Consider the following 144,179-nt stretch of genomic DNA (forward strand, 5'->3'; position numbering starts at 1 on the left):
CGCTATTATTATTAAAAAGTGCTAATCGTGCAAACAACCCGGCTTTGTTAAATATTTTAAGCATGATGTACTTACAAAGTGATACGAAGATACCGAGAATTAGTTTGCAATTAATGAAAATAATTTTGGAACCTGACAGTGGGTTCCAACTGGAGCCACGAAAACCTGGTGGATAGCGCGCAGGACTCGTAATTCTGTGGCTCGGGTTCGATTCCCGCACGAGGCAGAAACAAATGGGCAAAGTTTCTTTCACCCTGAATGCCCCTGTTACCTAGCAGTAAATAGGTACTCGGGAGTTAGTCAGCTGTCACGGGCTGCTTCCTGGGGGTGGAGGCCTGGTCGACACTAAAAAGCCCCGAAATCATCTCAAGATAACCTCAAGAATCATGTATTTGCAATTACTATGTTATGTTTCTTATGTTCTTCAAATTGCATTAAAGTTATTTGTCCTTAATTATTTTGTAAAGTGTTCTTTGGTTATATATATTAAATAAAACTTAATATTCTTCCAGTTTATTATTTGTTCCTACAATATGGCAAATTGGATGCAGTGTAATTCATTAATAAGCTCGAAAACTTAATAGACACGAAAAAATACAAATTTAAGCTCGGGTCGGGGTTCACTTATATATGAATGCCATTGTATATTCTATGAAATCTGTCCTTGGAACTGTTTGTGTGGATTGAAATCTTTAGATGATTGAGCTGTAGGAATGAGTCAATAAAAGCGTGTGTTAACAGGGAAATAGATAAGGTGCGGCAAGTCTCCCTACAACACACACCTCTGTTCTAATCACCGTTCCTTTATCTACAGCACAACGCAACAAGCACCTTGGTAGCTCCGATCATCCTCAACATAAACGCGTCCACCAACATCAGCACTGGTGCAGTCATCGGGAGGTATTGGGGGTGCACTGAATAAAAAAATAGATTGGGCACTGATTAAAAAAATAGAGACTCACCCAATAGAGTATTGGGGGTGCTATATTAAGTTGGATTAGAGCATGGCTATTCCAAAGGAAACAGAGAGTTAGTATAAATGGGGTTAAGTCAGAGTGGGATAATGTTGTTAGTAGAGTGCCTCAGTGCTCTGTCCTGGGACCTCTTTTAATTATAATATATATAAATGATTTAGATTCAGGTTTGAGTTGCAACATCTGCAAATTTGCCGAGGATACAAAAATCGGTTGGAAATTTAACAAGGAAGACGACTCACTATCATTCAAGTTGATCTAAATAGGGTTTTGAAATGGTCAAAAGATTGGCAGATGCAGTATAATGCTGATAAATGTAAAGTTCTGAGGCTAGGTAATGATGATAGAATTACAAGATACGAGCTAGATGGTGTTGAGATTGCGAAAGAGATCTGGGAGTTATGATTAGTAAGAATTTAAAACCAAAGGATATATGCATGAATGTTCGTAATAAGAGAAATAGGACACTGGGATTTATTAATCGAAGAATGATTAACAAGAGACCTGTTGTTGTTCTTCAGCTATATTGCTCTGGTTAGACCCCATTTAGATTATACAGTTCAGTTTTGGTCGTTGTATTATAGAATAGATAAAAATTCAGTGTCTAGCGTAGGATGACTAAGTTAATTCCCCCAATTAGATGTCTTTTATATGAAGAAAGATTAACAAAGCTTAACGTGCATTCACTGGAAAGGCGAAGAGTTAGGAGTGACATAATAGAGGTTTACAAGTGGATGAATGTACACAACATAGGGGATATTGATAAGGTATTAAAAGTATCAATACAAGTCAGAACACGAAACAATGGGTAAAAATTGGATAAATTTTGATTTAAGAAAGACTTGGGTAAATACTGATTCAGTAATAGGGTTGTTGATTTGTGGAACCAATTACCGCGTAACGTGGTTGAGGTGGGGTCCCCTCGATTGTTTCAAGCGTGGGTTGGACATGTATATGAGTGGGATTCGGTGGTTCTAAATAGGAGCTGCCTCGGATGGGCCAATAGGCCTTCTGCAGTTGCCTTTGTTCTTATGATACAGGTTTGCAAGTGGATGAATAGATATAACAAAAGGGATATTAGTTGGGTATTAGAGGTATCAACATAAGACAGAACACGAAACAATGAGTATAAATTGTATATGTTTAGATTTAGGAAAGACCTGGGTAAATACTGTTATGGTAACCGGTTTGTTGAGTTGTGGAACCAATTACCGCATAACGTATTGGAGGTGGGATCCCTCGATTGGTTCAAGCGTGGGTCAGACATGTATATGAATGGGATTGGGGGATTATAAATAGGAGCTGCCTTTTATGGGCCAATATGCCTTCTGCAGTTACCTTTATAATTATGATTTTTATTATGTTATAACTAGGTGGCAATGAATAGGAACTGCTTCGTATAGGCTTTCTGCAGTTACCTTTATTCTTATGTTCTTTTCTGGGAACATCCCGTGCGTAGGTTCGAACCCTCATTACGGCCTTTGTGGTTTTGTTCATATCATAATTATGTTATGTCCGTTCATCACTTGTATACCTCTTACCTCATCGACGTTGATAACAAATGCGATATCAATAAGGTAATAAAAACACCAACACAAGACAGAACACGAAACAATTGGTATAAATTGTATAAGTTTAGGTTTGGCAAAGACCTGGGTAAATACTGGTAATACATTGTTGTTTATTTGTTGAACAAATTACCGCGTAACGTAATAGAAGTATTATCCATTGATTGCTTCAAGTGTAGGTTAGACACGTAGGTTAGAATGAGTTTGGGTGGTTATAAATAGGAGCTGCCTCGTATGGGCCAACAGGCCATCTCCAGTTACCTTTATTCATATGATCTTATAAGGTTTTTGCACCAACAATTTTGCAAGATATCTGAACATTTTCATATCCAGCTAAATGCTAAGGAAATTACTAACCAGATAAATTTAAATAGTTTTGGCAACTGCTCGCCACCTCACCTCAGTCCACATAAAAGAAAGGTAGCGTTCAATTATCATCCAGTACAACCGACGAAACCTCTAGAGCGAAGTTGTGACATCCAAAGTTCAACAATGGCAATCAGGAGCTCAACAATATTCACTGTCTTGTCAGTGTTTACAATTGTTTATTTGCTGTTTTCAACGATAGTACCTAATGAGGCCACGAAAACCGAAAAAAGAAAAGGCAGGTTTGTTAAACGGGAAATTGAATTATCTGAAGACCCAAACTCTTTTTTCAAGTTACATGCTGAATTGAAGGAAACATTCCAGCCGCAATTGCAGCTCTTGCTCCCCAACATTCCTACTGAGGTTATGAAGGGCGCTGACTCTTTCCAGATTCTCAACTACATGAGAATGAAAAATGAAGGGACCAAACTTCAACGCGAAATCGATTCTGGTGTTCTGGCCGATGAGAAGAATAGTATGCTGACTGATAAACCCATTAATATTCCAAATTTCATGACTGAAGAGCAACTAAAGAAATTAAAGACGCACGAAAGAGCTTTAATAAATATGCTCGTTAACACTCGGAATGAGTTTATGAAACACCCAGACTACAACCAGCAGTCGGTGGATACAATTACAGATATGCTGCATAAGTATGTGCCGATTAAGGATCAATTTGGTCGCTCGATGAGACTTACTGAAATACTGAACATTGTGAAACATGGTGCCAAACGTACGCTGCCAAACTAATTTTAAACGAATTTAAAATAATCCTTTCGCTATTATTATTAAAAAGTGCTAATCGTGCAAACAACCCGGCTTTGTTAAATATTTTAAGCATGATGTACTTACAAAGTGATACGAAGATACCGAGAATTAGTTTGCAATTAATGAAAATAATTTTGGAACCTGACAGTGGGTTCCAACTGGAGCCACGAAAACCTGGTGGATAGCGCGCAGGACTCGTAATTCTGTGGCTCGGGTTCGATTCCCGCACGAGGCAGAAACAAATGGGCAAAGTTTCTTTCACCCTGAATGCCCCTGTTACCTAGCAGTAAATAGGTACTCGGGAGTTAGTCAGCTGTCACGGGCTGCTTCCTGGGGGTGGAGGCCTGGTCGACACTAAAAAGCCCCGAAATCATCTCAAGATAACCTCAAGAATCATGTATTTGCAATTACTATGTTATGTTTCTTATGTTCTTCAAATTGCATTAAAGTTATTTGTCCTTAATTATTTTGTAAAGTGTTCTTTGGTTATATATATTAAATAAAACTTAATATTCTTCCAGTTTATTATTTGTTCCTACAATATGGCAAATTGGATGCAGTGTAATTCATTAATAAGCTCGAAAACTTAATAGACACGAAAAAATACAAATTTAAGCTCGGGTCGGGGTTCACTTATATATGAATGCCATTGTATATTCTATGAAATCTGTCCTTGGAACTGTTTGTGTGGATTGAAATCTTTAGATGATTGAGCTGTAGGAATGAGTCAATAAAAGCGTGTGTTAACAGGGAAATAGATAAGGTGCGGCAAGTCTCCCTACAACACACACCTCTGTTCTAATCACCGTTCCTTTATCTACAGCACAACGCAACAAGCACCTTGGTAGCTCCGATCATCCTCAACATAAACGCGTCCACCAACATCAGCACTGGTGCAGTCATCGGGAGGTATTGGGGGTGCACTGAATAAAAAAATAGATTGGGCACTGATTAAAAAAATAGAGACTCACCCAATAGAGTATTGGGGGTGCTATATTAAGTTGGATTAGAGCATGGCTATTCCAAAGGAAACAGAGAGTTAGTATAAATGGGGTTAAGTCAGAGTGGGATAATGTTGTTAGTAGAGTGCCTCAGTGCTCTGTCCTGGGACCTCTTTTAATTATAATATATATAAATGATTTAGATTCAGGTTTGAGTTGCAACATCTGCAAATTTGCCGAGGATACAAAAATCGGTTGGAAATTTAACAAGGAAGACGACTCACTATCATTCAAGTTGATCTAAATAGGGTTTTGAAATGGTCAAAAGATTGGCAGATGCAGTATAATGCTGATAAATGTAAAGTTCTGAGGCTAGGTAATGATGATAGAATTACAAGATACGAGCTAGATGGTGTTGAGATTGCGAAAGAGATCTGGGAGTTATGATTAGTAAGAATTTAAAACCAAAGGATATATGCATGAATGTTCGTAATAAGAGAAATAGGACACTGGGATTTATTAATCGAAGAATGATTAACAAGAGACCTGTTGTTGTTCTTCAGCTATATTGCTCTGGTTAGACCCCATTTAGATTATACAGTTCAGTTTTGGTCGTTGTATTATAGAATAGATAAAAATTCAGTGTCTAGCGTAGGATGACTAAGTTAATTCCCCCAATTAGATGTCTTTTATATGAAGAAAGATTAACAAAGCTTAACGTGCATTCACTGGAAAGGCGAAGAGTTAGGAGTGACATAATAGAGGTTTACAAGTGGATGAATGTACACAACATAGGGGATATTGATAAGGTATTAAAAGTATCAATACAAGTCAGAACACGAAACAATGGGTAAAAATTGGATAAATTTTGATTTAAGAAAGACTTGGGTAAATACTGATTCAGTAATAGGGTTGTTGATTTGTGGAACCAATTACCGCGTAACGTGGTTGAGGTGGGGTCCCCTCGATTGTTTCAAGCGTGGGTTGGACATGTATATGAGTGGGATTCGGTGGTTCTAAATAGGAGCTGCCTCGGATGGGCCAATAGGCCTTCTGCAGTTGCCTTTGTTCTTATGATACAGGTTTGCAAGTGGATGAATAGATATAACAAAAGGGATATTAGTTGGGTATTAGAGGTATCAACATAAGACAGAACACGAAACAATGAGTATAAATTGTATATGTTTAGATTTAGGAAAGACCTGGGTAAATACTGTTATGGTAACCGGTTTGTTGAGTTGTGGAACCAATTACCGCATAACGTATTGGAGGTGGGATCCCTCGATTGGTTCAAGCGTGGGTCAGACATGTATATGAATGGGATTGGGGGATTATAAATAGGAGCTGCCTTTTATGGGCCAATATGCCTTCTGCAGTTACCTTTATAATTATGATTTTTATTATGTTATAACTAGGTGGCAATGAATAGGAACTGCTTCGTATAGGCTTTCTGCAGTTACCTTTATTCTTATGTTCTTTTCTGGGAACATCCCGTGCGTAGGTTCGAACCCTCATTACGGCCTTTGTGGTTTTGTTCATATCATAATTATGTTATGTCCGTTCATCACTTGTATACCTCTTACCTCATCGACGTTGATAACAAATGCGATATCAATAAGGTAATAAAAACACCAACACAAGACAGAACACGAAACAATTGGTATAAATTGTATAAGTTTAGGTTTGGCAAAGACCTGGGTAAATACTGGTAATACATTGTTGTTTATTTGTTGAACAAATTACCGCGTAACGTAATAGAAGTATTATCCATTGATTGCTTCAAGTGTAGGTTAGACACGTAGGTTAGAATGAGTTTGGGTGGTTATAAATAGGAGCTGCCTCGTATGGGCCAACAGGCCATCTCCAGTTACCTTTATTCATATGATCTTATAAGGTTTTTGCACCAACAATTTTGCAAGATATCTGAACATTTTCATATCCAGCTAAATGCTAAGGAAATTACTAACCAGATAAATTTAAATAGTTTTGGCAACTGCTCGCCACCTCACCTCAGTCCACATAAAAGAAAGGTAGCGTTCAATTATCATCCAGTACAACCGACGAAACCTCTAGAGCGAAGTTGTGACATCCAAAGTTCAACAATGGCAATCAGGAGCTCAACAATATTCACTGTCTTGTCAGTGTTTACAATTGTTTATTTGCTGTTTTCAACGATAGTACCTAATGAGGCCACGAAAACCGAAAAAAGAAAAGGCAGGTTTGTTAAACGGGAAATTGAATTATCTGAAGACCCAAACTCTTTTTTCAAGTTACATGCTGAATTGAAGGAAACATTCCAGCCGCAATTGCAGCTCTTGCTCCCCAACATTCCTACTGAGGTTATGAAGGGCGCTGACTCTTTCCAGATTCTCAACTACATGAGAATGAAAAATGAAGGGACCAAACTTCAACGCGAAATCGATTCTGGTGTTCTGGCCGATGAGAAGAATAGTATGCTGACTGATAAACCCATTAATATTCCAAATTTCATGACTGAAGAGCAACTAAAGAAATTAAAGACGCACGAAAGAGCTTTAATAAATATGCTCGTTAACACTCGGAATGAGTTTATGAAACACCCAGACTACAACCAGCAGTCGGTGGATACAATTACAGATATGCTGCATAAGTATGTGCCGATTAAGGATCAATTTGGTCGCTCGATGAGACTTACTGAAATACTGAACATTGTGAAACATGGTGCCAAACGTACGCTGCCAAACTAATTTTAAACGAATTTAAAATAATCCTTTCGCTATTATTATTAAAAAGTGCTAATCGTGCAAACAACCCGGCTTTGTTAAATATTTTAAGCATGATGTACTTACAAAGTGAGTAAGAGAAGAATAGTATGCTGACTGATAAACCCATTAATATTCCAAATTTCATGACTGAAGAGCAACTAAAGAAATTAAAGACGCACGAAAGAGCTTTAATAAATATGCTCGTTAACACTCGGAATGAGTTTATGAAACACCCAGACTACAACCAGCAGTCGGTGGATACAATTACAGATATGCTGCATAAGTATGTGCCGATTAAGGATCAATTTGGTCGCTCGATGAGACTTACTGAAATACTGAACATTGTGAAACATGGTGCCAAACGTACGCTGCCAAACTAATTTTAAACGAATTTAAAATAATCCTTTCGCTATTATTATTAAAAAGTGCTAATCGTGCAAACAACCCGGCTTTGTTAAATATTTTAAGCATGATGTACTTACAAAGTGATACGAAGATACCGAGAATTAGTTTGCAATTAATGAAAATAATTTTGGAACCTGACAGTGGGTTCCAACTGGAGCCACGAAAACCTGGTGGATAGCGCGCAGGACTCGTAATTCTGTGGCTCGGGTTCGATTCCCGCACGAGGCAGAAACAAATGGGCAAAGTTTCTTTCACCCTGAATGCCCCTGTTACCTAGCAGTAAATAGGTACTCGGGAGTTAGTCAGCTGTCACGGGCTGCTTCCTGGGGGTGGAGGCCTGGTCGACACTAAAAAGCCCCGAAATCATCTCAAGATAACCTCAAGAATCATGTATTTGCAATTACTATGTTATGTTTCTTATGTTCTTCAAATTGCATTAAAGTTATTTGTCCTTAATTATTTTGTAAAGTGTTCTTTGGTTATATATATTAAATAAAACTTAATATTCTTCCAGTTTATTATTTGTTCCTACAATATGGCAAATTGGATGCAGTGTAATTCATTAATAAGCTCGAAAACTTAATAGACACGAAAAAATACAAATTTAAGCTCGGGTCGGGGTTCACTTATATATGAATGCCATTGTATATTCTATGAAATCTGTCCTTGGAACTGTTTGTGTGGATTGAAATCTTTAGATGATTGAGCTGTAGGAATGAGTCAATAAAAGCGTGTGTTAACAGGGAAATAGATAAGGTGCGGCAAGTCTCCCTACAACACACACCTCTGTTCTAATCACCGTTCCTTTATCTACAGCACAACGCAACAAGCACCTTGGTAGCTCCGATCATCCTCAACATAAACGCGTCCACCAACATCAGCACTGGTGCAGTCATCGGGAGGTATTGGGGGTGCACTGAATAAAAAAATAGATTGGGCACTGATTAAAAAAATAGAGACTCACCCAATAGAGTATTGGGGGTGCTATATTAAGTTGGATTAGAGCATGGCTATTCCAAAGGAAACAGAGAGTTAGTATAAATGGGGTTAAGTCAGAGTGGGATAATGTTGTTAGTAGAGTGCCTCAGTGCTCTGTCCTGGGACCTCTTTTAATTATAATATATATAAATGATTTAGATTCAGGTTTGAGTTGCAACATCTGCAAATTTGCCGAGGATACAAAAATCGGTTGGAAATTTAACAAGGAAGACGACTCACTATCATTCAAGTTGATCTAAATAGGGTTTTGAAATGGTCTAAAGATTGGCAGATGCAGTATAATGCTGATAAATGTAAAGTTCTGAGGCTAGGTAATGATGATAGAATTACAAGATACGAGCTAGATGGTGTTGAGATTGCGAAAGAGATCTGGGAGTTATGATTAGTAAGAATTTAAAACCAAAGGATATATGCATGAATGTTCGTAATAAGAGAAATAGGACACTGGGATTTATTAATCGAAGAATGATTAACAAGAGACCTGTTGTTGTTCTTCAGCTATATTGCTCTGGTTAGACCCCATTTAGATTATACAGTTCAGTTTTGGTCGTTGCATTATAGAATAGATAAAAATTCAGTGTCTAGCGTAGGATGACTAAGTTAATTCCCCCAATTAGATGTCTTTTATATGAAGAAAGATTAACAAAGCTTAACGTGCATTCACTGGAAAGGCGAAGAGTTAGGAGTGACATAATAGAGGTTTACAAGTGGATGAATGTACACAACATAGGGGATATTGATAAGGTATTAAAAGTATCAATACAAGTCAGAACACGAAACAATGGGTAAAAATTGGATAAATTTTTATTTAAGAAAGACTTGGGTAAATACTGATTCAGTAATAGGGTTGTTGATTTGTGGAACCAATTACCGCGTAACGTGGTTGAGGTGGGGTCCCCTCGATTGTTTCAAGCGTGGGTTGGACATGTATATGAGTGGGATTCGGTGGTTCTAAATAGGAGCTGCCTCGGATGGGCCAATAGGCCTTCTGCAGTTGCCTTTGTTCTTATGATACAGGTTTGCAAGTGGATGAATAGATATAACAAAAGGGATATTAGTTGGGTATTAGAGGTATCAACATAAGACAGAACACGAAACAATGAGTATAAATTGTATATGTTTAGATTTAGGAAAGACCTGGGTAAATACTGTTATGGTAACCGGTTTGTTGAGTTGTGGAACCAATTACCGCATAACGTATTGGAGGTGGGATCCCTCGATTGGTTCAAGCGTGGGTCAGACATGTATATGAATGGGATTGGGGGATTATAAATAGGAGCTGCCTTTTATGGGCCAATATGCCTTCTGCAGTTACCTTTATAATTATGATTTTTATTATGTTATAACTAGGTGGCAATGAATAGGAACTGCTTCGTATAGGCTTTCTGCAGTTACCTTTATTCTTATGTTCTTTTCTGGGAACATCCCGTGCGTAGGTTCGAACCCTCATTACGGCCTTTGTGGTTTTGTTCATATCATAATTATGTTATGTCCGTTCATCACTTGTATACCTCTTACCTCATCGACGTTGATAACAAATGCGATATCAATAAGGTAATAAAAACACCAACACAAGACAGAACACGAAACAATTGGTATAAATTGTATAAGTTTAGGTTTGGCAAAGACCTGGGTAAATACTGGTAATACATTGTTGTTTATTTGTTGAACAAATTACCGCGTAACGTAATAGAAGTATTATCCATTGATTGCTTCAAGTGTAGGTTAGACACGTAGGTTAGAATGAGTTTGGGTGGTTATAAATAGGAGCTGCCTCGTATGGGCCAACAGGCCATCTCCAGTTACCTTTATTCATATGATCTTATAAGGTTTTTGCACCAACAATTTTGCAAGATATCTGAACATTTTCATATCCAGCTAAATGCTAAGGAAATTACTAACCAGATAAATTTAAATAGTTTTGGCAACTGCTCGCCACCTCACCTCAGTCCACATAAAAGAAAGGTAGCGTTCAATTATCATCCAGTACAACCGACGAAACCTCTAGAGCGAAGTTGTGACATCCAAAGTTCAACAATGGCAATCAGGAGCTCAACAATATTCACTGTCTTGTCAGTGTTTACAATTGTTTATTTGCTGTTTTCAACGATAGTACCTAATGAGGCCACGAAAACCGAAAAAAGAAAAGGCAGGTTTGTTAAACGGGAAATTGAATTATCTGAAGACCCAAACTCTTTTTTCAAGTTACATGCTGAATTGAAGGAAACATTCCAGCCGCAATTGCAGCTCTTGCTCCCCAACATTCCTACTGAGGTTATGAAGGGCGCTGACTCTTTCCAGATTCTCAACTACATGAGAATGAAAAATGAAGGGACCAAACTTCAACGCGAAATCGATTCTGGTGTTCTGGCCGATGAGAAGAATAGTATGCTGACTGATAAACCCATTAATATTCCAAATTTCATGACTGAAGAGCAACTAAAGAAATTAAAGACGCACGAAAGAGCTTTAATAAATATGCTCGTTAACACTCGGAATGAGTTTATGAAACACCCAGACTACAACCAGCAGTCGGTGGATACAATTACAGATATGCTGCATAAGTATGTGCCGATTAAGGATCAATTTGGTCGCTCGATGAGACTTACTGAAATACTGAACATTGTGAAACATGGTGCCAAACGTACGCTGCCAAACTAATTTTAAACGAATTTAAAATAATCCTTTCGCTATTATTATTAAAAAGTGCTAATCGTGCAAACAACCCGGCTTTGTTAAATATTTTAAGCATGATGTACTTACAAAGTGAGTAAGAGAAGAATAGTATGCTGACTGATAAACCCATTAATATTCCAAATTTCATGACTGAAGAGCAACTAAAGAAATTAAAGACGCACGAAAGAGCTTTAATAAATATGCTCGTTAACACTCGGAATGAGTTTATGAAACACCCAGACTACAACCAGCAGTCGGTGGATACAATTACAGATATGCTGCATAAGTATGTGCCGATTAAGGATCAATTTGGTCGCTCGATGAGACTTACTGAAATACTGAACATTGTGAAACATGGTGCCAAACGTACGCTGCCAAACTAATTTTAAACGAATTTAAAATAATCCTTTCGCTATTATTATTAAAAAGTGCTAATCGTGCAAACAACCCGGCTTTGTTAAATATTTTAAGCATGATGTACTTACAAAGTGATACGAAGATACCGAGAATTAGTTTGCAATTAATGAAAATAATTTTGGAACCTGACAGTGGGTTCCAACTGGAGCCACGAAAACCTGGTGGATAGCGCGCAGGACTCGTAATTCTGTGGCTCGGGTTCGATTCCCGCACGAGGCAGAAACAAATGGGCAAAGTTTCTTTCACCCTGAATGCCCCTGTTACCTAGCAGTAAATAGGTACTCGGGAGTTAGTCAGCTGTCACGGGCTGCTTCCTGGGGGTGGAGGCCTGGTCGACACTAAAAAGCCCCGAAATCATCTCAAGATAACCTCAAGAATCATGTATTTGCAATTACTATGTTATGTTTCTTATGTTCTTCAAATTGCATTAAAGTTATTTGTCCTTAATTATTTTGTAAAGTGTTCTTTGGTTATATATATTAAATAAAACTTAATATTCTTCCAGTTTATTATTTGTTCCTACAATATGGCAAATTGGATGCAGTGTAATTCATTAATAAGCTCGAAAACTTAATAGACACGAAAAAATACAAATTTAAGCTCGGGTCGGGGTTCACTTATATATGAATGCCATTGTATATTCTATGAAATCTGTCCTTGGAACTGTTTGTGTGGATTGAAATCTTTAGATGATTGAGCTGTAGGAATGAGTCAATAAAAGCGTGTGTTAACAGGGAAATAGATAAGGTGCGGCAAGTCTCCCTACAACACACACCTCTGTTCTAATCACCGTTCCTTTATCTACAGCACAACGCAACAAGCACCTTGGTAGCTCCGATCATCCTCAACATAAACGCGTCCACCAACATCAGCACTGGTGCAGTCATCGGGAGGTATTGGGGGTGCACTGAATAAAAAAATAGATTGGGCACTGATTAAAAAAATAGAGACTCACCCAATAGAGTATTGGGGGTGCTATATTAAGTTGGATTAGAGCATGGCTATTCCAAAGGAAACAGAGAGTTAGTATAAATGGGGTTAAGTCAGAGTGGGATAATGTTGTTAGTAGAGTGCCTCAGTGCTCTGTCCTGGGACCTCTTTTAATTATAATATATATAAATGATTTAGATTCAGGTTTGAGTTGCAACATCTGCAAATTTGCCGAGGATACAAAAATCGGTTGGAAATTTAACAAGGAAGACGACTCACTATCATTCAAGTTGATCTAAATAGGGTTTTGAAATGGTCAAAAGATTGGCAGATGCAGTATAATGCTGATAAATGTAAAGTTCTGAGGCTAGGTAATGATGATAGAATTACAAGATACGAGCTAGATGGTGTTGAGATTGCGAAAGAGATCTGGGAGTTATGATTAGTAAGAATTTAAAACCAAAGGATATATGCATGAATGTTCGTAATAAGAGAAATAGGACACTGGGATTTATTAATCGAAGAATGATTAACAAGAGACCTGTTGTTGTTCTTCAGCTATATTGCTCTGGTTAGACCCCATTTAGATTATACAGTTCAGTTTTGGTCGTTGTATTATAGAATAGATAAAAATTCAGTGTCTAGCGTAGGATGACTAAGTTAATTCCCCCAATTAGATGTCTTTTATATGAAGAAAGATTAACAAAGCTTAACGTGCATTCACTGGAAAGGCGAAGAGTTAGGAGTGACATAATAGAGGTTTACAAGTGGATGAATGTACACAACATAGGGGATATTGATAAGGTATTAAAAGTATCAATACAAGTCAGAACACGAAACAATGGGTAAAAATTGGATAAATTTTGATTTAAGAAAGACTTGGGTAAATACTGATTCAGTAATAGGGTTGTTGATTTGTGGAACCAATTACCGCGTAACGTGGTTGAGGTGGGGTCCCCTCGATTGTTTCAAGCGTGGGTTGGACATGTATATGAGTGGGATTCGGTGGTTCTAAATAGGAGCTGCCTCGGATGGGCCAATAGGCCTTCTGCAGTTGCCTTTGTTCTTATGATACAGGTTTGCAAGTGGATGAATAGATATAACAAAAGGGATATTAGTTGGGTATTAGAGGTATCAACATAAGACAGAACACGAAACAATGAGTATAAATTGTATATGTTTAGATTTAGGAAAGACCTGGGTAAATACTGTTATGGTAACCGGTTTGTTGAGTTGTGGAACCAATTACCGCATAACGTATTGGAGGTGGGATCCCTCGATTGGTTAAAGCGTGGGTTAGACATGTATATGAATGGGATTGGGGGATTATAAATAGGAGCTGCCTTTTATGGGCCAATAGGCCTTCTGCAGTTACCTTTATAATTATGATTTTTATTATGTTATAACTGGGTGGCAATGAATAGGAACTGCTTCGTATAGGCTTTCTGCAGTTACCTTTATTCTTATGTTCTTTTCTGGGAACATCCCGTGCGTAGGTTCGAACCCTCATTACGGCCTTTGTGGATTTGTTCATATCATAATTATGTTATGTCCGTTCATCACTTGTATACCTCTTACCTCATCGACGTTGATAACAAATGCGATATCAATAAGGTAATAAAAACACCAACACAAAACGGAACACGAAACAATTGGTACAAATTGTATAAGTTTAGGTTTGGCAAAGACCTGGGTAAATACTGGTAATACATTGTTGTTTATTTGTTGAACAAATTACCGCGTAACGTAATAGAAGTATTATCCCTTGATTGCTTTAAGTGTAGGTTAGACACGTAGGTTAGAATGAGTTTGGGTGGTTATAAATAGGAGCTGCCTCGTATGGGCCAACAGGCCATCTCCAGTTACCTTTATTCATATGATCTTATAAGGTTTTTGCACCAACAATTTTGCAAGATATCTGAACATTTTCATATCCAGCTAAATGCTAAGGAAATTACTAACCAGATAAATTTAAATAGTTTTGGCAACTGCTCGCCACCTCACCTCAGTCCACATAAAAGAAAGGTAGCGTTCAATTATCATCCAGTACAACCAACGAAACCTCTAGAGCGAAGTTGTGACATCCAAAGTTCAACAATGGCAATCAGGAGCTCAACAATATTCACTGTCTTGTCAGTGTTTACAATTGTTTATTTGCTGTTTTCAACGATAGTACCTAATGAGGCCACGAAAACCGAAAAAAGAAAAGGCAGGTTTGTTAAACGGGAAATTGAATTATCTGAAGACCCAAACTCTTTTTTCAAGTTACATGCTGAATTGAAGGAAACATTCCAGCCGCAATTGCAGCTCTTGCTCCCCAACATTCCTACTGAGGTTATGAAGGGCGCTGACTCTTTCCAGATTCTCAACTACATGAGAATGAAAAATGAAGGGACCAAACTTCAACGCGAAATCGATTCTGGTGTTCTGGCCGATGAGAAGAATAGTATGCTGACTGATAAACCCATTAATATTCCAAATTTCATGACTGAAGAGCAACTAAAGAAATTAAAGACGCACGAAAGAGCTTTAATAAATATGCTCGTTAACACTCGGAATGAGTTTATGAAACACCCAGACTACAACCAGCAGTCGGTGGATACAATTACAGATATGCTGCATAAGTATGTGCCGATTAAGGATCAATTTGGTCGCTCGATGAGACTTACTGAAATACTGAACATTGTGAAACATGGTGCCAAACGTACGCTGCCAAACTAATTTTAAACGAATTTAAAATAATCCTTTCGCTATTATTATTAAAAAGTGCTAATCGTGCAAACAACCCGGCTTTGTTAAATATTTTAAGCATGATGTACTTACAAAGTGAGTAAGAGAAGAATAGTATGCTGACTGATAAACCCATTAATATTCCAAATTTCATGACTGAAGAGCAACTAAAGAAATTAAAGACGCACGAAAGAGCTTTAATAAATATGCTCGTTAACACTCGGAATGAGTTTATGAAACACCCAGACTACAACCAGCAGTCGGTGGATACAATTACAGATATGCTGCATAAGTATGTGCCGATTAAGGATCAATTTGGTCGCTCGATGAGACTTACTGAAATACTGAACATTGTGAAACATGGTGCCAAACGTACGCTGCCAAACTAATTTTAAACGAATTTAAAATAATCCTTTCGCTATTATTATTAAAAAGTGCTAATCGTGCAAACAACCCGGCTTTGTTAAATATTTTAAGCATGATGTACTTACAAAGTGATACGAAGATACCGAGAATTAGTTTGCAATTAATGAAAATAATTTTGGAACCTGACAGTGGGTTCCAACTGGAGCCACGAAAACCTGGTGGATAGCGCGCAGGACTCGTAATTCTGTGGCTCGGGTTCGATTCCCGCACGAGGCAGAAACAAATGGGCAAAGTTTCTTTCACCCTGAATGCCCCTGTTACCTAGCAGTAAATAGGTACTCGGGAGTTAGTCAGCTGTCACGGGCTGCTTCCTGGGGGTGGAGGCCTGGTCGACACTAAAAAGCCCCGAAATCATCTCAAGATAACCTCAAGAATCATGTATTTGCAATTACTATGTTATGTTTCTTATGTTCTTCAAATTGCATTAAAGTTATTTGTCCTTAATTATTTTGTAAAGTGTTCTTTGGTTATATATATTAAATAAAACTTAATATTCTTCCAGTTTATTATTTGTTCCTACAATATGGCAAATTGGATGCAGTGTAATTCATTAATAAGCTCGAAAACTTAATAGACACGAAAAAATACAAATTTAAGCTCGGGTCGGGGTTCACTTATATATGAATGCCATTGTATATTCTATGAAATCTGTCCTTGGAACTGTTTGTGTGGATTGAAATCTTTAGATGATTGAGCTGTAGGAATGAGTCAATAAAAGCGTGTGTTAACAGGGAAATAGATAAGGTGCGGCAAGTCTCCCTACAACACACACCTCTGTTCTAATCACCGTTCCTTTATCTACAGCACAACGCAACAAGCACCTTGGTAGCTCCGATCATCCTCAACATAAACGCGTCCACCAACATCAGCACTGGTGCAGTCATCGGGAGGTATTGGGGGTGCACTGAATAAAAAAATAGATTGGGCACTGATTAAAAAAATAGAGACTCACCCAATAGAGTATTGGGGGTGCTATATTAAGTTGGATTAGAGCATGGCTATTCCAAAGGAAACAGAGAGTTAGTATAAATGGGGTTAAGTCAGAGTGGGATAATGTTGTTAGTAGAGTGCCTCAGTGCTCTGTCCTGGGACCTCTTTTAATTATAATATATATAAATGATTTAGATTCAGGTTTGAGTTGCAACATCTGCAAATTTGCCGAGGATACAAAAATCGGTTGGAAATTTAACAAGGAAGACGACTCACTATCATTCAAGTTGATCTAAATAGGGTTTTGAAATGGTCAAAAGATTGGCAGATGCAGTATAATGCTGATAAATGTAAAGTTCTGAGGCTAGGTAATGATGATAGAATTACAAGATACGAGCTAGATGGTGTTGAGATTGCGAAAGAGATCTGGGAGTTATGATTAGTAAGAATTTAAAACCAAAGGATATATGCATGAATGTTCGTAATAAGAGAAATAGGACACTGGGATTTATTAATCGAAGAATGATTAACAAGAGACCTGTTGTTGTTCTTCAGCTATATTGCTCTGGTTAGACCCCATTTAGATTATACAGTTCAGTTTTGGTCGTTGTATTATAGAATAGATAAAAATTCAGTGTCTAGCGTAGGATGACTAAGTTAATTCCCCCAATTAGATGTCTTTTATATGAAGAAAGATTAACAAAGCTTAACGTGCATTCACTGGAAAGGCGAAGAGTTAGGAGTGACATAATAGAGGTTTACAAGTGGATGAATGTACACAACATAGGGGATATTGATAAGGTATTAAAAGTATCAATACAAGTCAGAACACGAAACAATGGGTAAAAATTGGATAAATTTTGATTTAAGAAAGACTTGGGTAAATACTGATTCAGTAATAGGGTTGTTGATTTGTGGAACCAATTACCGCGTAACGTGGTTGAGGTGGGGTCCCCTCGATTGTTTCAAGCGTGGGTTGGACATGTATATGAGTGGGATTCGGTGGTTCTAAATAGGAGCTGCCTCGGATGGGCCAATAGGCCTTCTGCAGTTGCCTTTGTTCTTATGATACAGGTTTGCAAGTGGATGAATAGATATAACAAAAGGGATATTAGTTGGGTATTAGAGGTATCAACATAAGACAGAACACGAAACAATGAGTATAAATTGTATATGTTTAGATTTAGGAAAGACCTGGGTAAATACTGTTATGGTAACCGGTTTGTTGAGTTGTGGAACCAATTACCGCATAACGTATTGGAGGTGGGATCCCTCGATTGGTTCAAGCGTGGGTCAGACATGTATATGAATGGGATTGGGGGATTATAAATAGGAGCTGCCTTTTATGGGCCAATATGCCTTCTGCAGTTACCTTTATAATTATGATTTTTATTATGTTATAACTAGGTGGCAATGAATAGGAACTGCTTCGTATAGGCTTTCTGCAGTTACCTTTATTCTTATGTTCTTTTCTGGGAACATCCCGTGCGTAGGTTCGAACCCTCATTACGGCCTTTGTGGTTTTGTTCATATCATAATTATGTTATGTCCGTTCATCACTTGTATACCTCTTACCTCATCGACGTTGATAACAAATGCGATATCAATAAGGTAATAAAAACACCAACACAAGACAGAACACGAAACAATTGGTATAAATTGTATAAGTTTAGGTTTGGCAAAGACCTGGGTAAATACTGGTAATACATTGTTGTTTATTTGTTGAACAAATTACCGCGTAACGTAATAGAAGTATTATCCATTGATTGCTTCAAGTGTAGGTTAGACACGTAGGTTAGAATGAGTTTGGGTGGTTATAAATAGGAGCTGCCTCGTATGGGCCAACAGGCCATCTCCAGTTACCTTTATTCATATGATCTTATAAGGTTTTTGCACCAACAATTTTGCAAGATATCTGAACATTTTCATATCCAGCTAAATGCTAAGGAAATTACTAACCAGATAAATTTAAATAGTTTTGGCAACTGCTCGCCACCTCACCTCAGTCCACATAAAAGAAAGGTAGCGTTCAATTATCATCCAGTACAACCGACGAAACCTCTAGAGCGAAGTTGTGACATCCAAAGTTCAACAATGGCAATCAGGAGCTCAACAATATTCACTGTCTTGTCAGTGTTTACAATTGTTTATTTGCTGTTTTCAACGATAGTACCTAATGAGGCCACGAAAACCGAAAAAAGAAAAGGCAGGTTTGTTAAACGGGAAATTGAATTATCTGAAGACCCAAACTCTTTTTTCAAGTTACATGCTGAATTGAAGGAAACATTCCAGCCGCAATTGCAGCTCTTGCTCCCCAACATTCCTACTGAGGTTATGAAGGGCGCTGACTCTTTCCAGATTCTCAACTACATGAGAATGAAAAATGAAGGGACCAAACTTCAACGCGAAATCGATTCTGGTGTTCTGGCCGATGAGAAGAATAGTATGCTGACTGATAAACCCATTAATATTCCAAATTTCATGACTGAAGAGCAACTAAAGAAATTAAAGACGCACGAAAGAGCTTTAATAAATATGCTCGTTAACACTCGGAATGAGTTTATGAAACACCCAGACTACAACCAGCAGTCGGTGGATACAATTACAGATATGCTGCATAAGTATGTGCCGATTAAGGATCAATTTGGTCGCTCGATGAGACTTACTGAAATACTGAACATTGTGAAACATGGTGCCAAACGTACGCTGCCAAACTAATTTTAAACGAATTTAAAATAATCCTTTCGCTATTATTATTAAAAAGTGCTAATCGTGCAAACAACCCGGCTTTGTTAAATATTTTAAGCATGATGTACTTACAAAGTGAGTAAGAGAAGAATAGTATGCTGACTGATAAACCCATTAATATTCCAAATTTCATGACTGAAGAGCAACTAAAGAAATTAAAGACGCACGAAAGAGCTTTAATAAATATGCTCGTTAACACTCGGAATGAGTTTATGAAACACCCAGACTACAACCAGCAGTCGGTGGATACAATTACAGATATGCTGCATAAGTATGTGCCGATTAAGGATCAATTTGGTCGCTCGATGAGACTTACTGAAATACTGAACATTGTGAAACATGGTGCCAAACGTACGCTGCCAAACTAATTTTAAACGAATTTAAAATAATCCTTTCGCTATTATTATTAAAAAGTGCTAATCGTGCAAACAACCCGGCTTTGTTAAATATTTTAAGCATGATGTACTTACAAAGTGATACGAAGATACCGAGAATTAGTTTGCAATTAATGAAAATAATTTTGGAACCTGACAGTGGGTTCCAACTGGAGCCACGAAAACCTGGTGGATAGCGCGCAGGACTCGTAATTCTGTGGCTCGGGTTCGATTCCCGCACGAGGCAGAAACAAATGGGCAAAGTTTCTTTCACCCTGAATGCCCCTGTTACCTAGCAGTAAATAGGTACTCGGGAGTTAGTCAGCTGTCACGGGCTGCTTCCTGGGGGTGGAGGCCTGGTCGACACTAAAAAGCCCCGAAATCATCTCAAGATAACCTCAAGAATCATGTATTTGCAATTACTATGTTATGTTTCTTATGTTCTTCAAATTGCATTAAAGTTATTTGTCCTTAATTATTTTGTAAAGTGTTCTTTGGTTATATATATTAAATAAAACTTAATATTCTTCCAGTTTATTATTTGTTCCTACAATATGGCAAATTGGATGCAGTGTAATTCATTAATAAGCTCGAAAACTTAATAGACACGAAAAAATACAAATTTAAGCTCGGGTCGGGGTTCACTTATATATGAATGCCATTGTATATTCTATGAAATCTGTCCTTGGAACTGTTTGTGTGGATTGAAATCTTTAGATGATTGAGCTGTAGGAATGAGTCAATAAAAGCGTGTGTTAACAGGGAAATAGATAAGGTGCGGCAAGTCTCCCTACAACACACACCTCTGTTCTAATCACCGTTCCTTTATCTACAGCACAACGCAACAAGCACCTTGGTAGCTCCGATCATCCTCAACATAAACGCGTCCACCAACATCAGCACTGGTGCAGTCATCGGGAGGTATTGGGGGTGCACTGAATAAAAAAATAGATTGGGCACTGATTAAAAAAATAGAGACTCACCCAATAGAGTATTGGGGGTGCTATATTAAGTTGGATTAGAGCATGGCTATTCCAAAGGAAACAGAGAGTTAGTATAAATGGGGTTAAGTCAGAGTGGGATAATGTTGTTAGTAGAGTGCCTCAGTGCTCTGTCCTGGGACCTCTTTTAATTATAATATATATAAATGATTTAGATTCAGGTTTGAGTTGCAACATCTGCAAATTTGCCGAGGATACAAAAATCGGTTGGAAATTTAACAAGGAAGACGACTCACTATCATTCAAGTTGATCTAAATAGGGTTTTGAAATGGTCAAAAGATTGGCAGATGCAGTATAATGCTGATAAATGTAAAGTTCTGAGGCTAGGTAATGATGATAGAATTACAAGATACGAGCTAGATGGTGTTGAGATTGCGAAAGAGATCTGGGAGTTATGATTAGTAAGAATTTAAAACCAAAGGATATATGCATGAATGTTCGTAATAAGAGAAATAGGACACTGGGATTTATTAATCGAAGAATGATTAACAAGAGACCTGTTGTTGTTCTTCAGCTATATTGCTCTGGTTAGACCCCATTTAGATTATACAGTTCAGTTTTGGTCGTTGTATTATAGAATAGATAAAAATTCAGTGTCTAGCGTAGGATGACTAAGTTAATTCCCCCAATTAGATGTCTTTTATATGAAGAAAGATTAACAAAGCTTAACGTGCATTCACTGGAAAGGCGAAGAGTTAGGAGTGACATAATAGAGGTTTACAAGTGGATGAATGTACACAACATAGGGGATATTGATAAGGTATTAAAAGTATCAATACAAGTCAGAACACGAAACAATGGGTAAAAATTGGATAAATTTTGATTTAAGAAAGACTTGGGTAAATACTGATTCAGTAATAGGGTTGTTGATTTGTGGAACCAATTACCGCGTAACGTGGTTGAGGTGGGGTCCCCTCGATTGTTTCAAGCGTGGGTTGGACATGTATATGAGTGGGATTCGGTGGTTCTAAATAGGAGCTGCCTCGGATGGGCCAATAGGCCTTCTGCAGTTGCCTTTGTTCTTATGATACAGGTTTGCAAGTGGATGAATAGATATAACAAAAGGGATATTAGTTGGGTATTAGAGGTATCAACATAAGACAGAACACGAAACAATGAGTATAAATTGTATATGTTTAGATTTAGGAAAGACCTGGGTAAATACTGTTATGGTAACCGGTTTGTTGAGTTGTGGAACCAATTACCGCATAACGTATTGGAGGTGGGATCCCTCGATTGGTTAAAGCGTGGGTTAGACATGTATATGAATGGGATTGGGGGATTATAAATAGGAGCTGCCTTTTATGGGCCAATAGGCCTTCTGCAGTTACCTTTATAATTATGATTTTTATTATGTTATAACTGGGTGGCAATGAATAGGAACTGCTTCGTATAGGCTTTCTGCAGTTACCTTTATTCTTATGTTCTTTTCTGGGAACATCCCGTGCGTAGGTTCGAACCCTCATTACGGCCTTTGTGGATTTGTTCATATCATAATTATGTTATGTCCGTTCATCACTTGTATACCTCTTACCTCATCGACGTTGATAACAAATGCGATATCAATAAGGTAATAAAAACACCAACACAAAACGGAACACGAAACAATTGGTACAAATTGTATAAGTTTAGGTTTGGCAAAGACCTGGGTAAATACTGGTAATACATTGTTGTTTATTTGTTGAACAAATTACCGCGTAACGTAATAGAAGTATTATCCCTTGATTGCTTTAAGTGTAGGTTAGACACGTAGGTTAGAATGAGTTTGGGTGGTTATAAATAGGAGCTGCCTCGTATGGGCCAACAGGCCATCTCCAGTTACCTTTATTCATATGATCTTATAAGGTTTTTGCACCAACAATTTTGCAAGATATCTGAACATTTTCATATCCAGCTAAATGCTAAGGAAATTACTAACCAGATAAATTTAAATAGTTTTGGCAACTGCTCGCCACCTCACCTCAGTCCACATAAAAGAAAGGTAGCGTTCAATTATCATCCAGTACAACCGACGAAACCTCTAGAGCGAAGTTGTGACATCCAAAGTTCAACAATGGCAATCAGGAGCTCAACAATATTCACTGTCTTGTCAGTGTTTACAATTGTTTATTTGCTGTTTTCAACGATAGTACCTAATGAGGCCACGAAAACCGAAAAAAGAAAAGGCAGGTTTGTTAAACGGGAAATTGAATTATCTGAAGACCCAAACTCTTTTTTCAAGTTACATGCTGAATTGAAGGAAACATTCCAGCCGCAATTGCAGCTCTTGCTCCCCAACATTCCTACTGAGGTTATGAAGGGCGCTGACTCTTTCCAGATTCTCAACTACATGAGAATGAAAAATGAAGGGACCAAACTTCAACGCGAAATCGATTCTGGTGTTCTGGCCGATGAGAAGAATAGTATGCTGACTGATAAACCCATTAATATTCCAAATTTCATGACTGAAGAGCAACTAAAGAAATTAAAGACGCACGAAAGAGCTTTAATAAATATGCTCGTTAACACTCGGAATGAGTTTATGAAACACCCAGACTACAACCAGCAGTCGGTGGATACAATTACAGATATGCTGCATAAGTATGTGCCGATTAAGGATCAATTTGGTCGCTCGATGAGACTTACTGAAATACTGAACATTGTGAAACATGGTGCCAAACGTACGCTGCCAAACTAATTTTAAACGAATTTAAAATAATCCTTTCGCTATTATTATTAAAAAGTGCTAATCGTGCAAACAACCCGGCTTTGTTAAATATTTTAAGCATGATGTACTTACAAAGTGAGTAAGAGAAGAATAGTATGCTGACTGATAAACCCATTAATATTCCAAATTTCATGACTGAAGAGCAACTAAAGAAATTAAAGACGCACGAAAGAGCTTTAATAAATATGCTCGTTAACACTCGGAATGAGTTTATGAAACACCCAGACTACAACCAGCAGTCGGTGGATACAATTACAGATATGCTGCATAAGTATGTGCCGATTAAGGATCAATTTGGTCGCTCGATGAGACTTACTGAAATACTGAACATTGTGAAACATGGTGCCAAACGTACGCTGCCAAACTAATTTTAAACGAATTTAAAATAATCCTTTCGCTATTATTATTAAAAAGTGCTAATCGTGCAAACAACCCGGCTTTGTTAAATATTTTAAGCATGATGTACTTACAAAGTGATACGAAGATACCGAGAATTAGTTTGCAATTAATGAAAATAATTTTGGAACCTGACAGTGGGTTCCAACTGGAGCCACGAAAACCTGGTGGATAGCGCGCAGGACTCGTAATTCTGTGGCTCGGGTTCGATTCCCGCACGAGGCAGAAACAAATGGGCAAAGTTTCTTTCACCCTGAATGCCCCTGTTACCTAGCAGTAAATAGGTACTCGGGAGTTAGTCAGCTGTCACGGGCTGCTTCCTGGGGGTGGAGGCCTGGTCGACACTAAAAAGCCCCGAAATCATCTCAAGATAACCTCAAGAATCATGTATTTGCAATTACTATGTTATGTTTCTTATGTTCTTCAAATTGCATTAAAGTTATTTGTCCTTAATTATTTTGTAAAGTGTTCTTTGGTTATATATATTAAATAAAACTTAATATTCTTCCAGTTTATTATTTGTTCCTACAATATGGCAAATTGGATGCAGTGTAATTCATTAATAAGCTCGAAAACTTAATAGACACGAAAAAATACAAATTTAAGCTCGGGTCGGGGTTCACTTATATATGAATGCCATTGTATATTCTATGAAATCTGTCCTTGGAACTGTTTGTGTGGATTGAAATCTTTAGATGATTGAGCTGTAGGAATGAGTCAATAAAAGCGTGTGTTAACAGGGAAATAGATAAGGTGCGGCAAGTCTCCCTACAACACACACCTCTGTTCTAATCACCGTTCCTTTATCTACAGCACAACGCAACAAGCACCTTGGTAGCTCCGATCATCCTCAACATAAACGCGTCCACCAACATCAGCACTGGTGCAGTCATCGGGAGGTATTGGGGGTGCACTGAATAAAAAAATAGATTGGGCACTGATTAAAAAAATAGAGACTCACCCAATAGAGTATTGGGGGTGCTATATTAAGTTGGATTAGAGCATGGCTATTCCAAAGGAAACAGAGAGTTAGTATAAATGGGGTTAAGTCAGAGTGGGATAATGTTGTTAGTAGAGTGCCTCAGTGCTCTGTCCTGGGACCTCTTTTAATTATAATATATATAAATGATTTAGATTCAGGTTTGAGTTGCAACATCTGCAAATTTGCCGAGGATACAAAAATCGGTTGGAAATTTAACAAGGAAGACGACTCACTATCATTCAAGTTGATCTAAATAGGGTTTTGAAATGGTCAAAAGATTGGCAGATGCAGTATAATGCTGATAAATGTAAAGTTCTGAGGCTAGGTAATGATGATAGAATTACAAGATACGAGCTAGATGGTGTTGAGATTGCGAAAGAGATCTGGGAGTTATGATTAGTAAGAATTTAAAACCAAAGGATATATGCATGAATGTTCGTAATAAGAGAAATAGGACACTGGGATTTATTAATCGAAGAATGATTAACAAGAGACCTGTTGTTGTTCTTCAGCTATATTGCTCTGGTTAGACCCCATTTAGATTATACAGTTCAGTTTTGGTCGTTGTATTATAGAATAGATAAAAATTCAGTGTCTAGCGTAGGATGACTAAGTTAATTCCCCCAATTAGATGTCTTTTATATGAAGAAAGATTAACAAAGCTTAACGTGCATTCACTGGAAAGGCGAAGAGTTAGGAGTGACATAATAGAGGTTTACAAGTGGATGAATGTACACAACATAGGGGATATTGATAAGGTATTAAAAGTATCAATACAAGTCAGAACACGAAACAATGGGTAAAAATTGGATAAATTTTGATTTAAGAAAGACTTGGGTAAATACTGATTCAGTAATAGGGTTGTTGATTTGTGGAACCAATTACCGCGTAACGTGGTTGAGGTGGGGTCCCCTCGATTGTTTCAAGCGTGGGTTGGACATGTATATGAGTGGGATTCGGTGGTTCTAAATAGGAGCTGCCTCGGATGGGCCAATAGGCCTTCTGCAGTTGCCTTTGTTCTTATGATACAGGTTTGCAAGTGGATGAATAGATATAACAAAAGGGATATTAGTTGGGTATTAGAGGTATCAACATAAGACAGAACACGAAACAATGAGTATAAATTGTATATGTTTAGATTTAGGAAAGACCTGGGTAAATACTGTTATGGTAACCGGTTTGTTGAGTTGTGGAACCAATTACCGCATAACGTATTGGAGGTGGGATCCCTCGATTGGTTCAAGCGTGGGTCAGACATGTATATGAATGGGATTGGGGGATTATAAATAGGAGCTGCCTTTTATGGGCCAATATGCCTTCTGCAGTTACCTTTATAATTATGATTTTTATTATGTTATAACTAGGTGGCAATGAATAGGAACTGCTTCGTATAGGCTTTCTGCAGTTACCTTTATTCTTATGTTCTTTTCTGGGAACATCCCGTGCGTAGGTTCGAACCCTCATTACGGCCTTTGTGGTTTTGTTCATATCATAATTATGTTATGTCCGTTCATCACTTGTATACCTCTTACCTCATCGACGTTGATAACAAATGCGATATCAATAAGGTAATAAAAACACCAACACAAGACAGAACACGAAACAATTGGTATAAATTGTATAAGTTTAGGTTTGGCAAAGACCTGGGTAAATACTGATAATACATTGTTGTTTATTTGTTGAACAAATTACCGCGTAACGTAATAGAAGTATTATCCATTGATTGCTTCAAGTGTAGGTTAGACACGTAGGTTAGAATGAGTTTGGGTGGTTATAAATAGGAGCTGCCTCGTATGGGCCAACAGGCCATCTCCAGTTACCTTTATTCATATGATCTTATAAGGTTTTTGCACCAACAATTTTGCAAGATATCTGAACATTTTCATATCCAGCTAAATGCTAAGGAAATTACTAACCAGATAAATTTAAATAGTTTTGGCAACTGCTCGCCACCTCACCTCAGTCCACATAAAAGAAAGGTAGCGTTCAATTATCATCCAGTACAACCGACGAAACCTCTAGAGCGAAGTTGTGACATCCAAAGTTCAACAATGGCAATCAGGAGCTCAACAATATTCACTGTCTTGTCAGTGTTTACAATTGTTTATTTGCTGTTTTCAACGATAGTACCTAATGAGGCCACGAAAACCGAAAAAAGAAAAGGCAGGTTTGTTAAACGGGAAATTGAATTATCTGAAGACCCAAACTTTTTTTTCAAGTTACATGCTGAATTGAAGGAAACATTCCAGCCGCAATTGCAGCTCTTGCTCCCCAACATTCCTACTGAGGTTATGAAGGGCGCTGACTCTTTCCAGATTCTCAACTACATGAGAATGAAAAATGAAGGGACCAAACTTCAACGCGAAATCGATTCTGGTGTTCTGGCCGATGAGAAGAATAGTATGCTGACTGATAAACCCATTAATATTCCAAATTTCATGACTGAAGAGCAACTAAAGAAATTAAAGACGCACGAAAGAGCTTTAATAAATATGCTCGTTAACACTCGGAATGAGTTTATGAAACACCCAGACTACAACCAGCAGTCGGTGGATACAATTACAGATATGCTGCATAAGTATGTGCCGATTAAGGATCAATTTGGTCGCTCGATGAGACTTACTGAAATACTGAACATTGTGAAACATGGTGCCAAACGTACGCTGCCAAACTAATTTTAAACGAATTTAAAATAATCCTTTCGCTATTATTATTAAAAAGTGCTAATCGTGCAAACAACCCGGCTTTGTTAAATATTTTAAGCATGATGTACTTACAAAGTGAGTAAGAGAAGAATAGTATGCTGACTGATAAACCCATTAATATTCCAAATTTCATGACTGAAGAGCAACTAAAGAAATTAAAGACGCACGAAAGAGCTTTAATAAATATGCTCGTTAACACTCGGAATGAGTTTATGAAACACCCAGACTACAACCAGCAGTCGGTGGATACAATTACAGATATGCTGCATAAGTATGTGCCGATTAAGGATCAATTTGGTCGCTCGATGAGACTTACTGAAATACTGAACATTGTGAAACATGGTGCCAAACGTACGCTGCCAAACTAATTTTAAACGAATTTAAAATAATCCTTTCGCTATTATTATTAAAAAGTGCTAATCGTGCAAACAACCCGGCTTTGTTAAATATTTTAAGCATGATGTACTTACAAAGTGATACGAAGATACCGAGAATTAGTTTGCAATTAATGAAAATAATTTTGGAACCTGACAGTGGGTTCCAACTGGAGCCACGAAAACCTGGTGGATAGCGCGCAGGACTCGTAATTCTGTGGCTCGGGTTCGATTCCCGCACGAGGCAGAAACAAATGGGCAAAGTTTCTTTCACCCTGAATGCCCCTGTTACCTAGCAGTAAATAGGTACTCGGGAGTTAGTCAGCTGTCACGGGCTGCTTCCTGGGGGTGGAGGCCTGGTCGACACTAAAAAGCCCCGAAATCATCTCAAGATAACCTCAAGAATCATGTATTTGCAATTACTATGTTATGTTTCTTATGTTCTTCAAATTGCATTAAAGTTATTTGTCCTTAATTATTTTGTAAAGTGTTCTTTGGTTATATATATTAAATAAAACTTAATATTCTTCCAGTTTATTATTTGTTCCTACAATATGGCAAATTGGATGCAGTGTAATTCATTAATAAGCTCGAAAACTTAATAGACACGAAAAAATACAAATTTAAGCTCGGGTCGGGGTTCACTTATATATGAATGCCATTGTATATTCTATGAAATCTGTCCTTGGAACTGTTTGTGTGGATTGAAATCTTTAGATGATTGAGCTGTAGGAATGAGTCAATAAAAGCGTGTGTTAACAGGGAAATAGATAAGGTGCGGCAAGTCTCCCTACAACACACACCTCTGTTCTAATCACCGTTCCTTTATCTACAGCACAACGCAACAAGCACCTTGGTAGCTCCGATCATCCTCAACATAAACGCGTCCACCAACATCAGCACTGGTGCAGTCATCGGGAGGTATTGGGGGTGCACTGAATAAAAAAATAGATTGGGCACTGATTAAAAAAATAGAGACTCACCCAATAGAGTATTGGGGGTGCTATATTAAGTTGGATTAGAGCATGGCTATTCCAAAGGAAACAGAGAGTTAGTATAAATGGGGTTAAGTCAGAGTGGGATAATGTTGTTAGTAGAGTGCCTCAGTGCTCTGTCCTGGGACCTCTTTTAATTATAATATATATAAATGATTTAGATTCAGGTTTGAGTTGCAACATCTGCAAATTTGCCGAGGATACAAAAATCGGTTGGAAATTTAACAAGGAAGACGACTCACTATCATTCAAGTTGATCTAAATAGGGTTTTGAAATGGTCAAAAGATTGGCAGATGCAGTATAATGCTGATAAATGTAAAGTTCTGAGGCTAGGTAATGATGATAGAATTACAAGATACGAGCTAGATGGTGTTGAGATTGCGAAAGAGATCTGGGAGTTATGATTAGTAAGAATTTAAAACCAAAGGATATATGCATGAATGTTCGTAATAAGAGAAATAGGACACTGGGATTTATTAATCGAAGAATGATTAACAAGAGACCTGTTGTTGTTCTTCAGCTATATTGCTCTGGTTAGACCCCATTTAGATTATACAGTTCAGTTTTGGTCGTTGTATTATAGAATAGATAAAAATTCAGTGTCTAGCGTAGGATGACTAAGTTAATTCCCCCAATTAGATGTCTTTTATATGAAGAAAGATTAACAAAGCTTAACGTGCATTCACTGGAAAGGCGAAGAGTTAGGAGTGACATAATAGAGGTTTACAAGTGGATGAATGTACACAACATAGGGGATATTGATAAGGTATTAAAAGTATCAATACAAGTCAGAACACGAAACAATGGGTAAAAATTGGATAAATTTTGATTTAAGAAAGACTTGGGTAAATACTGATTCAGTAATAGGGTTGTTGATTTGTGGAACCAATTACCGCGTAACGTGGTTGAGGTGGGGTCCCCTCGATTGTTTCAAGCGTGGGTTGGACATGTATATGAGTGGGATTCGGTGGTTCTAAATAGGAGCTGCCTCGGATGGGCCAATAGGCCTTCTGCAGTTGCCTTTGTTCTTATGATACAGGTTTGCAAGTGGATGAATAGATATAACAAAAGGGATATTAGTTGGGTATTAGAGGTATCAACATAAGACAGAACACGAAACAATGAGTATAAATTGTATATGTTTAGATTTAGGAAAGACCTGGGTAAATACTGTTATGGTAACCGGTTTGTTGAGTTGTGGAACCAATTACCGCATAACGTATTGGAGGTGGGATCCCTCGATTGGTTAAAGCGTGGGTTAGACATGTATATGAATGGGATTGGGGGATTATAAATAGGAGCTGCCTTTTATGGGCCAATAGGCCTTCTGCAGTTACCTTTATAATTATGATTTTTATTATGTTATAACTGGGTGGCAATGAATAGGAACTGCTTCGTATAGGCTTTCTGCAGTTACCTTTATTCTTATGTTCTTTTCTGGGAACATCCCGTGCGTAGGTTCGAACCCTCATTACGGCCTTTGTGGATTTGTTCATATCATAATTATGTTATGTCCGTTCATCACTTGTATACCTCTTACCTCATCGACGTTGATAACAAATGCGATATCAATAAGGTAATAAAAACACCAACACAAAACGGAACACGAAACAATTGGTATAAATTGTATAAGTTTAGGTTTGGCAAAGACCTGGGTAAATACTGGTAATACATTGTTGTTTATTTGTTGAACAAATTACCGCGTAACGTAATAGAAGTATTATCCCTTGATTGCTTTAAGTGTAGGTTAGACACGTAGGTTAGAATGAGTTTGGGTGGTTATAAATAGGAGCTGCCTCGTATGGGCCAACAGGCCATCTCCAGTTACCTTTATTCATATGATCTTATAAGGTTTTTGCACCAACAATTTTGCAAGATATCTGAACATTTTCATATCCAGCTAAATGCTAAGGAAATTACTAACCAGATAAATTTAAATAGTTTTGGCAACTGCTCGCCACCTCACCTCAGTCCACATAAAAGAAAGGTAGCGTTCAATTATCATCCAGTACAACCGACGAAACCTCTAGAGCGAAGTTGTGACATCCAAAGTTCAACAATGGCAATCAGGAGCTCAACAATATTCACTGTCTTGTCAGTGTTTACAATTGTTTATTTGCTGTTTTCAACGATAGTACCTAATGAGGCCACGAAAACCGAAAAAAGAAAAGGCAGGTTTGTTAAACGGGAAATTGAATTATCTGAAGACCCAAACTCTTTTTTCAAGTTACATGCTGAATTGAAGGAAACATTCCAGCCGCAATTGCAGCTCTTGCTCCCCAACATTCCTACTGAGGTTATGAAGGGCGCTGACTCTTTCCAGATTCTCAACTACATGAGAATGAAAAATGAAGGGACCAAACTTCAACGCGAAATCGATTCTGGTGTTCTGGCCGATGAGAAGAATAGTATGCTGACTGATAAACCCATTAATATTCCAAATTTCATGACTGAAGAGCAACTAAAGAAATTAAAGACGCACGAAAGAGCTTTAATAAATATGTTCGTTAACACTCGGAATGAGTTTATGAAACACCCAGACTACAACCAGCAGTCGGTGGATACAATTACAGATATGCTGCATAAGTATGTGCCGATTAAGGATCAATTTGGTCGCTCGATGAGACTTACTGAAATACTGAACATTGTGAAACATGGTGCCAAACGTACGCTGCCAAACTAATTTTAAACGAATTTAAAATAATCCTTTCGCTATTATTATTAAAAAGTGCTAATCGTGCAAACAACCCGGCTTTGTTAAATATTTTAAGCATGATGTACTTACAAAGTGATACGAAGATACCGAGAATTAGTTTACAATTAATGAAAATAATTTTGGAACCTGACAGTGGGTTCCAACTGGAGCCACGAAAACCTGGTGGATAGCGCGCAGGACTCGTAATTCTGTGGCTCGGGTTCGATTCCCGCACGAGGCAGAAACAAATGGGCAAAGTTTCTTTCACCCTGAATGCCCCTGTTACCTAGCAGTAAATAGGTACTCGGGAGTTAGTCAGCTGTCACGGGCTGCTTCCTGGGGGTGGAGGCCTGGTCGACACTAAAAAGCCCCGAAATCATCTCAAGATAACCTCAAGAATCATGTATTTGCAATTACTATGTTATGTTTCTTATGTTCTTCAAATTGCATTAAAGTTATTTGTCCTTAATTATTTTGTAAAGTGTTCTTTGGTTATATATATTAAATAAAACTTAATATTCTTCCAGTTTATTATTTGTTCCTACAATATGGCAAATTGGATGCAGTGTAATTCATTAATAAGCTCGAAAACTTAATAGACATGAAAAAATACAAATTTAAGCTCGGGTCGGGGTTCACTTATATATGAATGCCATTGTATATTCTATGAAATCTGTCCTTGGAACTGTTTGTGTGGATTGAAACCTTTAGATGATTGAGCTGTAGGAATGAGTCAATAAAAGCGTGTGTTAACAGGGAAATAGATAAGGTGCGGCAAGTCTCCCTACAACACACACCTCTGTTCTAATCACCGTTCCTCTATCTACAGCACAACGCAACAAGCACCTTGGTAGCTCCGATCATCCTCAACATAAACGCGTCCACCAACATCAGCACTGGTGCAGTCATCGGGAGGTATTGGGGGTGCACTGAATAAAAAAATAGATTGGGCACTGATTAAAAAAATAGAGACTCAGAGTATTGGGGGTGCTATATTAAGTTGGATTAGAGCATGGCTATTCCAAAGGAAACAGAGAGTTAGTATAAATGGGGTTAAGTCAGAGTGGGATAATGTTGTTAGTAGAGTGCCTCAGTGCTCTGTCCTGGGACCTCTTTTAATTATAATATATATAAATGATTTAGATTCAGGTTTGAGTTGCAACATCTGCAAATTTGCCGAGGATACAAAAATCGGTTGAAAATTTAACAAGGAAGACGACTCACTATCATTCAAGTTGATCTAAATAGGGTTTTGAAATGGTCAAAAGATTGGCAGATGCAGTATAATGCTGATAAATGTAAAGTTCTGAGGCTAGGTAATGATGATAGAATTACAAGATACGAGCTAGATGGTGTTGAGATTGCGAAAGAGATCTGGGAGTTATGATTAGTAAGAATTTAAAACCAAAGGATATATGTATGAATGTTCGTAATAAGAGAAATAGGACACTGGGATTTATTAATCGAAGAATGATTAACAAGAGACCTGTTGTTGTTCTTCAGCTATATTGCTCTGGTTAGACCCCATTTAGATTATACAGTTCAGTTTTGGTCGTTGTATTATAGAATAGATAAAAATTCAGTGTCTAGCGTAGGATGACTAAGTTAATTCCCCCAATTAGATGTCTTTTATATGAAGAAAGATTAACAAAGCTTAACGTGCATTCACTGGAAAGGCGAAGAGTTAGGAGTGACATAATAGAGGTTTACAAGTGGATGAATGTACACAACATAGGGGATATTGATAAGGTATTAAAAGTATCAATACAAGTCAGAACACGAAACAATGGGTAAAAATTGGATAAATTTTGATTTAAGAAAGACTTGGGTAAATACTGATTCAGTAATAGGGTTGTTGATTTGTGGAACCAATTACCGCGTAACGTGGTTGAGGTGGGGTCCCCTCGATTGTTTCAAGCGTGGGTTGGACATGTATATGAGTGGGATTCGGTGGTTCTAAATAGGAGCTGCCTCGGATGGGCCAATAGGCCTTCTGCAGTTGCCTTTGTTCTTATGATACAGGTTTGCAAGTGGATGAATAGATATAACAAAAGGGATATTAGTTGGGTATTAGAGGTATCAACATAAGACAGAACACGAAACAATGAGTATAAATTGTATATGTTTAGATTTAGGAAAGACCTGGGTAAATACTGTTATGGTAACCGGTTTGTTGAGTTGTGGAACCAATTACCGCATAACGTATTGGAGGTGGGATCCCTCGATTGGTTAAAGCGTGGGTTAGACATGTATATGAATGGGATTGGGGGATTATAAATAGGAGCTGCCTTTTATGGGCCAATAGGCCTTCTGCAGTTACCTTTATAATTATGATTTTTATTATGTTATAACTGGGTGGCAATGAATAGGAACTGCTTCGTATAGGCTTTCTGCAGTTACCTTTATTCTTATGTTCTTTTCTGGGAACATCCCGTGCGTAGGTTCGAACCCTCATTACGGCCTTTGTGGATTTGTTCATATCATAATTATGTTATGAACAATGTTTATGTTTATGTCCGTTCATCACTTGTATACCTCTTACCTCATCGACGTTGATAACAAATGCGATATCAATAATGTAATAAAAACACCAACACAAAACGGAACACGAAACAATTGGTATAAATTGTATAAGTTTAGGTTTGGCAAAGACCTGGGTAAATACTGGTAATACATTGTTGTTTATTTGTTGAACAAATTACCGCGTAACGTAATAGAAGTATTATCCCTTGATTGCTTCAAGTGTAGGTTAGACACGTAGGTTAGAATGAGTTTGGGTGGTTATAAATAGGAGCTGCCTCGTATGGGCCAACAGGCCATCTCCAGTTACCTTTATTCATATGATCTTATAAGGTTTTTGCACCAACAATTTTGCAAGATATCTGAACATTTTCATATCCAGCTAAATGCTAAGGAAATTACTAACCAGATAAATTTAAATAGTTTTGGCAACTGCTTGCCACCTCACCTCAGTCCACATAAAAGAAAGGTAGCGTTCAATTATCATCCAGTACAACCGACGAAACCTCTAGAGCGAAGTTGTGACATCCAAAGTTCAACAATGGCAATCAGGAGCTCAACAATATTCACTGTCTTGTCAGTGTTTACAATTGTTTATTTGCCGTTTTCAACGATAGTACCTAATGAGGCCACGAAAACCGAAAAAAGAAAAGGCAGGTTTGTTAAACGGGAAATTGAATTATCTGAAGACCCAAACTCTTTTTTCAAGTTACATGCTGAATTGAAGGAAACATTCCAGCCGCAATTGCAGCTCTTGCTCCCCAACATTCCTACTGAGGTTATGAAGGGCGCTGACTCTTTCCAGATTCTCAACTACATGAGAATGAAAAATGAAGGGACCAAACTTCAACGCGAAATCGATTCTGGTGTTCTGGCCGATGAGAAGAATAGTATGCTGACTGATAAACCCATTAATATTCCAAATTTCATGACTGAAGAGCAACTAAAGAAATTAAAGACGCACGAAAGAGCTTTAATAAATATGCTCGTTAACACTCGGAATGAGTTTATGAAACACCCAGACTACAACCAGCAGTCGGTGGATACAATTACAGATATGCTGCATAAGTATGTGCCGATTAAGGATCAATTTGGTCGCTCGATGAGACTTACTGAAATACTGAACATTGTGAAACATGGTGCCAAACGTACGCTGCCAAACTAATTTTAAACGAATTTAAAATAATCCTTTCGCTATTATTATTAAAAAGTGCTAATCGTGCAAACAACCCGGCTTTGTTAAATATTTTAAGCATGATGTACTTACAAAGTGATACGAAGATACCGAGAATTAGTTTACAATTAATGAAAATAATTTTGGAACCTGACAGTGGGTTCCAACTGGAGCCACGAAAACCTGGTGGATAGCGCGCAGGACTCGTAATTCTGTGGCTCGGGTTCGATTCCCGCACGAGGCAGAAACAAATGGGCAAAGTTTCTTTCACCCTGAATGCCCCTGTTACCTAGCAGTAAATAGGTACTCGGGAGTTAGTCAGCTGTCACGGGCTGCTTCCTGGGGGTGGAGGCCTGGTCGACACTAAAAAGCCCCGAAATCATCTCAAGATAACCTCAAGAATCATGTATTTGCAATTACTATGTTATGTTTCTTATGTTCTTCAAATTGCATTAAAGTTATTTGTCCTTAATTATTTTGTAAAGTGTTCTTTGGTTATATATATTAAATAAAACTTAATATTCTTCCAGTTTATTATTTGTTCCTACAATATGGCAAATTGGATGCAGTGTAATTCATTAATAAGCTCGAAAACTTAATAGACATGAAAAAATACAAATTTAAGCTCGGGTCGGGGTTCACTTATATATGAATGCCATTGTATATTCTATGAAATCTGTCCTTGGAACTGTTTGTGTGGATTGAAACCTTTAGATGATTGAGCTGTAGGAATGAGTCAATAAAAGCGTGTGTTAACAGGGAAATAGATAAGGTGCGGCAAGTCTCCCTACAACACACACCTCTGTTCTAATCACCGTTCCTCTATCTACAGCACAACGCAACAAGCACCTTGGTAGCTCCGATCATCCTCAACATAAACGCGTCCACCAACATCAGCACTGGTGCAGTCATCGGGAGGTATTGGGGGTGCACTGAATAAAAAAATAGATTGGGCACTGATTAAAAAAATAGAGACTCACCCAATAGAGTATTGGGGGTGCTATATTAAGTTGGATTAGAGCATGGCTATTCCAAAGGAAACAGAGAGTTAGTATAAATGGGGTTAAGTCAGAGTGGGATAATGTTGTTAGTAGAGTGCCTCAGTGCTCTGTCCTGGGACCTCTTTTAATTATAATATATATAAATGATTTAGATTCAGGTTTGAGTTGCAACATCTGCAAATTTGCCGAGGATACAAAAATCGGTTGGAAATTTAACAAGGAAGACGACTCACTATCATTCAAGTTGATCTAAATAGGGTTTTGAAATGGTCAAAAGATTGGCAGATGCAGTATAATGCTGATAAATGTAAAGTTCTGAGGCTAGGTAATGATGATAGAATTACAAGATACGAGCTAGATGGTGTTGAGATTGCGAAAGAGATCTGGGAGTTATGATTAGTAAGAATTTAAAACCAAAGGATATATGCATGAATGTTCGTAATAAGAGAAATAGGACACTGGGATTTATTAATCGAAGAATGATTAACAAGAGACCTGTTGTTGTTCTTCAGCTATATTGCTCTGGTTAGACCCCATTTAGATTATACAGTTCAGTTTTGGTCGTTGTATTATAGAATAGATAAAAATTCAGTGTCTAGCGTAGGATGACTAAGTTAATTCCCCCAATTAGATGTCTTTTATATGAAGAAAGATTAACAAAGCTTAACGTGCATTCACTGGAAAGGCGAAGAGTTAGGAGTGACATAATAGAGGTTTACAAGTGGATGAATGTACACAACATAGGGGATATTGATAAGGTATTAAAAGTATCAATACAAGTCAGAACACGAAACAATGGGTAAAAATTGGATAAATTTTGATTTAAGAAAGACTTGGGTAAATACTGATTCAGTAATAGGGTTGTTGATTTGTGGAACCAATTACCGCGTAACGTGGTTGAGGTGGGGTCCCCTCGATTGTTTCAAGCGTGGGTTGGACATGTATATGAGTGGGATTCGGTGGTTCTAAATAGGAGCTGCCTCGGATGGGCCAATAGGCCTTCTGCAGTTGCCTTTGTTCTTATGATACAGGTTTGCAAGTGGATGAATAGATATAACAAAAGGGATATTAGTTGGGTATTAGAGGTATCAACATAAGACAGAACACGAAACAATGAGTATAAATTGTATATGTTTAGATTTAGGAAAGACCTGGGTAAATACTGTTATGGTAACCGGTTTGTTGAGTTGTGGAACCAATTACCGCATAACGTATTGGAGGTGGGATCCCTCGATTGGTTAAAGCGTGGGTTAGACATGTATATGAATGGGATTGGGGGATTATAAATAGGAGCTGCCTTTTATGGGCCAATAGGCCTTCTGCAGTTACCTTTATAATTATGATTTTTATTATGTTATAACTGGGTGGCAATGAATAGGAACTGCTTCGTATAGGCTTTCTGCAGTTACCTTTATTCTTATGTTCTTTTCTGGGAACATCCCGTGCGTAGGTTCGAACCCTCATTACGGCCTTTGTGGATTTGTTCATATCATAATTATGTTATGTCCGTTCATCACTTGTATACCTCTTACCTCATCGACGTTGATAACAAATGCGATATCAATAAGGTAATAAAAACACCAACACAAAACGGAACACGAAACAATTGGTATAAATTGTATAAGTTTAGGTTTGGCAAAGACCTGGGTAAATACTGGTAATACATTGTTGTTTATTTGTTGAACAAATTACCGCGTAACGTAATAGAAGTATTATCCCTTGATTGCTTCAAGTGTAGGTTAGACACGTAGGTTAGAATGAGTTTGGGTGGTTATAAATAGGAGCTGCCTCGTATGGGCCAACAGGCCATCTCCAGTTACCTTTATTCATATGATCTTATAAGGTTTTTGCACCAACAATTTTGCAAGATATCTGAACATTTTCATATCCAGCTAAATGCTAAGGAAATTACTAACCAGATAAATTTAAATAGTTTTGGCAACTGCTCGCCACCTCACCTCAGTCCACATAAAAGAAAGGTAGCGTTCAATTATCATCCAGTACAACCGACGAAACCTCTAGAGCGAAGTTGTGACATCCAAAGTTCAACAATGGCAATCAGGAGCTCAACAATATTCACTGTCTTGTCAGTGTTTACAATTGTTTATTTGCTGTTTTCAACGATAGTACCTAATGAGGCCACGAAAACCGAAAAAAGAAAAGGCAGGTTTGTTAAACGGGAAATTGAATTATCTGAAGACCCAAACTCTTTTTTCAAGTTACATGCTGAATTGAAGGAAACATTCCAGCCGCAATTGCAGCTCTTGCTCCCCAACATTCCTACTGAGGTTATGAAGGGCGCTGACTCTTTCCAGATTCTCAACTACATGAGAATGAAAAATGAAGGGACCAAACTTCAACGCGAAATCGATTCTGGTGTTCTGGCCGATGAGAAGAATAGTATGCTGACTGATAAACCCATTAATATTCCAAATTTCATGACTGAAGAGCAACTAAAGAAATTAAAGACGCACGAAAGAGCTTTAATAAATATGTTCGTTAACACTCGGAATGAGTTTATGAAACACCCAGACTACAACCAGCAGTCGGTGGATACAATTACAGATATGCTGCATAAGTATGTGCCGATTAAGGATCAATTTGGTCGCTCGATGAGACTTACTGAAATACTGAACATTGTGAAACATGGTGCCAAACGTACGCTGCCAAACTAATTTTAAACGAATTTAAAATAATCCTTTCGCTATTATTATTAAAAAGTGCTAATCGTGCAAACAACCCGGCTTTGTTAAATATTTTAAGCATGATGTACTTACAAAGTGATACGAAGATACCGAGAATTAGTTTACAATTAATGAAAATAATTTTGGAACCTGACAGTGGGTTCCAACTGGAGCCACGAAAACCTGGTGGATAGCGCGCAGGACTCGTAATTCTGTGGCTCGGGTTCGATTCCCGCACGAGGCAGAAACAAATGGGCAAAGTTTCTTTCACCCTGAATGCCCCTGTTACCTAGCAGTAAATAGGTACTCGGGAGTTAGTCAGCTGTCACGGGCTGCTTCCTGGGGGTGGAGGCCTGGTCGACACTAAAAAGCCCCGAAATCATCTCAAGATAACCTCAAGAATCATGTATTTGCAATTACTATGTTATGTTTCTTATGTTCTTCAAATTGCATTAAAGTTATTTGTCCTTAATTATTTTGTAAAGTGTTCTTTGGTTATATATATTAAATAAAACTTAATATTCTTCCAGTTTATTATTTGTTCCTACAATATGGCAAATTGGATGCAGTGTAATTCATTAATAAGCTCGAAAACTTAATAGACATGAAAAAAATACAAATTTAAGCTCGGGTCGGGGTTCACTTATATATGAATGCCATTGTATATTCTATGAAATCTGTCCTTGGAACTGTTTGTGTGGATTGAAACCTTTAGATGATTGAGCTGTAGGAATGAGTCAATAAAAGCGTGTGTTAACAGGGAAATAGATAAGGTGCGGCAAGTCTCCCTACAACACACACCTCTGTTCTAATCACCGTTCCTTTATCTACAGCACAACGCAACAAGCACCTTGGTAGCTCCGATCATCCTCAACATAAACGCGTCCACCAACATCAGCACTGGTGCAGTCATCGGGAGGTATTGGGGGTGCACTGAATAAAAAAATAGATTGGGCACTGATTAAAAAAATAGAGACTCAGAGTATTGGGGGTGCTATATTAAGTTGGATAAGAGCATGGATATTCCAAAGGAAACAGAGAGTTAGTATAAATGGGGTTAAGTCAGAGTGGGATAATGTTGTTAGTAGAGTGCCTCAGTGCTCTGTCCTGGGACCTCTTTTAATTATAATATATATAAATGATTTAGATTCAGGTTTGAGTTGCAACATCTGTAAATTTGCCGAGGATACAAAAATCGGTTGGAAAATTAACAAGGAAGACGACTCACTATCATTCAAGTTGATCTAAATAGGGGTTTGAAATGGTCAAAAGATTGGCAGATGCAGTATAATGCTGATAAATGTAAAGTTCTGAGGCTAGGTAATGATGATAGAATTACAAGATACGAGCTAGATGGTGTTGAGATTGCGAAAGAGATCTGGGAGTTATGATTAGTAAGAATTTAAAACCAAAGGATATATGCATGAATGTTCGTAATAAGAGAAATAGGACACTGGGATTTATTAATCGAAGAATGATTAACAAGAGACCTGTTGTTGTTCTTCAGCTATATTGCTCTGGTTAGACCCCATTTAGATTATACAGTTCAGTTTTGGTCGTTGTATTATAGAATAGATAAAAATTCAGTGTCTAGCGTAGGATGACTAAGTTAATTCCCCCAATTAGATGTCTTTTATATGAAGAAAGATTAACAAAGCTTAACGTGCATTTACTGGAAAGGCGAAGAGTTAGGAGTGACATAATAGAGGTTTACAAGTGGATGAATGTACACAACATAGGGGATATTGATAAGGTATTAAAAGTATCAATACAAGTCAGAACACGAAACAATGGGTAAAAATTGGATAAATTTTGATTTAAGAAAGACTTGGGTAAATACTGATTCAGTAATAGGGTTGTTGATTTGTGGAACCAATTACCGCGTAACGTGGTTGAGGTGGGGTCCCCTTGATTGTTTCAAGCGTGGGTTGGACATGTATATGAGTGGGATTCGGTGGTTCTAAATAGGAGCTGCCTCGGATGGGCCAATAGGCCTTCTGCAGTTGCCTTTGTTCTTATGATACAGGTTTGCAAGTGGATGAATAGATATAACAAAAGGGATATTAGTTGGGTATTAGAGGTATCAACATAAGACAGAACACGAAACAATGAGTATAAATTGTATATGTTTAGATTTAGGAAAGACCTGGGTAAATACTGTTATGGTAACCGGTTTGTTGAGTTGTGGAACCAATTACCGCATAACGTATTGGAGGTGGGATCCCTCGATTGGTTCAAGCGTGGGTTAGACATGTATATGAATGGGATTGGGGGATTATAAATAGGAGCTGCCTTTTATGGGCCAATAGGCCTTCTGCAGTTACCTTTATAATTATGATTTTTATTATGTTATAACTGGGTGGCAATGAATAGGAACTGCTTCGTATAGGCTTTCTGCAGTTACCTTTATTCTTATGTTCTTTTCTGGGAACATCCCGTGCGTAGGTTCGAACCCTCATTACGGCCTTTGTGGATTTGTTCATATCATAATTATGTTATGTCCGTTCATCACTTGTATACCTCTTACCTCATCGACGTTGATAACAAATGCGATATCAATAAGGTAATAAAAACACCAACACAAGACAGAACACGAAACAATTGGTATAAATTGTATAAGTTTAGGTTTGGCAAAGACCTGGGTAAATACTGGTAATACATTGTTGTTTATTTGTTGAACAAATTACCGCGTAACGTAATAGAAGTATTATCCCTTGATTGCTTCAAGTGTTGGTTAGACACGTAGGTTAGAATGAGTTTGGGTGGTTATAAATAGGAGCTGCCTCGTATGGGCCAACAGGCCATCTCCAGTTACCTTTATTCATATGATCTTATAAGGTTTTTGCACCAACAATTTTGCAAGATATCTGAACATTTTCATATCCAGCTAAATGCTAAGGAAATTACTAACCAGATAAATTTAAATAGTTTTTAATAGTTTGCAGTTTTCATAATATCACAAACATCCCAGTGTCGAGGCCTGAACCATATTTTGGAGCCAAATTCTGACTCTCTGCACGTATTCGCAGTTTGATATTACGACTTTTTATACCCAACATATGCTAAGTACTGAAAGCGGCGTTTGGCGGCAAAATATCCCAAACATCCCAATTTCGATGCCTGAGCCATATTTTGGTGCTAAATTCTGGCTCTATGCACGTATTTGCAGTTTAAAGTTACGAATTTTTATACCCAACATATGCCAAGTCCTGATAGCGGCAGTGAGTCATATTTTGCACAAACTCCCCTGCAGTTTTATATATATCCCAAATATCCCAATTTCGAGGCCTGAGCCATATTTTGGAGTCAAATTCTGGCTCTCTGCACGTATTCGCAGTTTGAAATTACGACTTTTTTATACCCAACATATGCGAAGAACTGAAAGCGGCGTTTGGTCACATTTGTCCCAAACCCCCCTGCAGTTTTCAAAATATCCCAAACATCCCAATTTCGAGGCCTGAACCATATTTTGAAGCCAAATTCTGGCTCTCTGCGCGTATTCGCAGTTTGATATTATGACATTTTATACCCAACATATGCCAAGTACTGAAAGCGGCAGTGAGTCACATTTTGAACAAACTCCTCTGCAGTTTTCAAAATATCCTAAACATCCCAATTTCGAGGTCTGGGTCATATTTTGGAGTCAAATTCTGGCTCTCTGCACGTATTCGCAGTTTAAAATTACGACTTTTTATACCCAACATATGCCAAGTCCTGATAACGGCAGTGAGTCACATTTTGCACAAACTCCCCTGCAGTTTTTGAAATATCCCAAATATCCCAATTTCGAGGCCTGAGCCATATTTTGAAGCCAAATTCTCTCTGCACGTATTCGCAGTTTGAAATTACGACTTTTTATACCCAACATATGCCAAGTACTGAAAGCGGCAGTGAGTCACATTTTGCACAAACTCCCCGGCAGTTTTCAAAATATCCCAAATATCCCAATTTCGAGGCCTGAGCTTTATTTTGGAGCCAAATTCTTGCTCTCTGTACGTATTCGTAGTTTGAAATTACGACCTTTTATACCCAACATATGCCAAGTACTGAAAGTGGCGTTTGGTCGCATTTGTCCCAAACCCCCCTACAGTTTTCAAAATATCCCAAACATCCCAATTTCAAGGCCTGATCCATATTTTGGAGCCAAATTCTGGCTCTATGCACGTATTCGCAGTTTAAAATTATGACTTTTTATACCCAACATATGCCAAGTCCTGATAGCGGCAGTGAGTCACATTTTGCACAAACTCCTCTGCAGTTTGTGAAATATCCCAAATATCCCAATTTCGATGCCCGAGCCAGATTTTGGAGTTAAATTCTGGCTCTCTGCACGTATTCGCAGTTTGAAACTACGATTTTTCATATCCAACATATGCGAAGTACTGAAAGCGGCGTTTGGTCACATTTGTCCCAAACCCCCCTGCAGTTTTCAAAATATCACAAACATTACAATTTCGAGGCCTGAGCCATATTTTGGAGCCAAATTCTGGCTCTCTGCACGTATTCGCAGTTTGATATTACGACTTTTTATACCCAACTTATGCCAAGTACTGAAAGTGGCAGTGAGTCACATTTTGCACAAACTCCCTTGCAGTTTTCAAAATATCCCAAACATCCCAATTTCGAGGCCTGATCCATATTTTGAAGCAAAATTCTCGCTCTTTGCACGTATTCGCAGTTTGAAATTACGACTTTTTTATACCCAACATATGCGAAGAACTGAAAGCGGCGTTTGGTCACATTTGTCCCAAACCCCCCTGCAGTTTTCAAAATATCCCAAACATCCCAATTTCGAGGCCTGAGCCATATTTTAGAGACAAATTCTGGCTCTATGCCCGTATTCGCAGTTTAAAATTACGACTTTTTATACCCAACATATGCCAAGTCCTGATAGCGGCAGTGAGTCACATTTTGCACAAACTCCTCTGCAGTTTTTGAAATATCCCAAATATCCCAATTTCGAGGCCTGAGCCATATTTTGGAGCCAAATTCTGGCTCTCTGCACGTATTCGCAGTTTGAAATTACGAATTTTTATACCCAACATATGCCAAGTACTGAAAGCGGCAGTGAGTCACATTTTGCACAAAATCTACTGCAGTTTTCAAAATATCCCAAATATCCCAATTTCGAGGCCTGAGCTATATTTTGGAGCCAAATTCCGGCTTTCTGTACGTATTCGCAGTTTGAAATTACGATTTTTCATACCCAACATATGCGAAGTACTGAAAGCGGCGTTTGGTCACATTTGTCCCAAACCCCCCTGCAGTTTTCAAAATATCACAAACATTACAATTTCGAGGCCTGAGCCATATTTTGGAGCCAAATTCTGGCTCTATGCACGTATTCGCAGTTTAAAATAACGACTTTTTATACCCAACATATGCCAAGTCCTGATAGCGGCAGTAAGTCACATTTTGAACAAACTCCTCTGCAGTTTTTGAAATATCCCAAATATCCCAATTTCGAGGCCCGAGCCATATTTTGGAGCCAAATTCTGGCTCTCTGCACGTATTCGCAGATTGAAATTACGACTTTTTATGCCCAACATATGCCAAGTACTGAATGCGGCAGTGAGTCACATTTTGCACAAACTCCCTTGCAGTTTTCAAAATATCCCAAACATCCCAATCTCGAGGCCTGATCCATATTTTGAAGCCAAATTCTCGCTCTCTGCACGTATTCGCAGTTTGAAATTACGACTTTTTTATACCCAACATATGAGAAGAACTGAAAGCGGCGTTTTCTCACATTTGTCCCAAACCCCCCTGCAGTTTTCAAAATATCCCAAACATCCCAATTTCGAGGCCTGAGCCATATTTTAGAGACAAACTCTGGCTCTATGCATGTATTCGCAGTTTAAAATTACGACTTTTTTTACCCAACATTGGCCAAGTCCTGATAGCGGCAGTGAGTCACATTTTGAACAAACTCCCCAGCAGTTTTTGAAATATCCAAAATATCCCAATTTCGAGGCCTGAGCCATATTTTGGAGCCAAATTCTGGCTTTCTGCACGTATTCGCATTTTGAAAATACGACTTTTATACCCAACATATGCGAAGTACTGAAAGCGGCGTTTGGTCACATTTGTCCCAAACCCCCCTGCAGTTTTCAAAATATCCCAAACATCCCAATTTCGAGGCCTGATCCATATTTTGGAGCCAAATTCTGGCTCTCTACACGTATTCGCAGTTTGAAATTTCGACTTTTTTATACCCAACATGTGCGAAGTACTGAAAGCGGCGTTCGGTCACATTTGTCTCAAATCCCTCTGCAGTTTTCAAAATATCCCAAACATCCCAATTTCGAGGCCTGAGCCTTATTTTGGTGCCAAATTCTGGCTCTATGCACGTATTTGCAGTTTAAAGTTACGAATTTTTATACCCAACATATGCCAAGTCCTGATAGCGGCAGTGAGTCATATTTTCACAACCTCCCTTGCAGTTTTCAAAATATCCCAAACATCCCAATTTCGAGGCCTGATCCATATTTTGAAGCCAAATTCTCGCTCTTTGCACGTATTCGCAGTTTGAAATTACGACTTTTTTATACCCAACATATGCGAAGAACTGAAAGCGGCGTTTGGTCACATTTGTCCCAAACCCCCCTGCAGTTTTCAAAATATCCCAAACATCCCAATTTCGAGGCCTGAGCCATATTTTAGAGACAAATTCTGGCTCTATGCACGTATTCGCAGTTTAAAATTACGACTTTTTATACCCAACATATGCCAAGTCCTGATAGCGGCAGTGAGTCACATTTTGCACAAAATCCCCTGCAGTTTTTGAAATATCCCAAATATCCCAATTTCGAGGCCTGAGCCATATTTTGGAGCCAAATTCTGGCTCTCTGCACGTATTCGCAGTTTGAAATTACGAATTTTTATACCCAACATATGCCAAGTACTGAAAGCAACAGTGAGTCACATTTTGCACAAACTCTACTGCAGTTTTCAAAATATCCCAAATATCCCAATTTCGAGGCCTGAGCTATATTTTGGAGCCAAATTCCGGCTCTCTGTATGTATTCGCAGTTTCAAATTACGACTTTTTATACCCAACATATGCCAAGTACTGAAAGCGGCGTTTAGTCACATTTGTCCCAAAGCCCCCTGCACTTTTCAAAATATCCCAAACATCCCAATTTCAAGGCCTGATCCATATTTTGGAGTCAAATTCTGGCTCTATGCACGTATTCGCAGTTTAAAAATACGACTTTTTATACCCAACATATGCCAAGTCCTGATAGGGCAGTGAGTAACATTTTGCACAAACTCCTCTGCAGTTTTTGAAATATCCCAAATATCCCAATTTCGAGGCCCGAGCCATATTTTGGAGCCAAATTCTGGCTCTCTGCACGTATTCGCAGATAGAAATTACGATTTTTCATACCCATCATATGCGAAGTACTGAAAGCGGCGTTTGGTCACATTTGTCCCAAACCCCTCTGCAGTTTTAAAAATATCACAAACATTACAATTTCAAGGCCTGAGCCATATTTTGGAGCCAAATTCTGACTCTCTGCACGTATTCGCAGTTTGATATTACGACTTTTTATGCCCAACATATGCCAAGTACTGAAAGCGGCAGTGAGTCACATTTTGCACAAACTCCCTTGCAGTTTTCAAAATATCCAAAACATCCCAATTTCGAGGCCTGATCCATATTTTGAAGCCAAATTCTCGCTCTTTGCACGTATTCGCAGTTTGAAATTACGACTTTTTTATCCCCAACATATGCGAAGAACTGAAAGCGGCGTTTGTTCACATTTGTCCCAAACCCCCCTGCAGTTTTCAAAATATCACAAACATTACAATTTCGAGGCCTGAGCCATATTTTTGAGCCAAATTCTGGCTCTCTGCACGTATTCGCAGTTTGATATTACGACTTTTTATACCCAACATATGCCAAGTACTGAAAGCGGCAGTGAGTCACATTTTGCACAACCTCCCTTGCAGTTTTCAAAATATCCCAAACATCCCAATTTCGAGGCCTGATCCATATTTTGAAGCCAAATTCTCGCTCTTTGCACGTATTCGCAGTTTGAAATTACGACTTTTTTATACCCAACATATGCGAAGAACTGAAAGCGGCGTTTGGTCACATTTGTCCCAAACCCCCCTGCAGTTTTCAAAATATCCCAAACATCCCAATTTCGAGGCCTGAGCCATAATTTAGAGAAAAATTCTGGCTCTATGCACGTATTCGCAGTTTAAAATTACGACTTTTTATACCCAACATATGCCAAGTCCTGATAGCGGCAGTTAGTCACATTTTGCACAAAATCCCCTGCAGTTTTTGAAATATCCCAAATATCCCAATTTCGAGGCCTGAGCCATATTTTGGAGCCAAATTCTGACTCTCTGCACGTATTCGCAATTTGATATTACGACTTTTTATGCCCAACATATGCCAAGTACTGAAAGCGGCAGTGAGTCACATTTTGCACAAACTCCCTTGCAGTTTTCAAAATATCCCAAACATCCCAATTTCGAGGCCTGATCCATATTTTGAAGCCAAATTCTCGCTCTCTGCGCGTATTCGCAGTTTGAAATTACGACTTTTTTATACCCAACATATGCGAAGAACAGAAAGCGGAGTTTTCTCACATTTGTCCCAAACCCCCCTGCAGTTTTCAAAATATCACAAACATTACAATTTCGAGGCCTGAGCCATATTTTAGAGACAAACTCTGGCTCTATGCATGTATTCGCAGTTTAAAATTACGACTTTTTTTACCCAGCATATGCCAAGTCCTAATAGCGGCAGTGAGTCACATTTTGCACAAACTCCCCAGCAGTTTTTGAAATATCCCAAATATCCCAATTTCGAGGCCTGAGCCATATTTTAGAGCCAAATTCTGGCTTTCTGCACGTATTCGCATTTTGAAAATACGACTTTTATACCCAACATATGCCAAGTACTGAAAGCGGCGTTTGGTCACATTTGGCCCAAACCCCCCTGCAGTTTTCAAAATATCCCAAACATCCATATTTCAAGGCCTGATCCATATTTTGGAGTCAAATTCTGGCTCTATGCACGTATTCGCAGTTTAAAATTATGACTTTTCATACCCAACATATGCGAAGTCCTGATAGTGGCAGTGAGTCACATTTTGCACAAACTCCTCTGCAGTTTTTGAAATATCCCAAATATCCCAATTTCGAGGCCCGAGCCATATTTTGGAGCTAAATTCTGGCTCTCTGCACGTATTCGCAGTTTGAAACTATGATTTTTCATACCCAACATATGCGAAGTACTGAAAGCGGCGTTTGGTCACATTTTTCCCAAACCCCCCTGCAGTTTTCAAAATATCACAAACATTACAATTTCGAGGCCTGAGCCATATTTTTGAGCCAAATTCTGGCTCTCTGCACGTATTCGCAGTTTGATATTACGACTTTTTATACCCAACATATGCCAAGTACTGAAAGCGGCAGTGAGTCACATTTTGCACAACCTCCCTTGCAGTTTTCAAAATATCCCAAACATCCCAATTTCGAGGCCTGATCCATATTTTGAAGCCAAATTCTCGCTCTTTGCACGTATTCGCAGTTTGAAATTACGACTTTTTTATACCCAACATATGCGAAGAACTGAAAGCGGCGTTTGGTCACATTTGTCCCAAACCCCCCTGCAGTTTTCAAAATATCCCAAACATCCCAATTTCGAGGCCTGAGCCATATTTTAGAGACAAATTCTGGCTCTATCCACGTATTCGCAGTTTAAAATTACGACTTTTTATACCCAACATATGCCAAGTCCTGATAGCAGCAGTTAGTCACATTTTGCACAAAATCCCCTGCAGTTTTTGAAATATCCCAAATATCCCAATTTCGAGGCCTGAGCCATATTTTGGAGCCAAATTCTGGCTCTATGCACGTATTCGCAGTTTAAAATAACGACTTTTTATACCCAACATATGCCAAGTCCTGATAGCGGCAGTAAGTCACATTTTGAACAAACTCCTCTGCAGTTTTTGAAATATCCCAAATATCCCAATTTCGAGGCCCGAGCCATATTTTGGAGCCAAATTCTGGCTCTCTGCACGTATTCGCAGATTGAAATTACGACTTTTTATGCCCAACATATGCCAAGTACTGAATGCGGCAGTGAGTCACATTTTGCACAAACTCCCTTGCAGTTTTCAAAATATCCCAAACATCCCAATCTCGAGGCCTGATCCATATTTTGAAGCCAAATTCTCGCTCTCTGCACGTATTCGCAGTTTGAAATTACGACTTTTTTATACCCAACATATGAGAAGAACTGAAAGCGGCGTTTTCTCACATTTGTCCCAAACCCCCCTGCAGTTTTCAAAATATCCCAAACATCCCAATTTCGAGGCCTGAGCCATATTTTAGAGACAAACTCTGGCTCTATGCATGTATTCGCAGTTTAAAATTACGACTTTTTTTACCCAACATTGGCCAAGTCCTGATAGCGGCAGTGAGTCACATTTTGAACAAACTCCCCAGCAGTTTTTGAAATATCCAAAATATCCCAATTTCGAGGCCTGAGCCATATTTTGGAGCCAAATTCTGGCTTTCTGCACGTATTCGCATTTTGAAAATACGACTTTTATACCCAACATATGCGAAGTACTGAAAGCGGCGTTTGGTCACATTTGTCCCAAACCCCCCTGCAGTTTTCAAAATATCCCAAACATCCCAATTTCGAGGCCTGATCCATATTTTGGAGCCAAATTCTGGCTCTCTACACGTATTCGCAGTTTGAAATTTCGACTTTTTTATACCCAACATGTGCGAAGTACTGAAAGCGGCGTTCGGTCACATTTGTCTCAAATCCCTCTGCAGTTTTCAAAATATCCCAAACATCCCAATTTCGAGGCCTGAGCCTTATTTTGGTGCCAAATTCTGGCTCTATGCACGTATTTGCAGTTTAAAGTTACGAATTTTTATACCCAACATATGCCAAGTCCTGATAGCGGCAGTGAGTCATATTTTCACAACCTCCCTTGCAGTTTTCAAAATATCCCAAACATCCCAATTTCGAGGCCTGATCCATATTTTGAAGCCAAATTCTCGCTCTTTGCACGTATTCGCAGTTTGAAATTACGACTTTTTTATACCCAACATATGCGAAGAACTGAAAGCGGCGTTTGGTCACATTTGTCCCAAACCCCCCTGCAGTTTTCAAAATATCCCAAACATCCCAATTTCGAGGCCTGAGCCATATTTTAGAGACAAATTCTGGCTCTATGCACGTATTCGCAGTTTAAAATTACGACTTTTTATACCCAACATATGCCAAGTCCTGATAGCGGCAGTGAGTCACATTTTGCACAAAATCCCCTGCAGTTTTTGAAATATCCCAAATATCCCAATTTCGAGGCCTGAGCCATATTTTGGAGCCAAATTCTGGCTCTCTGCACGTATTCGCAGTTTGAAATTACGAATTTTTATACCCAACATATGCCAAGTACTGAAAGCAACAGTGAGTCACATTTTGCACAAACTCTACTGCAGTTTTCAAAATATCCCAAATATCCCAATTTCGAGGCCTGAGCTATATTTTGGAGCCAAATTCCGGCTCTCTGTATGTATTCGCAGTTTCAAATTACGACTTTTTATACCCAACATATGCCAAGTACTGAAAGCGGCGTTTAGTCACATTTGTCCCAAAGCCCCCTGCACTTTTCAAAATATCCCAAACATCCCAATTTCAAGGCCTGATCCATATTTTGGAGTCAAATTCTGGCTCTATGCACGTATTCGCAGTTTAAAAATACGACTTTTTATACCCAACATATGCCAAGTCCTGATAGGGCAGTGAGTAACATTTTGCACAAACTCCTCTGCAGTTTTTGAAATATCCCAAATATCCCAATTTCGAGGCCCGAGCCATATTTTGGAGCCAAATTCTGGCTCTCTGCACGTATTCGCAGATAGAAATTACGATTTTTCATACCCATCATATGCGAAGTACTGAAAGCGGCGTTTGGTCACATTTGTCCCAAACCCCTCTGCAGTTTTAAAAATATCACAAACATTACAATTTCAAGGCCTGAGCCATATTTTGGAGCCAAATTCTGACTCTCTGCACGTATTCGCAGTTTGATATTACGACTTTTTATGCCCAACATATGCCAAGTACTGAAAGCGGCAGTGAGTCACATTTTGCACAAACTCCCTTGCAGTTTTCAAAATATCCAAAACATCCCAATTTCGAGGCCTGATCCATATTTTGAAGCCAAATTCTCGCTCTTTGCACGTATTCGCAGTTTGAAATTACGACTTTTTTATCCCCAACATATGCGAAGAACTGAAAGCGGCGTTTGTTCACATTTGTCCCAAACCCCCCTGCAGTTTTCAAAATATCACAAACATTACAATTTCGAGGCCTGAGCCATATTTTTGAGCCAAATTCTGGCTCTCTGCACGTATTCGCAGTTTGATATTACGACTTTTTATACCCAACATATGCCAAGTACTGAAAGCGGCAGTGAGTCACATTTTGCACAACCTCCCTTGCAGTTTTCAAAATATCCCAAACATCCCAATTTCGAGGCCTGATCCATATTTTGAAGCCAAATTCTCGCTCTTTGCACGTATTCGCAGTTTGAAATTACGACTTTTTTATACCCAACATATGCGAAGAACTGAAAGCGGCGTTTGGTCACATTTGTCCCAAACCCCCCTGCAGTTTTCAAAATATCCCAAACATCCCAATTTCGAGGCCTGAGCCATATTTTAGAGAAAAATTCTGGCTCTATGCACGTATTCGCAGTTTAAAATTACGACTTTTTATACCCAACATATGCCAAGTCCTGATAGCGGCAGTTAGTCACATTTTGCACAAAATCCCCTGCAGTTTTTGAAATATCCCAAATATCCCAATTTCGAGGCCTGAGCCATATTTTGGAGCCAAATTCTGACTCTGCACGTATTCGCAATTTGATATTACGACTTTTTATGCCCAACATATGCCAAGTACTGAAAGCGGCAGTGAGTCACATTTTGCACAAACTCCCTTGCAGTTTTCAAAATATCCCAAACATCCCAATTTCGAGGCCTGATCCATATTTTGAAGCCAAATTCTCGCTCTCTGCGCGTATTCGCAGTTTGAAATTACGACTTTTTTATACCCAACATATGCGAAGAACAGAAAGCGGAGTTTTCTCACATTTGTCCCAAACCCCCCTGCAGTTTTCAAAATATCACAAACATTACAATTTCGAGGCCTGAGCCATATTTTAGAGACAAACTCTGGCTCTATGCATGTATTCGCAGTTTAAAATTACGACTTTTTTTACCCAGCATATGCCAAGTCCTAATAGCGGCAGTGAGTCACATTTTGCACAAACTCCCCAGCAGTTTTTGAAATATCCCAAATATCCCAATTTCGAGGCCTGAGCCATATTTTAGAGCCAAATTCTGGCTTTCTGCACGTATTCGCATTTTGAAAATACGACTTTTATACCCAACATATGCCAAGTACTGAAAGCGGCGTTTGGTCACATTTGTCCCAAACCCCCCTGCAGTTTTCAAAATATCCCAAACATCCATATTTCAAGGCCTGATCCATATTTTGGAGTCAAATTCTGGCTCTATGCACGTATTCGCAGTTTAAAATTATGACTTTTCATACCCAACATATGCGAAGTCCTGATAGTGGCAGTGAGTCACATTTTTCACAAACTCCTCTGCAGTTTTTGAAATATCCCAAATATCCCAATTTCGAGGCCCGAGCCATATTTTGGAGCTAAATTCTGGCTCTCTGCACGTATTCGCAGTTTGAAACTATGATTTTTCATACCCAACATATGCAAAGTACTGAAAGCGGCGTTTGGTCACATTTTTCCCAAACCCCCCTGCAGTTTTCAAAATATCACAAACATTACAATTTCGAGGCCTGAGCCATATTTTTGAGCCAAATTCTGGCTCTCTGCACGTATTCGCAGTTTGATATTACGACTTTTTATACCCAACATATGCCAAGTACTGAAAGCGGCAGTGAGTCACATTTTGCACAACCTCCCTTGCAGTTTTCAAAATATCCCAAACATCCCAATTTCGAGGCCTGATCCATATTTTGAAGCCAAATTCTCGCTCTTTGCACGTATTCGCAGTTTGAAATTACGACTTTTTTATACCCAACATATGCGAAGAACTGAAAGCGGCGTTTGGTCACATTTGTCCCAAACCCCCCTGCAGTTTTCAAAATATCCCAAACATCCCAATTTCGAGGCCTGAGCCATATTTTAGAGACAAATTCTGGCTCTATCCACGTATTCGCAGTTTAAAATTACGACTTTTTATACCCAACATATGCCAAGTCCTGATAGCAGCAGTTAGTCACATTTTGCACAAAATCCCCTGCAGTTTTTGAAATATCCCAAATATCCCAATTTCGAGGCCTGAGCCATATTTTGGAGCCAAATTCTGGCTCTTTGCACGTATTCGCAGTTTGAAATTACGACTTTTTATACCCAACATATGCCAAGTACTGAAAGCGGCAGTGAGTCACATTTTGCACAAACTCTACTGCAGTTTTCAAAATACCCTAAACATCACAATTTCGAGGCCTGAGCTATATTTTGGAGCCAAATTCTGGCTCTCTATACGTATTCGCAGTTTGAAATTACGACTTTTTATACCCAACATATGCCAAGTACTGAAAGCGGCGTTTGGTCACATTTGTCCCTAACCCCCCTGCAGTTTTCAAAATATCCCAAACATCCCAATTTCAAGGCCTGATCCATATTTTGGAGCCAAATTCTGGCTCTATGCACGTATTCGCAGTTTAAAATTACGACTTTTTATACCCAACATATGCCAAGTCCTGATAGCAGCAGTGAGTCACATTTTGCACAAACTCCTCTGCAGTTTTTGAAATATCCCAAATATCCCAATTTCGAGGCCCAAGCCATATTTTAGAGCCAAATTCTGGCTCTCTGCACGTATTCGCAGATTGAAATTACGATTTTTCATACCCAACATATGCGAAGTACTGAAAGCGGCGTTTGGTCACATTTGTCCCAAACTCCCCTGCAGTTTTCAAAATATCACAAACATTACAATTTCGAGGCCTGAGCCATATTTTGGAGCCAAATTCTGACTCTCTGCACGTATTCGCAATTTGATATTACGACTTTTTTATACCCAACATATGAGAAGAACTGAAAGCGGCTTTTGGTCACATTTGTCCCAAACCCCCCTGCAGTTTTCAAAATATCCCAAACATCCCAATTTCGAGGCCTGAGCCATATTTTAGAGACAAACTCTGCCTCTATGCATGTATTCGCAGTTTAAAATTACGACTTTTTTACCCAACATATGCCAAGTCCTGATAGCGGCAGTGAGTCACATTTTGCACAAACTCCCCAGCAGTTTTTGAAATATCCCAAATATCACAATTTCGAGGCCTGAGCCATATTTTGGAGCCAAATTCTGGCTCTTTGCACGTATTCGCAGTTTGAAACTACGACTTTTTATACCCAACATATGCCAAGTGCTGAAAGCGGCAGTGAGTCACATTTTGCACAAACTCTACTGCAGTTTTTAAAATATCCCAAATATCCCAATTTTGAGGCCTGAGCTATATTTTAGAGCCAAATTCTGGCTCTCTGTACGTATTCGCAGTTTGAAACTACGACTTTTTATACCCAACATATGCCAAGTGCTGAAAGCGGCAGTGAGTCACATTTTGCACAAACTCTACTGCAGTTTTCAAAATATCCCAAGTATCCCAATTTCGAGGCCTGAGCCATATTTTGGAGGCAAAATTCTGGCTCTCTGCACGTATTCGCAGTATGATATTATGACTTTTTATACCCAACATATGCCAAGTACTGAAAGCGGCAGTGAGTCACATTTTGCACAAACTCCCCTGCAGTTTTCAAAATATGCCAAACATCCCAATTTCGAGGCCTGAGCCATATTTTGGAGCCAATTTCTGGCTCTCTGCACGTATTCGCATTTTGAAATTACGATTTTTCATACCCAACATATGCGAAGTACTGAAAGCGGCGTTTGGTCACATTTGTCCCAAACCCCCCTGCAGTTTTCAAAATATCACAAACATTACAATTTCGAGGCCTGAGCCATATTTTGGAGCCAAATTCTAGCTCTCTGCACGTATTCGCAGTTTGATATTACGACTTTTTATACCCAACATATGCCAAGTCCTGATAGCGGCAGTGAGTCACATTTTGCACAAACTCCCCTGCAGTTTTCAAAATATCCCAAACATCCCAATTTCGAGGCCTGATCCATATTTTGAAGCCAAGTTCTGGCTCTGTGCACGTATTCGCTGTATGAAATTACGACTTTTTTATACCCAACATATTCGAAGAACTGAAAGCGGCGTTTGGTCACATTTGTCCCAAACCCCCCTGCAGTTTTCAAAATATCCCAAACATCCCAATTTCGAGGCCTGAGCCATATTTTAGAGAGAAATTCTGGCTCTATGCACGTATTCGCAGTTTAAAGTTACGACTTTTTTACCCAACATATGCCAAGTCCTGATAGCGGCAGTGAGTCACATTTTGCACAAACTCCCCAGCAGTTTTTGAAATATCCCAAATATCACAATTTCGAGGCCTGAGCCATATTTTGGAGCCAAATTCTGGCTCTTTGCACGTATTCGCAGTTTGAAACTACGACTTTTTATACCCAACATATGCCAAGTGCTGAAAGCGGCAGTGAGTCACATTTTGCACAAACTCTACTGCAGTTTTTAAAATATCCCAAATATCCCAATTTTGAGGCCTGAGCTATATTTTGGAGCCAAATTCTGGCTCTCTGTACGTATTCGCAGTTTGAAACTACGACTTTTTATACCCAACATATGCCAAGTGCTGAAAGCGGCAGTGAGTCACATTTTGCACAAACTCTACTGCAGTTTTCAAAATATCCCAAGTATCCCAATTTCGAGGCCTGAGCCATATTTTGGAGGCAAAATTCTGGCTCTCTGCACGTATTCGCAGTATGATATTATGACTTTTTATACCCAACATATGCCAAGTACTGAAAGCGGCAGTGAGTCACATTTTGCACAAACTCCCCTGCAGTTTTCAAAATATGCCAAACATCCCAATTTCGAGGCCTGAGCCATATTTTGGAGCCAATTTCTGGCTCTCTGCACGTATTCGCATTTTGAAATTACGATTTTTCATACCCAACATATGCGAAGTACTGAAAGCGGCGTTTGGTCACATTTGTCCCAAACCCCCCTGCAGTTTTCAAAATATCACAAACATTACAATTTCGAGGCCTGAGCCATATTTTGGAGCCAAATTCTAGCTCTCTGCACGTATTCGCAGTTTGATATTACGACTTTTTATACCCAACATATGCCAAGTCCTGATAGCGGCAGTGAGTCACATTTTGCACAAACTCCCCTGCAGTTTTCAAAATATCCCAAACATCCCAATTTCGAGGCCTGATCCATATTTTGAAGCCAAGTTCTGGCTCTGTGCACGTATTCGCTGTATGAAATTACGACTTTTTTATACCCAACATATTCGAAGAACTGAAAGCGGCGTTTGGTCACATTTGTCCCAAACCCCCCTGCAGTTTTCAAAATATCCCAAACATCCCAATTTCGAGGCCTGAGCCATATTTTAGAGAGAAATTCTGGCTCTATGCACGTATTCGCAGTTTAAAGTTACGACTTTTTATACCCAACATATGCCAAGTCCTGATAGCGGCAGTGAGTCACATTTTGCACAAACTCCCCTGCAGTTTTTGAAATATCTCAAATATCCCAATTTCGAGGCCTGAGCCATATTTTGGCTCTCTGCACGTATTCGCAGTTTGAAATTACGAATTTTTATACCCAACATATGCCAAGTACTTAAAGCGGCAGTGAGTCACATTTTGCACAAACTCCCCTGCAGTTTTCAAAATATCCCAAATATCCCAATTTCGAGGCCTGAGCTATATTTTGGAGCCAAATTCAGGCTCTCTGCACGTATTCGCAGTTTGAAATTACGACTTTTTTACACCCAACATATGCGAAGAACTGAAAGCGGCGTTTGGTCACATTTGTCCCAAATTCCCCTGCAGTTTTCAAAATATCCCAAACATCCCAATTTCGAAGCCTGAGCCATATTTTACAGACAAAATCTGGCTCTATGCACGTATTCGCAGTTTAAAATTACGACTTTTTATACCCAACATATGCCAAGTCCTGATAGCGGCAGTGAGTCACATTTTGCACAAAATCCCCTGCAGTTTTTGAAATATCCCAAATATCCCAATATCGAGGCCTGAGCCATATTTTGGAGCCAAATTCTAGCTCTCTGCACGTATTCGCAGTTTGAAATTACGACTTTTTATACCCAACATATGCCAAGTACTGAAAGCGGCGTTTGGTCACATTTGTCCCAAACCCCCCTGCAGTTTTCAAAATATCCCAAACATCCCAATTTCAAGGCCTGATCCATATTTTGGAGCCAAAATCTGGCTCTATGCACGTATTCGCAGTTTAAAATTACGACTTTTTATACCCAACATATGCCAAGTCCTGATAGCGGCAGTGAGTCACATTTTGCACAAACTCCCCTGCAGTTTTTGAAATATCCCAAATATCCCAATTTCGAGGCCTGAGCCATATTTTGGAGCCAAATTCTCTCTTTCTGCACGTATTCGCAGTTTGAAATTACGACTTTTTATACCCAACATATGCCAAGTACTGAAAGCGGCAGTGAGTCACATTTTGCACAAACTCCCCTGCAGTTTTCAAAATATCCTAAATATCCCAATTTCGAGGCCAGAGCTTTATTTTGGAGCCAAATTCTTGCTCTCTGTACGTATTCGTAGTTTGAAATTACGACCTTTTATACCCAACATATGCCAAGAACTGAAAGCGGCGTTTGGTCACATTTGTCCCAAACCCCCCTGCAGTTTTCAAAATATCCCAAACATCCATATTTCAAGGCCTGATCCATATTTTGGAGTCAAATTCTGGCTCTATGCACGTATTCGCAGTTTAAAATTATGACTTTTCATACCCAACATATGCAAAGTCCTGATAGCGGCAGTGAGTCACATTTTGCACAAACTCCTCTGCAGTTGTTGAAATATCCCAAATATCCCAATTTCGAGGCCCGAGCCATATTTTGGAGCTAAATTCTGGCTCTCTGCACGTATTCGCAGTTTGAAACTACAATTTTTCATACCCAACATATGCGAAGTACTGAAAGCGGCGTATGGTCATATTTATCCCAAACCCCCCTGCAGTTTTCAAATTATCACAAACATTACAATTTCGAGGCCTGACCCATATTTTGGAGCAAAATTCTGGCTCTCTGCACGTATTCGCAGTTTGATATTACGACATTTTATACCCAACATATGCCAAGTACTGAAAGCGGCAGTGAGTCACATTTTGCACAAACTCCCTTGCAGTTTTCAAAATATCCCAAACATCCCAATTTCGAGGCCTGATCCATATTTTGAAGCCAAATTCTCGCTCTTTGCACGTATTCGCAGTTTCAAATTACGACTTTTTTATACCCAACATATGCGAAGAACTGAAAGCGGCGTTTGGTCACATTTTTCCCAAACACCCCTGCAGTTTTCAAAATATGACAAACATTACAATTTCGAGGCCTGAGCCATATTTTTGAGCCAAATTCTGGCTCTCTGCACGTATTCGCAGTTTGATATTACGACTTTTTATACCCAACATATGCCAAGTACTGAAAGCGGCAGTGTCGAGTCACATTTTGCACAACCTCCCTTGAAGTTTTCAAAATATCCCAAACATCCCAATTTCGAGGCCTGATCCATATTTTGAAGCCAAATTCTCGCTCTTTGCACGTATTCGCAGTTTGAAATTACGACTTTTTTATACCCAACATATGCGAAGAACTGAAAGCGGCGTTTGCTCACATTTGTCCCAAACCCCCCTGCAGTTTTCAAAATATCCCAAACATCCCAATTTCGAGGCCTGAGCCATATTTTAGAGACAAACTCTGCCTCTATGCATGTATTCGCAGTTTAAAATTACGACTTTTTTTACCCAACATATGCCAAGTCCTGATAGCGGCAGTGAGTCACATTTTGCACAAACTCCCCAGCAGTTTTTGAAATATCCCAATTTCGAGGCCTGAGCCATATTTTGGAGCCAAATTCTGGCTTTCTGCACGTATTCGCATTTTGAAATTACGACTTTTATACCCAACATATGCCAAGTACTGAAAGCGGCGTTTGGTCACATTTGTCCCAAACCCCCCTGCAGTTTTCAAAATATCCCAAACATCCCAATTTCGAGGCCTGAGCCATATTTTAGAGACAAATTCTGGCTCTATCCACGTATTCGCAGTATAAAATTACGACTTTTTATACCCAACATATGCCAAGTCCTGATAGCAGCAGTGAGTCACATTTTGCACAAAATCCCCTGCAGTTTTTGAAATATCCCAAATATCACAATTTCGAGGCCTGAGCCATATTTTGGAGCCAAATTCTGGCTCTTTGCACGTATTCGCAGTTTGAAACTACGACTTTTTATACCCAACATATGCCAAGTGCTGAAAGCGGCAGTGAGTCACATTTTGCACAAACTCTACTGCAGTTTTTAAAATATCCCAAGTATCCCAATTTCGAGGCCTGAGCCATATTTTGGAGGCAAAATTCTGGCTCTCTGCACGTATTCGCAGTATGATATAATAACTTTTTATACCCAACATATGCCAAGTACTGAAAGCGGCAGTGAGTCACATTTTGCACAAACTCCCCTGCAGTTTTCAAAATATGCCAAACATCCCAATTTCGAGGCCTGAGCCATATTTTGGAGCCAATTTCTGGCTCTCTGCACGTATTCGCATTTTGAAATTACGATTTTATATACCCAACATATGCGAAGTACTGAAAGCGGCGTTTGGTCACATTTGTCCCAAACCCCCCTGCAGTTTTCAAAATATCACAAACATTACAATTTCGAGGCCTGAGCCATATTTTGGAGCCAAATTCTGGCTCTCTGCACGTATTCGCAGTTTGATATTACGACTTTTTATACCCAACATATGCCAAGTCCTGATAGCGGCAGTGAGTCACATTTTGCACAAACTCCCCAGCAGTTTTTGAAATATCCCAAATATCCCAATTTCGAGGCCTGAGCCATATTTTGGAGCCAAATTCTGGCTTTCTGCACGTATTCGCATTTTGAAATTACGACTTTTATACCCAACATATGCCAAGTACTGAAAGCGGCGTTTGGTCACATTTGTCCCAAACCCCCCTGCAGTTTTCAAAATATCCCAAACATCCCAATTTCGAGGCCTGAGCCATATTTTAGAGACAAATTCTGGCTCTATCCACGTATTCGCAGTATAAAATTACGACTTTTTATACCCAACATATGCCAAGTCCTGATAGCAGCAGTGAGTCACATTTAGCACAAAATCCCCTGCAGTTTTTGAAATATCCCAAATATCACAATTTCGAGGCCTGAGCCATATTTTGGAGCCAAATTCTGGCTCTTTGCACGTATTCGCAGTTTGAAACTACGACTTTTTATACCCAACATATGCCAAGTGCTGAAAGCGGCAGTGAGTCACATTTTGCACAAACTCTACTGCAGTTTTTAAAATATCCCAAATATCCCAATTTTGAGGCCTGAGCTATATTTTGGAGCCAAAATCTGGCTCTCTGTACGTATTCGCAGTTTGAAACTACGACTTTTTATACCCAACATATGCCAAGTGCTGAAAGCGGCAGTGAGTCACATTTTGCACAAACTCTACTGCAGTTTTCAAAATATCCCAAGTATCCCAATTTCGAGGCCTGAGCCATATTTTGGAGGCAAAATTCTGGCTCTCTGCACGTATTCGCAGTATGATATTATGACTTTTTATACCCAATATATGCCAAGTACTGAAAGCGGCAGTGAGTCACATTTTGCACAAACTCCCCTGCAGTTTTCAAAATATGCCAAACATCCCAATTTCGAGGCCTGAGCCATATTTTGGAGCCAATTTCTGGCTCTCTGCACGTATTCGCATTTTGAAATTACGATTTTTCATACCCAACATATGCGAAGTACTGAAAGCGGCGTTTGGTCACATTTGTCCCAAACCCCCCTGCAGTTTTCAAAATATCACAAACATTACAATTTCGAGGCCTGAGCCATATTTTGGAGCCAAATTCTGGCTCTCTGCACGTATTCGCAGTTTGATATTACGACTTTTTATACCCAACATATGCCAAGTCCTGATAGCGGCAGTGAGTCACATTTTGCACAAACTCCCCTGCAGTTTTCAAAATATCCCAAACATCCCAATTTCGAGGCCTGATCCATATTTTGAAGCCAAGTTCTGGCTCTGTGCACGTATTCGCTGTATGAAATTACGACTTTTTTATACCCAACATATTCGAAGAACTGAAAGCGGCGTTTGGTCACATTTGTCCCAAACCCCCCTGCAGTTTTCAAAATATCCCAAACATCCCAATTTCGAGGCCTGAGCCATATTTTAGAGAGAAATTCTGGCTCTATGCACGTATTCGCAGTTTAAAGTTATGACTTTTTATACCCAACATATGCCAAGTCCTGATAGCGGCAGTGAGTCACATTTTGCACAAACTCCCCTGCAGTTTTTGAAATATCTCAAATATCCCAATTTCGAGGCCTGAGCCATATTTTGGCTCTCTGCACGTATTCGCAGTTTGAAATTACGAATTTTTATACCCAACATATGCCAAGTACTTAAAGCGGCAGTGAGTCACATTTTGCACAAACTCCCCTGCAGTTTTCAAAATATCCCAAATATCCCAATTTCGAGGCCTGAGCTATATTTTGGAGCCAAATTCAGGCTCTCTGCACGTATTCGCAGTTTGAAATTACGACTTTTTTACACCCAACATATGCGAAGAACTGAAAGCGGCGTTTGGTCACATTTGTCCCAAATTCCCCTGCAGTTTTCAAAATATCCCAAACATCCCAATTTCGAAGCCTGAGCCATATTTTACAGACAAAATCTGGCTCTATGCACGTATTCGCAGTTTAAAATTACGACTTTTTATACCCAACATATGCCAAGTCCTGATAGCGGCAGTGAGTCACATTTTGCACAAAATCCCCTGCAGTTTTTGAAATATCCCAAATATCCCAATATCGAGGCCTGAGCCATATTTTGGAGCCAAATTCTAGCTCTCTGCACGTATTCGCAGTTTGAAATTACGACTTTTTATACCCAACATATGCCAAGTACTGAAAGCGGCGTTTGGTCACATTTGTCCCAAACCCCCCTGCAGTTTTCAAAATATCCCAAACATCCCAATTTCAAGGCCTGATCCATATTTTGGAGCCAAATTCTGGCTCTATGCACGTATTCGCAGTTTAAAATTACGACTTTTTATACCCAACATATGCCAAGTCCTGATAGCGGCAGTGAGTCACATTTTGCACAAACTCCCCTGCAGTTTTTGAAATATCCCAAATATCCCAATTTCGAGGCCTGAGCCATATTTTGGAGCCAAATTCTCTCTTTCTGCACGTATTCGCAGTTTGAAATTACGACTTTTTATACCCAACATATGCCAAGTACTGAAAGCGGCAGTGAGTCACATTTTGCACAAACTCCCCTGCAGTTTTCAAAATATGCCAAACATCCCAATTTCGAGGCCTGAGCCATATTTTGGAGGCAAAATTCTGGCTCTCTGCACGTATTCGCAGTATGATATTATAACTTTTTATACCCAACATATGCCAAGTACTGAAAGCGGCAGTGAGTCACATTTTGCACAAACTCCCCTGCAGTTTTCAAAATATGCCAAACATCCCAATTTCGAGGCCTGAGGCATATTTTGGAGCCAATTTCTGGCTCTCTGCACGTATTCGCATTTTGAAATTACGATTTTTCATACCCAACATATGCGAAGTACTGAAAGCGGCGTTTGGTCACATTTGTCCCAAACCCCCCTGCAGTTTTCAAAATATCACAAACATTACAATTTCGAGGCCTGAGCCATATTTTGGAGCCAAATTCTGGCTCCCTGCACGTATTCGCAGTTTGATATTACGACTTTTTATACCCAACATATGCCAAGTCCTGATAGCGGCAGTGAGTCACATTTTGCACAAACTCCCCTGCAGTTTTCAAAATATCCCAAACATCCCAATTTCGAGGCCTGATCCATATTTTGAAGCCAAGTTCTGGCTCTGTGCACGTATTCGCTGTATGAAATTACGACTTTTTTATACCCAACATATTCGAAGAACTGAAAGCGGCGTTTGGTCACATTTGTCCCAAACCCCCCTGCAGTTTTCAAAACATCCCAAACATCCCAATTTCGAGGCCTGAGCCATATTTTAGAGAGAAATTCTGGCTCTATGCACGTATTCGCAGTTTAAAGTTACGACTTTTTATACCCAACATATGCCAAGTCCTGATAGCGGCAGTGAGTCACATTTTGCACAAACTCCCCTGCAGTTTTTGAAATATCTCAAATATCCCAATTTCGAGGCCTGAGCCATATTTTGGAGCCAAATTCTGGCTCTCTGCACGTATTCGCAGTTTGAAATTACGACTTTTTATACCCAACATATGCCAAGTACTTAAAGCGGCAGTGAGTCACATTTTGCACAAACTCCCCTGCAGTTTTCAAAATATCCCAAATATCCCAATTTCGAGGCCTGAGCTATATTTTGGAGCCAAATTCAGGCACTCTGCACGTATTCGCAGTTTGAAATTACGACTTTTTTACACCCAACATATGCGAAGAACTGAAAGCGGCGTTTGGTCACATTTGTCCCAAATTCCCCTGCAGTTTTCAAAATATCCCAAACATCCCAATTTCGAAGCCTGAGCCATATTTTACAGACAAAATCTGGCTCTATGCGTGTATTCGTAGTTTAAAATTACGACTTTTTATACCCAACATATGCCAAGTCCTGATAGCGGCAGTGAATCACATTTTGCACAAAATCCCGTGCAGTTTTTGAAATATCCCAAATATCCCAATTTCGAGGCCTGAGCCATATTTTGGAGCCAAATTCTAGCTCTCTGCACGTATTCGCAGTTTGAAATTACGACTTTTTATACCCAACATATGCCAAGTACTGAAAGCGGCGTTTGGTCACATTTGTCCCAAACCCCCCTGCAGTTTTCAAAATATCCCAAACATCCCAATTTCAAGGCCTGATCCATATTTTGGAGCCAAATTCTGGCTCTATGCACGTATTCGCAGTTTAAAATTACGACTTTTTATACCCAACATATGCCAAGTCCTGATAGCGGCAGTGAGTCACATTTTGCACAAACTCCCCTGCAGTTTTTGAAATATCCCAAATATCCCAATTTCGAGGCCTGAGCCATATTTTGGAGCCAAATTCTCTCTTTCTGCACGTATTCGCAGTTTGAAATTACGACTTTTTATACCCAACATATGCCAAGTACTGAAAGCGGCAGTGAGTCACATTTTGCACAAACTCCCCTGCAGTTTCCAAAATATCCCAAATATCCAAATTTCGAGGCCAGAGCTTTATTTTGGAGCCAAATTCTTGCTCTCTGTACGTATTCGTAGTTTGAAATTACGACCTTTTATACCCAACATATGCCAAGAACTGAAAGCGGCGTTTGGTCACATTTGTCCCAAACCCCCCTGCAGTTTTCAAAATATCCCAAACATCCATATTTCAAGGCCTGATCCATATTTTGGAGTCAAATTCTGGCTCTATGCACGTATTCGCAGTTTAAAATTATGACTTTTCATACCCAACATATGCAAAGTCCTGATAGCGGCAGTGAGTCACATTTTGCACAAACTCCTCTGCAGTTTTTGAAATATCCCAAATATCCCAATTTCGAGGCCCGAGCCATATTTTGGAGCTAAATTCTGGCTCTCTGCACGTATTCGCAGTTTGAAACTACAATTTTTCATACCCAACATATGCGAAGTACTGAAAGCGGCGTATGGTCACATTTATCCCAAACCCCCCTGCAGTTTTCAAATTATCACAAACATTACAATTTCGAGGCCTGACCCATATTTTGGAGCCAAATTCTGGCTCTCTGCACGTATTCGCAGTTTGATATTACGACATTTTATACCCAACATATGCCAAGTACTGAAAGCGGCAGTGAGTCACATTTTGCACAAACTCCCTTGCAGTTTTCAAAATATCCCAAACATCCCAATTTCGAGGCCTGATCCATATTTTGAAGCCAAATTCTCGCTCTTTGCACGTATTCGCAGTTTGAAATTACGACTTTTTTATACCCAACATATGCGAAGAACTGAAAGCGGCGTTTGGTCACATTTTTCCCAAACCCCCCTGCAGTTTTCAAAATATGACAAACATTACAATTTCGAGGCCTGAGCCATATTTTTGAGCCAAATTCTGGCTCTCTGCACGTATTCGCAGTTTGATATTACGACTTTTTATACCCAACATATGCCAAGTACTGAAAGCGGCAGTGTCGAGTCACATTTTGCACAACCTCCCTTGAAGTTTTCAAAATATCCCAAACATCCCAATTTCGAGGCCTGATCCATATTTTGAAGCCAAATTCTCGCTCTTTGCACGTATTCGCAGTTTGAAATTACGACTTTTTTATACCCAACATATGCGAAGAACTGAAAGCGGCGTTTGGTCACATTTGTCCCAAACCCCCCTGCAGTTTTCAAAATATCCCAAACATCCCAATTTCGAGGCCTGAGCCATATTTTAGAGACAAACTCTGCCTCTATGCATGTATTCGCAGTTTAAAATTACGACTTTTTTTACCCAACATATGCCAAGTCCTGATAGCGGCAGTGAGTCACATTTTGCACAAACTCCCCAGCAGTTTTTGAAATATCCCAATTTCGAGGCCTGAGCCATATTTTGGAGCCAAATTCTGGCTTTCTGCACGTATTCGCATTTTGAAATTACGACCTTTATACCCAACATATGCCAAGTACTGAAAGCGGCGTTTGGTCACATTTGTCCCAAACCCCCCTGCAGTTTTCAAAATATCCCAAACATCCCAATTTCGAGGCCTGAGCCATATTTTAGAGACAAATTCTGGCTCTATCCACGTATTCGCAGTTTAAAATTACGACTTTTTATACCCAACATATGCCAAGTCCTGATAGCAGCAGTGAGTCACATTTTGCACAAAATCCCCTGCAGTTTTTGAAATATCCCAAATATCACAATTTCGAGGCCTGAGCCATATTTTGGAGCCAAATTCTGGCTCTTTGCACGTATTCGTAGTTTGAAACTACGACTTTTTATACCCAACATATGCCAAGTGCTGAAAGCGGCAGTGAGTCACATTTTGCACAAACTCTACTGCAGTTTTTAAAATATCCCAAGTATCCCAATTTCGAGGCCTGAGCCATATTTTGGAGGCAAAATTCTGGCTCTCTGCACGTATTCGCAGTATGATATTATAACTTTTTATACCCAACATATGCCAAGTACTGAAAGTGGCAGTGAGTCACATTTTGCACAAACTCCCCTGCAGTTTTCAAAATATGCCAAACATCCCAATTTCGAGGCCTGAGCCATATTTTGGAGCCAATTTCTGGCTCTCTGCACGTATTCGCATTTTGAAATTACGATTTTTCATACCCAACATATGCGAAGTACTGAAAGCGGCGTTTGGTCACATTTGTCCCAAACCCCCCTGCAGTTTTCAAAATATCACAAACATTACAATTTCGAGGCCTGAGCCATATTTTGGAGCCAAATTCTGGCTCCCTGCACGTATTCGCAGTTTGATATTACGACTTTTTATACCCAACATATGCCAAGTCCTGATAGCGGCAGTGAGTCACATTTTGCACAAACTCCCCTGCAGTTTTCAAAATATCCCAAACATCCCAATTTCGAGGCCTGATCCATATTTTGAAGCCAAGTTCTGGCTCTGTGCACGTATTCGCTGTATGAAATTACGACTTTTTTATACCCAACATATTCGAAGAACTGAAAGCGGCGTTTGGTCACATTTGTCCCAAACCCCCCTGCAGTTTTCAAAACATCCCAAACATCCCAATTTCGAGGCCTGAGCCATATTTTAGAGAGAAATTCTGGCTCTATGCACGTATTCGCAGTTTAAAGTTACGACTTTTTATACCCAACATATGCCAAGTCCTGATAGCGGCAGTGAGTCACATTTTGCACAAACTCCCCTGCAGTTTTTGAAATATCTCAAATATCCCAATTTCGAGGCCTGAGCCATATTTTGGAGCCAAATTCTGGCTCTCTGCACGTATTCGCAGTTTGAAATTACGACTTTTTATACCCAACATATGCCAAGTACTTAAAGCGGCAGTCAGTCACATTTTGCACAAACTCCCCTGCAGTTTTCAAAATATCCCAAATATCCCAATTTCGAGGCCTGAGCTATATTTTGGAGCCAAATTCAGGCTCTCTGCACGTATTCGCAGTTTGAAATTACGACTTTTTTACACCCAACATATGCGAAGAACTGAAAGCGGCGTTTGGTCACATTTGTCCCAAATTCCCCTGCAGTTTTCAAAATATCCCAAACATCCCAATTTCGAAGCCTGAGCCATATTTTACAGACAAAATCTGGCTCTATGCGTGTATTCGCAGTTTAAAATTACGACTTTTTATACCCAACATATGCCAAGTCCTGATAGCGGCAGTGAATCACATTTTGCACAAAATCCCCTGCAGTTTTTGAAATATCCCAAATATCCCAATTTCGAGGCCTGAGCCATATTTTGGAGCCAAATTCTAGCTCTCTGCACGTATTCGCAGTTTGAAATTACGACTTTTTATACCCAACATATGCCAAGTACTGAAAGCGGCGTTTGGTCACATTTGTCCCAAACCCCCCTGCAGTTTTCAAAATATCCCAAACATCCCAATTTCAAGGCCTGATCCATATTTTGGAGCCAAATTCTGGCTCTATGCACGTATTCGCAGTTTAAAATTACGACTTTTTATACCCAACATATGCCAAGTCCTGATAGCGGCAGTGAGTCACATTTTGCACAAACTCCCCTGCAGTTTTTGAAATATCCCAAATATCCCAATTTCGAGGCCTGAGCCATATTTTGGAGCCAAATTCTCTCTTTCTGCACGTATTCGCAGTTTGAAATTACGACTTTTTATACCCAACATATGCCAAGTACTGAAAGCGGCAGTGAGTCACATTTTGCACAAACTCCCCTGCAGTTTCCAAAATATCCCAAATATCCAAATTTCGAGGCCAGAGCTTTATTTTGGAGCCAAATTCTTGCTCTCTGTACGTATTCGTAGTTTGAAATTACGACCTTTTATACCCATTATATGCCAAGAACTGAAAGCGGCGTTTGGTCACATTTGTCCCAAACCCCCCTGCAGTTTTCAAAATATCCCAAACATCCATATTTCAAGGCCTGATCCATATTTTGGAGTCAAATTCTGGCTCTATGCACGTATTCGCAGTTTAAAATTATGACTTTTCATACCCAACATATGCGAAGTACTGATAGCGGCAGTGAGTCACATTTTGCACAAACTCCTCTGCAGTTTTTGAAATATCCCAAATATCCCAATTTCGAGGCCCGAGCCATATTTTGGAGCTAAATTCTGGCTCTCTGCACGTATTCGCAGTTTGAAACTACAATTTTTCATACCCAACATATGCGAAGTACTGAAAGCGGCGTATGGTCACATTTATCCCAAACCCCCCTGCAGTTTTCAAATTATCACAAACATTACAATTTCGAGGCCTGACCCATATTTTGGAGCCAAATTCTGGCTCTCTGCACGTATTCGCAGTTTGATATTACGACATTTTATACCCAACATATGCCAAGTACTGAAAGCGGCAGTGAGTCACATTTTGCACAAACTCCCTTGCAGTTTTCAAAATATCCCAAACATCCCAATTTCGAGGCCTGATCCATATTTTGAAGCCAAATTCTCGCTCTTTGCACGTATTCGCAGTTTGAAATTACGACTTTTTTATACCCAACATATGCGAAGAACTGAAAGCGGCGTTTGGTCACATTTTTCCCAAACCCCCCTGCAGTTTTCAAAATATGACAAACATTACAATTTCGAGGCCTGAGCCATATTTTTGAGCCAAATTCTGGCTCTCTGCACGTATTCGCAGTTTGATATTACGACTTTTTATACCCAACATATGCCAAGTACTGAAAGCGGCAGTGAGTCACATTTTGCACAACCTCCCTTGAAGTTTTCAAAATATCCCAAACATCCCAATTTCGAGGCCTGATCCATATTTTGAAGCCAAATTCTCGCTCTTTGCACGTATTCGCAGTTTGAAATTACGACTTTTTTATACCCAACATATGCGAAGAACTGAAAGCGGCGTTTGGTCACATTTGTCCCAAACCCCCCTGCAGTTTTCAAAATATCCCAAACATCCCAATTTCGAGGCCCAAGCCATATTTTAGAGCCAAATTCTGGCTCTCTGCACGTATTCGCAGATTGAAATTACGATTTTTCATACCCAACATATGCGAAGTACTGAAAGCGGCGTTTGGTCACATTTGTCCCAAACCCCCCTGCAGTTTTCAAAATATCCCAAACATCCCAATTTCGAGGCCTGAGCCATATTTTAGAGACAAATTCTGGCTCTATCCACGTATTCGCAGTTTAAAATTACGACTTTTTATACCCAACATATGCCAAGTCCTGATAGCAGCAGTGAGTCACATTTTGCACAAACTCTACTGCAGTTTTCAAAATATCCCAAATATCCCAATTTCTAGGCCTGAGCTATATTTTGGAGCCAAATTCTGGCTCTCTGTACGTATTCGCAGTTTGAAATTACGACCTTTTATACCCAACATATGCCAAGTACTGAAAGCGGCGTTTGGTCACATTTGTCCCAAACCCCCCTGCAGTTTTCAAAATATCCCAAACATCCCAATTTCAAGGCCTGATCCATATTTTGGAGCCAAATTCTGGCTCTATGCACGTATTCGCAGTTTAAAATTACGACTTTTTATACCCAACATATGCCAAGTCCTGATAGCGGCAGTGAGTCACATTTTGCACAAACTCCTCTGCAGTTTTAGAAATATCCCAAATATCCCAATTTCGAGGCCCGAGCCATATTTTGGAGCCAAATTCTGGCTCTCTGCACGTATTCGCAGTTTGAAATTACGACTTTTTATACCCATCATATGCCAAGTACTGAAAGCGGCGTTTGGTCACATTTGTCCCAAACCTCCCTGCAGTTTTCAAAATATCCCAAGTATCCCAATTTCGAGGCCTGAGCCATATTTTGGAGGCAAAATTCTGGCTCTCTGCACGTATTCGCAGTATAATATTACGACTTTTTATACCCAACATATGCCAAGTACTGAAAGCGGCAGTGAGTCACATTTTGCACAAACTCCCCTGCAGTTTTCAAAATATGCCAAACATCCCAATTTCGAGGCCTGATCCATATTTTGAAGCCAATTTCTGGCTCTGTGCACGTATTCGCTGTATGAAATTACGACTTTTTTATACCCAACATATTCGAAAAACTGAAAGCGGCGTTTGGTCACATTTGTCCCAAACCCCCCTGCAGTTTTCAAAATATCCCAAACATCCCAATTTCGAGGCCTGAGCCATATTTTAGAGAGAAATTCTGGCTCTATGCACGTATTCGCAGTTTAAAGTTACGACTTTTTATACCCAACATATGCCAAGTCCTGATAGCGGCAGTGAGTCACATTTTGCACAAACTCCCCTGCAGTTTTTGAAATATCTCAAATATCCCAATTTCGAGGCCTCAGCCATATTTTGGAGCCAAATTCTGGCTCTCTGCACGTATTCGCAGTTTGAAATTACGACTTTTTATACCCAACATATGCCAAGTACTTAAAGCGGCAGTGAGTCACATTTTGCACAAACTCCCCTGCAGTTTTCAAAATATCCCAAATATCCCAATTTCGAGGCCTGAGCTATATTTTGGAGCCAAATTCAGGCTCTCTGCACGTATTCGCAGTTTGAAATTACGACTTTTTTATACCCAACATATGCGAAGAACTGAAAGCGGCGTTTGGTCACATTTGTCCCAAATTCCCCCTGCAGTTTTCAAAATATCCCAAACATCCCAATATCGAAGCCTGAGCCATATTTTACAGACAAAATCTGGCTCTATGCACGTATTCGCAGTTTAAAATTACGACTTTTTATACCCAACAAATGCCAAGTCCTGATAGCGGCAGTGAGTCACATTTTGCACAAAATCCCCTGCAGTTTTTGAAATATCCCAAATATCCCAATTTCGAGGCCTGAGCCATATTTTGGAGCCAAATTCTGGCTCTCTGCACGTATTCGCAGTTTGAAATTACGACTTTTTATACCCAACATATGCCAAGAACTGAAAGCAGCGTTTGGTCACATTTGTCCCAAACCCCCCTGCAGTTTTCAAAATATCCCAAACATCCCAATTTCAAGGCCTGATCCATATTTTGGAGCCAAATTCTGGCTCTATGCACGTATTCGCAGTTTAAAATTACGACTTTTTATACCCAACATATGCCAAGTCCTGATAGCGGCAGTGAGTCACATTTTGCACAAACTCCTCTGCAGTTTTAGAAATATCCCAAATATCCCAATTTCGAGGCCCGAGCCATATTTTGGAGCCAAATTCTGGCTCTCTGCACGTATTCGCAGTTTGAAATTACTACTTTTTATACCCATCATATGCCAAGTACTGAAAGCGGCGTTTGGTCACATTTGTCCCAAACCTCCCTGCAGTTTTCAAAATATCCCAAGTATCCCAATTTCGAGGCCTGAGCCATATTTTGGAGGCAAAATTCTGGCTCTCTGCACGTATTCGCAGTATGATATTACGACTTTTTATACCCAACATATGCCAAGTACTGAAAGCAGCAGTGAGTCACATTTTGCACAAACTCCCCTGCAGTTTTCAAAATATGCCAAACATCCCAATTTCGAGGCCTGAGCCATATTTTGGAGCCAATTTCTGGCTCTCTGCACGTATTCGCATTTTGAAATTACGATTTTTCATACCCAACATATGCGAAGTACTGAAAGCGGCGTTTGGTCACATTTGTCCCAAACCCCCCTGCAGTTTTCAAAATATCACAAACATTACAATTTCGAGGCCTGAGCCATATTTTGGAGCGAAATTCTGGCTCTCTGCACGTATTCGCAGTTTGAAATTACGACGTTTTATACCCAACATATGCCAAGTACTGAAAGCGGCAGTGAGTCACATTTTGCACAAACTCCCCTGCAGTTTTCAAAATATCCCAAACATCCCAATTTCGAGGCCTGATCCATATTTTGAAGCCAAGTTCTGGCTCTCTGCACGTATTCGCTGTATGAAATTACGACTTTTTTATACCCAACATATTCGAAGAACTGTAAGCGGCGTTTGGTCACATTTGTCCCAAACCCCCCTGCAGTTTTCAAAATATCCCAAACATCCCAATTTCGAGGCTTGAGCCATATTTTAGAGAGAAATTCTGGCTCTATGCACGTATTCGCAGTTTAAAGTTACGACTTTTTATACCCAACATATGCCAAGTCCTGATAGCGGCAGTGAGTCACATTTTGCACAAACTCCCCTGCAGTTTTTGAAATATCTCAAATATCCCAATTTCGAGGCCTGAGTCATATTTTGGAGCCAAATTCTGGCTCTCTGCACGTATTCGCAGTTTGAAATTACGACTTTTTATACCCAACATATGCCAAGTACTTAAAGCGGCAGTGAGTCACATTTTGCACAAACTCCCCTGCAGTTTTCAAAATATCCCAAATATCCCAATTTCGAGGCCTGAGCTATATTTTGGAGCCAAATTCAGGCTCTCTGCACGTATTCGCAGTTTGAAATTACGACTTTTTTACACCCAACATATGCGAAGAACTGAAAGCGGCGTTTGGTCACATTTGTCCCAAATTCCCCTGCAGTTTTCAAAATATCCCAAACATCCCAATTTCGAAGCCTGAGCCATATTTTACAGACAAAATCTGGCTCTATGCGTGTATTCGCAGTTTAAAATTACGACTTTTTATACCCAACATATGCCAAGTCCTGATAGCGGCAGTGAATCACATTTTGCACAAAATCCCCTGCAGTTTTTGAAATATCCCAAATATCCCAATTTCGAGGCCTGAGCCATATTTTGGAGCCAAATTCTAGCTCTCTGCACGTATTCGCAGTTTGAAATTACGACTTTTTATACCCAACATATGCCAAGTACTGAAAGCGGCGTTTGGTTACATTTGTCCCAAACCCCCCTGCAGTTTTCAAAATATCCCAAACATCCCAATTTCAAGGCCTGATCCATATTTTGGAGCCAAATTCTGGCTCTATGCACGTATTCGCAGTTTAAAATTACGACTTTTTATACCTAACATATGCCAAGTCCTGATAGCGGCAGTGAGTCACATTTTGCACAAACTCCCCTGCAGTTTTTGAAATATCCCAAATATCCCAATTTCGAGGCCTGAGCCATATTTTGGATCCAAATTCTCTCTTTCTGCACGTATTCGCAGTTTGAAATTACGACTTTTTATACCCAACATATGCCAAGTACTGAAAGCAGGCAGTGAGTCACATTTTGCACAAACTCCCCTGCAGTTTCCAAAATATCCCAAATATCCCAATTTCGAGGTCAGAGCTATTATTTTGGAGCCAAATTCTGGCTCTCTGTACGTAATTCGTAGTTTGAAATTACGACCTTTTATACCCAACATATGCCAAGTACTGAAAGCGGCGTTTGGTCACATATGTCCCAAACCCCTCTGCTAGTTTTCAAAATATCCCAAACATCCATATTTCAAGGCCTGATCCATATTTTGGAGTCAAATTCATGGCTCTATGCACGTATTCGCAGTTTGAAATTACGAATTTTTATACCCAACATATGCCAAGTACTGAAAGCGGCAGTGAGTCACATTTTGCACAAACTCCCCTGCAGTTTTCAAAATATCCCAAATATCCCAATTTCGACGCCTGAGCTATATTTTGGAGCCAAATTCAGGCTCTATGCACTTATTCGCAGTTTAAAATTACGACTTTTTATAATCAACATATGCCAAGTCCTGATAGAGGCAGTGAGTCACATTTTGCACAAACTCCTCTGCAGTTTTTGAAATATCCCAAATATCCCAATTTCGAGGCCTGAGCCATATTTTGGAGTCAAATTCTGGCTCTCTGCACGCATTCGCAGTTTGAAATTACGACTTTTTATACCCAACATATGCCAAATACTGAAAGCGGCAGTAAGTCACATTTTGCACAAACTCCCCTGCAGTTTTCAAAATGTCCAAAATATCCCAATTTCGAGGCCTGAGCTATATTTTGGAGCCAAATTCAGGCTCTCTGCACGTATTCACAGTTTGAATTTACGACTTTTTCATACCTAACATATGTCAAGTACTGAAAGTGGCGTTTGGTCACATTTGTCCCAAACCCCACTGCAGTTTTCAAAATATCCCAAACATCCCAATTTCAAGGCCTGAGCCGTATTTTGGAGCCATATTCTGGCTCTATCCACGTATTCGCAGTTTAAAATTACCACTTTTTATACAAAACATATGCCAAGTCCTGATAGCGGCAGTGAGTCACATTTTGCACAAACTCCCCTGCAGTTTTTGAAATATCCCAAATATCCCAATTTCGAGGCCTGAGCCATATTTTGGAGCCAAATTCTGGCTCTCTGCACGTATTTGCAGTTTGAAATTACGACTTTTTATACCCATCATATGCCAAGTAATGAAAGCGGCATTTGGTCACATTTGTCCTAAACCCCCCTGCAGTTTTCAAGATATCCCAAACATCCCAATTTCGAGGCCTGAGCCATATTTTGGAGCCAAATTCTGGCTCTATGCACGTATTCGCAGTTTAAAATTACGACTTTTTATACAAAACATATGCCAAGTCCTGATAGCGGCAGTGAGTCACATTTTGCACAAACTCCCCTGCAATTTTGAAATATCCCAAATATCCCAATTTCGAGGCCTGAGCCATATTTTGGAGCCAAATTCTGGCTCTCTGCACGTATTCGCAGTTTGATATTACGACTTTTTATACCCAACATATGCCAAGTACTGAAAGCGGCAGTGAGTCACATTTTGCACAAACTCCCCTGCAGTTTTCAAAATATCCTAAACATCCCTATTTTGAGGTCTGGGCCATATTTTGGAGCCAAATTCTGGCTCTCTGCACGTATTCGCAGTTTGAAATTACGACTTTTTATACCCATCATATGCCAAGTACTGAAAGCGGCAGTGTGTCACATTTTGCACAAACTCCCCTTCAGTTTTCAAAATATGCCAAACATCCCAATTTCGAGGTTTGATCCATATTTTGAAGCCAAGTTCTGGCTCTCTGCACGTATTCGCATTTTGAAATTACGACTTTTTTATACCCAACATATGCGAAGAACTGCAAGAGGCGTTTGGTCACATTTGTCCCAAACCCCCCTGCAGTTTTCAAAATATCCCAAACATCCCAATTTCGAGGCCTGAGCCATATTTTAGAGACAAATTTTGGCTCTATGCACGTATTCGCAGAATAAATTACGACTTTTTATACCCAATATATGACAAGTCCTGATAGCGGCAGTGAGTCACATTTTCCACAAACTCCCCTTCAGTTTTCGAAATATCCCAAATATCCCAATTTCGAGGCCTGAGCCATATTTTGGAGCCAAATTCTGGCTCTCTGCACGTATTCGCAGTTTGAAATTACGACTTTTTATACCCAACATATGCCTACAGTACTGAAAGCGGCAGTGAGTAACATTTTGCACAAACTCCCCTGCAGTTTTCAAAATATCCTAAATATCCCAATTTCGAGGCCTGAGCTATATTTTGGAGCCAAATTCAGGCTCTCTGCACGAATTCGCAGTTTGAAATTACGACCTTTTATACCCAACATATCCCAAGTACTGAAAGCGGCGTTTGGTCACATTTGTCCCAAACCCCCCTGCAGTTTTCAAAATATCCCAAATATCCCAATTTCGAGGCCTGAGCTATATTTTGGAGCCAAATTCTGGCTCTCTGTACGAATTCGCAGTTTGAAATTACGACTTTTTATACCTATCATATGCCAAGTACTGAAAGCGGCGTTTGGTCACATTTGTCTCAAACCCCCCTGCAGTTTTCAAAATATCCCAAACATCCCAATTTGGAGGCCTGAACCATATTTTATTGCCAAATTTTGGCTCTCTGCACGTATTCGCAGTTTGATATTATGACTTTTTATACCCAACATATGCCAAGTACTGAAAGCGGCAGTGAGTCACATTTTGCACAAACTCCCCTGCAGTTTTCAAAATATCCTAAACATCCCAATTTCGAGGTCTGGGCAATATTTTGGAGCCAAATTCTGGCTCTCTGCACGTATTCGCAGTTTGAAATTTCAAATTTTTTATACCCAACATATGCGAAGTACTGAAAGCGGCGTTTGGTCACATTTGTCACAAACCCCTCTGCAGTTTTCAAAATATCCCAAATATCCCAATTTCGAGGCCTGAGCTATATTTTGGAGCCAAATTCTGGCTCTCTGTACGAATTCGCAGTTTGAAATTACGACTTTTTATACCCAACATATGCCAAGTACTGAATGCGGCGTTTGGTCACATTTGTCCCAAACCCACCTGCAGTTTTCAAAATATCCCAAACATCCCAATTTCAAGGCCTGAGCCATATTTTCGAGCCAAATTCTGGCTCTATGCAAGTATTCGCAGTATGATATCACTACTTTTTATACCCAACATATGCGAAGTACTGAAAGCGGCGTTTGGTCACATTTGTCACAAACCCCTCTGCAGTTTTCAAAATATCCCAAACATCTCAATTTCGAGGCCTGAGCCATATTTTGGAGCTAAATTCTGGCTCTCTGCATGTATTCGCAGTTTGAAATTACGACTTTTTATACCCAACATATGCCAAGTACTGAAAGCGGCGTTTGGTCACATTTGTCCCAAACCCCCCTGCAGTTTTCAAAATATCCCAAACATCCCAATTTCAAGGCCTGAGCCATATTTTGGAGCCAAATTCTGGCTCTATGCAAGTATTCGCAGTTTAAAATTACGACTTTTTATACAAAACATATGCCAAGTCCTGATAGCGGCAGTGAGTCACATTTTGCACAAACTCCCCTGCAGTTTTTTAAATATCCCAAACATCCCAATTTCGAGGCCTGAGCCATATTTTGGAGCCAATTTCTGGCTCTGTGCACGTATTCGCAGTTTAAAATTACGACTTTTTATACCCAACATATGCCAAGTACTGAAAGCGGCAGTGAGTCACATTTTGCACAAACTCCCCTGCAGTTTTCAAAATATCCTAAACATCTCAATTTCGAGGTCTGGGCCATATTTTGGAGCCAAATTCTGGCTCTCTGCACGTATTCGCAGTTTGAAATTTCGACTTTTTTATACCCAACATATGCGAAGTACTGAAAGCGGCATTTGGTCACATTTGTCACAAACCCCTCTGCAGTTTTCAAAATATCCCAAACATCCAAATTTCGAGGCCTGAGCCATATTTTGGTGCCAAATTATGGCTCTATGCACGTATTCGCAGTTTAAAATTACGACTTTTTATGCCCAACATATGCTAAGTCCTAATAGAGGCAGTGAGTCACATTTTGCTCAAACTCCCCTGCAGTTGTTGAAATATCCCAAATATCCCAATTTCGAGGCCTGAGCCATATTTTGGAGCCAAATTCTCTCTTTCTGCACGTATTCACAGTTTGAAATTACGACATTTTATACCCAACATATGCCAAGTACTGAAAGCGGCAGTGAGTCACATTTTGCACAAACTCCCCTGCAGTTTTCAAAATATCCCAAATATCCCAATTTCGAGGCCTGAGCTATATTTTGGAGCCAAATTCTGGCTCTCTGTACGAATTCGCAGTTTTAAATTACGAATTTTTATACCCAACATATGCCAAGTACTGAATGCGGCATTTGGTCACATTTGTCCCAAACCCCCCTGCAGTTTTTAAAATATCCCAAACATCCCAATTTCAAGGCCTGATCCATATTTTGGAGACAAATTCTAGCTCTATGCACGTATTCGCAGTTTAAAATTACGACTTTTTATACCCAACTTATGCCAAGTCCTGATAGCGGCAGTGAGTCACATTTTGCACAAACTCCTCTTAAATTTTCAAAATATCCGAAATATCCCAATTTCGAGGCCCGAGCCATATTTTGGAGCCAAATTAAGGCTCTCTGCACGTATTCGCAGTTTGAAATTACGATTTTTATACCTATCATATGCCAAGTACTGAAAGCGGCGTTTGGTCACATTTGTCCCAAACCTCCCTGCAGTTTTCAAAATATCCCAAACATCACAATTTCGAGGCCTGAGCCATATTTTGGAGCCAAATTCTGGCTCTCTGCACGTATTCGCAGTTTGATATTACGACTTTTTATGCCCAACATATGCCAAGTACTGAAAGCGGCAGTGAGTCACATTTTGCACAAACTCACCTACAGTTTTCAAAATATCCCAAACATCTCATTTTCTAGGTCTGGGCAATATTTTGGAGCCAAATTCTGGCTCTCTGCACGTATTCGCTGTTTGAAATTTCGACTCTTTTTATACCTAACATATGTGAAGTACTGAAAACGGCGTTTGGTCACATTTGTCACAAACCCCTCTGCAGTTTTCAAAATATCCCAAACATCCAAATTTCGAGGCCTGAGCCATATTTTGGTGCCAAATTCTGGCTCTATGCACGTATTCGCAGTTTAAAATTACGACTTTTTATACCCACCATATGCCAAGTCCTGATAGCGGCAGTGAGTCACATTTTGCACAAACTCCTCTGCAGTTATTGAAATATCCCAAATATCCCAATTTCGAGGCCCGAGCCATATTTAGGAGCCAAATTCTGGCTCTCTGCACGTATTCGCAGTTTGAAATTACGACTTTTTATACCCAACATATGCAAAGTACTGAAAGCGGCAGTGAGTCACATTTTGCACAAACTCCCCTGCAGTTTTCAAAATATGCCAAACATCCATATTTCGTGGCCTGAGCCATATTTTGGAGCCAATTTCTGGCTCTCTGCACGTATTCGCAGTTTGAAATTACGATTTTTCATACCCAACATATGCGAAGTACTGAAAGCGGCGTTTGGTCACATTTGTCCCAAACCCCCCTGCAGTTTTCAAAATATCCCAAACATTACAATTTCGAGGCCTGAGCCATATTTTGGAGCCAAATTCTGGCTCTCTGCACGTATTCGCAGTTTGATATTACGAATTTTTATACCCAACATATGCCAAGTACTGAAAGCGGCAGTGAGTCACTTTTTTCACAAACTCCCCTGCAGTTTTCAAAATATCCCAAATATCCCAATTTCGAGGCCTGAGCCATATTTTGGAGCCAAATTCTGACTCTCTGCACATATTCGCAGTTTGAAATTACCACTTTTTATACCCAACATATGTCAAATACTGAAAGCTGCGTTTGGTCACATTTGTCCCAAACCCCCCTGCAGTTTTCAAAATATCCCAAACATCCCAATTTCAAGGCCTGATCCATATTTTGGAGCCAAATTCTGGCTCTATGCACGTATTCGCAGTTTAAAATTACGACTTTTTATACAAAACATACGCCAAGTCCTGATAGCGGCAGTGAGTCACATTTTGCACAAACTCCCTTTGCAGTTTTTGAAATATCCCAAATATCCCAATTTCGAGGCCTGAGCCATATTTTGGAGCCAAATTCTGGCTCTCTGCACGTATTCGCAGTTTGAAATTACGACTTTTTATACCCAACATATGCCAAGTACTGAAAGCGGCGTTTGGTCACATTTGTCCCAAACCTCCCTGCAGTTTTCAAAATATCCCAAATATCCCAATTTCGAGGCCTGAGCCATATTTTGGAGCCAAATTCTGGCTCTCTGCACGTATTCGCAGTATGATATTACGACTTATTATACCCAACATATGCCAAGTACTGAAAGCGGCAGTGAGTCACATTTTGCATAAACTCCCCTGCAGTTTTCAAATTATGCCAAACATCCCAATTTCGAGGCCTGAGCCATATTTTGGAGCCAATTTCTTGCTCTCTGCACGTATTCGCAGTTTGAAATTACGATTTTTCATACCCAACATATGCGATGTACTGAGAGCGGCGTTTGATCACATTTGTCCCAAACCCCCCTGCAGTTTTCAAAATATCCCAAACATTACAATTTCGAGGCCTGAGCCATATTTTGGAGCCAAATTCTGGCTCTCTGCACGTATTCGCAGTTTGATATTACGACTTTTTATACCCAACATATGCCAAGTACTGAAAGCGGCAGTGAGTCACATTTTGCACAAACTCACCTGCAGTTTTCAAAATATCCCAAACATCTCAATTTCGAGGCCTGAGCTATATTTTGGAGCTAAATTCTGGCTCTCTGCACGTATTCGCAGTTTGAAATTACGACTTTTTATACCCAACATATGCCAAGTACTGAAAACGGAGTTTGGTCACATTTGTCCCAAACCCCCCAGCAGTTTTCAAAATATCCCAAACATCCCAATTTCAAGGCCTGAGCCATATTTTGGAGCCAAATTCTGGCTCTGTGCACGTATTCGCAGTTTAAAATTACGACTTTTTATACAAAACATATGCCAAGTCCTGATTGCGGCAGTGAGTCACATTTTGCACAAACTCCCCTGCAGTTTTTGAAATATCCCAAAAATCCCAATTTCTAGGCCTGAGCCATATTTTGGAGCCAAATTCTGGCTCTATGCACGTATTCGCAGTTTGAAATTACCACTTTTATACCCAACATATGCCAAGTACTGAAAGCGGCAGTGAGTCACATTTTGAACAAACTCCCATGCAGTTTTCAAAATATCCCAAACATCCCAATTTCGAGGTCTGGGCAATATTTTGGAGCCAAATTCTGGCTCTCTGCACGTATTCGCTGTTTGAAATTTCGACTCTTTTATACCTAACATATGCGAAGTACTGAAAGCGGCGTTTGGTCACATTTGTCACAAACCCCTCTGCAGTTTTCAAAATATCCCAAACATCCAAATTTCGAGGCATGAGCCATATTTTGGTGCCAAATTCTGGCTCTATGCACGTATTCGCAGTTTAAAATTACGACTTTTTATACCCAACATATGCCAAGTACTGAAAGCGGCAGTGAGTCACATTTTGCACAAACTCCCCTGCAGTTTTCAAAATATCCCAAATATCCCAATTTCGAGGCCAAAGCTATATTTTGGAGCCAAATTCTGGCTCTCTGTACGAATTCGCAGTTTGAAATTACGACTTTTTATACCCAACATATGCCAAGTACTGAAAGCGGCGTTTGGTCACATTTGTCCCAAACCCCCCTGCAGTTTTCAAAATATCCCAAACATCCGTATTTCAAGGCCTGATCCATATTTTGGAGCCAAATTCTGGCTCTATGCACGTATTCGCAGTTTAAAATTACGACTTTTTATACCCAACATATGCCAAGTCCTGATAGCGGCAGTGAGTCACATTTTGCACAAACTCCTCTGCAGTTTTTGAAATATCCCAAATATCCCAATTTCGAGGACCGAGCCATATTTTGGAGCCAAATTCTGGCTCTCTGCACGTATTCGCAGTTTGAAATTACGACTTTTTATACCCAACATATGCAAAGTACTGAAAGCGGCAGTGAGTCACATTTTGCACAAACTCCCCTGCAGTTTTCAAAATATGCCAAACATCCATATTTCGAGGCCTGAGCCATATTTTGGAGCCAAATTCTGGCTCTCTGCACGTATTCGCAGTATGATATTACGACTTTTTATACCCAACATATGCGAAGTACTGAAAGCGGAGTTTGCTCACATTTGTCCCAAACCCTCCTGCAGTTTTCAAAATATCCCAAACATTACAATTTCGAGGCCTGAAGCATATTTTGGAGCCAAATTCTGGCTCTCTGCACGTATTCGCAGTTTGATATTACGACTTTTTATACCCAACATATGCCACGTACTGAAAGCGGCAGTGAGTCATATTTTGCACAAACTCACCTGCAGTTTTCAAAATATCCCAAACATCTCAATTTCGAGGCCTGAGCTATATTTTGGAGCTAAATTCTGGCTCTCTGCACGTATTCGCAGTTTGAAATTACGACTTTTTATACCCAACATATGCCAAGTACTGAAAGAGGCGTTTGGTCACATTTGTCCCAAACCCCCCTGCAGTTTTCAAAATATCCCAAACATTACAATTTCGAGGCCTGAGCCATATTTTGGAGCTAAATTCTGGCTCTCTGCACGTATTCGCAGTTTGATATTACGACTTTTTATACCCAACATATGCCAAGTACTGAAAGCGGCAGTGAGTCACTTTTTTCACAAACTCCCCTGCAGTTTTCAAAATATCCCAAATATCCCAATTTCGAGGCCTGAGCCATATTTTGGAGCCAAATTCTAACTCTCTGCACATATTCGCAGTTTGAAATTACCACTTTGTGTACCCAACATATGTCAAATACTGAAAGCTGCGTTTGGTCACATTTGTCCCAAACCCCCCTGCAGTTTTCAAAATATCCCAAACATCCCAATTTCAAGCCCTGATCCATATTTTGGAGCCAAATTCTGGCTCTCTGCACGTATTCACAGTTTGAAATTACGAATTTATATACCCAACATATGCCAAGTACTGAAAGCGGCCTTTGGTCTTATTTGTCCCAAACCTCCCTGCAGTTTTCAAAATATCCCAAACATCCCAATTTCGAGGACTGAGCCATATTTTGGAGCCAAATTCTGGCTCTATGCACGTATTCGTAGTTTAAAATTACGACTTTTTATACAAAACATATGCCAAGTCCTGATAGTGGCAGTGAGTCACATTTTGCACAAACTCCCTTTGCAGTTTTTGAAATATCCCAAATATCCCAATTTCGAGGCCTGAGCCATATTTTGGAGCCAAATTCTCTCTTTCTGCACGTATTCGCAGTTTGAAATTACGACTTTTTATACCCAACATATGCCAAGTACTGAAAGAGGCAGTGTGTCACATTTGTCCCAAACTCCCTTGCAGTTTTCAAAATATCCCAAATATCCCAATTTCGAGGCCTGAGCTATATTTTGGAGCCAAATTCTGGCTCTCTGTACGAATTCGCAGTTTGAAATTACGACTTTTTATACCCAACATATGCCAAGTCCTGATAGCGGCAGTGAGTCACATTTTGTACAAACTCCTCTGCAGTTTTTTAAATATCCCAAATATCCCAATTTCGAGGCCCGAGCCATATTTTGGAGCCAAATTAAGGCTCTCTGCACGTATTCGCAGTTTGAAATTACGACTTTTTATACCTATCATCATAGGCCTAGTACTGAATGCGGCGTTTGGTCACATTTGTCCCAAACATCCCTGCAGTTTTCAAAATATCCCAAATATCCCAATTTCGAGGCCTGAGCCATATTTTGGAGCCAAATTCTGGCTCTCTGCACGTATTCGCAGTATGATATTACGAATTTTATACCCAACATATGCCAAGAACTGTAAGCGGCAGTGAGTCACATTTTGCATAAACTCCCCTGCAGTTTTCAAAATATGCCAAACATCCCAATTTCGAGGCCTGAGCCATATTTTGGAGCCAATTTCTCTCTCTCCGCACGTATTCGCAGTTTGAAATTACGATTTTTCATTCCCAACATATGCGATGTACTGAGAGCGGCGTTTGATCACATTTGTCCCAAACCCCCCTGCAGTTTTCAAAATATCCCAAACATTACAATTTCGAGGCCTGAGCCATATTTTGGAGCCAAATTCTGGCTCTCTGCACGTATTCGCAGTTTGATATTACGACTTTTTATACCCAACATATGCCAAGTACTGAAAGCGGCAGTGAGTCACATTTTGCACAAACTCACCTGCAGTTTTCAAAATATCCCAATCATCTCAATTTCGAGGCCTGAGCTATATTTTGGAGCTAAATTCTGGCTCTCTGCACATATTCGCAGTTTGAAATTACGACTTTTTATACCCAACATATGCCAAGTACTGAAAACGGCGTTTGGTCACATTTGTCCCAAACCCCCCAGCAGTTTTCAAAATATCCCAAACATCCCAATTTCAAGGCCTGATCCATATTTTGGAGCCAAATTCTGGGTCTATGCACGTATTCGCAGTTTAAAATTACGACTTTTTATACCTAACATATGCCAAGTCCTGAAAGCGGCAGTGAGTCACATTTTGCACAAACTCCCCTGCAGTTTTCAAAATATCCCAAATATCCCAATTTCAAGGCCTGAGCTATATTTTGGAGCCAAATTCTGGCTCTCTGCACGTATTCGCAGTTTGAAATTACGATTTTTCATACCCAACATATGCGAAGTACTGAAAGAAGAGTTTGGTCACATTTGTCCCAAACCCCCCTGCAATTTTCAAAATATCTCAAACATTACAATTTCGAGGCCTGAGCCATATTTTGGAGCCAAATTCTGGCTCTCTGCACGTATTCGCAGTTTGAATATTACGAATTTTTATACCCAACATATGCCAAGTACTGAAAGCGGCAGTGAGTCACATTTTTGCACAAACTCCCCTGCAGTTTCAAAATATCCCAAATATCCCAATTTCGAGGCCTGAGCCATATTTTGGTGCTAAATTCTGGCTTCTATGCACGTATTCGCAGTTTGAAATTACGAATTTTTCATACCCAACATATGCCAAGTACTGAATGCGGCAGTTGAGTCACATTTGTCCCAAACCCCCCTACAGATTTCAAATATCCCAAACATCCCAATTTCGAGGCCTGAGCCATATTTTGGTAGCTAAATTCTGGCTCTATGCACGTATTCGCAGTTTGAAATTACGAATTTTTCATACCCAACATATGCCAAGTACTGAATGCGGCGTTTGGTCACATTTGTCCCAAACCCCCCTACAGATTTCAAATTATCCCAAACATCCCAATTTCGAGGCCTAGAGCCTTATTTTGGAGCCAAATTCTGGCTCTCTTCACGTATTCGCTAGTTTGGAAATTACGACTTTCTATACCCAACATATTCCAAGTCCTGAAAGCGGCAGTGAGTCACATTTTGCACAAACTCCCCTGCAGCTTTCGAAATATCCCAAATATCCAAATTTCGAGGCCTTGAGCCATATTTTGGAGCCAAATTCTGGCTCTCTGCACGTATTCGCAGTTTGAAATTACGAATTTTTTATACCCAAAATATGCCAAGTACTGAAGCGGCAGTGAGTCACATATTGCACAAACTCCCCTGCAGTTTTCAAAATATCCCAAATATCTCAATTTCGAGGCCTGAGCCATATTTTCGGAGCCAAATTCTAGCTCTCTGCATGTATTCGCAGTTTGAAATTACGAATTTTTTATACCCAACATATGCCAAGTACTGAAAGCGGCGTTTGGTCACATTTGTCCCAAACCTCCCTGCAGTTTTCAAAATATCCCAAACATCCCAATTTCGAGGCCTGAGCCATATTTTGGAGCCAAATCCTGTCTCTCTGAACGTATTCGCATTTGGAAATTACGACTTTTTATACCCAACATATGCGAAGTCCTGAAAGCGGCAGTGAGGCACATTTTGCACAAACTCCCCTGCAGATTTCGAAATATCCCAAATATCCCAATTTCGAGGCCTGAGCCTTATTTTGGAGCCAAATTCAGGCTCTCTGCACGTATTTGCAGTTTGAAATTACAACTTTTTATACCCAACATATGCCAAGTACTGAAAGCGGCATTTGGGCACATTTGTACCAAACCCCCCTGCAGTTTTTAAAATATCCCAAACATCCTAATTTTGAGGCCTGAGCCATATTTTGGAGCCAAATTCTCTCTTTCTGCACGTATTCGCAGTTTGAAATTACGAATTTTTTATACCCAACATATGCCAAGTACTGAAAGCAGCGTTTGGTCACATTTGTCTCAATCCCCCCTGCAGTTTTCAAAATATCCCAAACATCCCAATTTCGAGGCCTGAGCCATATTTTGGAGCCAATTTCTGGCTCTCTGCACGTATTCGCAGTGTGAAATTACGAATTTTTTATACCCATCATAGCCAAGTACTAAAAGCGGCGTTTGGTCACATTTGTCCCAAACCTCCCTGCAGTTTTCAAAATATCCCAAACATGCCAATTTCAAGGACCAGAGCCTTATTTTGGAGCCAAATTCTGGCTCTCTTCATGTATTCGCTGTTTGGAATTACAACTTCTTACACCCAACATATGCCAAGTCCTGAAAGCGGCAGTGAGTCACATTTTGCACAAACTCCCCTGCAGTTTTTCAAATATCCCAAATATGTTAATTTCGAGGCCTGGGCCATATTTTGGAGCCAAATTCTGGCTCTCTGCACGTATTCGCAGTTTGAAATTACGAATTTATATACCCAACATATGCCAAGTACTGAAAGAGGCCATTGGTCTTATTTGTCCCAAACCTCCCTGCAGTTTTCAAAATGTCCCAAACATCCCAATTTCGAGGCCTGAGCCATATTTTGGAGTCAAATTCTGGCTCTCTGCACGTATTCGCAGTTTGAAATTACGACTTTTTATACCCAACATATGCCAAGTACTGAAAGCGGCAGTGAGTCACATTTTACACAAACACCTCTGCAGTTTTTGAAATATCCCAAATAACCCAATTTCGAGGCCTGAGCCATATTTTGGAGCCAAATTCTGGCTCTCTGCATGTATTCGCAGTTTGAAATTACGACTTTTTTATACCCATCATATGCCAAGTACTGAAAGCGGCGTTTGGTCACATTTGTCCCAAACCTCCCTGCAGTTTTCAAAATATCCCAAACATCCCAATTTCGAGGCCTGAGCAATATTTTGGAGCCAAATTCTTGCTCTCTGCACGTATTCGCAGTTTGATATTACGACTTTTTATAAGCAACATATGCCAAGTACTGAAAGCGGCAGTGAGTCACATTTAGCACAAACTCCCCTGCAGTTTTCAAAATATCCCAAACATCCCAATTTCGAGGCCTGAGCCATATTTTGGAGCCAAATTCTGGCTCTCTGCACGTATTCGCAGTTTGAAATTACGACTTTTTCATACCCAACATATGCGAAGTACTGAAAGCAGCGTTTGGTAACATTTGTCCCAAACCCCCCTGCAGTTTTCAAAATATCCCAAACATCCCAATTTCGAGGCCTGAGCCATATTTTGGTGCTAAATTCTGGTTCTATGCACGTATTCGCAGTTTGAAATTACGAATTTTTCATACCCAACATATGCCAAGTACTGAAAGCGGCGTTTGGTCACATTTGTCCCAAACCCCCCTACAGATTTCAAAATATCCCAAACATCCCAATTTCGAGGCCTGAGCCATATTTTGGAGCCAAATTCTAGCTCTCTGCACGTATTCGCAGTTTGAAATTACGACTTTTTATACCCAACATATGCCAAGTACTGAAAGCGGCAGTGAGTCACATTTTGCACAAACTCACCTGCAGTTTTCAAAATATCCTAAACATCCCAATTTCGAGGTCTGGGCCATATTTTCGAGCGAAATTCTGGCTCTCTGCACGTATTCGCAGTTTGAAATTTCGACTTTTTTATACCCAACATATGCGAAGTACTGAAAGCGGCGTTTGGTCACATTTGTCACAAACCCCTCTGCAGTTTTCAAAATATCCCAAACATCCAAATTTCGAGGCCTGAGCCATATTTTGGTGCCAAATTCTGGCTCTATGCACGTATTCGCTGTTTAAAATTACGAATTTTTATACCCAACATATGCCAAGTCCTGATAGCGGCAGTGAGTCACATTTTGAACAAACTCCCCTGCAGTTTTCAAATTATCCCAAATATCCCAATTTCGAGGCTTGAGCTATATTTTGGAGCCAAATTCTGGCTCTCTGTACGAATTCGCAGTTTGAAATTACGACTTTTTATACCCAACATATTCCAAGTACTGAATGCGGCGTATGGTCACATTTGTCCCAAACCCCCCTGCAGTTTTCAAAATATCCAAAACATCCCAATTTCAAGGCTTGATACATATTTTGAAGCCAAATTCTGGCTCTATGCACGAATTCGCAGTTTAAAATTACAACTTTTTATACCCAACATATGCCAAGTACTGAAAGCGGCATTTGGGCACATTTGTACCAAACCCCCCTGCAGTTTTTAAAATATCCCAAACATCCTAATTTTGAGGCCTGAGCCATATTTTGGAGCCAAATTCTCTCTTTCTGCACGTATTCGCAGTTTGAAATTACGAATTTTTTATACCCAACATATGCCAAGTACTGAAAGCAGCGTTTGGTCACATTTGTCTCAATCCCCCCTGCAGTTTTCAAAATATCCCAAACATCCCAATTTCGAGGCCTGAGCCATATTTTGGTGCTAAATTCTGGTTCTATGCACGTATTCGCAGTTTGAAATTACGAATTTTTCATACCCAACATATGCCAAGTACTGAAAGCGGCGTTTGGTCACATTTGTCCCAAACCCCCCTACAGATTTCAAAATATCCCAAACATCCCAATTTCGAGGCCTGAGCCATATTTTGGAGCCAAATTCTAGCTCTCTGCACGTATTCGCAGTTTGAAATTACGACTTTTTATACCCAACATATGCCAAGTACTGAAAGCGGCAGCGAGTCACATTTTGCACAAACTCACCTGCAGTTTTCAAAATATCCTAAACATCCCAATTTCGAGGCTTGAGCTATATTTTGGAGCCAAATTCTGGCTCTCTGTACGAATTCGCAGTTTGAAATTACGACTTTTTATACCCAACATATGCCAAGTACTGAATGCGGCGTATGGTCACATTTGTCCCAAACCCCCCTGCAGTTTTCAAAATATCCAAAACATCCCAATTTCAAGGCTTGATACATATTTTGAAGCCAAATTCTGGCTCTATGCACGAATTCGCAGTTTAAAATTACGACTTTTTATACCCAACATATGCCAAGTCCTGATTGCGGCAGTGAGTCACATTTTGACACAAACTCCTCTGCAGTTTTTCGAAATATCCCAAATATGTCAATTTCGAGGCCTGAGCCATATTTTGGAGCCAAATTCTGGCTCTCTGCACGTATTCGCAGTTTGAAATTACGGCTTTTTATACCCAACATATGCAAAGTACTGAAAGCGGATTTGGGTCACATTTGTCCCAAACCTCCCTGCAGTTTTCAAAATATCCCAAACATCCCAAGTTTCGAGCCATGAGCCTTATTTTGGAGCCAAATTCTGGCTCTCTTCACGTATTCGCTGTTTGGAATTACGACTTTCCTATACCCAACATATGCCAAGTCCTGAAAGCGGCAGTTGAGTCACATCTTGCATCAAACTCCCCCTGCAGTTATCGAAATATCCCAAATATCCTAATTTCGAGCCTTGAGCCATATTTTGTAGCCAAATTCTGGCTCTATGCACGTATTCACAGATTGAAATTACGACTTTTTTATACCCAACATATCCAAGTCCTGAAAGCGGCAGTGAGTCACATTTTGCACAAACTCCCCTGCAGCTTTCGAAATATCCCAAATATCCCAATTTCGAGGCTTGAGCCATATTTTGGAGCCAAATTCTGGCTCTCTGCACGTATTCGCAGTTTGAAATTTCGAATTTTTTATACTTAACATATGCCAAGTACTTGAAGCGGCAGTGAGTCACATAATGCACAAACTCCCCTGCAGTTTTCAAAATATCCCAAATATCTCAATTTCGAGGCCTGAGCCATATTTTCGAGCCAAATTCTGGCTCCCTGCATGTATTCGCAGTTTGAAATTACGAATTTTTTATACCCAACATATGCCAAGTACTGAAAGCGGCGTTTGGTCACATTTGTCCCAAACCTCCCTGCAGTTTTCAAAATATCCCAAACATCCCAATTTCGAGGCCTGAGCCTTATTTTGGAGCCAAATTCAGGCTCTCTGCACGTATTTGCAGTTTGAAATTACAACTTTTTATACCCAACATATGCCAAGTACTAAAAGCGGCATTTGGGCACATTTGTACCAAACCCCCCTGCAGTTTTTAAAATATCCCAAACATCCTAATTTTGAGGCCTGAGCCATATTTTGGAGCCAAATTCTCTCTTTCTGCACGTATTGGCAGTTTGAAATTACGAATTTTTTATACCCAACATATGCCAAGTACTGAAAGCAGCGTTTGGTCACATTTGTCTCAATACCCCCTGCAGTTTTCAAAATATCCCAAACATCCCAATTTCGAGGCCTGAGCCATATTTTGGAGCCAATTTCTGGCTCTCTGCACGTATTCGCAGTGTGAAATTACGAATTTTTTATACCCAACATAGCCAAGTACTAAAAGCGGCGTTTGGTCACATTTGTCCCAAACCTCCCTGCAGTTTTCAAAATATCCCAAACATGCCAATTTCAAGGCCAGAGCCTTATTTTGGAGCCAAATTTTGGCTCTCTTCATGTATTCGCTGTTTGGAATTACAACTTCTTACACCCAACATATGCCAAGTCCTGAAAGCGGCAGTGAGTCACATTTTGCACAAACTCCCTGCAGTTTTTCAAATATCCCAAATATGTTAATTTCGAGGCCTGAGCCATATTTTGGAGCCAAATTCTGGCTCTCTGCACGTATTCGCAGTTTGAAATTACGACTTTTTATACCCAACATATGCCAAGTACTGAAAGCGGCGTTTGGTCACATTTGACCAAAACCTCCCTGCAGTTTTCAAAATATCCCAAACATCCCAGTTTCGAGCCCTGAGCCATATTTTGGAGCCAAATTCGGGCTCTCTGCACGTATTCGCAGTTTGAAATTACGACTTTTTTATACCCAACATATGCCAAATACTGAAAGCGGCGTTTGGTCACATTTGTCTCAATCCCCCCTGCAGTTATCAAAATATCCCAAACATTCTAATTTCTAGCTTTGAACCATATTTTGGAGCCAAATTCTGGCTCTCTGCACGTATTCGCAGATTGAAATTACGAATTTTTTTATACCCAACATAGCCAAGTACTAAAAGCGGCATTAGGTCACATTTCTCACAATCCCCCCCTGCAGTTTTCAAAATATCCCAAACATCCCAATTTTGAGGCCTGGACCATATTTTGGAGCCAAATTCTGGCTCTCTGCACGTATTCGCAGTTTGAAATTATGACTTTTTATACCCAACATATGCCAAGTCCTGAAAGCGGCAGTGAGTCACTTTTACACAAACTCCCCTGCAGTTTTCAAAATATCCCAAATATCCCAATTTGGAGGCCTAAGCCATATTTTGGAGTCAAATTCAGGCTCTCTGCACGTATTCGCAGTTTGAAATTACGACTTTTTATACCCAACATATGCAAAGTACTAAAAGCAGCGTTTGGTCACATTTGTCCCAAACCTCCCTGCAGTTTTCAAAATATCCCAAACATCCTAATTTCGAAGCCTGAGCCATATTTTGGAGCCAAATTCTGGCTCTCTAAACGTATTCGCAGTTTGAAATTACAAATGTTTTATACCCAACATATGCCAAGTACTGAAAGCGGCGTTTGGTCACATTTGTCTCAATCCCCCCTGCAGTTTTCAAAATATCCCAAACATCCCAATTTCGAGGCCTGAGCCATATTTTGGAGCCAAATTCATGCTCTCTGCACGTATTCGCAGTTTGAAATTACGACTTTATTATACCCAACATATGCCAAGTACTGAAAGCGGCATTTGGTCACATTTGTCTCAATCCCCCCTGCAGTTTTCAAAATATCCAAAACATCCCAATTTCGAGGCCTGAACCATATTTTGGAGCCAAATTCAGGCTCTCTGCAAGTATTCGCAGTTTGAAATTACGACTTTTATACCCAACATATGCCAAGTCATGAAAGCGGCAGTGAGTCACTTTTGCACAAACTCCCCTGCAGTTTTCAAAATATCCCAAATATCCCAATTTCGAGGTCTGAGCCATATTTTGGAGTCAAATTCTGGCTCTCTGCACGTATTCGCAGTTTGAAATTACGACATTTTATACTCAACATATGCCAAGTACTGAAAGCGGCGTTTGGTCACATTTGTCGCAAACCTCCCTGCAGTTTTCAAAATATCCCAAACATCCCAATTTCGAGGCCTGAGCCATATTTTGGAGCCAAATTCTGGCTCTCTGCACGTATTCGCAGTTTGAAATTACGACTTTTTATACCCAACATATGTGAAGTCCTGAAAGCGGCACTAAGGCACATTTTGCACAAACTCCCCTGCAGTTTTTGAAATATCCCAAATATTCCAAATTCGAGGCCTGAGCCCTATTTTGGAGCCAAATTCTGACTCTCTGCACGAATTCGCAGTTTGAAATTACGACTTTTTATACCCAACATATGCCAAGTACTGAAAGCGGCGTTTGGTCACACTTGTCCCAAACTCCCCTGCAGTTTTCAAAATATACCAAACATCCCAATTTCGAGGCCTCAGCCATATTTTTAAGCCAAATTCTGGTTCTCTGCACATATACGCAGTTTGAAATTACGATTTTTTATACCCAACATATGCCAAGTCCTGAAAGCAGCAGTGAGTCACATTTTGCACAAACTCCCCGTAGTTTTTATAATATCCCAAACATCCCCATTTCGAGGCCTGAGCCATATTTTGGAGCCAAATTCTGGCTCTCTGCACGTATTGGCAGTTTGAAATTACGACTTTTTTATACCCAACATATGCCAAGTACTGAAAGCGGCAGTGAGTCACATTTTGCACAAACTCCCCTGCAGTTTTAAAAATATCCCAAATATCCCAATTTCGAGGCCTGAGCCATATTTTCGAGCCAAATTCTGGCTCCCTGCACGTATTCGCAGTTTGAAATTACGAATTTTTTATACCCAACATATGCCAAATACTGTAAGCGGCGTTTGGTCACATTTGTCCCAAACCTCCCTCCAGTTTTCAAAATATCCCAAACATCCCAATTTCGAGGCTTGAGCCATATTTTAGAGCCTAATTCTGGCTCTATGCACGTATTCGCATTTGGAAATTACGACTTTTTATACACAACATATGCGAAGTCCTGAAAACGGCAGTGAGGCACATTTTGCACAAACTCCCGTGCAGTTTTAAAAATATCCCAAATATCCCAATTTCGAGGCCTGAGCCATATTTTGGAGCCAAATTCTGGCTCTATGCACGTATTCGCAGTTTGAAATTACGACTTTTTATACCCAAAATATGCCAAGTATTGAAAGCGGCAGTGAGTTACATTTTGCCCAAACTCCCCTGCTGTTTTCAAAATATTCCAAATATCCCAATTTGGAGGCCTAAGCTATATTTTGGAGCCATATTCTGGCTCTCTGCACGTATTCGCAGTTTGAAATTACAACTTTTTATGCCCAACATATGCCAAATACTGAAAGCGGCGTTTGGGCACATTTGTCCCAAACCCCCCTACAGTTTTCAAAATATCCCAAACATCCTAATTTCGAGGCCTGACCCATATTTTGGAGCCAAATTCTGGCTCTCTGCACGTATTCGCAGTTTGAAATTACGAATTTTTTATACCCAACATATGCCAAGTACTGAAAGCAGCGTTTGGTCACATTTGTCTCAATCCCCCCTGCAGTTTTTAAAATCTCCCAAACATCCCAATTTCGAGGCCTGAGCCATATTTTGGAGCCAAATTCTGGCTCTCTGCACGTATTCGCAGTTTGAAATTACTACTTTTTATACCTAACATATGCCAAGTACTGAAAGGGGCAGTGAGTCACATTTTGCACAGACTCCCCTGCAGTTTTCAAAATATCCCAAACATCCCGATTTCGAGGCCTAAGCCATATTTTGTAGCCAAATTCTGGCTCTCTGCACGTATTCCCAGTTTGAAATTACGACTTTTTTATACTCAACATATGCGAAGTACTGAAAGCGAAGATTGGTCACATTTGTCTCAAACCCCCCCTGCAGTTTTCAAAATAATCCAAATATCCCAATTTCGAGGCATGAACCATATTTAGGACCCAAATTCTGGTTCTCTGAACGTATTCGCCGTTTGAAATTACAACTCTTTTTACCCAGCATATGCCAAGTAATGAAAGCGGCGTATGGTCACATTTGTCCCAAATCCCCCTGCAGATTTCAAAATATCCCAAACATCCCAATTTCGAGGCCTGAGCCATATTTTGGAGCCAAATTCTGGCTCTCTGCACGTATTCGCAGTTTAAAATTACGACTTTTTTATACCCAACATATGCGAAGTACTGAAAGCGGCGTTTGGTCACATTTGTCCCAAACCCCCCTGCAGTTTTCAAAATATCCCAAACATCCCAATTTCGAATCCTGAGCCATATTTTGGTGCCAAATTCTGGCTCTATGCTCGTATTCGCAGTTTAAAATTACGACTTTTTATACCCAACATATGCCAAATCCTGATAGCGGCAGTGAGTCACATTTTGCACAAACTCCCCTGCAGTTTTTGAAATATCCCAAATATCCCAATTTCGAGGCCTGAGCCATATTTTGGAGTCAAATTCTGGCTCTCTGCACTTATTCGCAGTATGATATTACGACTTTTTATACCCAACATATGCCAAGTACTGAAAGCGGCAGTGAATCACATTTTGCACAAACTCCTCTGCAGTTTTCAAAATATCCCAGACATCCCAATTTCGAGGCCTGAGCCATATTTTGGAGCCAAATTCTGGCTCTCTGCACGTATTCCCAGTTTGAAATTACGACTTTTTCATACCCAACATATGGGAAGTACTGAAAGCGGTGTTTGGTCACATTTGTCCCAAACCCTCCTGCAGTTATCAAAATATACTAAACATCCCAATTTCGAGGCCTGAGCCATATTTTGGAGCCAAATTCTGGCTTTCTGCACGTATTCGCAGTTCGATACTACGACTTTTTATACCCAACATATGCCAAGTCCTGAAAGTGGCAGTGAGTCACATTTTGCACAAACTCCCCTGCAGTTTTTGAAATATCCCAAATATCCCAATTTCGAGGCCTGAGCCATATTTTGGAGCCAAATTCTGGCTCTCTGCACGTATTCGCAGTTTGAAATTACGATTTTTTATACCCAACATATGCCAAGTACTGAAAGCGGCAGTGAGTCACATTTTGCACAAATTCCCCTGAAGTTTTCAAAATATTTTAAATATCCCAATTTCGAGGCCTAAGCCATATTTTGGAGACAAGTTCTGGGTCTCTGCACGTATTCGCAGTTTGAAATAACGACTTTTTATACCCAACATATGCCAAGTATTGAAAGCGGAAGTGAGTCACATTTTGCACAAACTCTCGTGCTGTTTTCAAAATATCCCAAATTGGAGGCCTAAGCCATATTTTGGAGCCAAATTCTGGCTCTCTGCACGTATTCGCAGTTAGAAATTACGACTTTTTATACCCAACATATGCCAAGTAATGAAAGCAGCGTTTGGTCACATTTGTCCCAAACCTCCCTCAGTTTTCAAAATATCCCAAATATCCCAATTTCGAGGCATGAGCCATATTTTGGACCCAAATTCTGGCTCTCTGAACGTATTCGCCGTTTGAAATTACGACTTTTTTTACCCAGCATATGCCAAGTAATGAAAGCGGCGTTTGGTAACATTTGTCCCAAATCCCCCTGCAGATTTCAAAATATCCCAAACATCCCAATTCGAGGCCTGAGCCATATTTTGGAGCCAAATTCTGGCTCTCTGCACGTATTGGCAGTTTGATATTACGACATTTTATACCCAGCATATGCCAAGTAAAGAAAACGGCAGAGAGTCACATTTTGCACAAACTCCCCTGAAGTTTTCAAAATATTCCAAATATCCCAATTTCGAGGCCTGAGCCATATTTTGGAGCCAAGTTCTGGCTCTCTGCACGTATTTGCAGTTTGAAATTACGACTTTTTATACCCAACATATGCCAAGTATTGCAAGCGGCAGTGAGTCACATTTTGCACAAACTCCCCTGCTGTTTTCAAAATATTCCAAATATCCGAATTTGGAGGCCTAAGCTATATTTTGGAGCCATATTCTGGGTCTCTGCACGTATTCGCAGTTTGAAATTACAACTTTTTATACCCAACATATGCCAACTACTGAAAGCGGCGTTTGGGCACATTTGTCCCAAACCCCCCTTACAGTTTTCAAAATATCCCAAACATCCTAATTTCGAGGCCTGACCCATATTTTGGAGCCAAATTCTGGCTCTCTGCACGTATTCGCAGTTTGAAATTACGGCTTTTTTATGCCCAACATATGCCAACTACTGAAAGCTGAATTTGGTCACATTTTGTCCCAAACTCCCCTGCAGTTTTCGAAATATCCCAAATATCCCAATTTCGAGGCCTGAGCCATATTTTGGATCCAAATTCTGGCTCTCTGCACGTATTCGCAGTTTGAAATTACGAATTTTTATACCCAACATATGCCAAGTACTGAAAGCGGCGTTTGGTCAAATTTGACCAAAACCTCCCTGCACTTTTCAAAATATCCCCAACATCCCAATTTCGAGCCCTGAGCCATATTTTGGAGCCAAATTCTGGCTCTATGCACGTATTCGCAGTTTGATATTACGAATTTTTATAACCAACATATGCCTAGTACTGAAAGCGGCAGTGAGTCACATTTTGCACAAACTCCCCTGCAGTTTTCAAAATATCCCAAATATCCCAATTTCGAGGCCTGAGCTATATTTTGGAGCCAAATTCTGGCTCTCTGCACGTATTCGCAGTTTCAAATTACGACTTTTTACACCCAACATATGCCAAGTATTGAAAGCGGCAGTGAGTCACATTTTGAACAAACTCCCCTGCAGTTTTCAAAATATCCTAAATATCCCAATTTCGAGGCCTGAGCTATATTTTGGAGCCAAATTCTAGCTCTCTGTACGTATTCGCCGTTTGAAATTACAACTCTTTTTACCCAGCAAATGACAAGTAATGAAAGCGGCGTTTGGTCACATTTGTCCCAAATCCCCCTTCAGATTTCAAAATATCCCAAACATCCCAATTTCGAGGCCTGAGCCATATTTTGGAGCCAAATTCTGGCTCTCTGCACGTATTCGCAGTTTAAAATTACGACTTTTTTATACCCAACATATGCGAAGTACTGAAAGCGGCGTTTGGTCACATTTGTCCCAAACCCCCCTGCAGTTTTCAAAATATCCCAAATATCCTAATTTCGAGGCCTGAGCCATATTTTGGAGCTAAATTCTGGCTCTGTACGTATTCGCAGTATGATATTACGACTTTTTGTACCCAACATATGCCAGGTACTGAAAGCGGCAGTGAGTCACATTTTGCACAAACTCCCCTGCAGTTTTCAAAATATCCCAAACATCCCAATTTCGAGGCCTGAGCCATATTTTGGAGCCAAATTCTGGCTTTCTGCACGTATTCGCAGTTTGAAATTACGATTTTTTCATACCCAACATATGCGAAGTACTGAATGCGGCGTTTGGTCACATTTGACCCAAACACCTTTGCAGTTTTCAAAATATCCCAAACATCCCAATTTCGAGGCCTGAGCCATATTTTGGAGCAAAATTCTGGCTCTCTGCACGTATTCGCAGTTTGAAATTTCGAATTTTTTTATACCCAACATATGTGAAGTACTGAAAGCGGCATTTGGTCACATTTGTCCCAAACCCCTCTGCAGTTTTCAAAATATTCCAAACATCCCAATTTCAAAGCCTGACCCATATTTTGGAGCCAAATTCTGGCTCTCTGCACCTATTCGCAGTTTGAAATTTCGAATTTTTTATACCCAACATATGCGAAGTACTGAAAGCGGCGTTTGGTCACATTTGTCCCAAACCCCCCTGCAGTTTTCAAAATATCCCAAACATCCCAATTTCGAGGCCTGAGCCATATTTTGGTGATAAATTCTGGCTCTATGCACGTATTCGCAGTTTAAAATTACGACTTTTTATACCCAACATATGCCAAGTCCTGATAGCGGCAGTGAGTCACATTTTGCACAAACCCCCCTACAGTTTTTGAAATATCCCAAATATCCCAATTTCGAGGCCTGAGCCATATTTTGGAGCCAAATTCTGGCGCTCTGCACGAATTCGCAGTTTGAAATTACGGCTTTTTATACCCAACATATGCCAAGTACTGAAAACGGCAGTGAGTCACATTTTGCACAAACTCCCCTGCAGTTTTTAAAATATCCTAAATATCCCAATTTCGAGGCCTGAGCTATATTTTGGAGCCAAATTCTGGCTCTCTGCACGTATTCGCAGTTTGAAATTATGACTTTTTATACCCAACATATGCCAAGTACTGAATGCGGCGTTTGGTCACATTTGTCCCAAACCCCCCTGCAGTTTTCAAAATATCCCAAACATCCCAATTTCAAGGCCTGAGCAATATTTTGGAGCCAAATTCTGGCTCTATGCACGTATTCGCAGTTTAAAATTACGACTTTTTATACCCAACATATGCCAATTTCTGATAGCGGCAGTGAGTCACATTTTGCACAAACTCCCCTGCAGTTTTAGAAATATCCCAAATATCCCAATTTCGAGGCCCGAGTCATATTTTGGAGCCAAATTCTGGCTCTCTGCACGTATTCGCAGTTTGAAATTGCAACTTTTTTATACCCAACATATGCCAAGTAGTGAAAGATGCATTTGGTCACATTTGTCCCAATACCCCTTGCACTTTTCAAAATATCCCAAACATCTAAATTTCGAGGTCTGATCCATATTTTGGAGCCAAATTCTGGCTCTCTGCACGCATTCGCTTTTTGAAATTACGACTTTTTATACCCAAAATATGCTAAGTACTGAAAGGGCCAGTGAGTTATATTTTGCACAAACTCTTCTGCAGTTTTCAAAATATCCCAAACATCCCAATTTCGAGGCCTGAGCCATATTTTGGAGCCAAATTCTGGCTCTCTGCACGTATTCGCAGTTTGAAATTACGACTTTTTATACCCATCATATGCCAAGTACTGAAAGCGGCGTTTGGTCACATTTGTCCCAAACCTCCCTGCAGTTTTCAAAATATCCCAAACATCCCAATTTCGAGGCCTGAGCAATATTTTGGAGCCAAATTCTTGCTCTCTGCACGTATTCGCAGTTTGATATTACGACTTTTTATACCCAACATATGCCAAGTACTGAAAGCGGCAGTGAGTCACATTTTGCACAAACTCCCCTGCAGTTTTCAAAATATCCCAAACATCCCAATTTCGAGGTCTGAGCCATATTTTGGAGCCAAATTCTGGCTCTCTGCACGTATTCGCAGTTTGAAATTACGACTTTTTCATACCCAACATATGCGAAGTACTGAAAGCGGCGTTTGGTCACATTTGTCCCAAACCCCCCTGCAGTTTTCAAAATATCCCAAACATCCCAATTTCGAGGCCTGAGCCATATTTTGGTGCTAAATTCTGGTTCTATGCACGTATTCGCAGTTTGAAATTACGACTTTTTCATACCCAACATATGCGAAGTACTGAAAGCGGCGTTTGGTCACATTTGTCCCAAACCCCCCTGCAGTTTTCAAAATATCCCAAACATCCCAATTTCGAGGCCTGAGCCATATTTTGGTGCTAAATTCTGGCTCTATGCACGTATTTGCAGTTTAAAATTACGACTTTTTATACCCAACATATGCCAAGTCCTGATAGCGGCAGTGAGTCACATTTTGCACAAACTCCTCTGCAGTCGTAGTCGTAAAAAAAGTCGTAATTTCAAACTGCGAATACGTGCAGAGAGCCAGAATTTGGCTCCAAAATATGGCTCAGGCCTCGAAATTGAGATGGAGTTTGTGCAAAATATGACTCACTGCCGCTTTCAAGACTTGGCATATGTTGGGTATAAAAATTCGTAATATCAAACTGCGAATACTTGCAGAGAGCCAGAATTTGACAAATCCACAAGGGCTGGGACGAGGATTCGAACCTGCATCCGAGAGCATCCCAGACGCTGCCATAATCGACTTAGCTACGACATGGTCAAAAGGAGTTGAAACCGAAGTTTTACTGAACTTACTGGATCCTGCAGCCTCTCCGAGGCACAAACCAGTGTAAGTGTAACAAGAATGTAAAGTTTTTTACGTCCATCTAGTTCCACCCGCTCCTCCCCAGAACTAGTCGTTAAATAAGCACTTTACCTCGACTCCTCTGATCCAACACTTGTCCACACGTGCCACACTCCTGAAAAAATATTTTTTACATATATTAAGGGCAAGTATAAGTAAGTAATTATCAAAAGAAGGCACCAAACCGGGAAGGCTATGTAGCACCAGGGTAAGTATAAACAGTTTATTTCAAATACAATCGAGTAGCAAAATATAATTATGAATTTCAAGAACACTGGAACCAATCACTGGAAAAGGTGAAATTGCAATAGAGATTAATTACAGATTGTTTCAACAATAGCGAGTAGGCAAGACTGATAAGACTGCAATAGCCTAACGGAATACATTTTTCTCTTGGACTCATGAGGCTATGGTTAAGCATCAATGTTCTTTCAAAGTTACATAGATACACATTACGTTATTAGAGTCTTCCACTAAAACAAACCTTTAGCTAACCTTAGTTAAAAGTACTGTGTATTATTAATTTATATAGCTACCTATTGGCCTAAATAATATAAATAACATGTTTAAAATCTCTCAAGTACAGTATATGGTCACTGAGCACTAAACTAACGTTAGAAGCCTAGTGATTACATTGTCAAAAATGACCATTTACAGGTGAATTCATTTTACATCGCCTAGGAGTTATGATGTACCAGCCATTAAACATCTGGGACTCACAGTTAATATGAAAACAATCCTTAAGAATAGTTAAACGAATCTTTGACTTAAACGAACAACATTGAATATTCAACTGTACGAGTCTCTGTTGTGGCCCCATCTGGCCTACTGTGTCCTAATATGGAAACCTCACTTCAAAAACACATCAATGATTTTCCGCTTTGGAGAAAGTTCAGGACAGCAACAACAATCATGCCAGAACTTGTTCAACTGTCACTACCTCGAATCTTTGAAGGACTAACACTATAAATGTTTAAATTGTTATAGATTTTGATAGATTAGCCTATAAATTTTCCTAGAAATTACCTACTTAATATTATCTGTTAGATTAAGGACCTGCCCGAAGTGCTATGCGTACTAGTGGCTTTACAAGAATGTAAACACATAGTGCTATGTACTCCTTGTCACCTGTCCTCTTAAAAATAGCGTCGCTTTTGGCCGTTTACCCGTATGGCCGAATATGGACGTAATTTGAAAATGAAAACAAAATGAAAATAAATTTGGGATTTTTTTTTTCAACAACAATAAGTTAAGGGTCCTCTGATAGTTTAGGTGGGCAGGAAATTCTCATAAAGTTTCAAAACATTATGAAAAATGTTAATGGAAAGAATCCTCTTCTAAGCTTGCCGAGTAAGCCGGACGACTCAAACAGAAAACGGAACAGTGCGTCACTTTTGTGAGTCGATTTCATTTCAAATTACGTCCAAATTTGGCCATAGCGCCGCGCATACCAGCCAAAAGTGACGTTAGTTTTAAGAGGACGGGTTGATCAGAAACGCAATATAACTTGTAGTTATATAAATAAATAAATAACAGCCGAGGCCTTTGTAATACTGACCAAGTTGGAGGTCATTAATACAGACCACTTCTCTAAAATGTCATATTTGACACAGACAGGCTGGACAACAGCTTCAAGCTCAACAAGCCACAATGTAACACAGAAAATTGATGTGTTGTTTCCCCCATAGGATTATTAACCCATGAACCCGGTTAACCACTCAAGTCGTAAATGCCGAGTCATTCCTCTTGTTCACAATATACACAAGACAAATCCTCAATAAAATAAGGGGGGGGGAGTAGGAAGCCTGGCCTTTGACAAGGCGCCGCCGTCTTGTCCCCGTCGAGGCCACTGTAGATGGTGGCCCTTACGTCAATTCATCATAGGAGCCCTTCTCCTTCCATCATTCTGAATCATGCTCATCATACTAACCTGCACCCCCTCAATCCTCCCCCCCCTTCACCATCTTCACACAATCTGTGGCCAAGATTTTTCGTTTCATTCAGATTTTCATCAAAATATGTCGAAGATTTCTCTTTGGGTTGTTTTAAGGGGCCTGACAGCCGAGTGGACAGCGCTTCGGATTCGTAATCCTGAGGTTCCGGGTTCGATCCCCGGTGGAGGCTGAAACAAATGGGCATTTTCTTTCACCCTGATGACCCTGTTTACCTATCAGTAAATAAGTACCTGGGAGTTAGACAACTGCTATGGGCTGCTTCCTGGGGATGTGTAAGAAAAAGAAGGCCTGGTCGAGGACCGGGCCGCGGGGGACGCTAAGCCCCGAAATCATCTCAAGATAACCTTAAGATTGCTGGCTAACTACTGGCATGGCTATTAAGGCCACCGCAAGCGCCCTAATGACTTAACTAGCGGGAACACCTATGGCTGCCACCTGACAGTCACCTCTATATTTTGTCTAAATACATATAGAATACAAAATAATAACGAATAACAACATGAAGTACACACCCCGAACAATCCTTTCTATATTATGATTGATTAATGATATCTGTAACACATTTATTTTTTGCTCACTGGTAATCAACGTGACCCTTGCCAGGCGGCAGTTGGTCGACAAATGAGCCACACGTTAAGAAGCGGGACTCCCAGACGCGCCACTCACCCTTACTTCACTATAATATCTAAAGTGTCAACCTCTAATACAGTTAAGCATCTGACAACCAGAGGCGCTAATGTTCCCCTATTATTACGTCAATCATATAATAATTACTCTCATTATTCATTGCAACGTTTAAATACATTCATGTTGTGTAGTAGTGACAGTGTCAGACCTCGAAGGAAGAATTGTAACACCCTTCTGAAGATGTATTATTAAATACGAAAATACTTAAGGAAATTTCTGTTTCAATTCTTCCTTCGTGGTCTGACACTGTCACATTTTCATCACGTGATAATTGTCGTGATTTACACGCAGATTTTGTAGTGTATATACGACAACTTCAGGAAAGTAATGAGTAGCGGATTTAGTCTAAACAATAATATATGCGTTTTGTTTTTAGTGCCAAATTATCTGGCAAATATACATTTGGAGATGTAGCCCAATCCTCGCTATCCAAGGTGACAGCAGCAAACACTTACAATACTATACCAACACCAAGGGACCTTGATATAAGCCTAAATGGAAATAAATAATGGGTCATTCCTGAACTCGTTCCAAAACGTATGTGCCAAAAAGGGGAAATAAATAAAAAAGGGAACTAGATGAGCGAAACATATAGTTTAATGAGCTTTGATAACTAAGCAAACCCTTTGGAGAAGGTATAAATCTATGAACATCATTGATTATGATATATGACTGAAAACTCACACCCCAAACTCACAGTCGCATATAGTCCTGGGGACCATTCAGGCTTGTTCGCATTATCATATATATATAAAAGGGCACTAAACTCAGCCACCCAGAAAACCCGAAAATATGCCAATTACTGAAAGCGGCGATGGATCACATTTTACCCCCCCCCCCCCCTCCAGTTTTCAAAATAACCCAAGCATTCCAAATTCGACGCCTGAGCCACATTTTGGAGCCAAATTCTGGCTGTCTGCACGTACTCGCAGTTTGAAACTACGACTTTTTATACCGAAGTTTAATGTTTAATGAGGTTAATTATATAGTTGATTGAGGTTTGGTAGCATGTTCCTTTTGGTAATCTGGCGCCAATTTGACGTTAGATAAGGAAGGAGGAGCATTGAGTGTGGTGATGGTTGTCTGAGGGCGGAGGGCAGAGTGAAGGAGGGGGGTTACCAGATACGTCTGGTCGCCGTTACAATTTACCCTCAAAATCGTTACTAATGTAGTCATTTCATGATCATTCGAGGGTTTATCTAAATATTTACCACTCGTTTCGATATACTTTATGCGTGAAAACGCCCAAAATTCTTTTAGGACTTTCTTGCAAAGTGGTAGATGGCAACTAACGATCGTTCAACCCGTCCTCGACTCAAGTCCATTACATTCAGCGGTCGACCCCCACAGATGCATTCATAAATTTTAACTTGCTGTTCATTCAAAACGGGAATTTTCTCAAGTATAAATTAATATTATAATATATTAGCATATTGTGTATATATAGGCATAGGATAGGTTCGGTTAGGTGTTTAGGTTCTGTTGGCGATTATTTGTATTTATAGTACGTGGGTGAAGCATTTATAGCGTTGTGATTCGAACAAAATTCGTCAGTGAAGCACTTGTTCCGGATATGTTCGAACGTCAGCAGTTGTGACTCGTGTGTAAACCGCTTTTCATTCATAAACAGGGGGTTTGGCGGGTACATGGAATCACTTTTGGATCTTTGTTTGGAGGACGGGCTGCGATCGTTACGTCATCGGCGATTGTCAACTCGATAACAAGCCTTCCAGCAGTTCATTTAGCTCTTAAAACACCTCGAACATATAATTACGTATATTATTCACGCAGTAGCCACACACTGCAACGAATATTAACGTGAAAACTTCACATACAATGGTATAATGTTGAATAGATTAACTGCATGTACTCAGTTATTTTGAATAATTCTGATTTTGTGCAGTTTAACTTCCCCGCTCCTGTGCCAGGTAAGTCCACTACGGGCTCACCATAGCCCGTGCTACTTGGAACTTTTTGTTCCAAGTAGCGAATCTTAAACAACAACAACAAGTTTAACTCTTCTTGATGAATGAACTTTCGTCAGTCATTTGAAAGAGACTAACATTATATGACGTTAGTTTAGGTAAAGGAAGACTTTCATTGAGTTGACAAGACGAGAGTAGGAAGGAGATTCACAAGCACCCACTGGTCTGAACAAGCACCCACTGGTCTAAACAAGCACCCACTGGTCTGAACAAGCACCCACTGGTCTAAACAAACACCCACTGGTCTGAACAAGCACCCACTGGTCTGAACAAGCACCCACTGGTCTGAACAAACACCCACTGGTCTGAACAAGCACCCACTGGTCTAAACAAGCACCCACTGGTCTGAACAAGCACCCACTGGTCTGAACAAGCACCCACTGGTCTGAACAAGCACCCACTGGTCTAAACAAGCACCCACTGGTCTGAACAAGCACCCACTGGTCTGAACAAGCATTCACTGGTCTGAACAAGCACCCACTGGTCTGAACAAGCACCCACTGGTCTGAACAAGCATCCACTGGTCTGAACAAGCATCCACAGGTCTGAACAAGCATCCACAGGTCTGAACAAGCATCCACTGGTCTGAACAAGCATCCACTGGTCTGAACAAGCATCCACTGGTCTGAACAAGCACCCACTGGTCTGAACAAGCACCCACTGGTCTGAACAAGCATCCACTGGTCTGAACAAGCATCCACTGGTCTGAACAAGCATCCACTGGTCTGAACAAGCACCCACTGGTCTGAACAAGCATCCACAGGTCTGAACAAGCATCCACTGGTCTGAACAAGCACCCACTGGTCTGAACAAGCACCCACTGGTCTGAACAAGCATCCACAGGTCTGAACAAGCATCCACAGGTCTGAACAAGCATCCACTGGTCTGAACAAGCATCCACTGGTCTGAACAAGCATCCACTGGTCTGAACAAGCATCCACTGGTCTGAACAAGCATCCACTGGTCTGAACAAGCATCCACTGGTCTGAACAAGCATCCACTGGTCTGAACAAGCACCCATTTTTCTGTGACTCTCTTCACTATGTCATCAACTACCTCATTCAACAGTATTCCCACATGTGAAGGGATCCACATGAATCTTACTTTATACCCAGTTTTTTCTAGTCTCTTAACATTCTCTCTACACTCTTATCACAATATTCTGGTATACTGGGCGTCTGCTATTTAAAGACTCTAACGCTCCTCTGCTGTCAATAAGAAGCAGGCATTTTTACCGCATTTGACTACTTTCTGTAATCCTGCTAATACACCTTGGAGTTCAGCCTGGGTTGAAGAGACATTGTCAGTTAAGCGGCGTCCAATAACAGTATCTACAGTGCCGATGTCAGTGTACTCCCTGATCAAGACTCCACATCCTGCCTTCCCATCCCTAGCTACTGACCCATCACAATATACATGTAGAGTGTTTTCTGTAGGTAATTTTCTAATTATACAATCATATGTTGCCCTCAGCTTTCCTATTTCATACATTTTTTCTTTCGCAAGGGAGTAATTACTACATCTACATTACAATCCTCCCATGGTGGTGTGAATTGTCTCTTGGGCACAGCAATACACTCTGTAATAACATCATACTTTATAACATTAGAACATAAGGTTTTCATATATGCTCTCTTCTTCATCATACACTGTTCATTACTTCCCATCTTTTGAACCGAGAGGATTAATTCATTAGCTCCCCCACCTCTCATTAATCTAATGGCAGAGGCTACATTTATCTCTACAATTCTATCCCCAATACTCTGCAGATTCAACTCCATCCTCATTATCTGAATCATAGCATTTCTTGGGCATCTTAAGAAAATTCTCATGGCTTCATTTTGTACCTTCTCCAACTTGCTCATCCTGCCTTTACCAAAACAAGAAATGACAGGTGCAGCATAATCAATAAGAGATCTTACAGTACTCAAGTATAACATTGGTAGCACAGGGACTCCCACTCCCTTTCCACAGCATGCCAAGGCCTTCAGAGGTTGTAATCTCCTCCGACATTGACTCAACAGTCTGTTCATCTCAGCTTCAAGGGTATATCCAACATATATGTCTAAATATTTATATATATTAACTCTCTATATATTTTTACCATTTATTTTCAGTATAGTGGGCCTTCGACTTCTACATTCAAACTTAGTTTTGTCTTCATTAACCACCAGTCCCATATGGTGACACAGGTTTCCGAAATTGTCCAACACTGTTTGAACCTTTCAAATGTCTTTGCCCTGAAACAAAATATCATCGACATATATGATCCGAATTACCCCATTTGAGTATCTCTCAGATGCTTAGTACATAAATACATTTAATCGCCAGAATCGCACCAAAATATTGTGAATATTAGGGTTTACCCAAAAAGCTGAATAGAAAACCACGACCTAACCTAACCTTCTTAGTGTATGAGTACAAGCAATTCATTGCTTCTTAAATACAATTAGTACTTAACCTATAGCTATTATGATATTACAGTTTTAGAAAACTAATAAAACAAAACTAAAATCTTTCAATGAATTGTAAAGTAACTCCGGATATTTTCGAATTTTGCATAATATCTATTGTTTAATAAAAGTGAAAAAGAAATTCTTTCTATTTAAAACTTGTGTATATAGAATTAAACATGAAAACTTCATTTTTTAAATTCTGAGTGTCTTAACAAGGAGAAAATATGGTGAGGTAGATGTATAGGCACAATTAAGTGTAATTTTGTACTATTCTTAGTAGTCTGAAAATGTACTTATTACACTTAATATTATAAACGGTACTGTCAATTCGGAGGATGCGTTGCAGTAGTCAAACTCATAGGTGTGTATTATAGAGGAAGTATTGACAGATACTGAATGACAATACTGATACTGATTGACAGATATAAAAAGATACAAACATGTTATATCTGTTAACATTTCTTATGTGGACCAGTTAGGAGTTCCAACGTGTGAACAGGTATTGGTCTACGGTATGGACATATTAGGGTGAAGGGTGTGAACCTCTATGTACATAGTGGACTGTGATGTTTATCAGTAACCTGGGGCCGGATTCAGGAAGGTACTTACGAAGGTTTTTCCTCTTAGCTAAGAGCGTTTTCCGTCTTAGCGCCTTCGTGGCGGCTACGTCCGTATTCAATTAACTACCCTAAGTGGAAAAACCTTCGTAAGTTCATTCCGGGATATAAGTGTGGTTTCGACCACTCGTAGCTTTACGTAAACTGGATATAAGTCATTTTTTCTCTACTACATAACACTGGGATCGATTTATGATATTGGAACATGACCAAAATATTATAGCTGGTGAATCTAGTGAAGAGGAGTCCTTCGTGTTAGTTATATATGCATTCTCTGCTTGAAACTTGAAGTAAATATGTGTTTGATGATAGTAGAATTAGTTTTATAACAGCCACATATTATACCCGTAGTTATTAAGTAAATAAACACTGGTGAACATGAAATATGAGAGAAGGTGATGAGCCCTGCCTGATGGGATCATTTACTATCACCAAATGCCCCTGTTCACCTAGTAGTAAGGGTGTACCTTAGCTATACATACCCATTTCTAATTTATTTAGTTTGGTTTTATTTTGAAATTAAATCTGAGTGAGACATAAAATAAAAATATGCTGCACAAATGATGTTAGGTAAGGAAAAGGGTAAAAATGTCACAAACTTTATTCATTGAATACTTAAAGCTATAATTATGACTATATAGATTATTAAAAAAGAGAGAGGGAAGTAGGGGTCCAAGACCTCTTCCTGTTATACAATTTGGGTGTGGAACAATTAATTATCAAAAGAAGGCACCATGCCGGGAAGGCTATGTAGCAGTAAGGCAGTGAGGTGAGGCAGCTACTTATTTGAGAAATGCTTATTTTATTTACCTTATAAGCTGAGGCAGCTTATTTTATTTGAGGACTACTCAGCTGATTCCTCTACATTTAGCATGGAACAAATTTGTGTCCAAAACCTCTTCCTGGTACTCAATTTGGCTGTGTGTAACCAAACTAGAAGTGCTCTACAAATCAAGGGACCCAGAATGTGGAATGATCTCCCGAATCATGTCAAAGGCTGTACCTCTCTCAACCAGTTTAAGAGTTAAACCAAGTACTGCCTAATTAACTCCATGTAACCTAACTTACCTCCTAAATGTCAACCCATATCTTGCTATTTTTTAAACAACGCTGTTTACCAACATGTGCAATTGCTGATTTATGCTATGCTGACCCCCTTTTTGTATTTTTTATTCCTTCTTTCAACACAATTTATACCTAATCCCGATTATTTTTAAGTTTTAGTCTGTGTTTTTTTCCCCCACACCTTGCCCGAAATGCTATGAGTATTAGTGGCTTTAGGTATTGTATGTACTAGCTCTGCCTATAAATCCAACATTATGTTTGTAAATCAACTGTATGTACTTTTCCTGAATAAAATGTATTTATTATTTATTTTTTAATCAGTAAGTATTAAAAGAAGGCACCAAGCTGGGAAGGCTATGTAGCACCATTGTGTGTAACAATAAACCAAATTCTTTTTTAACAAATCCTGTCAGCTGTAAAAATATTGATGCAGTTATTTAAATGAAAAATATAATGAAAGAAATATTACTGGTTTATTTTTATCCTATCTTTTTGTACTGTACAGTATATCCAAGGAAGTGAAAAATTGAGACATAATGCACAATTTAATGAATGATTAGCATGGATTAGCAGTTCAAAAGAAATATGACATTACATATCAACATGAGATCTTAATGATCCATGGTCAACATGATTTAATAAGGATAATACAGTACTGAATTTGTAATAATACAAACTATAATTTAAAATCTTTATTACTGATTTTTTTTATTAAGAAGATTAGGTATACACAGCAATGTGCTGCTACCCTATTCTATATGGAATATTACACAGTGTAGATAAAAAACTAGCTATAAGTTTATCTAATATTCCCATCTCACAGGATGGTTAGACATACTGTACATGGAATCAATTTAGAAAATACCAGCCTCAATACAAAAAACAAATCAACTCTGACTAAACAACTCTAAGCAATTTTCACAAGAGGATAAGCACTGAATCATGGAAACATTATATTATAATTATTCTTACTAGTTTCTACCAGACTCCTCTCAAACAATGTATTTTTTAACATGTTTAGGTATACACAGCAATATGCTGCTTCCCTATTCTGTATAAAGGACCACACAGTGTAGATAAAAAACCATCTACAAGTTCACCCAACATCCTCACCTCACAGGATGGCCAGTCATACATGGAATTAGGAGAGAACAAAATACTTAATGCTAATCTATTAGCCTCCACTGGCAAAATCTGGGTGCAGCACAAGAATATCTTCCAATATTCCTGAGTGTATGAAGTAATTACAGAGCTCAAAATACCTCATACCATTTGGTATGAAGTCACTGATAACAGGACAATCACAGATATAGTGTTGGAGAGTATGTTCTCTCAAGTAGGACTGAAAACAGATGTTTTTTTTTCCACCAAGAGGGCTATAAATCCATGGAACCGCCTACCCGCTGAAGCCGTAAATGCCAAATTGCAGCTAAAAAATATCATTAAGACAATTGACGGGCCCTTTAACAAGCCGCCGGCTTTCTGTCCTCTTCGAGGCCACTAGATAGTTAGTGGCCCTTGGGTAAATTCAGTAAATATATACAATAATTGTCAGCGCATCTTCCGAGCAACAAGGACAGCTACACAGTATCTCTTAGAATTACGTAGGAAAACAACAAATGTAACATATTTGTTTACTACAATGTCGGTGCTGGCTGTAGAAGTTGAAAAAACATTGTTTTACTTCGAAATATACTAATTTTATAAGAAAATTCGACGTAAATAGGAAGCAGTAGAGCTCCGATAAGCCAGCGCTAAATCTTCAATATGAAGAATGTTGCTGCTCTCTGATTGGCCAAACGAAACACAGTAGTGACCTCTATCGGCACGCAGGTGAACCAACAATTTTCTTCCTAAGTATACCTTATTGAATCGCACCTAAGCATCTTCTTAGGGCGCACTTAGGAACCTTCGTAGCAAACCCACTTACGAAGAAATACACAGAGCTTCCTGAATCTAGGTCCTGGCTTTGTAATCACGGTAAAAATAAAGTCATTACCAGTAATTGACTGAAATGGGAAATAAATTCTTTATGTAATTGTTCACAGACTATTTATATATGATAAATACTAAGTTTTTGGGCTTCTGTGGTCATTCCTTATACTCAAATGTGTACCAAGAGACGAACAGTATATCTCTAAGAGTCTGGGGCCGGATTCAGGAAGGTACTTACGAAGGTTTTTCCTCTTAGCTAAGAACGTTTTCCCTCTTAACGCCTTCGTGGCGGCTACGTCCGTATTCAAGTAGGTACCCTAAGTGGAAAAACCTTCGTAAGTTCATTCCGGGATTTAAGTGTGGTTTCAACCACTCGTAGCTTTACGTAAACTGGATATAAGTCATTTTTTCTCTACTACATAACACTGGGATCGATTTATGATATTGGAACATGACCAAAATATTATAGCTGGTGAATCTAGTGAAGAGGAGTCCTTCGTGTTAGTTATATATGCATTCTCTGCTTGAAACTTGAAGTAAATATGTGTTTGATGATAGTAGAATTAGTTTTAAAATAGCCACATATTATACCCGTAGTTATTAAGTAAATAAACACTGGTGAACATGAAATATGAGAGAAGGTGATGAGCCCTTCCTGATGGGATCATTTACTATCACCAAATGCCCCTGTTCACCTAGTAGTAAGGGTGTACCTTAGCTATACGTACCCATTTCTAATTTATTTAGTTTGGTTTTATTTTGAAATTAAATCTGGGTGAGACATAAAATAAAAATATGCTGCACAAATGATGTTAGGTAAGGAAAAGGGTAAAAATGTCACAAACTTTATTCATTGAATACTTAAAGCTATAATTATGACTATATAGATTATTAAAAAAGAGAGAGGGAAGTAGGGGTCCAAGACCTCTTCCTGTTATACAATTTGGGTGTGGAACAAGTAATTATCAAAAGAAGGCACCATGCCGGGAAGGCTATGTAGCAGTAAGGCAGTGAGGTGAGGCAGCTACTTATTTGAGAAATGCTTATTTTATTTACCTTATAAGCTGAGGCAACTTATTTTATTTGAGGAATACTCAGCTGATTCCTCTACATTTAGCATGGAACAAATTTGTGTCCAAAACCTCTTCCTGGTACTCAATTTGGCTGTGTGTAACCAAACTAGAAGTGCTCTACAAATCAAGGGACCCAGAATGTGGAATGACCTCCCGAATCATGTCAAAGGCTGTACCTCTCTCAACCAGTTTAAGAGTTAAACCAAGTACTGCCTAATTAACTCCATGTAACCTAACTTACCTCCTAAATGTCAACCCATGTCTTGCTATTTTTTAAACAACGCTGTTTACCAACATGTGCAATTGCTGATTTATGCTATGTTAACCCCCCTTTTTGTATTTTTTATTCCTTCTTTCAACACAATTTATACCTAATCCCGATTATTTTTAAGTTTTAGTCTGTGTTTTTTTCCCCCACACCTTGCCCGAAATGCTATGAGTATTAGTGGCTTTAGGTATTGTATGTACTAGCTCTGTCTATAAATCCAACATTATGTTTGTAAATCAACTGTATGTACTTTTCCTGAATAAAATGTATTTATTATTTATTTTTTAATCAGTAAGTATTAAAAGAAGGCACCAAGCTGGGAAGGCTATGTAGCACCATTGTGTGTAACAATAAACCAAATTCTTTTTTAACAAATCCTGTCAGCTGTAAAAATATTGATGCAGTTATTTAAATGAAAAATATAATGAAAGAAATATTACTGGTTTATTTTTATCCTATCTTTTTGTACTGTACAGTATATCCAAGGAAGTGAAAAATTGAGACATAATGCACAATTTAATGAATGATTAGCATGGATTAGCAGTTGAAAAAAAATATGACTTGTATTACATATCAACATGAGATCTTAATGATCCATGGTCAACATGATTTAATAAGGATAATACAGTACTGTATTTGTAATAATACAAACTATAATTTAAAATTTTTATTACTGATTTTTTTTTATTAAGAAGATTAGGTATACACAGCAATGTGCTGCTACCCTATTCTATATGGAATATTACACAGTGTAGATAAAAAACTAGCTATAAGTTTATCTAATACTCCCATCTCACAGGATGGTTAGACATACTGTACATGGAATCAATTTAGAAAATACCAGCCTCAATACAAAAAAAAAATCAACTCTGACTAAACAACTCTAAGCAATTTTCACAAGAGGTAAGCACTGAATCATGGAAACATTATATTATAATTACTCTTACCAGTTTTTACAAGACTCCTCTCAAACAATGTATTTTTTAACATGTTTAGGTATACACAGCAATATGCTGCTTCCCTATTCTGTATAAAGGACCACACAGTGTAGATCAAAAACCATCTACAAGTTCACCCAACATCCTCACCTCACAGGATGGCCAGTCATACATGGAATTAGGAGAGAACAAAATACTTAATGCTGATCTATTAGCCTCCACTGGCAAAATCTGGGTGCAGCACAAGAATATCTTCCAATATTCCTGAGTGTATGAAGTAATTACAGAGCTCAAAATACCTCATACCATTTGGTAGGAAGTCACTGATAACAGGACAATCACAGATATAGTGTTGGAGAGTATGTTCTCTCAAGTAGGACTGAAAACAGATGTTTTTTTTTTCCACCAAGAGGGCTATAAACCCATGGAACCGCCTACCCGCTGAAGCCGTAAATGCCAAATTGCAACTAAAAAATATCATTAAGACAATTGGCGGGCCCTTTAACAAGCCGCCGGCTTTCTGTCCTCGTCGAGGCCACTAGATAGTTAGTGGCCCTTGGGTAAATTCAGTAAATATATACAATAATTGTCAGCGCATCTTCCGAGCAACAAGGACAGCTACACAGTATCTCTTAGAATTACGTAGGTAAACAACAAATGTAACATATTTGTTTACTACAATGTCGGTGCTGGCTGTAGAAGTTGAAAAAACATTGTTTTACTTCGAAATATACTAATTTTATAAGAAAATTCGACGTAAATAAGAGGCAGTAGAGCTCCGATAAGCCAGCGCTAAATCTTCAATATGAAGAATGTTGCTGCTCTCTGATTGGCCAAACGAAACACAGTAGTGACCTCTATCGGCACGCAGGTGAACCAACAATTTTCTTCCTAAGTATGCCTTATTGAATCGCACCTAAGCATCTTCTTAGGGCGCACTTAGGAACCTTCGTAGCAAACCCACTTACGAAGAAATACACAGAGCTTCCTGAATCTAGGTCCTGGACTAGCCCGGTTCGAAGAACCATAAACATGCGTTCTGAGAACCAGTGCATGCTTAGTTTGGTGAGCCACTTGCTAATTCTGGTTCATACCGTTCGAAGTAGACCAGGACATGTGGGGGTACTTTCCTAGCAGGCATTTAATTCTTCTAAATTTATTTAAATATTGATTTATTGAATTTACTTTTTCTTAAAAAAAATGTATATAAAGTTTATCAAAATGTTCACAAAATGAACGGTATTGTAAACAACACGGCTCAATTCCAAGGCAATGTAATAAACAACAAAATAATAAAATCAAAATCAAAGTCAATCAAAATCTATGAAAAATCAATCAAAATCTATGAAAATTTAATTTATCAATGAAATCGGAAACATTGAAATAGAATCGTAACATATTTAGAATTCCTTGTGTTGCTCTTACGTGCAACAGATGGCGTTGTTTTTCAAAAGTATCCACTTTTTTTCCTGTGACAGGTGAGGCATGTATATAGTAGGTATATAAAAACACGTGCCTTTTCGAATGCAACGTTGTGTCAAAATTTCAAAGCAATCGGTAAAGAGGTTTCGAAGATTTCCCTCACATGAAAAACACCACAATTTAAAAAAAACATGTTTTCCCCGTCTCAGACGTGACATCTATATATGTATGCCCGAAACGCTTTGCGTAATAGTGGCTTTAGGCATTGTATGTACTAGCTCTACCTATAAGTCAACCAATCTTTGTAAAAAATTATTGTATGTATGTACCTTACCTAAATAAACTTTTTATTTTATTTTTATATTTTTTATAAAAACCCTGCTCGGATGCGAATGGAACGTTGTGTGAAAATTTCAAAGCAATCGGTGAAGAACTTTCGGAGATAGCGATTTTGAACAAACGAACATTTACCTTTTTATTAATGTAGATTTCATTAAGTTAAAGCATAGAAAACACTTTTCTATTAATTTTATTGCATAGACTGGTAGTTTAAAGGTACATGATGTGTTAAATATTCGTTTGATGACATCACGGATATCATAGGCTCCTGGGTGTACCAGGGTGTGATGTCACAGGCTCCTGGGTGTACCAGGGTGTGATGTCACAGGCTCCTGGGTGTACCAGGGTGTGATGTCACAGGCTCCTGGGTGTACCAGGGTGTGATGTCACAGACTCCTGGGTGTACCAGGGTGTGATGTCACAGGCTCCTGGGTGTACCAGGGTGTGATGTCACAGGCTCCTGGGTGTACCAGGGTGTGATGTCACAGGCTCCTGGGTGTACCAGGGTGTGATGTCACAGGCTCCTGGGTGTACCAGGGTGTGATGTCACAGGCTCCTGGGTGTACCAGGGTGTGATGTCACAGGCTCCTGGGTGTACCAGGGTGTGATGTCACAGGCTCCTGGGTGTACCAGGGTGTGATGTCACAGGCTCTGGGTGTACCAGGGGGTGATGTCACAGGCTCCTGGGTGTACCAGGGTGTGATGTCACAGGCTCCTGGGTGTACCAGGGTGTGATGTCACAGGCTCCTGGGTGTACCAGGGTGTGATGTCACAGGCTCCTGGGTGTACCAGGGTGTGATGTCACAGGCTCCTGGGTGTACCAGGGTGTGATGTCACAGGCTCCTGGGTGTACCAGGGTGTGATGTCACAGGCTCCTGGGTGTACCAGGGTGTGATGTCACAGGCTCCTGGGTGTACCAGGGTGTGATGTCACAGGCTCCTGGGTGTACCAGGGTGTGATGTCACAGGCTCCTGGGTGTACCAGGGTGTGATGTCACAGGCTCCTGGGTGTACCAGGGTGTGATGTCACAGGCTCCTGGGTGTACCAGGGTGTGATGTCACAGGCTCCTGGGTGTACCAGGGTGTGATGTCACAGGCTCCTGGGTGTACCAGGGTGTGATGTCACAGGCTCCTGGGTGTACCAGGGTGTGATGTCACAGGCTCCTGGGTGTACCAGGGTGTGATGTCACAGGCTCCTGGGTGTACCAGGGTGTGATGTCACAGGCTCCTGGGTGTACCAGGGTGTGATGTCACAGGCTCCTGGGTGTACCAGGGTGTGATGTCACAGGCTCCTGGGTGTACCAGGGTGTGATGTCACAGGCTCCTGGGTGTTACCAGGGTGTGATGTCACAGGCTCCAGGGTGTGATGTCACAGGCTCCTGGTGTACCAGGGTGTGATGTCACAGGCTCCTGGGTGTACCAGGGTGTGATGTCACAGGCTCCTGGGTGTACCAGGGTGTGATGTCACAGGCTCCTGGGTGTACCAGGGTGTGATGTCACAGGCTCCTGGTGTACCAGGGTGTGATGTCACAGGCTCCTGGGTGTACCAGGGTGTGATGTCACAGGCTCCTGGGTGTACCAGGGTGTTGATGTCCACAGGCTCCTGGGTGTACCAGGGTGTGATGTCACAGGCTCCTGGGTGTACCAGGGTGTGATGTCCACAGGCTCCTGGGTGTACCAGGGGTGTGATGTCACAGGCTCCTGGGTGTACCAGGGTGTGATGTCACAGGCTCCTGGGTGTACCAGGGTGTGATGTCACAGGCTCCTGGTTGTACCAGGGTGTGATTGTCACAGGCTCCTGGGTGTACCAGGGTGTGATGTCACAGGCCTCCTGGGTGTACCAGGGTGTGATGTCACAGGCTCCTGGGTGTACCAGGGTGTGATGTCACAGGCTCCTGGGTGTACCAGGGTGTGATGTCACAGGCTCCTGGGTGTACCAGGGTTGTGATGTCACAGGCCTCCTGGGTGTACCAGGGTTGTGATGTCACAGGCTCCTGGGTGTACCAGGGTGTGATGTCACAGGCTCCTGGGTGTACCAGGGTGTGATGTCACAGGCTCCTGGGTGTACCAGGGTGTGATGTCACAGGCTCCTGGGTGTACCAGGGTGTGATGTCACAGGCTCCTGGGTGTACCAGGGTGTGATGTCACAGGCTCCTGGGTGTACCAGGGTGTGATGTCACAGGCTCCTGGTGTACCAGGGTGTGATGTCACAGGCTCCTGGGTGTACAGGGTGTGATGTCACAGGCTCCTGGGTGTACCAGGGTGTGATGTCACAGGCTCCTGGGTTGTACCAGGGTGTGATGTCACAGGCTCCTGGGTGTACCAGGGTGTGATGTCACAGGCTCCTGGGTGTACCAGGGTGTGATGTCACAGGCTCCTGGGTGTACCAGGGTGTGATGTCACAGGCTCCTGGGTGTACCAGGGTGTGATGTCACAGGCTCCTGGGTGTACCAGGGTGTGATGTCACAGGCTCCTGGGTGTACCAGGGTGTGATGTCACAGGCTCCTGGGTGTACCAGGGTGTGATGTCACAGGCTCCTGGGTGTACCAGGGTGTGATGTCACAGGCTCCTGGGTGTACCAGGGTGTGATGTCACAGGCTCCTGGGTGTACCAGGGTGTGATGTCACAGGCTCCTGGGTGTACCAGGGTGTGATGTCACAGGCTCCTGGGTGTACCAGGGTGTGATGTCACAGGCTCCTGGGTGTACCAGGGTGTGATGTCACAGGCTCCTGGGTGTACCAGGGGTGTGATGTCCACAGGGCCTCCTGGTGTGTACCAGGGGTGATGTCACAGGCTCCTGGGTGTAACCAGGGTGTGATGTCACAGGCTCACTGGGTGTACAAGGGTGTGATGTACACAGGCTCCTGGGTGTACCAGGAGTGTTATGTCACAAGGGCTCCTGGGTGTACCAGGGTGGATGTCACAGGGGTCCAGGGTGTTATCACAGTGGCTCGCTGGGTGTACCAGGGTGTCATGTCACCAGGCTCCTGGGTGTACCAGGGTTGTGATGTCCACAGGCTCCCTGGGTGATACCAGGTGTGTGATGTCACAGGCTCCTGATGTAGTACCAGGAGTGTGATGTCACATGTGGCTCCTGGGTGTACCCAGGGTCCTGTTGATGTCAACAGGCTCCTGGGTGTCACCGAGGGTGTGATGTCAAAGTAGCTCCTGGGTGTACCAGGGTGATGATGTCACAGGCTCCTGGGTGTACCAGGGTGTGATGTCACACGGCTACCAGGGTGTGGATGTCACAGGCTCCTGGGTGTACCAGGGTGTGATGTCACAGGCTGCCTGGGATGTACCAGGTTGTGATTGTCACAGGCTCATGGGTGTTACCAGGGTGTGATGTCACAGGCTCCTGGGTGTACCAGGGTGTGATGTCACAGGCTTCTGGGTGTACCAGGGTGTGATGTCACAGGCTCTGGTTGTACCAGGGTGTGATGTCACAGGCTCCTGGGTGTACCAGGGTGTGATGTCACAGGCTCCTGGGTGTACCAGGGTGTGATGTCACAGGCTCCTGGGTGTACCAGGGTGTGATGTCACAGGCTCCTGGGTGTACCAGGGTGTGATGTCACAGGCTCCTGGGTGTGATGTCACAGGCTCCTGGGTGTACCAGGGTGTGATGTCACAGGCTCCAGGGTGTGATGTCACAGGCTCCTGGGTGTACCAGGGTGTGATGTCACAGGCTCCTGGGTGTACCAGGGTGTGATGTCACAGGCTCCTGGGTGTACCAGGGTGTGATGTCACAGGCTCCTGGGTGTACCAGGGTGTGATGTCACAGGCTCCAGGGTGTGATGTCACAGGCTCCTGGGTGTACCAGGGGTGTGATGTCACAGGCTCCTGGGTGTACCAGGGTGTGATGTCACAGGCTCCTGGGTGTACCAGGGTGTGATGTCACAGGCTCCGGGTGTACCAGGGTGTGATGTCACAGGCTCCTGGGTGTACCAGGGTTGTGATGTCACAGGCTCCTGGGTGTACCAGGGTGTGATGTCACAGGCTCCTGGGTGTACCAGGGTGTGATGTCACAGGCTCCTGGGTGTACCAGGGTTGTGATGTCACAGGCTCCTGGGTGTACCAGGGTGTGATGTCACAGGCTCCTGGGTGTACCAGGGTGTGATGTCACAGGCTCCTGGGTGTACCAGGGTGTGATGTCACAGGCTCCTGGGTGTACCAGGGTGTGATGTCACAGGCTCCTGGGTGTACCAGGGTGTGATGTCACAGGCTCCTGGGTGTACCAGGGTGTGATGTCACAGGCTCCTGGGTGTACCAGGGTGTGATGTCACAGGCTCCTGGGTGTACCAGGGTGTGATGTCACAGGCTCTGGTGTACCAGGGTGTGATGTCACAGGCTCCTGGGTGTACCAGGGTGTGATGTCACAGGCTCCTGGGTGTACCAGGGTGTGATGTCACAGGCTCCTGGGTGTACCAGGGTGTGATGTCACAGGCTCCTGGGTGTACCAGGGTGTGATGTCACAGGCTCCTGGGTGTACCAGGGTGTGATGTCACAGGCTCCTGGGTGTACCAGGGTGTGATGTCACAGGCTCCTGGGTGTACCAGGGTGTGATGTCACAGGCTCCTGGGTGTACCAGGGTGTGATGTCACAGGCTCCTGGGTGTACCAGGTGTGATGTCACAGGCTCCTGGGTGTACCAGGGTGTGATGTCACAGGCTCCTGGGTGTACCAGGGTGTGATGTCACAGGCTCCTGGGTGTACCAGGGTGTGATGTCACAGGCTCCTGGGTGTACCAGGGTGTGATGTCACAGGCTCCTGGGTGTACCAGGGTGTGATGTCACAGCTCCAGGTGTGATGTCACAGGCTCCTGGGTGTACCAGGGTGTGATGTCACAGGCTCCTGGGTGTACCAGGGTGTGATGTCACAGGCTCCTGGGTGTACCAGGGTGTGATGTCACAGGCTCCTGGGTGTACCAGGGTGTGATGTCACAGGCTCCTGGGTGTACCAGGGTGTGATGTCACAGGCTCCTGGGTGTACCAGGGTGTGATGTCACAGGCTCCTGGGTGTACCAGGGTGTGATGTCACAGGCTCCTGGGTGTACCAGGGTGTGATGTCACAGGCTCCTGGGTGTACCAGGGTGTGATGTCACAGGCTCCTGGGTGTACCAGGGTGTGATGTCACAGGCTCCTGGGTGTACCAGGGTGTGATGTCACAGGCTCCTGGGTGTACCAGGGTGTGATGTCACAGGCTCCTGGGTGTACCAGGGTGTGATGTCACAGGCTCCTGGGTGTACCAGGGTGTGATGTCACAGGCTCCTGGGTGTACCAGGGTGTGATGTCACAGGCTCCTGGGTGTACCAGGGTGTGATGTCACAGGCTCCTGGGTGTACCAGGGTGTGATGTCACAGGCTCCTGGGTGTACCAGGGTGTGATGTCACAGGCTCCTGGGTGTACCAGGGTGTGATGTCACAGGCTCCTGGGTGTACCAGGGTGTGATGTCACAGGCTCCTGGGTGTACCAGGGTGTGATGTCACAGGCTCCTGGGTGTACCAGGGTGTGATGTCACAGGCTCCTGGGTGTACCAGGGTGTGATGTCACAGGCTCCTGGGTGTACCAGGGTGTGATGTCACAGGCTCCTGGGTGTACCAGGGTGTGATGTCACAGGCTCCTGGGTGTACCAGGGTGTGATGTCACAGGCTCCTGGGTGTACCAGGGTGTGATGTCACAGGCTCCTGGGTGTACCAGGGTGTGATGTCACAGGCTCCTGGGTGTACCAGGGTGTGATGTCACAGGCTCCTGGGTGTACCAGGGTGTGATGTCACAGGCTCCTGGGTGTACCAGGGTGTGATGTCACAGGCTCCTGGGTGTACCAGGGTGTGATGTCACAGGCTCCTGGGTGTACCAGGGTGTGATGTCACAGGCTCCAGGGTGTGATGTCACAGGCTCCTGGGTGTACCAGGGTGTGATGTCACAGGCTCCTGGGTGTACCAGGGTGTGATGTCACAGGCTCCTGGGTGTACCAGGGTGTGATGTCACAGGCTCCTGGGTGTACCAGGGTGTGATGTCACAGGCTCCTGGGTGTACCAGGGTGTGATGTCACAGGCTCCTGGGTGTACCAGGGTGTGATGTCACAGGCTCCTGGGTGTACCAGGGTGTGATGTCACAGGCTCCTGGGTGTACCAGGGTGTGATGTCACAGGCTCCTGGGTGTACCAGGGTGTGATGTCACAGGCTCCTGGGTGTACCAGGGTGTGATGTCACAGGCTCCTGGGTGTACCAGGGTGTGATGTCACAGGCTCCTGGGTGTACCAGGGTGTGATGTCACAGGCTCCTGGTGTACCAGGGTGTGATGTCACAGGCTCCTGGGTGTACCAGGGTGTGATGTCACAGGCTCCGGGTGTACCAGGGTGTGATGTCACAGGCTCCTGGGTGTACCAGGGTGTGATGTCACAGGCTCCTGGGTGTACCAGGGTGTGATGTCACAGGCTCCTGGGTGTACCAGGGTGTGATGTCACAGGCTCCTGGGTGTACCAGGGTGTGATGTCACAGGCTCCTGGGTGTACCAGGGTGTGATGTCACAGGCTCCATGGTGTGATGGTCACACAGGCTCCTGGGTGTACCAGGGTGTGTCATGTCACAGGCTCCATGGGTGTACCGGTGTGATGTCATCAGGCTCCTGGGTGTACCAGGGTGTGATGTCACAGGCTCCTGGGTGTACCAGGGTGTGATGTCAAAGGCTCCTGGGTGTACCAGGGTGTGATGTCACAGGCTCCTGGGTGTACCAGGGTGTGATGTCAACAGGCTCATGGTGTACCAGGTGTGATGTCACAGGCTCCTGGGTGTACCAGGGTGTGATGTCACAGGCTCCTGGGTGTACCAGGGTGTGATGTCACAGGCTCCTGGGTGTACCAGGGTGTGATGTCACAGGCTCCTGGTGTACCAGGGTGTGATGTCACAGGCTCCTGGGTGTACCAGGGTGTGATGTCACAGGCTCTGGGTGTACCAGGGTGTGATGTCACAGGCTCCTGGGTGTACCAGGGTGTGATGTCACAGGCTCCTGGGTGTACCAGGGTGTGATGTCACAGGCTCCTGGGTGTACCAGGGTGTGATGTCACAGGCTCCTGGGTGTACCAGGGTGTGATGTCACAGGCTCCTGGTGTACCAGGGTGTGATGTCACAGGCTCCTGGGTGTACCAGGGTGTGATGTCACAGGCTCCTGGGTGTACCAGGGTGTGATGTCACAGGCTCCTGGGTGTACCAGGGTGTGATGTCACAGGCTCCTGGGTGTACCAGGGTGTGATGTCACAGGCTCCTGGGTGTACCAGGGTGTGATGTCACAGGCTCCTGGGTGTACCAGGGTGTGATGTCACAGGCTCCTGGTGTACCAGGGTGTGATGTCACAGGCTCCTGGGTGTACCAGGGTGTGATGTCACAGGCTCCTGGGTGTACCAGGGTGTGATGTCACAGGCTCCTGGGTGTACCAGGGTGTGATGTCACAGGCTCCTGGGTGTACCAGGGTGTGATGTCACAGGCTCCTGGGTGTACCAGGGTGTGATGTCACAGGCTCCTGGGTGTACCAGGGTGTGATGTCACAGGCTCCTGGGTGTACCAGGGTGTGATGTCACAGGCTCCTGGGTGTACCAGGGTGTGATGTCACAGGCTCCTGGGTGTACCAGGGTGTGATGTCACAGGCTCCTGGGTGTACCAGGGTGTGATGTCACAGGCTCCTGGGTGTACCAGGGTGTGATGTCACAGGCTCCTGGGTGTACCAGGGTGTGATGTCACAGGCTCCTGGGTGTACCAGGGTGTGATGTCACAGGCTCCTGGGTGTACCAGGGTGTGATGTCACAGGCTCCTGGGTGTACCAGGGTGTGATGTCACAGGCTCCTGGGTGTACCAGGGTGTGATGTCACAGGCTCCTGGGTTGTACCAGGGTGTGATGTCACAGGCTCCTGGGTGTACCAGGGTGTGATGTCACAGGCTCTGTGGTGTACCAGGGTGTGATGTCACAGGCTCCTGGGTGTACCAGGGTGTGATGTCACAGGCTCCTGGTGTACCAGGGTGTGATGTCACAGGCTCCTGGGTTGTACCAGGGTGTGATGTCACAGGCTCCTGGTGTACCAGGGTGTGATGTCACAGGCTCCTGGGTGTACCAGGGTGTGGATGTCACAGGCTCCTGGGTGTACCAGGGTTGTGATGTCACAGGCTCCTGGGTGTACCAGGGTGTGATGTCACAGGCTCCTGGGTGTACCAGGGTGTGATGTCACAGGCTCCTGGGTGTACCAGGGTGTGATGTCACAGGCTCCTGGGTGTACCAGGGTGTGATGTCACAGGCTCCTGGGTGTACCAGGGTGTGATGTCACAGGCTCCTGGGTGTACCAGGGTGTGATGTCACAGGCTCCTGGGTGTACCAGGGTGTGATGTCACAGGCTCCTGGGTGTACCAGGGTGTGATGTCACAGGCTCCTGGGTGTACCAGGGTGTGATGTCACAGGCTCCTGGGTGTACCAGGGTGTGATGTCACAGGCTCCTGGGTGTACCAGGGTGTGATGTCACAGGCTCCTGGGTGTACCAGGGTGTGATGTCACAGGCTCCTGGGTGTACCAGGGTGTGATGTCACAGGCTCCTGGGTGTACCAGGGTGTGATGTCACAGGCTCCTGGGTGTACCAGGGTGTGATGTCACAGGCTCCTGGGTGTACCAGGGTGTGATGTCACAGGCTCCTGGGTGTACCAGGGTGTGATGTCACAGGCTCCTGGGTGTACCAGGGTGTGATGTCACAGGCTCCTGGGTGTACCAGGGTGTGATGTCACAGGCTCCTGGGTGTACCAGGGTGTGATGTCACAGGCTCCTGGGTGTACCAGGGTGTGATGTCACAGGCTCCTGGGTGTACCAGGGTGTGATGTCACAGGCTCCTGGGTGTACCAGGGTGTGATGTCACAGGCTCCTGGGTGTACCAGGGTGTGATGTCACAGGCTCCTGGGTGTACCAGGGTGTGATGTCACAGGCTCCTGGGTGTACCAGGGTGTGATGTCACAGGCTCCTGGGTGTACCAGGGTGTGATGTCACAGGCTCCTGGGTGTACCAGGGTGTGATGTCACAGGCTCCTGGGTGTACCAGGGTGTGATGTCACAGGCTCCTGGGTGTACCAGGGTGTGATGTCACAGGCTCCTGGGTGTACCAGGGTGTGATGTCACAGGCTCCTGGGTGTACCAGGGTGTGATGTCACAGGCTCCTGGGTGTACCAGGGTGTGATGTCACACGCTCCAGGTGTGATGTCACAGGCTCCTGGGTGTACCAGGGTGTGATGTCACAGGCTCCTGGGTGTACCAGGGTGTGATGTCACAGGCTCCTGGGTGTACCAGGGTGTGATGTCACAGGCTCCTGGGTGTACCAGGGTGTGATGTCACAGGCTCCTGGGTGTACCAGGGTGTGATGTCACAGGCTCCTGGGTGTACCAGGGTGTGATGTCACAGGCTCCTGGTGTACCATGGTGTGATGTCACAGGCTCTGGGTGTACCAGGGTGTGATGTCAAAGGCTCCTGGTGTACCAGGGTGTGATGTCACAGGCTCCTGGGTGTACCAGGGTGTGATGTCACAGGCTCGGGATGTACCAGGGTGTGATGTCACAGGCTCCTGGGTGTACCAAGGGTGTGATGTCACAGGCTCCGGGTGTACCAGGTGTGATGTCACAGGCTCCAGGGTTGTGATGTCACAGGCTCTGGGTGTACCAGGGTGTGATGTCCAGGCTCTTGGGTGTCACCAGGGTGTGATGTCACAGGCTCCTGGTGCTACCAGGGTGTGATGTCACAGGCTCATGGGTGTTACCAGGGTGTGATGTCACAGGCTCCTGGGTGTTCCCAGGTGTGTGATGTCACAGGCTCCTGGGTGTACCAGGGTGTGATGTCACAGGCTCCTGGGTGTACCAGGGTGTGATGTCACAGGCTCCTGGGTGTACCAGGGTGTGATGTCACAGGCTCCTGGGTGTACCAGGGTGTGATGTCACAGGCTCCTGGGTGTACCAGGGTGTGATGTCACAGGCTCCTGGGTGTACCAGGGTGTGATGTCACAGGCTCCTGGGTGTACCAGGGTGTGATGTCATAGGCTCCTGGGTGTACCAGGGTGTGATGTCAAAGGCTCCTGGGTGTACCAGGGTGTGATGTCACAGGCTCCTGGGTGTACCAGGGTGTGATGTCACAGGCTCCTGGGTGTACCAGGGTGTGATGTCACAGGCTCCAGGGTGTGATGTCACAGGCTCCTGGGTGTACCAGGGTGTGATGTCACAGGCTCCTGGGTGTACCAGGGTGTGATGTCACAGGCTCCTGGGTGTACCAGGGTGTGATGTCACAGGCTCCTGGGTGTACCAGGGTGTGATGTCACAGGCTTCTGGGTGTACCAGGGTGTGATGTCACAGGCTTCTGGTTGTACCAGGGTGTGATGTCACAGGCTCCTGGGTGTACCAGGGTGTGATGTCACAGGCTCCTGGGTGTACCAGGGTGTGATGTCACAGGCTCCTGGGTGTACCAGGGTGTGATGTCACAGGCTCCTGGGTGTACCAGGGTGTGATGTCACAGGCTCCTGGGTGTGATGTCACAGGCTCCTGGGTGTACCAGGGTGTGATGTCACAGGCTCCAGGGTGTGATGTCACAGGCTCCTGGGTGTACCAGGGTGTGATGTCACAGGCTCCTGGGTGTACCAGGGTGTGATGTCACAGGCTCCTGGGTGTACCAGGGTGTGATGTCACAGGCTCCTGGGTGTACCAGGGTGTGATGTCACAGGCTCCAGGGTGTGATGTCACAGGCTCCTGGGTGTACCAGGGTGTGATGTCACAGGCTCCTGGGTGTACCAGGGTGTGATGTCACAGGCTCCTGGGTGTACCAGGGTGTGATGTCACAGACTCCTGGGTGTACCAGGGTGTGATGTCACAGGCTCCTGGGTGTACCAGGGTGTGATGTCACAGGCTCCTGGGTGTACCAGGGTGTGATGTCACAGGCTCCTGGGTGTACCAGGGTGTGATGTCACAGGCTCCTGGGTGTACCAGGGTGTGATGTCACAGGCTCCTGGGTGTACCAGGGTGTGATGTCACAGGCTTCTGGGTGTACCAGGGTGTGATGTCACAGGCTCCTGGGTGTACCAGGGTGTGATGTCACAGGCTCCTGGGTGTACCAGGGTGTGATGTCACAGGCTTCTGGGTGTACCAGGGTGTGATGTCACAGGCTCCTGGGTGTACCAGGGTGTGATGTCACAGGCTCCTGGGTGTACCAGGGTGTGATGTCACAGGCTTCTGGGTGTACCAGGGTGTGATGTCACAGGCTCCTGGGTGTACCAGGGTGTGATGTCACAGGCTCCTGGTTGTACCAGGGTGTGACATCACAGGCTCCTGGGTGACGTCACAGACTCCTGCGATAAGATTGCCCCCGCCTCTCTCTCCGGCTCTTTACATTGTCCTAGGTTAAGGTGTCGCATGCGACTTACATTGGCCTGCAGGAACATGACAAAGTTGACGCCCTTGCTAAGGTTGCAGTAAATAAAGACAGTATTGAACTGAATCTTGAGTTATCAAATAGGTCCCTTAAAAGTATCATTAGACGAGAACTCCTGAATGGATTTGAAGAAAGTAGAACAGTGCAAACTGGAATTAGCAGGTCCATTATTTATTACAATAAAATGTGTGAAGTAAAACATGTGTATGGGGCAAGTAACAAAGTCAGTAGACTAACAGATGTTGTCACAGCTCGTAATAATACTTGGCTACAAGTATCTCTGGCAGTTGGGCTTGTATAGAGATCTAGATGAAATAAAGTGTAAAGTGTGTGGACAAAGACAGGGACACACACTCGAACACTATATCTTGGATTGTAGTAAAATTGAGCCATTTAGATGATAAATTTAAGCTCCTGCAATATGATATGGCAACCAATCTAATTACCAAGGATAAAATACCTGAAATCCTTGCGCTGTATCCATATTTCGCTTCCAGTAAATAAACGAGATATGAGATTAAGAAACAAGTAGAGTATTGTGTAGATTACTAATTAACGGAAGCTCCCCTATGACTCTGTCATATCTCAATTGCTCAAACTATTATGTATTAGCAATAAGACCTACCATTAATGTATAATGACCTACTGTAAATATATATAGCCCTTGAAATAGAACATTCTCTGTAACTAGCTGACATTGTAACTATAAGGTGTGAAGCATAGATGAAATTGTTTATGTAATAATCTAAGAGGAAGTCTGACAAAGACCTTTTGTGCCCTCTGTAATACTTTTCGCGCTACCGCTCACAGGATGAGTATGGGGTGCACAATAAACTAGCCGCCTCAGGCGGCAACAATTATCAAAATCAAAATCAATGCGACTTATTACCTCAAGAATCTTCATTAAATTCGAATTCACTTCATTATACTTTATTTCTCCTCATAATGAGAGACAAGCATGGAGACGGGCCTGAGCACGCGCCCAGCAGCAGCGACGAATGCTGTTATCGGGGAGAGATAAGAGGTACAGGTCCCAGCTAGGCATTAAACATCGACACTTGCTACAACACATTATATAAGGTAAAATTAAATAAAGAATTGGAAATAAAGAAGGACCAATGTAACATTTAACGCAACAATCAGGCAATAACACTGTCAATTGTTAAAAAAAAATGTTCTTTTAATTCTTATTTACATTTATCAAGTGATTTTGTTTGTCTGATGGTTTTAATGACTAGTTGGGACCTATCTCTCTTATCCGCTTCCTGCCTGCCTGGTCCTCCCTCCTGTGTGTCTGGCGCTGTTCTCAACCACACCACACTACTAACTTCTCCTTCCATGTCACTGTACTATGCAAGCCCCGATTTGCCTAATAAGCCAAGTTTTCCTGAATTAATATATTTTCTCTAATTTTTTTCTTATGAAATGATAAAGCTACCCATTTCATTATGTATGAGGTCAATTTTTTTTTTATTGGAGTTAAAATTAACGTAGATATATGACCGAACCTAACCAACCCTACCTAACCTAACCTAGCCTATCTTTATAGCTTAGGTTAGGTTAGGTAGCCGAAAAAGTTAGGTTAGGTTAGGTTAGGTAGGTTAGGTAGTCGAAAAACAATTAATTCATGAAAACTTGGCTTATTAGGCAAATCGGGCCTTGCATAGTAGGCTGAGAAGTGAGTTCTGGCTACTAGGTACGACATATATATATATATATATATATATATATATATATATATATATATATATATATATATATATATGTCGTACCTAGTAGCCAGAACTCACTTCTCAGCCTACTATGCAAGGCCCGATTTGCCTAATAAGCTAAGTTTTCATGAATTAATGTTTTTTCGTCTACCTAACCTACCTAACCTAACCTACCCTAGCTTTTTTTGGCTACCTAACCTAACCTTACCAATATATATAGTTTAGGTTAGGTTAGGTAGGGTTGGGTAGGTTCGGTCATATATCTACGTTAATTTTAACTCCAATAAAAAAAATTGACCTCATACATAGTGAAAAGGGTAGCTTTATCATTTCATAAGAAAAAAATTATAGTAAATATATTAATTCAGGAAAACTTGGCTTATTAGGCAAATCGGGCCTTGAATAGTAGGCTGAGAAGTGAGTTCTGGCTACTAGGTACGACATATATATATATATATATATATATATATATATATATATATATATATATATATATATATATATATATATATATATATGTCGTACCTAGTAGCCAGAACTCACTTCTCAGCCTACTATGCAAGGCCCGATTTGCCTAATAAGCCAAGTTTTCATGAATTAATGTTTTTTCGTCTACCTAACCTACCTAACCTAACCTAACCTAGCTTTTTTTGGCTACCTAACCTAACCTTACCTATATATATAGGTTAGGTTAGGTTAGGTAGGGTTGGTTAGGTTCGGTCATATATCTACGTTAATTTTAACTCCAATAAAAAAAAATTGACCTCATACATAGTGAAAAGGGTAGCTTTATCATTTCATAAGAAAAAAATTATAGTAAATATATTAATTCAGGAAAACTTGGCTTATTAGGCAAATCGGGCCTTGAATAATAGGCTGAGAAGTGAGTTCTGGCTACTAGGTACGACATATATATATATATATATATATATATATATGTCGTACCTAGTAGCCAGAACGCACTTCTCAGCCTACTTTGCAAGGCCCGATTTGCCTAATAAGCCAAGTTTTCCTGAATTAATATATTTTCTCTAATTTTTTTCTTATGAAAGGATAAAGCTACCCATTTCATTATGTATGAGGTCAATATTCTTTTATTGGCGTTAAAATTAACGTAGATATATGACCGAACCTAACCAACCCTACCTAACCTAACCTAACCTATCTTTATAGGTTAGGTTCGGTTAGGTAGCCGAAAAAGTTAGGTTAGGTTAGGTTAGGTAGGTCAGGTAGTCGAAAAAACATTAATTCATGAAAACTTGGCTTATTAGGCAAATCTGGCCTTGCATAGTAGGCTGAGAAGTGCGTTCTGGCTACTAGGTACGACATATATATATATATATATATATATATATATATATATATATATATATATATATATATATATATATATATATATACACACACACACACACACATGTGTGTGTGTGTGTGTGTGTGTGTGTGTGTGTGTGTGTGTGATTTATTGGTCCAGAGAGCGCAGATGGATTGAGTAGGGAATAGGCTACTAATATGAAATATTAATACTTATGATGACTATATTATCATTGACATTATTATACAAATGATATTGAAGTGCGATATTGATACCTATGATTTCGTGGAAATTATTATTGAAGTATGAGTCTCATGACCACTCTGGCTGTGTTAGTCTCTGTGCCCGTAGCTCTGTTTCTCTCTGGCTGTGTTAGTCTCTGTGCCCGTAGCTCTGTTTCTCTCTGGCTGTGTTAGTCTCTGTGCCCGTAGCTCTGTTTCTCTCTGGCTGTGTTAGTCTCTGTGCCCGTAGCTCTGTTTCTCTCTGGCTGTGTTAGTCTCTGTGCCCGTAGCTCTGTTTCTCTCTCTCTGTCAGAATGTATGTATGTCTGTCTGTCTTTCTCTCTTTCTGCCAATCTCTCTCTTTCTCTCTGCCTCTCTCTCTCTCTTTCTCTCTGCCCCTCTCTCTTTTTCTCTCTGCCTCTCTCTCTTTCTCTCTGCCCCTCTGTTTCTCTCTGCCCCTCTCTCTCTCTCTGCCCCTCTCTCTCTTTCCCTCTGCCCCTCTCTCTCTTTCTCTCTGCCCCTCTCTCTCTCTTTCTCTCTGCCCCTCTCTCTCTCTCTCTGCCTGTGTCTGTTTCTGTGCCCGTCTCTCTATCGCTCTCTGACTGTGTTTGCCTTTTGTGCGGCTCTGTTTTTCTTTTTCGTCTCTTTCTGTCTTTAACTATCTCTCGTTATTGCTCTCATTCTGTGTCTATCGCTCTCTATTTCTCCGTCTGTGTCGCTCTGTCTCTATTTCTCTCTGTCTGTGTACCACTGTTTCACTCATGTCGCTCTTTGACTGTCTCGTTGTATTTCTCTGTAAGTACTCACCTAATTGTACATGCGAGGGTTGATCTTCGGCTCTTTGGTCCCTCGTCTCAACTGTCAATCAACAGGTGTACAGGTTCCTGAGCATATTGGGCTCTCTCATATCTACAGTTTAAACTGTGTATGGAGTCGATCGCCACCAGTGCACTAGGAATATACTGTCGAGTGCATTCCATGTGTTAACTTCTATGTCACTGGGTTTTTTTTTTTGGGGGGGGCGGGGTGTTGTAATTTCATTGCGGCTCATTTGGGTACTCAGTTTCCACCTGTGTTCCCTTGTTTGAGGGGTCACTCGTGCTAAATAGTGTCTATCTACCCTATCAGTTCCCTGAGAATTTTAAATGTGATAATCATGTCTCCCCCTAACTCTTCTGCCTTCTAGAGACGTGAGGTTGAATTTATGTAGGCTTTTCTCGCAGCTCATCTCTCGTAGTTCTGGGACTAGTCTGGTGACATCTTTGAACCTTCTCCACGCTGGAGCTGCATACCCCATGATTGGTCTGACATATGTGGTATACAAAGTTCTGAATAATTCCTTGCACAAATTAATAATGGCAGTTCTTATATTTGTCAATCTCGCATGTTTTTCTGGTGCAACTTTTACATACCACTTTTCTCTGTCTGTCTGTGTCTCTCACGTGTCTGTGTCCGTCTGTGTTACTCTGCGTTTCTTTCAGTCGCTCTCTGTCTCTCCACCTTTTCCTGTGTCTCTCTCTCTGTCATTCTCTGTGTCTCTCTGTCGCCCTGGCTCTCTATGTCTGCCGTTCTCTGTCTGTCTGTCTGTCTCTCTGTATATCTCGTGCCCTCTACAAGATTAATAATACATAATGTTAAGTTTTGATAACTTGTTTTAATAATTTGTTAAAACAGTGTTTTATATAATTTGTTAATGATTTTTGAATGACAGGTTTTAAATCAATAATATATGGAGGGAGGTACTGAAGATGCGGCCCTGACGATGGTATCAGTACCAGAGACATGTGACCTTACCACACTAATAGATTAGTGATGTGTCACCAACTTCACTGATAAAGCCACTTTATACTTTTATATAATTAGTATTAATATTATTATTATATAATTATTAATATTATATACACGAAACATAATATTAGGTAAGAGTAGAAGAACAAGCAAAGCTGAGGAAAGCCATGATAAGTTTGGAAAGAGAGTTTGTGTTTAAAAATATATACAAATTACTTAAGGTAGAAGTCGTGTATCTGTGGCTCATCTTGATAGTTTCCTACCTAGTGCTCGCCTGGAGTACTTAGTACTCGCACTATACCTAGTGCTACCCTGTCCCCCAGTATATGTACCTAAGACATATAACTTTACCGTTGTAATCTTTGATATCATCTGATATCATGGTTGTTATATTGAATGCATATTCTACTGCATTATTCCTTGAAATGATCCGGAAATTATGCTACAATGAACCAATTGATAAGCCTGAAGTTTTGCCCTAATGAACCTAGTAGTCCGTGTCATTATAGTGTATTAATCTAATCTTGGTTTATTGTGTCAAAATTTCTTATAATGTACCTGTGAACATTTTTTGGGCAATTTTACTGGAAATTATCTACTTAAAATTGTGTTAGATTAAGGACTTGCCCATAACGCTATGTGTGCTACTGGCTTAACAACAATGTAAAATCATCATCATTACTATGTACTCTCTTAACCCACAATGTACCTTCTTGTATATAAATAAATAAATAAATATGTGGATACCTTTCTTGCAGTTACCTTGCCTTGTGGTTACCTTGCCTTGTGGTTACCTTGCCTTGTGGTTACCTTGCCTTGTGGTTACCTTGCCTTGTGGTTACCTTGCCTTGTGGTTACCTTGCCTTGTGGTTACCTTGCCTTGTGGTTACCTTGCCTTGTGGTTACCTTGCCTTGCAATTACCTTGCTTGCAGTTACCTTGCCTTGCAATTACCTTGCTTGCAGTTACCTTGCCTTGTGGTTACCTTACCTTGTGGTTACCTTGCCTTGTGGTTACCTTACTTGCAGTTACCTTGCCTTGCAATTACCTTGCTTGCAGTTACCTTGCCTTGTGGTTACCTTGCCTTGTGGTTACCTTACTTGCAGTTACCTTGCCTTGCAGTTACCTTGCCTTGCAATTACCTTGCTTGCAGTTACCTTGCCTTGTGGTTACCTTGCTTGCAGCTACCTTGCCTTGCAGTTACCTTGCCTTGCAGTTACCTTGCCTTGCGGTTACCTTGCCTTGCAGTTACCTTGCTTGCAGTTACTTTGCTTGCAGTTACCTTGCCTTGCAGTTACCTTGCCTTGCAGTTACCTTGCTTGCAGTTACCTTGCCTTGCAGTTACCTTGCTTGCAGTTCCCTTGCCTTGCAGTTACCTTGCCTTGCAGTTACCTTGCCTTGCAGTTACCTTGCCTTGCAGTTACCTTGCCTTGCAGTTACCTTGCTTGCAATTACCTTGCCTTGCAGTTACCTTGCCTTGTGGTTGCCTTGCTTGCAGTTACCTTGCCTTGAAGTTACCTTGCCTTGTGGTTACCTTGCTTGCAGTTACCTTGCCTTGTGGTTATCTTGCCTTGTGGTTACCTTGCCTTGTGGTTACCTTACTTGCAGTTACCTTGCCTTGCAGTTACCTTGCCTTGCGGTTACCTTCTTGCAGTTACCTTGCTTGCAGTTACCTTTCCTTGTGGTTACCTTGCTTGCAGTTACCTTGCCTTGCGGTTACCTTGCTTGCAGTTACCTTCCCTTACGGTTACCTTGCCTTGCAGTTACCTTGCTTGCAGTTACCTTGCCTTGCGGTTACCTTGCTTGCAGTTACCTTGCCTTGCGGTTACCTTGCCTTGCAGTTACCTTGCCTTGCAGTTACCTTGCCTTGCAGTTACCTTGCTTGCAGTTATCTTGCCTTGTGGTTACCTTGCTTGCAGTTACCTTGCCTTGCGGTTACCTTGCTTGCAGTTACCTTGCCTTGTGGTTACCTTGCTTGCAGTTACCTTGCCTTGCGGTTACCTTGCCTTGCAGTTACCTTGCCTTGCGGTTACCTTGCTTGCAGTTACCTTGCCTTGTGGTTACCTTGCCTTGCAGTTACCTTACTTGCAGTTACCTTGCCTTGTGGTTACCTTCCCTTGCGGTTACCTTGCTTACAGTTACCTTGCCTTGCAGTTACCTTGCTTGCAGTTACCTTGCCTTGTGGTTACCTTGCCTTGCGGTTACCTTGCTTGCAGTTACCTTGCCTTGTGGTTACCTTGCCTTGCAGTTACCTTGCTTGCAGTTACCTTGCTTGCAGTTACCTTGCCTTGTGGTTACCTTGCTTGCGGTTACCTTGCTTGCAGTTACCTTGCTTGCAGTTACCTTGCTTGCAGTTACCTTGCCTTGTGGTTACCTTGCTTGCGGTTACCTTGCTTGCAGTTACCTTGCTTGCAGTTACCTTGCTTGCAGTTACCTTGCCTTGTGGTTACCTTGCCTTGCAGTTACCTTGCTTGCAGTTACCTTGCCTTGTGGTTACCTTGCCTTGTAGATACCTTGCCTTGCGGTTACCTTGCTTGCAGTTACCTTGCTTGCAGTTACCTTTCCTTGTGGTTACCTTGCTTGCAGTTACCTTGCCTTGCGGTTACCTTGCTTGCAGTTACCTTGCCTTGCGGTTACCTTGCTTTGCAGTTACCTTGCCTTGCGGTTACCTTGCTTTGCAGTTACCTTTCCTTGTGGTTACCTTGCTTGCAGTTACCTTGCCTTGCAGTTACCTTGCCTTGCAGTTACCTTGCCTTGCGGTTACCTTGCTTGCAGTTACCTTGCTTGCAGTTACCTTGCTTGCAGTTACCTTGCCTTGTGGTTACCTTGCCCTGTGGTTACCTTGCTTGCAGTTACCTTGCCTTGCAGTTACCTTGCTTGCAGTTACCTTGCCTTGTGGTTACCTTGCCTTGCGGTTACCTTGCTTGCAGTTACCTTGCCTTGCGGTTACCTTGCTTGCAGTTACCTTGCTTGCAGTTACCTTGCTTGCAGTTACCTTGCCTTGCAGTTACCTTGCCTTGCAGTTACCTTGCCTTGCGGTTACCTTGCCTTGCAGTTACCTTGCCTTGCGGTTACCTTGCTTGCAGTTACCTTCCTTGCAGTTACCTTGCTTGCAGTTACCTTGCTTGCAGTTACCTTGCCTTGCAGTTACCTTGCTTGCAGTTACCTTGCCTTGTGGTTACCTTGCCTTGCGGTTACCTTGCCTTGCAGTTACCTTGCCTTGCAGTTACCTTGCTTGCAGTTACCTTGCTGCAATTACCTTGCCTTGTGGTTACCTTGCTTGCAGTTACCTTGCTTGCAGTTACCTTTCCTTGCGGTTACCTTGCTTGCAGTTACCTTGCCTTGCGGTTACCTTGCTTGCAGTTACCTTGCCTTGCGGTTACCTTGCTTGCAGTTACCTTGCTTGCAGTTACCTTGCTTGCAGTTACCTTGCCTTGCAGTTACCTTGCCTTGCAGTTACCTTGCTTGCAGTTACCTTGCCTTGTGGTTACCTTGCTTGCGGTTACCTTGCTTGCAGTTACCTTTCTTGCAGTTAACTTGCTGCAGTTACCTTGCCTTGTGGTTACCTTGCCTTGCAGTTACCTTGCTTGCAGTTACCTTGCCTTTTGGTTACCTTGCCTTGTAGATACCTTGCCTTGCGGTTACCTTGCTTGCAGTTACCTTGCTTGCAGTTACCTTTCCTTGTGGTTACCTTGCTTGCAGTTACCTTGCCTTGCGGTTACCTTGCTTGCAGTTACCTTGCCTTGCGGTTACCTTGCCTTGCAGTTACCTTGCCTTGCGGTTACCTTGCCTTGCAGTTACCTTGCCTTGCGGTTACCTTGCCTTGCAGTTACCTTGCCTTGCGGTTACCTTGCTTGCAGTTACCTTGCTTGCAGTTACCTTGCTTGCAGTTACCTTGCCTTGTGGTTACCTTGCCCTGTGGTTACCTTGCTTGCAGTTACCTTGCCTTGCAGTTACCTTGCTTGCAGTTACCTTGCCTTGTGGTTACCTTGCCTTGCGGTTACCTTGCTTGCAGTTACCTTGCCTTGTGGTTACCTTGCCTTGCGGTTACCTTGCCTTGCAGTTACCTTGCCTTGCAGTTACCTTACTTGCAGTTACCTTGCTGCAGTTACCTTGCCTTGTGGTTACCTTGCCTTGTGGTTACCTTGCCTTGTGGTTACCTTGCTTGCAGTTACCTTGCTTCCAGTTACCTTTCCTTGCGGTTACCTTGCTTGCAGTTACCTTGCCTTGCGGTTACCTTGCTTGCAGTTACCTTGCCTTCCGGTTACCTTGCTTGCAGTTACCTTGCCTTCCGGTTACCTTGCTTGCAGTTACCTTGCTTGCAGTTACCTTGCTTGCAGTTACCTTGCTTCCAGTTACCTTTCCTTCCGGTTACCTTGCTTGCAGTTACCTTGCCCTGTGGTTACCTTGCCTTGTGGTTACCTTGCCTTGTGGTTACCTTGCTTGCAGTTACCTTGCTTGCAGTTACCTTTCCTTCCGGTTACCTTGCTTGCAGTTACCTTGCCTTGTGGTTACCTTGCCTTGTGGTTACCTTGCCTTGTGGTTACCTTGCTTGCAGTTACCTTGCTTGCAGTTACCTTTCCTTGCGGTTACCTTGCTTGCAGTTACCTTGCATTGCGGTTTCTTTGCTTGCAGTTACCTTGCCTTGCGGTTACCTTGCTTGCAGTTACCTTGCCTTGCAGTTACCTTGCTTGCAGTTACCTTGCTTGCAGTTACCTTGCTTGCAGTTACCTTGCCTTGCGGTTACCTTGCTTGCAGTTACCTTGCCTTGCGGTTACCTTGCTTTGCAGTTACCTTGCCTTGCGGTTACCTTGCCTTGCAGTTACCTTGCCTTGCGGTTACCTTGCCTTGCAATTACCTTGCCTTGCGGTTACCTTGCTTGCAGTTACCTTGCTTGCAGTTACCTTGCTTGCAGTTACCTTGCCGTGTGGTTACCTTGCCCTGTGGTTACCTTGCTTGCAGTTACCTTGCCTTGCAGTTACCTTGCTTGCAGTTACCTTGCCTTGTGGTTACCTTGCCTTGCGGTTACCTTGCTTGCAGTTACCTTGCCTTGCGGTTACCTTGCTTGCAGTTACCTTGCCTTGCGGTTACCTTGCTTGCAGTTACCTTGCTTGCAGTTACCTTGCTTGCAGTTACCTTGCCTTGCAGTTACCTTGCCTTGCAGTTACCTTGCCTTGCAGTTACCTTGCTTGCAGTTACCTTGCCTTGTGGTTATCTTGCTTGCGGTTACCTTGCTTGCAGTTACCTTTCTTGCAGTTACCTTGCTTGCAGTTACCTTGCCTTGTGGTTACCTTGCCTTGCAGTTACCTTGCTTGCAGTTACCTTGCCTTGTGGTTACCTTGCCTTGTAGATACCTTGCCTTGCGGTTACCTTGCTTGCAGTTACCTTGCTTGCAGTTACCTTTCCTTGTGGTTACCTTGCTTGCAGTTACCTTGCCTTGCGGTTACCTTGCTTGCAGTTACCTTGCCTTGCGGTTACCTTGCCTTGCAGTTACCTTGCCTTGCGGTTACCTTGCCTTGCAGTTACCTTGCCTTGCGGTTACCTTGCCTTGCAGTTACCTTGCCTTGCGGTTACCTTGCTTGCAGTTACCTTGCTTGCAGTTACCTTGCTTGCAGTTACCTTGCCTTGTGGTTACCTTGCCCTGTGGTTACCTTGCTTGCAGTTACCTTGCCTTGCAGTTACCTTGCTTGCAGTTACCTTGCCTTGTGGTTACCTTGCCTTGCGGTTACCTTGCTTGCAGTTACCTTGCCTTGCGGTTACCTTGCTTGCAGTTACCTTGCCTTGCGGTTACCTTGCCTTGCAGTTACCTTGCCTTGCGGTTACCTTGCCTTGCAGTTACCTTGCCTTGCGGTTACCTTGCCTTGCAGTTACCTTGCCTTGCGGTTACCTTGCCTTGCAGTTACCTTGCCTTGCGGTTACCTTGCCTTGCAGTTACCTTGCCTTGCGGTTACCTTGCCTTGCAGTTACCTTGCCTTGCGGTTACCTTGCTTAAAGTTACCTTGCTTGCATTTACCTTGCTTGCAGTTACCTTGCCTTGCAGTTACCTTGCTTGCAGTTACCTTGCCTTGTGGTTACCTTGCCTTGCGGTTACCTTGCCTTGCAGTTACCTTGCCTTGCAGTTACCTTGCTTGCAGTTACCTTGCTGCAATTACCTTGCCTTGTGGTTACCTTGCCTTGTGGTTACCTTGCTTGCAGTTACCTTGCTTCCAGTTACCTTTCCTTGCGGTTACCTTGCTTGCAGTTACCTTGCCCTGTGGTTACCTTGCCTTGTGGTTACCTTGCCTTGTGGTTACCTTGCTTGCAGTTACCTTGCTTGCAGTTACCTGTCCTTGCGGTTACCTTGCTTGCAGTTACCTTGCCTTGTGGTTACCTTGCCTTGTGGTTTCCTTGCCTTGTGGTTACCTTGCTTGCAGTTACCTTGCTTGCAGTTACCTTTCCTTGCGGTTACCTTGCTTGCAGTTACCTTGCCTTGCGGTTTCTTTGCTTGCAGTTACCTTGCCTTGCGGTTACCTTGCTTGCAGTTACCTTGCCTTGCAGTTACCTTGCCTTGCAGTTACCTTGCCTTGTGGATACCTTTCCTTGTGGTTACCTTGCCTTGTGGTTACCTTGCCTTGTGGTTACCTTGCTTGCAGTTACCTTGCCTTGCGGTTACCTTGCTTGCAGTTACCTTGCCTTGTGGTTACCTTGCCTTGCAGTTACCTTGCCTTGCGGTTACCTTGCCTTGTGGTTACCTTGCCTTGCGGTTACCTTGCTTGCAGTTACCTTGCCTTGCAGTTACCTTGCCTTGCAGTTACCTTGCCCTGTGGTTACCTTGCCTTGTGGTTACCTTGCCTTGTGGTTACCTTGCTTGCAGTTACCTTGCTTGCAGTTACCTTTCCTTGCGGTTACCTTGCTTGCAGTTACCTTGCCCTGTGGTTACCTTGCCTTGTGGTTACCTTGCCTTGTGGTTACCTTGCTTGCAGTTACCTTGCTTGCAGTTACCTTTCCTTGCGGTTACCTAGCTTGCAGTTACCTTGCCTTGTGGTTATCTTGCCTTGTGGTTACCTTGCCTTGTGGTTACCTTGCTTGCAGTTACCTTGCTTGCAGTTACCTTTCCTTGCGGTTACCTTGCTTGCAGTTACCTTGCCTTGCGGTTTCTTTGCTTGCAGTTACCTTGCCTTGCAGTTACCTTGCTTGCAGTTACCTTGCCTTGTGGTTACCTTGCCTTGCGGTTACCTTGCTTGCAGTTACCTTGCCTTGCGGTTACCTTGCTTGCAGTTACCTTGCCTTGCAGTTACCTTGCTTGCAGTTACCTTGCTTGCAGTTACCTTGCTTGCAGTTACCTTGCCTTGCGGTTACCTTGCTTGCAGTTACCTTGCCTTGCAGTTACCTTGCTTGCAGTTACCTTGCTTGCAGTTACCTTGCTTGCAGTTACCTTGCCTTGCGGTTACCTTGCTTGCAGTTACCTTGCCTTGCGGTTACCTTGCTTTGCAGTTACCTTGCCTTGCGGTTACCTTGCCTTGCAGTTACCTTGCCTTGCGGTTACCTTGCCTTGCAATTACCTTGCCTTGCGGTTACCTTGCTTGCAGTTACCTTGCTTGCAGTTACCTTGCTTGCAGTTACCTTGCCGTGTGGTTACCTTGCCCTGTGGTTACCTTGCTTGCAGTTACCTTGCCTTGCAGTTACCTTGCTTGCAGTTACCTTGCCTTGTGGTTACCTTGCCTTGCGGTTACCTTGCTTGCAGTTACCTTGCCTTGCGGTTACCTTGCTTGCAGTTACCTTGCCTTGCGGTTACCTTGCTTGCAGTTACCTTGCTTGCAGTTACCTTGCTTGCAGTTACCTTGCCTTGCAGTTACCTTGCCTTGCAGTTACCTTGCCTTGCAGTTACCTTGCCTTGCAGTTACCTTGCTTGCAGTTACCTTGCCTTGTGGTTATCTTGCTTGCGGTTACCTTGCTTGCAGTTACCTTGCCTTGTGGTTACCTTGCCTTGCAGTTACCTTGCTTGCAGTTACCTTGCCTTGTGGTTACCTTGCCTTGTAGATACCTTGCCTTGCGGTTACCTTGCTTGCAGTTACCTTGCTTGCAGTTACCTTTCCTTGTGGTTACCTTGCTTGCAGTTACCTTGCCTTGCGGTTACCTTGCTTGCAGTTACCTTGCCTTGCGGTTACCTTGCCTTGCAGTTACCTTGCCTTGCGGTTACCTTGCCTTGCAGTTACCTTGCCTTGCGGTTACCTTGCCTTGCAGTTACCTTGCCTTGCGGTTACCTTGCTTGCAGTTACCTTGCTTGCAGTTACCTTGCTTGCAGTTACCTTGCCTTGTGGTTACCTTGCCCTGTGGTTACCTTGCTTGCAGTTACCTTGCCTTGCAGTTACCTTGCTTGCAGTTACCTTGCCTTGTGGTTACCTTGCCTTGCGGTTACCTTGCTTGCAGTTACCTTGCCTTGCGGTTACCTTGCTTGCAGTTACCTTGCCTTGCGGTTACCTTGCCTTGCAGTTACCTTGCCTTGCGGTTACCTTGCCTTGCAGTTACCTTGCCTTGCGGTTACCTTGCCTTGCAGTTACCTTGCCTTGCGGTTACCTTGCTTGCAGTTACCTTGCTTGCAGTTACCTTGCTTGCAGTTACCTTGCCTTGTGGTTACCCTGCCCTGTGGTTACCTTGCTTGCAGTTACCTTGCCTTGCAGTTACCTTGCTTGCAGTTACCTTGCCTTGTGGTTACCTTGCCTTGCGGTTACCTTGCTTGCAGTTACCTTGCCTTGCGGTTACCTTGCTTGCAGTTACCTTGCCTTGCGGTTACCTTGCCTTGCAGTTACCTTGCCTTGCGGTTACCTTGCCTTGCAGTTACCTTGCCTTGCGGTTACCTTGCCTTGCAGTTACCTTGCCTTGCGGTTACCTTGCCTTGCAGTTACCTTGCCTTGCGGTTACCTTGCCTTGCAGTTACCTTGCCTTGCGGTTACCTTGCCTTGCAGTTAACTTGCCTTGCGGTTACCTTGCTTGCTGTTACCTTGCTTGCAGTTACCTTGCTTGCAGTTACCTTGCCTTGCAGTTACCTTGCTTGCAGTTACCTTGCCTTGTGGTTACCTTGCCTTGCGGTTACCTTGCCTTGCAGTTACCTTGCCTTGCAGTTACCTTGCTTGCAGTTACCTTGCTGCAATTACCTTGCCTTGTGGTTACCTTGCCTTGTGGTTACCTTGCTTGCAGTTACCTTGCTTCCAGTTACCTTTCCTTGCGGTTACCTTGCTTGCAGTTACCTTGCCCTGTGGTTACCTTGCCTTGTGGTTACCTTGCCTTGTGGTTACCTTGCTTGCAGTTACCTTGCTTGCAGTTACCTGTCCTTGCGGTTACCTTGCTTGCAGTTACCTTGCCTTGTGGTTACCTTGCCTTGTGGTTACCTTGCCTTGTGGTTACCTTGCTTGCAGTTACCTTGCTTGCAGTTACCTTTCCTTGCGGTTACCTTGCTTGCAGTTACCTTGCCTTGCGGTTTCTTTGCTTGCAGGTACCTTGCCTTGCGGTTACCTTGCTTGCAGTTACCTTGCCTTGCAGTTACCTTGCCTTGCAGTTACCTTGCCTTGTGGATACCTTTCCTTGTGGTTACCTTGCCTTGTGGTTACCTTGCCTTGTGGTTACCTTGCTTGCAGTTACCTTGCCTTGCGGTTACCTTGCTTGCAGTTACCTTGCCTTGTGGTTACCTTGCCTTGCAGTTACCTTGCCTTGCGGTTACCTTGCCTTGTGGTTACCTTGCCTTGCGGTTACCTTGCTTGCAGTTACCTTGCCTTGCAGTTACCTTGCCCTGTGGTTACCTTGCCTTGTGGTTACCTTGCCTTGTGGTTACCTTGCTTGCAGTTACCTTGCTTGCAGTTACCTTTCCTTGCGGTTACCTTGCTCGCAGTTACCTTGCCTTGTGGTTACCTTGCCTTGTGGTTACCTTGCCTTGTGGTTACCTTGCCTTGCAGTTACCTTGCCTTGTGGTTACCTTGCCTTGCAGTTACCTTGCCTTGCGGTTACCTTGCCTTGCAGTTACCTTGCCTTGCTGTTACCTTGCTTGCAGTTACCTTGCCTTGTGGTTACCTTGCTTGCAGTTACCTTGCCTTGCAGTTACCTTGCCTTGCGGTTACCTTGCTTGCAGTTACCTTGCCTTGTGGTTACCTTGCCTTGCAGTTACCTTGCCTTGCGGTTACCTTGCCTTGCAGTTACCTTGCCTTGCTGTTACCTTGCTTGCAGTTACCTTGCCTTGTGGTTACCTTGCCTTGCAGTTACCTTGCCTTGCGGTTACCTTGCTTGCAGTTACCTTGCCTTGCAGTTACCTTGCTTGCAGTTACCTTGCCTTATGGTTACCTTGCCTTGCAGTTACCTTGCCTTGCGGTTACCTTGCTTGCAGTTACCTTGCCTTGCAGTTACCTTGCCTTGCGGTTACCTTGCTTGCAGTTACCTTGCCTTGCAGTTACCTTGCCTTGCAGTTACCTTGCCTTGCGGTTACCTTGCCTTGTGGTTACCTTGCTTGCAGTTACCTTGCCTTGTGGTTACCTTGCTTGCAGTTACCTTGCCTTGCGGTTACCTTGCTTGCAGTTACCTTGCCTTGTGGTTACCTTGCCTTGCAGTTACCTTGCCTTGCGGTTACCTTGCTTGCAGTTACCTTGCCTTGCAGTTACCTTGCCTTGCGGTTACCTTGCTTGCAGTTACCTTGCTTGCAGTTACCTTGCCCTGTGGTTACCTTGCCTTGCCGTTACCTTGCGATTATTACAGGGCTCAACGTGCCCCCGAGACGTCCTCAGAGATACGGACAGAGAGAAGGATGTAGGAGCTGATATCACACCAAACCTGTCTCCTTAAACCCACAAAAAATATAATCATCAGTGCTGTATGCGAGGCTGCCTAACATCAGAACTGCCTTTATAAATTTGTGTAAGGAATAAATTAGAACCTTGTATACCATATTCGTGAAACCAATCCCTTTTATGCCTTTAGACTAATCCCAGAACTAAGAGGAATGAGTTACGAGGTAAGGCTGAGTGAAATGCACATAACATCGCTGGAAAACAAAAGAGGTCGGGGAGACATGATCACCACATATAAAATTCGCAGGGAAATTTGACATGTTCGATAAGGACCGTTTATGTAACACGGATGGTACACGCTCTAGGAGACACAGTGGAAACTGAGTGCCCAAATGAGCCACAGAGACATTAAAAAGGAGTTTTTCAGTATTAGAGAAGTAAAAAAATTGATTGCATTAGGATGTGATGTGGTGGACGCTGACTCCATACACAGTTTCAATTGTAGATATGATAGACCTCAATAGGCTCAGGAGCTGATACACCAGTTGATTGACAGTTGAGAGGCGGGACCAAAGAGCCGAAGCTCAACCCCCGCAAGCACAACTAGGTGAGCACTAACAGTGAATTATGGGAGAAGTGAACGGTTGAGTTAGCATCTAAGATGGAACCAGATTCTTCTACATAACTTATGGCATGCTTGTGGACACATATCGATAGCGTGTGAGATTTCAATACTATTAATTGGAAGTGAGTTGCAGCGATGTGTTATTGCTACTTATTTTAAGTACAAATAAAATCAAGATAATTTGTTTTCATGTTTGGCGGCTCGGGTTGGCGCATGCGCAGGGAGGAGTTTCCACCCTGTTTGCACGTGCTGCCATCTGCGTCACAACACCAGTGTTCGTGAGGCAGTGACGGAGTGTAGACGTTCGCTAGTTGTGCTCCAGTGGAATTTCTTCTTTCTTGTGAAAGGCGGCTGATTGCCTGTGCCAGGCACCATGCCGGAGTTCATTACTGTTAACGACTACATCAGCGAGGTCAAAGATGACATTTCTTCGCCTCCAACCAGCAATTTCGTCTCCAAAATGCCTCTTTGTAGGCAGACAGTCAACGACTTGGAGGAGGTAAGTTCAAAAGTTGTATTATAGTACTGGAGACGGGAGCTGCCAGCTGGTGGAGGAGACGGGAGCTGCCAGCTGGTGGAGGAGACGAGAGCTGCCAGCTGGTGGAGGAGACGGGAGCTGCCAGCTGGTGGAGGAGACGGGAGCTGCCAGCTGGTGGAGGAGACGAGAGCTGCCAGCTGGTGGAGGAGACGGGAGCTGCCAGCTGGTGGAGGAGACGGGAGCTGCCAGCTGGTGGAGGAGACGGGAGCTGCCAGCTGGTGGAGGAGACGGGAGCTGCCAGCTGGTGGAGGAGACGGGAGCTGCCAGCTGGTGGAGGAGACGGGAGCTGCCAGCTGGTGGAGGAGACGAGAGCTGCCAGCTGGTGGAGGAGACGAGAGCTGCCAGCTGGTGGAGGAGACGAGAGCTACCAGCTGGTGGAGGAGGGTGTAGGGGAGAGGTTCCCGCCTCCTAACATCCTCAACGCCCTCACCTTCCTCCTTTTGTCATCATGCTCGTGCTGTGGGTGCTGTAGCCTGGGTGCTGTAGCCTGGGTGCTGTAGCCTCTGGGTGCTGTAGCCTCTGGGTGCTGTAGCCTCTGGGTGCTGTAGCCTCTGGGTGCTGTAGCCTCTGGGTGCTGTAGCCTCTGGGTGCTGTAGCCTCTGGGTGCTGTAGCCTCTGGGTGCTGTAGCCTCTGGGTGCTGTAGCCTCTGGGTGCTGTAGCCTCTGGGTGCTGTAGCCTCTGGGTGCTGTAGCCTGGGTGCTGTGTCCTGGGTGCTGTAGCTTGGGTGCTGTAGCCTGGGTGCTGTAGCCTCGGTGCTGTAGCCTCGGTGCTGTAGCCTCTGGGTGCTGTAGCCTCTGGGTGCTGTAGCCTGGGTGCTGTAGCCTGGGTGCTGTAGCCTGGGTGCTGAAGCCTCGGTGCTGTAGCCTGGGTGCTGTAGCCTGGGTGCTGTAGCCTGGGTGCTGAAGCCTGGGTGCTGAAGCCTGGGTGCTGAAGCCTGGGTGCTGTAGCCTCGGTGCTGTAGCCTGGGTGCTGTAGCCTCGGTGCTGTAGCCTGGGTGCTGTAGCCTCGGTGCTGTAGCCTCGGTGCTGTAACCTGGGTGCTGT

General features: G+C 41.8%; 1 protein-coding gene across 6 annotated transcripts in view; it reads left to right on the forward strand.

Annotated features, from left to right (window-relative positions):
• The first annotated feature begins 142,867 nt into the window (after positions 1-142,867).
• The window catches only part of Asap (ArfGAP domain of ASAP), a 956,637-nt gene continuing 955,325 nt past the window's right edge, over positions 142,868-144,179 (forward strand). For 5 of the 6 annotated variants that reach the window (XM_069306344.1, XM_069306347.1, XM_069306345.1 and 2 more), the window contains exon 1: positions 142,874-143,096. In XM_069306344.1, the coding sequence (XP_069162445.1) occupies positions 142,971-143,096 (126 nt within the window). In that variant the 5' untranslated portion in view covers positions 142,874-142,970. Of the gene's footprint in view, positions 143,097-144,179 lie in introns of all 6 variants that reach the window. The other variant, XM_069306348.1, reaches the window with a different exon arrangement.

This window comes from Procambarus clarkii, chromosome 57 (genome assembly GCF_040958095.1).
Source record: "Procambarus clarkii isolate CNS0578487 chromosome 57, FALCON_Pclarkii_2.0, whole genome shotgun sequence".
NCBI classification, from domain to species: Eukaryota; Metazoa; Arthropoda; class Malacostraca; order Decapoda; family Cambaridae; genus Procambarus; species Procambarus clarkii.